This window comes from Lotus japonicus, chromosome 3, assembly GCF_012489685.1.
Source record: "Lotus japonicus ecotype B-129 chromosome 3, LjGifu_v1.2".
NCBI classification, from domain to species: Eukaryota; Viridiplantae; Streptophyta; class Magnoliopsida; order Fabales; family Fabaceae; genus Lotus; species Lotus japonicus.
This window is the reverse complement of record NC_080043.1, coordinates 6,346,511-6,473,358: the sequence shown is the minus strand read 5'-3', so window position 1 is coordinate 6,473,358 and position 126,848 is coordinate 6,346,511. Positions and strand designations below refer to the sequence as shown.

The window sequence follows — 126,848 nt, the reverse complement described above, 5'->3', positions numbered from 1 at the left end:
ATATAATAAATTAAATTATTCTTAAAATAAAATTATAACTTCCATATTGTTACCATACTTACTTGCTTGAAAGTGAAGTGAAAAACTTATAAATTGTAAAGAGAACTATGATGTTTATAACGTGTTATGAATAATTAATCCACACCACCAAATCATACCTCGTACGAAGAATAATGGGTATGAAGGTGTTTAGTTTTTCCTCACCTCATCCCTTTGTTTTGTTAACATCGATTAATTTTAAAGAGGATCAAATGTGAAACAAAATTAAAGGCATTAGAAAATGAAGTGAATTTTATATTTGTAATTGTGCGAATGTGTTTCCAAATCTAAAATAGTGCCCACTCGATGAAGTCGTTTGTGGGGGACAATGTAGTAGCTTTGGGAGGAAGAAGTTTGCACTTTGCAGCATCACCCCATACGAGGAGGTAAAGGGAGATGTGAAGGAGCTTTGAGCGGGGATCAGAAGGGTAGGGGGAGATTAACGAGGAGGATGAAGGGCTTCAAATTCAATGGTGCATTACAATTTCTCCATTTTTTCCTAGTGAGCATGATGGTGTTACCCTTGGACATTTTCAAATGGTGGAGGTTGAGAAGAATCTAAAGTTGTGCCCGAATTGATATTTGGTGTCCTAATATAATTAATAAAACATTTGGGTCAAAGTAGAATAAACAAACTTAAAAATAAAAATAAAAATAAAAAATTACTCTATATCCTAACAAAATCATAATAATATAGATTGGTGTAATGGTATGTCAAAACACGTTTTAACACACTCTCTCTCAGATAACCTCTTTCCCTCCGATTGTTCCAATTCCCAAATTGTTTTTGTTAGGGTTTGCTCTTGTAGGCAAGGAGGGTGAGACGAAGCGTTCAAAATTGGAGTGATGGACTCTTCTTATTGTGAATCCAATTTTAGCTTCGCTTTCAATGATATGCATTACTCCAACAGGCTTCTCCGAATTGAGATCATTACCGACCCCGTTTATTCCGATAACTGTACTCGCCACCACCGTAAGAGGAAACGCCAAAACGGTAATTTCCGTCATATAATGTAGTTTTGTAAGTACAACTTAGTAAATGATTCGTGTTTTCAGAAATTTATTGCAGTATAAGTGATTCTGATGGATTCTAAGTGATTCTGTGCTTGTAGTATAAGTCATTCTCAATGTGTGTTCTCTTACTTGCAGATAATGATGATGAGACTTGTGTAATCCCTTCTGGTATACTTAATTCTTTATAATGTACCTATTTCAATTTTATAAGACCATGTTCATTCTGCATGATGATTCACACTTTTAATATAGATGATGAAGCTGCAAGCAGCCGTGCTTCAAACTGGATGGTGGATTGCCCTGCAACTACTGTTGTTCGAGTTAAAACACTGCATATCAGTTCTCCTATACTGGCTGCTCAAAGCCCTTTCTTTTTTAAGGTAGACAGAGACCTCTTTTTTATAGACTAATAATATGTATAGTTTTTCCTAGCACTCGTTTTTATTTATATTTTAATTTTTTTACAGCTTTTCTCTAATGGGATGAGCGAAACAAAGCAGGGACATGTCTCTCTCAGGATTTATGCATCTGGTAACTTTTAGATCGTTTTAATTTTTCCTCAAATAGTCGACTAAATGTCATATTCTTTTTCATTACAGAAGAAGCTGGTCTCATGGAGCTACTCAAATTTATGTACAGGAATACTTTGAATATCACGGCAGCACCTGCTTTGCTGGATGTACTTATGGTTGCTGATAAATTTGATGTGCCTTCATGCATGAGATACTTGCTAAATTTGCCCATGACACCTGACTCTGCATCACTCTACCTGGAACTTCCTCATACTGTTAATGCAATCCAACCACTGATTGATGCGGCAAAGCAGTATCTGGTTGGCAGATACAGGGAAATAACTGATGACAAGTAAGTCTTTGCATTTATTTAATTAATTTCAGTTGCATTATCTCAAAAGAAAAAACTTAGAAGAAGAGCCTTATTTCTCTTTGCTGACTTTATTGATTCTAATTGTTCATTTAGTTGAAAAAGATCTATTTCTTTCTTTTTAAATGCTAATAATATAATATTGTATGTGACCAGGTACAAGGAAGAGCATATGGCCTTGTCTCTTTCTGGAATAGAGGCAATATTGGCTAGTGATGGTCTCCAAGTTTCATCAGAAGATGGTGTATACGACTTTGCATTAAACTGGGCTAGACAAAAGTACTGCCGTTTGAAAGAAAGGCGAGAAGTTCTGGGTACACGACTTGCGGGTTTAATTCGCTTCCCTTATATGACATGTCAAAAGCTTGAGGACGTCTTAACCTGTAATGACTTTGAACATGAGAGTGCATCTAAGCTTGTACTTGAAGCCCTATCTTTGAAAGCGGAGGCTCCACATTGCCAACGGCCATTGGCAACAGAAGAGTCTATTTCCTTGAACCGGCGTTTTAGGGCGAGGGCATATAAGCAGGTTTTCTACATGCATTTGGAGTGGGAGGATTGTGTCAGTCTGTTCCCATCTGGCCATGTGTATTCTGAGGCATTCGATTTTGGTGGACAGATGTTTTTTCTATCAGCACACTGCAACATGGACAACAATGGCTCTCATTGCTTTGCGCTGTCTTTGGGACTGAAGGAAAATTGCTCAGGAAGCATTGATGTGGACTATGAATTTGGTGCAAGGTTGAAGCCAACAAAGAAATTTACTAGCCTGTACAAATCCAATTGCACATTTTACGGAGGGACCCTTATTGGCTGTAAAAACCTCTTTAATGTTCCCTGGACATCGTTCATTGCGGAGAACGGTGTTTTCTTCTTTAAGGGTCGTCTCCACCTAGCAACCAAGCTCACTATCACACATTGACCCCTTATTTCTTTATTTCCATTTATGAACTATTTATTCTAGCATAGCCTTGACTTTTAGCACATTGATTAGCTGCTGATTTTGATTTCTCATTTTTTGTTATACTGCTGGTGTTAGAAGTTTAACATAGCAGCTGTAACATCTGAACATTTTTGAAGTTATAATCGTTGGGTTTTACTATAACAATCAAGTCAAATTTAACATAACAGCTGTAATATAATAGTTCGGGGAAGAAAGATTCACTTTTTCATTCGGTTCCACGACATGCCGTTTCACACTTTTTTTTTTAATATTGTTGTTTTTTAGATAATTTCTATTTTATCTTTTACACGTGAATTTTATAAATACTTAATATATTATTTTTAGCAAAATTAAAATGACAATTCAGTTTAAATATGGGATACTTCATACATGACTCTTTTCTTTAATTTTATCATTTATTTTAATATGATATATCTTATGATTTTTTAATTTATCTCTTGCACTTCCGGTGGTAATATCCAACTAAATGATACATCAAGAGATATATAGTACTTTCTCTTATATATTTAAGTATTCAATTAGTGAACCCTTTTAGAATTTAATATTCATATCAATTTCTAGTTCTTTAAGAACTTTTTTTTTTGTGTATTTGTGTTATGGTAAGTCTAGATTGATATCGCATACATTATATTTCTCAAATTGAGTATATCGCAGTATGATTCTTATGGACTCGTTGGATATTGATCATGAGGATTCATATTTTAAAATAGTACTTCTAGACTCGAAGATATTAAATTTAGAATTTTAAAATTCCATGACGCTACTTCTGGACTCACAACGTACATTATATTTCTCAAAGAGAATATATCTCAATACGATTCTGATGAACTCGTCGGATATTAATATTAAGATTCATATTTTTAAAATATTTCACTACGGTACTTTGAACTCGTGAGATATGAATTTTCATAATTCATATTTTTATAATCCCATTGCGATACTTATGGGTTCATAGAACATGAATCTTCAATATTCATAAAACAAACAAAAAATTACACTATGAATCTTTAGGATTTATAAAAAAATCTACCACGGTTCTTCTGAACTAGTTGCTAGTTTAATCAAATATTAAAAAATGATTTTAAAAAGAATAAAATAAATTAAATTATCTAGAAAATAAAATTATAACTTCCATACTGTTATCATGCTTACTTGCTTGAAAATGAAGTGAAAAAACTTAGAAATTATGGAAAAAAAACTACGGTGCTCATAACATGTTATGAATAATTAATCCACACCACTAAATCAGACCCCGTACGCAAAATAATGGGTATGAAGGTGTTTAGTTTTTCCTCATCTCATCCCTTTGTTTTCTTCAAATTATTGATGTTGTCACTATTACTTAGATTAAGTTGGTTAATTAACATCAAATAATTTTAAAGTGGATCAAAGGTGAAACAAAATTAAAGGCACTGAAAAATGAAGTGCATTTCATATCTGCTATTGTGCGAAGGTGTATCCAGATTTGGAATGGTGCACACTCAATGAAGTCGTTTGTGGTGACCAATGTAGCCGCTCTGAGAGGAAGAAGAAGTTTGCAACGTCACCCCATACGAGGAGGTAGAGGGAGATGTGTGGGAGCTTTGGGCGGGGATCATATGGGTGGGGGGAGATTAGCGAGGATGACGAAGGGTTTCAATGGTGCATTACTATTTCTCCATTTTTTCCATAGTGAGCATGATGGTGTTACCCTTGGACATCTTCAAATCGTGACCAAGATCACGACAGTTCTCACTAAAACCAACAACGAAGAACAACAAAGGTGGATAGAGGATCTCCTTATTAAGAAATAATGTTTGGCGAAGGATGAAGGAGGATGGGGGAGATTGAGAAGAATCTAAAGTTGTGCCCGAATCGATCTTTGGTGTCTTGATATAATTAACAAAACATTTGGGTCAAATACTCAAAGTAGAATGAATAAATTAAAAAAATAAAAAACTAATTGACCGGGAGCTAACCTAACCTAAGATAAGGTTTTTTCCCATAATTAAATGTTAGTTGTTAATTGTCAATAATATTAGTGATCTAGCTATCCTGACATAAGGGTGTAATGAGCAAAACCCAACCCCACCTCACCCAATTGTTATGTTCACTTTCTCCGTGAGTAATGATATATACACATCTCATTTTTGAAACACTTTATTTCCATATCTTTTTATTTTTATCTTTCTCATCTTATCATCTATTACATCTAATATTTTTCTCTCTTACTTTTTTCTTTTATTCATATCTTTCACTTCATTCCACCTTTCTCCACGTCAAAGAGAGGTGTAGAGATACATTAATGCTTTCTCCCTTTTCTGAACGAACTCGACAAAAAGTAAAAAACAACCAAAGTACAGAACAATGGGAAACCGCAACACTTCACACATCACTGATGAGAGTGAGACAACGTCAGTCCACCCATCTGGACTCTCAAGAACAATACTTCAACGCCACAAAAAATAAAAATATTAAAACCATTCCTTTATTATATATTCAATATTTGTTAATGAGTAATGATATATACACACCTCATTTTTAAAACACTTCATTTCCACCTCTTTTTGTTTCTATCTCTCTCCTCTTACCATCTATCACATCTCATACTTTCTCTCTCTTACTTTTTCTTTTCTTCCTATCTTTTCTCATCATTCCACCTCACACACCTCAAAAGAGAGGTGTGTGAGTAACATTATTCTTTGTTAATTTATTATCATCACTATCTCAGTACTTATTACTTGCCTTATTTTATTTTATGCAAACGTTTTTAAATTAATATTAAGATCTTGGCTTAATTGCAATTTTCGTCCATGATCTATACCCCTTGTGCAATTTTGATCCCCTTTGTTTAAAAGGAGCAATTTTGGTACACCAAAAATTAGAATGTGACAATTAGGTCCACTGTTAGCCTCCATCCAATTTTAAACGGAATATTCTTATTTTGATTCCTTTTTTTGCTTATTACACCACCATGAATGACACATCATCAAATAAATAAAATAAATAAAGTAAAAAAAATTAAATACATAATAAAATTAAAAATATAGAACCCTAATCCCAATTTCCCCCAGCCACCGTCATCCTAACTCCCCTGTATCCTCCATCGTGCATCTTCATCCTCCCCCCTCCTCATCTTATCATCATTTTCACTTTTTTCTTCATTTTTCACATTACCCAGTTCAATTTGCTGCTAAAATTTTTTACATCTCCACCAGCTAATTATTCACACCGCGCCACAGCCCCCATCCCCAACCTCACACCCCCAACCCCATCTTCACCCTCTGGTTATTAACTTCAGGATCTGCAACTTTTTGTTCCCGTTTTGCTTGTCTTGGGGAACCAGATCCAACAGGGAAACGAACTTGCTCGCGCGAGTACGGCAAGGAGCTGTTCAGATCCTTCAATTCGTCCTCATCTCCGCCGCAAGCTTCCCCTATTTTCTTTCTCAATCCCACAATCTCTTTATGGGTTTGCATAGGGTGGATGGGAGATGAGGGTTTAATTTTTTGATTTGGCAGCGATGCTCCACGACCCCTCAACATGGCGTGGCTCGGCAGGGCATGAGGTAGTAGCGTGTTGGAGGTCTGATGGTGATGCAGCGACCGGCGGAGATCGGAGCGGTGGTGAGAAGGGGTTTTCGGGGTGGTTTTCTGGGTAATGGGAAAAGATTTTGATGTTTTCCAGATGAACATGAAGATAATGGTTGATGTTAGATTTGTTATTTTTTCTGGATAATTTTTTTGGTTTTTTCACGTGGGTGTATGTTCCTGAAATTCCTATAACTTGTTGGTGTTGCTTCTAAATTTGTTTCCAGACTTTTTTTGCTGTTGTTAATTCATTGCAGATGAAGATGGAGGTCGATTAGAGATCAAGAATTTGATTAGAATTAAAGTTAAATAATTTTTAAATTTTAATTAATTTTACTTTTTATTACGTGGAGTCCTAGTGGCATCTATGTGGTAAAATGTGCCAGGGCCACGTCATGAATGAATGCAACGTATGAAAAATCTGTTTGGAATTGGACGGAAACTGATTGAAGGACCCAATTGTCACAAATTGATCTTTAGTGTACCAAAATTGCTCGTTTTAAATAAAGGGGACCAAAATTGCACAAGGGGTATAGATCAGGGACGAAAAGTGCAATTAAACCTAAGATCTTCCAAGAATAAATGTTGGATTCATTGTAGGATAAATGTGTGGCCGTCTGATCAAAATATCATACTGTCTCTTTGCATATCTGAGAGCTGTCGGTGATTGAGTACTTGTTACGTTGTCGTTTTCTTCTTCTTCACTCATTATTCATTTCCAGCTATACACATAAACATCAACATTGCAATAACACCTTCAACCTTTGTGGTGGCTGGCTACCACTACTCACACAGTCACAGAGAGAGTGTGTAGGTGTGTTACCCTTTGTTTATCTCTTTCTCATTCACTCTCTGTCTATTTATTTCCATTTGGGTTGGTTCTGTTTTCTCTCTCTTTTTGGAGCTGACAAGTTTTGATATTTTGTGTTGATTTGGCTTCATTGTCCAAAAATTCATCTGGGTTTGTTCGGATTCCTGGTGATCTATCTGTTTTAATGGAAAAGATTTATTTTTTGAGGTGGGTTTTGCGTGCATGTGCAGATTTATCATGTTTGGTTGCTGTTTGGAAAGTATCAGAAATGGCAATCGGGTCTTTTTCTGATACTATCACCAAGTTGAGGATTTAGCATGACTATTGTTTCTGTAGTTGATGTTGTGCGATGTTATCGATGAAAAATTGCATTTTTTTTTGGTTTTTTGGCTTATTGTGTGTGATTAGGATATTGCTTTGTTATCTCCGCTATGTATAACTGTTGAGAATGCTTGTTGGAAGGTAGATAGAATTTTTTGATGTTATCTCAGCCTTGGAGTTTCAAATTCTGCAGACAATAAAGGAAGCTGCTTCTGAGTTAGGAGTTGATCAGAGGAGAGGAACAGAAAGTGTGGAAAGTTGCTAAGTGATGAGTGTGGCTTGAACTACCATTTGATCCCTTATTGAAATTTGGGAAGAGCTAAGCAGAGGCCATGGAGTCAGAAGGGGAAGCTGGGGTGAGTAAAACAAGTTTTTTTTTTAATATTTGATTTCTTCAAATGTTAAATGATTCTATTGAGGTGGGGTTGGTTGATGTTTGGTGACACTTTTTTGATGCCATTTTTTGTTGCTCAGGCAAAGCCAATTACAACATCGGGTGCCCAAGTGTGTCAGATCTGTAGTGATAATGTTGGGAAGACTGTGGATGGTGAAGCATTCATTGCTTGTGATGTTTGTGCTTTCCCTGTCTGCAGGCCTTGTTATGAGTATGAGAGGAAAGATGGGAATCAGTCTTGCCCTCAGTGCAAAACCCGGTACAAGAGGCACAAAGGTAAATAAATGAAGCTATAATGTTGTGATCTGTGGTGGTGAAGCTGCATATTAAGATTTCTAGATTTTAATATTCATGAATTGCGTAGCATGTGATTTGAAAATAGGCGTTAAGCTTTTCGTGACACACATTGGGGAGGATCATTCTTTGTAATGAGATTCTTAATGATTTTTTTTTTTCATGAAAAAAATGTTAACATTGTAATACACTTGAAAAACATGAAATTCCCTTGGAAGCGATTTGACCTAAATAATGCACTTAAACCTTAATACACTTTAGGAGTGAACAAGCAAGGCAGTGAGCCCGTTTGGATGCGGACTAAAGAACAGTTATTAGAGCTTATCTACTAAACAAGAACACTAGATAAGCTCTAATAAGTGCTATTTGGTTATCTACTAAAAAAAGCACTCGATAAGCACTGATAAGTGCTATTTGGTCAGCATCGGAACGGGCTTAGTGTTGGTTAGGTGTAGATCACTCGCTCTCTTTCTTTACTTCTCAGGGGTATTTCCAAATATTCCAAGTGGATAGATAGTTTATCGAATATTTCATTTGTAGTTTAGATATTTCCATCTGTAATCAAACTACTTAATTGATTCTAGGAAGTCCTGCAATTCTTGGAGACAGTGAAGAGGAGGGTGGTGCTGATGATGGTGCTAGTGACTTCAATTATGATTCAGAACATCAAAACCAAAAGCAGAAGATTTCGGAGCGTATGTTGGGCTGGCAATTAACATATGGGCGATCAGAGGAGGTTGGTGCTCCAAATTACGACAAGGAAGTTTCTCACAACCACATTCCTCGGCTGACCAGTGGACAAGAGGTCATTCAATTTGCTTCCTTCATGAAGTGTTCTCCACCTCCCTTTTTAAAAAGAGTGCAACTTTCTCCTTTAATTTTAGGTATCTGAACGAAATTTGGTAAAATCTTCAATTTCAGGTCTCTGGAGAGTTTTCTGCAGGCTCACCTGAGAGGCTCTCGATGGCATCTCCCACAGCTGGTGGCGGGAAGCGTGTCCATAATCTTCCTTATTCATCTGATGTTAATCAATCTCGTAATTCTCTGATCCTTCTCACCATGCCCATTTTCATCAATTTTTCTTTATCTGATTGTGATTTGAGTTTTTTTGGTTATATTCCCGTGCAGCAAATATCAGGGTCGGGGATTCAGGAGGATTGGGCAATGTAGCATGGAAAGAAAGGGTTGATGGCTGGAAGATGAAGCAAGAAAAGAATGTTGTTCCAATGAGCACTGGCCAGGCTGCTTCTGAAAGAGGAGCTGGAGATATTGATGCCAGTACTGATGTGCTTGTCGATGATTCTCTGTTGTGAGTATTTTTCTTTAGTGCGGCTCCATTTCTATTCGCAGCATCAAATGCCTATTTTTAGTGTCTGTGATTTATACCATATTTATTGTTATTTTGCTCTTCAGTAGTTAAGAATCTAATATGGTAATATATCATTACTAATACCAGGAAGATTTGGTAAATACCACTGTTGTATATAAGTTATTTATAGTTCTCAGTTGTTGAATAAGCATATTTGCTCAATTAAGTCTCTTGTTTGTGAACTCAAATTCTTTGTTATGCAGGAATGACGAAGCTCGACAACCTCTTTCCAGGAAGGTTTCCGTTCCGTCATCAAGAATAAATCCATATCGTATGGTCATTATTCTGCGGCTGATTATCCTTTGCATCTTTTTGCATTATCGAATAACAAATCCAGTGCCCAACGCATATGCATTGTGGTTGATATCTGTCATTTGTGAGATTTGGTTTGCCATATCATGGATATTGGATCAATTCCCTAAGTGGCTTCCTGTAAACCGTGAAACATATCTTGACAGGCTCGCGCTAAGGTAGGGAGTTTAAACTTTACTGTTCTTGTGGTCAAGAAATCATGACATGTGGCATGTATTTTTTCTTTTTTCACCCTGACTTTCTTTTAATACAAAATCCTTGTGTGTTGCAGATATGATCGGGAAGGAGAACCGTCACAGCTTGCAGCTGTTGACATTTTTGTTAGTACGGTTGACCCATTAAAGGAGCCCCCACTTGTCACCGCCAATACCGTACTATCTATTCTTGCAGTTGACTACCCAGTGGATAAGGTCTCCTGCTATGTCTCTGATGATGGTGCTGCGATGTTGACATTTGAAGCACTTGCTGAGACATCAGAGTTCGCAAGGAAATGGGTTCCTTTCGCCAAAAAGTATAGCATTGAACCCCGTGCACCTGAGTGGTACTTTGCGCTGAAGATTGATTATTTGAAAGATAAGGTTCATCCATCATTTGTCAAGGATCGTAGAGCAATGAAGGTAACAGGTTGACTCACAACTGTGTTATTCAGTTGGGTTTGCATGCATTCGTTTTATTTGTATTAGTTTTGGATTCTGCAAGGGTATCTTTTAATTTCACTTCCCTATTATGTTTTAGAGAGAATATGAAGAATTTAAAATTCGTATTAATGGACTGGTTGCGAAGGCATTGAAAGTTCCCGAAGAAGGGTGGGTGATGCAAGATGGTACCCCATGGCCGGGAAATAACACCAGAGACCATCCAGGAATGATCCAGGTTGGTTGAATTCTCGTGATGATGATCACTTCTTACAACCTGTTATTCATTTATTAGCTTTGAAGCCATCTCTCAAAGTTATTTTGTTCCTAGATAGAGTGCATGCCACATTTTTAGTGATGAAAACATTTGTATAGCAAACTGTTTTCACATGTTACTCTTGTGGACTCTATTTTGTTTGTGCGTGAATTTCTAACTTTCTGTAGCTAATTACTTATTAATAAGCACTTATCTCCAGCATGTCATTTATCAATATTGCATTCTATTTCATCCGCAGGTCTTCTTGGGCCAAAGTGGTGGACTTGACTCTGATGGTAATGAACTTCCACGTTTAGTCTATGTTTCTCGTGAAAAGCGTCCAAGTTTCCAACATCACAAGAAAGCCGGTGCCATGAATGCCCTTGTGAGTGTCATTTACAATTGAAAATGTGAATGTTACTTATCTCCCTCATGTACATGGAAATATTTTTATAACTGGTGGTGACCCATATAACTTTTGCAGGTTCGAGTATCTGCAGTCCTTACCAATGGACCTTTTTTATTGAATCTTGATTGTGATCACTACATAAACAACAGCAAGGCCTTGAGAGAAGCAATGTGCTTTATGATGGATCCTAACCTTGGTAAAAATGTTTGCTATGTCCAGTTTCCGCAGAGGTTTGATGGTATTGATAGGAATGATCGATATGCCAATCGTAATACTGTTTTCTTTGATGTAAGTAACTAAGTTTCTTTAACCATACTCGTATTATCTGATTTTTGTTACTTTTTATTCTTGTTGCCCCATATGGGATTAAAACCTCTTTTTGATACTTACTCAATCTTGAAACTTCCTTAACAGATAAACTTGAGAGGTTTGGATGGCATTCAAGGTCCTGTTTATGTGGGTACTGGGTGTGTCTTCAACAGGACTGCTTTATATGGTTATGAACCTCCTCTTAAACCCAAGCATAAAAAGCCTGGGTTGCTATCATCGCTATTTGGTGGAGATAGAAAGAAGAGCTCAAAATCTAATAAGAAGGGATCAGACAAGAAAAAGTCTAGCAAGCATGTAGACCCAACCGTGCCAATCTTCAGTCTCGAGGATATAGAAGAAGGAGTAGAAGGTAGGCCCGTCAATGTTTTTAATTGGCTCCTCTTTAGATTGCTTTGATAGGTCTACCATTCAATGCGTGTTTGGATTTCCATTGAACTCAACGTGGATCCTCGTTAAACTTACCGCGGTAAAATCTTGCTTCTCCGATCCACATTGAATTCAATGTGGCAAATTCTATCTTCATTGATACCATGATATGTGAAATCACGTTTTCGTTCACACCAAAAGCATATACTCAATCTATTTTTTTCACATTTAGTTTTGTTGTCATTTTGCATTGCTAAAATAGAGATCTGTGACTTGCTTTCCTGCTTCTGTGAGAGCTTCAAATCTGCTTCATATTTTTAATTGATCGTCACATGTTGAAAGTGTTTTTACCTGATCAGACATGTACAAATTTTCCTGCTTTAACCTCTTGGGGTGGCATTACTGTTCTTTAGCAATTGACTAATTTGCTTTCACTAATTAGACTGTTTCTTCTCATACAACTTTTTCAGGGACTGGATTTGATGATGAGAAATCACTACTTATGTCACAAATGAGCCTTGAGAAAAGATTCGGTCAGTCTGCTGTTTTCGTAGCCTCTACGCTGATGGAGAATGGTGGTGTTCCTCAGTCTGCTACTCCAGAAATTCTTCTTAAGGAGGCTATTCATGTTATCAGCTGTGGATATGAGGATAAATCAGAATGGGGAACAGAGGTGTGGTTTTATCTTATGTTGAATAATATTTCATGTTTGATTTTGTTCCCATTCTTTCTAATTATTTGAATTGAGCATATTATTCCCAACAGGTTAGTGCATTCAGAGACCAACAGATTGTATCTCACTGTTTAGTTCAATAGATGTTTACACTGAATATTGGTGCTGCAATGACTCGTTGATATTAAAAAATAGGATGCATTCATGTAATTATCTTGAAAGTTAAACTACTTTGTCTTCTGTTCTACAGATAGGATGGATTTATGGTTCTGTCACAGAAGATATTCTTACTGGATTCAAGATGCATGCCCGAGGTTGGCGGTCTATATACTGCATGCCTAAGCGCCCAGCATTTAAAGGTTCTGCTCCTATCAATCTTTCGGATCGTCTAAACCAAGTACTTCGATGGGCTTTAGGATCTGTTGAAATTCTACTAAGCAGACATTGTCCCATCTGGTACGGTTATGGTGGAAGACTAAAGTGGCTCGAACGGTTTGCATATGTGAACACCACAATCTATCCAATCACTGCCATTCCCCTTCTCATGTATTGTACCTTGCCCGCTGTCTGCCTTCTGACCAACAAGTTCATCATTCCCCAGGTTTGTTATTTATTTCTCTATAAAACATACTTCAGTAACTAAACAAGTGATTAAAGACATTCATAAATGGTTAATATCAATTTTAATCAATCTTTCTCTTGGTTTCATCCAAAATTAGTAACACATTAACTAGGATCTCCAATATTGTAAAAGTCTCCCATGTTCTTTCCTGAAACTACCCCAAAAGCTAGCTTAGGGGTGAGAGTTGTCCTACCATTTGAAAAACACTTATTTGGGATAAAGGCCAACATGTTGTAAAAATATCTCCCATGTTCTTTCAAGAAATTACCCTTATTGAGATTCCACATCGACTAGAGATAAGACAATAGAGCTTATAAAGGCTTTGCCAATCTTGGCCTAGCCCGAATAGGCGAATACTAAGAACTCTCATGAACATGACCTTGTGAATTGAAAAAAAACACATTGTTTTCAACATGTTGCTTATGTAATGCAATATCCAAACTTGTTTTTGTTTGCAGATCAGCAACATTGCAAGTATATGGTTTATCTCTCTCTTTCTTTCCATTTTTGCAACTGGGATCCTTGAGATGAGGTGGAGTGGTGTTGGAATTGATGAGTGGTGGAGGAATGAACAATTCTGGGTTATTGGTGGTGTGTCAGCACATCTCTTTGCTGTGTTCCAAGGTCTACTCAAAGTGCTCGCTGGAATTGACACCAACTTCACTGTCACCTCCAAGGCATCAGATGAAGATGGCGACTCTGCAGAGCTCTACTTGTTTAAATGGACAACCCTTCTCATACCCCCCACAACCCTTCTCATAATAAACTTGGTTGGGGTTGTTGCTGGAATTTCCTATGCCATTAACAGTGGTTACCAGTCATGGGGTCCCCTCTTTGGTAAGCTTTTCTTTGCATTTTGGGTCATCATCCATCTCTACCCCTTCCTCAAAGGTCTCATGGGACGGCAGAACCGAACACCGACCATTGTGGTGGTCTGGTCCATTCTTCTTGCATCCATTTTCTCTCTGTTATGGGTACGAGTTGATCCGTTCACCACAAGAGTCACCGGTCCTAAGGTTGAGGAGTGTGGAATTAACTGCTAGACCAAACAAGTCCATTGTGTGTTTGGATTGTAATTATATATGTTGTAGAATTTATGTATGTGCATGTAGCTTTAAATTATGGGCAGTTTGTAGCATATACAGAAAGGGAACTCAAATTAGAAGTGAAGTGTGTAACGTGAATTTTTGGAGTTGCAAGTGTAATAGACATTCCAGTTTGTTTCAGTGGAGAAGCTATACATATATCTATATATTATATAAGCGCTTGGAATTAGATTTCCCACCCCATTATTTAGAATTGCCATCCTAGCCTTTTTAAAAAAATGTCGGGACTACCCTCCGGGACTTAAACCTCTATATCAGTTCAGTTGTTGATGTTTTGGACTAGTCCGAGAGTTATAAGTTCGGAAGCTTTAATTACAGTTAAAATAGCATGACTTTAGTTCAATTGCAGCAAAAATAACATGATTTTAAAATTGAAAAGTTACATAATTCAATTTAAACAAAATTACAATACATAATCCAAGTTAAGCATTTGAAAAGTAAAGCAAAATAACAATACTGCATCTGGTAAGAGTGATAGTGATCCAGGACTATAAGTTTCGAATCTCTCCGGGACTTTAAGGTTCGGATTGGTTGATAATAAAATTTGCCACCCCCTTTTTAAGACGTCCGAGAGTTGTTGTACTAGATTAATATGAAACTTCAAGATTCAGATCTCTCAAACCAGATACTGTCACAAAAACAAAAACATGAAAATGCAGTGACAATAATATGGGACAAACAGACATGGTTACAATACCCTTTTGGTCGCGATTCTTGGTCGCTTTTGGGTACCTCAATGTCGCTTCTGGATCGCTTCTGGGTCGCACGTCTTGAGAGCTCCGAGCGTTGATGTTTTGTTCTTTTCTAAAAGTGAATATGAATTCTGTTCTAATATTAACAGAGTCCGAAAGTTGAAGTTCTGGATGAGTCTGAATGTTCAACCTCCGGAGTAAAACACGGAGGGACAATTTTGGTTTTTCCCCACTTTTAAATGGGGTGACAATTCTAAATGAGGGGGTGAGAAATCTAATTCCCCTTAGAGAGGGGTTTACATAATATGCATTAGTTTTTAGTGATGTAACTTTGAACCAGTAAATCTCACATGCTCTAGCGGGTTGCAAAATTGTTAAAAAAAAAAACAGGTTGTAATGTTTTTAGTGGCACCATCGCCTCTGCCTATCACTCTACCTCAGTCATCTTCTATGACTGTCCACCTTGTTTTTTCCACGGCCGTCTCCTCTGAGTTTGCCGCCAACCTCTCTGTCTTCCGCCTCCATGTGCTACAATGATATTACTTTCATCATCATTTCCCCGAATGGAATACAGAAGTTCATATTCACCTTATTCAATCCATTGAAACCGGATCATATGCCAGTCCAAATAGATTTTTTGTAACAAACACAATGCCGAGACAAATATGTATTGAACAATTTCAGTAACAATACCCATATGCACTTTCTTTAGGTATGGTTGTATTTCGTTTTCGCTTTCTTTAGCATTGTAGCTGTTCCGGTACAGAACTAAAGAAGAAGGGCTAAGCAAATCAGAGAGCCAAGAGAGGAAGAGAGAAAGTCAGAAATTGTGTAAAAGAGTTGGATCCCCCACCGCTTGGGTGGTGTCTCATATTTATAACATGATTTTGACCCGCTTGGGATCATGGGTCGCCCGGCCCAATAACTGTACAAATAATGAGAAGCCCAATACATCATAAAGCTGATACGCCCGTATCAGTACACAAGCCCACAAGACACCAAGTCTTAAAAGCTTTAAGACGAAGTGTGTCTTCTTTTCGAGCCCACAAGTAATCAACTCATTCAACACTACACAAAGACTAACAAGTAATTGACACGCCCAAAATGTGCAATGGAAATAATGGGCACACAGGCTCCAAAATCAAAAGTTAAAAGGCATAAAAACTAAGTAGTCATTCCTTTGTCATTTCAACTTTTGTTGTTACTTCTTAATCTTTGTGTAGCGTGTGCAAGTTGACCCAAATCGTCTCTTCGCATCAATCACAGCCTCATTGTCATTATCATGAATAATTTTTTCTTCCCCTAAACCATGATTACAACCTGCTCTCATAATACCACAAGTAATAATGCACAATAATTTGAAACTTGAACAAAACAAAATAAAAGTTAAAGACTTAAATGTAAATCAATAACATGGAACACATGATATTGTTTAATATCGCCCAAAGGACGATATTGTTTAATATCGCCCAACTAAAGAGTTCGAATATGACTATCATAAACCAATTAACACACTATTTCACGAAATCATCAAAACTGAAAAATATAGCCTCAGATATCAAAGCTCAAAAATATAACTTATCAAAATTTCCATTTACTAACCTTTCTTCAGAACCATTTCATCTTTCTTTACCGTATATAGTAAAATAACTTTTGATCAAATCTCACAGATTTTGGAGAATTTTATATCAATCAACTACTTTGGAATCATAAGGCCTTTGTATATATAACTTAGTCAAAATTTTCATTTCTTGACTTAGTTATTCATGGAAATCAAAGTCTCACATTTGATTTCATTAGTATGCTCGCGTGGAGACTTGTGCTTATTTTGGACAAGCTTAAATCCAATTTAAGGCTGTGCTTATGAATTCGTGGTCAAATGCTCTTGTTTTAAGAGACTTACTCTTTCTCAATTGTCTGACGTCGCCCAATTGATAGACCTTAGTTGATATGTTTCCGCCATGGGAACAAATAAAATGTTACGCCCTTGAACATTTTTTAAAAGGTTATGCCTCGTTAAAAACTCTCCCGCCTGGGGTAGAGAAAAGAGTGCATACAAATAAAATGTTACGCCCTTGAACATTTTTTTTAAAAGGTTATGCCTCGTTAAAAACTCTCCCGTCTGGGGTAGAGAAAAGAGTGCATACAAATAAAATGTTACGCCCTTGAACATTTTTTTTAAAAGGTTATGCCTCGTTAAAAACTCTCCCGCCTGGGGTAGAGAAAGGAGTGCATACAAATAAAATGTTACGCCCTTGAACATTTTTTAAAAGGTTATGCCTCGTTAAAAACTCTCCCGCCTGGGGTAGAGAAAAGAGTGCATACCTGTTGCTCCTTTCATTTTCTGTACATAATGTTTTATGCTTTGACTGTTTTTAGTCAACTCATCACCTGTCAACTCATCACCTTGTTAGCATGAGATAAAATATAATATAACATTGACAATATCAAAACATGTAAGAAGCGAACAAACATGCAAATTGTACAGGAACAATATTCAAAATCCAAAACCTTAAAGAAATTAGTTTTCTCAGTATTATGAATGAGTCTTCTCAATTACTAAACTAAGCAGCAAAAACACAATGGAACACTTCTTATGATCAAACTCAAACACACAACACCCAAACCTAAAGTTTTCTAAGTGAAATGGCAGTTTAACATGAAAGCTGGCCAAATAATATAAGGCATAGCATCAGAAACACTTGATAACCAACACAAAGTCAAGAACTCAGGGTAACTTTTTTTTCAAACAGCAAAGTTATACTTTCTTGAACTTCTTTTGAACTCACATAGAAAACTTATCAAATATATGGTAGGCACATTTTGAGCACACTTCAAACTGGGATTCATTGTTCCCAACATATCTCAAAAAGCAATCAGATCTAAAATCAAGGTGGAAGCAACCTAGTGGTACAAATATTCCACAAAATCATGATTTCTCTCTCACATAAAACACAGGCAGTGAAAATCATATCACCAAACAGGTATGCAGCAATGAAAACAAACCGCTTATGGAAGAGTCTTCCGAGCTAAACCATGAGCTCATCAGAATTTGAAAACTGAAATCAATTTCCAGAATGCAAAAGAATTTTCATAACCTTCATATACAACTTTCATACATTTTCACAAAACTTTGAATGGTATGCCTCAATTTTCAAGATGGAGCTTTACTCACAGGAAAATAGCAAATCAACACAATAGAAGAGGCATGCGGTACTCGTTAAACACAAATAATCATTGTATCTTCTAATTCATTGAACTTCAACAAATAAAACCATTTGCTAAGTATGAAGATAGATCATGCTTGTATCATTTGCATACTTATTTTAAGATAGATCACATGGGGCAAGCTATGTTATTCATTGAATCCAAAATATGACAGAAACTTTGACTAAAAACCAGCATGATAGAATTTTCAATAATTTGCAAATGAGTCATGCACATGTATTATAAGTTCATTTTCGACATCAACCATTCAACCATATTACGACAGCATAAAGGAAGATAAGTTCAGAAATTATGCAAACCCAATGCGTTATCTCAGCTCCAGATTTCATGCATTCCTCAAAATGTGACCAGCTTTTAGATTAGTTGCTGCCAACTCCGATGCCCCTTCTTTAAGGTGGAGAGTTTTGGCCCTCAAATTTCAAGTGGAGCTCATGAAACAAATAAAAATGGTAAGAAGATGCAACAGTATGAGGACAGATTGCAAGGCTTAATTAGAATAGAATAAACTAGAGACTTATGCCATGTAACACAAAAGAAAACTCAAACCAGAATTATTACATGCCTGTAAAGAAGCAGAAGGTAACATACAGATTCATACAAACAAGTAGGTCATCATTAAATCAACATATTCTTTGAGGACTCAAATAAATTAACTAGTTGTAGTAAACTAAGTTCCAAACCAGCACCAAAACATATGATTATACTTGATACACATTTCAAAACACAACGCCTTATCCCTCATAATAACCAGATCACATGAAAAAGAAATAGTTATAAAATCAAACACCTCTAATTAGGAAGTTAACTGCCAAGTTTCATGTTCGGATGCAAATAAGTGCAGGTTCATATTTAAACTACTCAAATGGGCAAGGAATGAACCAGATAGCAGGCATGCTTATGAACAAAAACCACATGATAAGAAAACAGAACACTATCTGCTACATAAACTGGCAAAAAGCAAACAAGCAAACTGGCAGATTATGCAGAGACAGTGTTTTAATCAAGAAGCAAACTTGGACTAGATATTGGAACCAAAATTTTAATTATGCAGGTTATTTTCAAAGCAAACTTGCGGCATATGCATTCACCAAACCAATATAGGGCAATCATAAACAGAAATAGATTCACTAGGAATTAGGCTCAAAGGATTAAATTGTCACCCATCTGGCTTTTGTTTCTTGAAATTCACATAGGAGATTTATCAAGCATATAGCAGGTAATAAAACCAAAATAGAATCATGAAAGAAAATGAGAGCCAATGTGATAAGGTCTGGAAAGAATAAACCAGTAGAAATTGCAGGCGCATCAGGGAGTTGAGTTTGAGTTGATCTTTTGTTATCATATGCAAAACTGAAATGCAGAAATCGTTCACCGATTTTGTCAAACAGTTAGTATGCAACTCTGATTTTCCATTGCCTCGCTCCATCAAGTGTGGTCCACCATATGCCATGAGAAAAATGGAGATATCAGTCTTAAAGCAAAAACAATCAAAGGAGAGTAGGAAACAAAACACAAAGAAATAATCCAAAAAGCCAGAATCTTCTTTGGGCGATCCTAAACAATATGCTTGAATTTTCTTGGTTTCCCGCATCCTGTTCGCCACCGCCATAGACTAGGTTCACGTTCAAAAGGATCCTTTCGCTAATCTGAACCATAGGTAACATTTGCTCGCCGAATTTGAATACCGGCGACAACTTGCTCGCCACTGAACTTTAACGTCGGCGACCCTTGCTCGCCAAGCTTCAACCGCCAAAAGCAAAAACTTATTCGCCGTAATAACGTCCCCGCAGCAAACGTGTTTGCCATAACTCCATCGCCGCAGGAAACGTGTTGAGATTGCCTCATATGCAAAGTTGAAGTGCCGAAATCGTTCACCGATTTCATCGAACAGTTGGCGTGCCATTCTGATTCTCCACTACTTCTTCTTGATCTGATCCATTTCTCCATAAGGATCTGTTTGAATGGTCCTGAATCAATTTGGCTTGATCCAGAGGTGGCGGTTGAGACAACATGAACGGTTGCAACTCTGAGTTAGCAGTTGAGAATGGCCGTTTAAATTCTGGGCATGGCGGTTGAAATTGAGTGGGCGGTTTCCACTCAAAAGTGGTGGCTTCATCTCCTAAGGTGCGGTTGTGCAGTTTCTTCTTCTTGGTACCGACCTCGACCGAGTAACCGTCACCGGATTTCAGCGCAATGAAATCTGAGTTCGACGACGACTCTTCCGCCAGGCGAGCCCGGAGTGCTGCGAGAGTTTGAGAAGGCGTGGCGGAAGTGTTGGTGGTGGTGATTGAGGATGAAGAGAAGAGTTTGGTGGCCAATTTGAGGGTTCCAGCGACGGTTCTAACCCGCGAATACATGATCCCTCGCTCTCTTCTCTCGCCCACTCTTTCTCTTCCAATTTCTTTGCTTCATTTTTCAGATGTAGATAACCCACGAAGGATTTCTATGGGATGGTGGTCGGCGATTGCAAGTTCAGAGAAGGGGATTGGCGGTGGAAAAGAAGGATGAAACTGGTGGTTAGAGAAAAGCTTATGATGATCCGGAGACGGATGAGATTTGTAGAAGTAGGGAAATTTTACCTAGCCCCACGGTGGGCGCCAATGTTGGGCGCCAATGTTCCGGTATAGAACTAAAGAAGAAGGGCTAAGCAAATCAGAGAGCCAAGAGAGGAAGAGAGAAAGTCAGAAATTGTGTAAAAGAGTTGGATCCCCCACCGCTTGGGTGGTGTTTCATATTTATAACATGATTTTGACCCGCTTGGGATCATGGGTCGCCCGGCCCAATAACTGTACAAATAATGAGAAGCCCAATACATCATAAAGCTGATACGCCCGTATCAGTACAGTAGCAAAGGATTTTTTTTTGTCAACGTAGCAAAGGATTTGTTTCTCAACTCCTTATGAATTCAAGAAATTTTATACTTTTGAGAAAAAAATTACCTATGTACACTTTTTTATTCTTTTTATCTCTTAGAAAATACTATTTGGCGGGATGTTATATTTTTGGCATGATGCAGTGTTTTAACTCGAACAACAGTAGCTGCAGAGCAATGCACCATCCAGTTTGAACCACTGCAGCTTGCATGTTCATCATCTATATTAAAAGTGTGAATCATCATGCAGAAAGAACATGGTCTAATAAAATTGAAATAGCTACATTATATAGAAATTAAGTATATACCAGAAGGGATTACACAAGTCTCACCATCATCCATATCAGATTGATTCTCATTCAAAACTGCAAGTAACAGAACACACATTGAGAATCACTTAATAATCACTTAGAGTCCATCAGAATCACTTATACTGCAATAAATTTCTCAAAACACTCAGAGTATATGAGAATCACTTACTAAGTTGTACTTATACTACATTATATGACGGAATTACCGTTTTGGCGTTTCCTCTTACGGTGGCAATCTGATTGAGGTTGGGAATAAACCGGGTCAGTAATGATCTCAATACGGAGAACCCTATCGGAGTAATGCACATCGTTGAAAGCGAAGGTAAAATTGGGTTCACAAGAAGAAGAAGAAGAAGAAGAAGACTCCATCACCAATTTTGAATGCTTCTTCTCACCCTCCTTGCCTACAAGATCAAACCCTAAACAATTGGATTTGGAGGGGAAGACGAAGAGGTTATGTGTGTGAGAGAGTGTGTAAGACAGAGTTAAGAATTTGACAAGCCCGTCAAAAAAGTGATTAAATGTGTGTTGAATATGAAATGCTTGAAATTTAATAGACATTTAACTTGTATTGAATCAAATCCTTGAACTTTCAAAAAAAATAAAATCCTTGAAGATTTAATACATGTTTAATGCAAAATCAAATATATTAAAATAAATATCTAATTCTTTTTTTAGGTACCATCACAATCAACCGTCAAGACTTGTGAGACTAATTTTTCGCATCATGGTCAACGAATTAAGTGATAGGGGCTCATCAATTTGTATTTTCCATGTGTCGCTGCTGAGCCTACGTGACACTGCCACGCCAATTAATAAGGTGTTGTGGATTTTTTGTTATTTATTTTAACTAATTTTCGAAGTAATTTATCTTTCTCTTTTTAAAATACAAAAAATATTAATTAACATAAAAATTAATTAAAAACCCTTATCTTCTTCATCTACACCTCACTATCATTTCATCATCATCATCATTTCTTCATTTCAATCTCATCACCTCGCTCTCGTGCTCTCCCTCACCCCGTTCATTCTTTACCCTTCAAATCGATCCTCTAGCCTTCAGCCTTCGTTCATCATCTCTTCTTCATCATCATCCATCTTCCAAATCTACTTGATCCACCACCCAGAATCTTTAAGAACCCAAATCTCCTAGATCTGTGATCTCCCCATATTTTTTTTATAGACCAATGTTAATTGTTAGTAAATTAGTTCATTCATCAGGATTCGAACCCTGACCCTTCACCCTACAAATCTCTTCATTCCCTTACCCTCCACCCGTGACCTCCCCTAATGGCTTGAATGTGAAGAAAAAATGGGTAATTTGTCTCTCTTCCATGTCAATATGTCTCCATAGTAACGGCGAGTATGGTGGGTTGGGGTTGCGGTGGGGGTTATGGCTTTTTTGGGGGTGGGGTTGCGATGGGCATGGAGGGGAGCTGGGTTTCTAAATTGTGGTGGGTGAGAATTGTTGGGCTAAAGAAAGACCCAAACAAATGAGGTGGTTTTTTTTTTGTCAAAGACAAAGGAGATGGTTTAAAAATTGGGAGATAAAACTCTACATCGGGCTTTGAGCAACCCATAAGTGGATCAGACACCACATCTTTAACCCAAAACCTTAAGGTAATGGGTGTATGGGTCCTCACACTTATAAACCACTCAAACTTATCCTTAAGTTCCAATGTAGGACTTACTCGCACTTGAATTCCCAACAGGAATTGCAATGTGTTAGATGAAGTTGCGGTGGGTCGGGGTTCTGGGTTTTAATGCAAGTATAAGCAAGTTTTATGTTCCCCTGCACTTGCACTGTTCTTGATTTAGATTTTCTCCTCCTTGTGTGAATGAGTTGATTTAATGATTGGCAAGATCAAAATCACAAACTGCCAAAAAATTTAGATCAAAAGGTTCTATCAAAATTTTCAAATTAACATGATCACATCAATAGTTAAAATAACATTCTCATTCTCATTCTCTTGTCCTTCTCAGAGAAGGATAAGGAGAAGGAGAAGAAAGTGAAAGATGAGTAATAAATTGGATTGAAAAACTAATTTATTTCTATGACATTATATATGAATTAATAATAATTATTGTTATAATAAATTTTAAATTCAAAATGATCATAATTTCTTATAGATAATTTGATTGTAACTCACACTTGAAAAAAGTATTAAGAATTTAATTTGAGTTGAAGTGCGACATTATTAAAAATGAGTGAAATGAATCATTTGTAAGAGATATATTTCATACACCAACACCTAAAATATTTAAGTAATGATATGGTGATCAAATCTCTTTAGTGGTATTTGGTGATCCCGACCCCAACCCTTCTAAAATCATAAACATTAACCAATACACATAAACAAAACACTTTAAAAAAAAACAAACAAAACAAAACATTAAGAAAAAAAAATCTCTCTTGACTACCAAGTAACCCTTACGTTAAAATTCAATCCAATTTTTATTTCTGAATTTTGCAAATTACTAGTAAGAAAGAAATTGCTATTCTATTCTGATTTTGTAATCCCTATCTTCTTCTTTTTATTCTTCATATCACATCCAGTAAAATCACGTGCAGTGAGTGGCACGTGTCATTCTACTAATTCCACCAGTTCATGCATTGCATTTGCCTCTGCAACGTGTCTGTGGAATGCAAACCGTACACATCATGGTTACACGTGGCAGAAGATGCAACCAGCATCGCTCAGTGACAGTTGGACACGTGGCACCATGGTTGCATTCTTTAATATATATCCACTCTCCTCCTTTATCAAAAGCGCATAGCTTGAATCATTGGCATGCAAACTGCATATTGCATAAGAGGAAGAGAGTTGAGGATATTCATTCATTCTTGAAGAAGAATAATTTCTGTTTGTTTTCCCGGAAAGTGACAGAAGAAAATGGCTACTACTCATGAGGAACCAATTCTCTCCAGGATTGACCGTTTGGATAACATGGTAAGTGCGCCATCTTGGAATTAGCTAACACTTTTATTTGCATGTTAATTAACATTGTTAAAAATTCTTCTTTTAGAAGTTGAAAGAGAAAATTTTAAATTTGTTCCAAGTATTAATTAAGGTCACTTCAAGCTCAGAAAGTAAGGAGCAGAGCATAGGCCAAAATTAGAGCTGATTTGATTAGAGAAAAGACTTCTAATTTAGTAATTTCTCATCAATTATGGCTACCCGCGCGATATCGGAAATGAATAATTGTTCCCAGTGTTATCAGACTCGAACCGGTGATCGACTCGGTCGAGACACTGGGTTAATGAGTCAATGGTTCAACCACTGGGTCATTGGTTCGATTGTTTGACTCGGTTTATATTAAAAAAATTATAATAATTTAAAATATAACTTTAGTATATCATATATATAAAATAATATGCATTCTTCCTAACAAGAAGCAAGGTGGTGTAGTGGAAACTTGGATTAGTTTTCCTCCTCTAGGTCCTGTGTTCAAATCCTAGCCATGGCAATTTTTTTAAATAACTCTCAATTGAATATCATTTGACCAAATAATTAACATTAAATGTAAATTAATTACAGTTTGACCATTAAAAACAGTTTTAACAAAAAAAAAAAGCAAAATCAGAAAAAAAAAAAAAAACTGACCGGTTCATCAAAAAACCGACCGAATCGCCGGTTTATCCCCTGAACCGGCCGGTCCAAACTGGTTTATACCGGTTTGATTGCTTGACCGATCTGATTGATGGCTCGGACCGGTAAGGGGTCCGGTTCCCGGTTCAACCGGTCGAATCGGCCGGTCCGGTCCGAGTTTTATAACTATGATTGTTCCTTCACACCTCAAAGATGAGGTGAAAAGATATGGAGGAGGAGAGAGATAGGAAGAAAAGAAAAAGTAAGAGAAAAAGTATAAGATGTGATAGTTGCTAAGACGAGAGAGATATAAATGAAGTGTATAAGAAATGTATATATCATTATTGTTGGTCTGAAATTGAAAAAGCTTATGTTAAATTCTATATGTTCTTATGATTCAAACTGAAAAGCTTGTAAATATATATATGGTTTGCCAAATTTAATTTAGAGGGTATACTAATTTTCTGTAATACATCTTAATTAACTTAGGAAAGGAGATTATATTCTATAAGTTTTATAGTCCAAGCTGATTCGTGTAAGAATTTAGGATAGACTGTAACAATTTTGACTTAAGTATGCAAATAGTTTACAATATTGATCGATTTTAACTAAATTCTTATAAAATATTTACAAGATTAGTAACCATTTTTATATGATATATAGAGTAATAGGAAGTTTAATCTGAAATTGAAAATTATGGGGAATTTCGTTCACAATGAACCATAGAGTTAGATGTTATTTTGATTTGATGATGCTTCATTTTATTCTTATAATAAAAGTAATACACTGCAGTTGAGGCAAATGGAGGAAATCAGAGGGTACAACCGATCTCCAAAGAGCTCATGTGCATCCACTCCAACAAGTGGAAGTGATGGACGTGTATCATCCGTTGATTTCTCCCCAAAGAGCTTGGAGAAGCACTGCCGTCCGATCGAGACCGTGATGATGGAGACCGAAGTCAAAGGAACACTAGTAGAGAGGCTCGATCAAGTGGAGGATCGGATGCTAAAGGTAAATCCACCTGGATGGTCACTAACCGTAGGTGTATGATAATGCTTTATGGGTCTAATGTATTGTATGAAAACTTTGTTTGCAGCTAGAAGAAGAGTGGCTAGCAGAGAGGAAGAGAGAAGAAGAGAAGAAAACGGTGAAGAAGCCAAAGAAGGGTTTCAAACAGTTAGTGAAGCAATGTGTGAAAGCAAGAGGAGAACATGATAAAAAGCATGGATGAATTATGAACATTGTGGCTGCTAGCTTCAACTTTGTTTTTGGATTTCATTGTACATTAATTGTTGCTGCTTCTACTGTGCCAATGTTTTCAATTTTATGGTACATTTTATTTTTCCTTTTTGTAGGAATGTTCAAGTGAAGGCATTTTATAAGATTTGACTTCTATCAATAATATTCCCTAGATTGCATTCCTGTCTCCAATGCAAATGTTCCTTTCAAACGAAAGGATGAAAGAATAATTAAATTGAGCTGATGAACTAATTTAATTGACTGTAGTTAAATGAGAAAAATAATGAACAAATTAGACTGCCTTATTCTTTGTTTTTTGGTTGTCAAGGACCACCTTATTCTGATTGACATCTTTGAGAATGCAAGGCTTATATATATATATATATATATAAAAAAAAACTTTGAGAATGGAAGTAAGAAATAAGAGAAATAATGTATTCTGAATGCCTTTCTTGGGTTTTTGCTGCGCCTGGCCCAGTGAGCCCAAAGCAGATTTACAAAAACAAAATAAAAAACGAAAAAAATGTGACAAAGAAGAGAAACGCCTATATCATGAGCCTATTAAAATAAATATAATTTTTGTTTAAATAAAAACAAGTCCCACATGGATTTAAGAGGGACAAGTCAAATTTTATGTGTTTTAGGTCCAATTTTCTCAAGGTCTTTAGACCATATACCACACTCATGACTGCCTAGCACTCACCAAAACGTAGAGCAATATTTTAGGCATGCGCGTCCAAGTTCAATGAAAGTGTACTTGATATATGTGTCTCATTCTCATATATATTGCTATATCTATTGTAAACCTAGAGAGAATCAATCATATAAAGAGTATAATTAATTGACAAATATATCTCATAATTAACTATCATAATTCTCATAAATATGATGATGTCCTAAGCCATTACCTTATCTATCATTACTTTCCATAGACAACCATTAGACTTGGCTTTATTGTCCTGAGCCTAAATACATGGAAGATAGTAGGCCACACCCTTGTTCATAGTTCATAGCAACATTTCTTTTGGTAGAAAAAAAATGATTCACTATACTTGCGCAATAAATTAGGTGATTTTGAATCAACGGTGTTGTCGTATTCACTTAGCTGAATTTTTTTCCAAGTGTGATGTGACCCCATGCAAGCATACACCACCGTCCTCCAATCCACTCCGTTCATTTCCAAAAGAAGAAAAACAAAGAATGGTTCCCAATAATGCCCGTCATTTTTTCTCTCGCAAGAGACAGGCCAGCCCTGATGTCACCGTGAAACGGCCAAGTGTACGGTGGTCGATGAACATATTCAAGATATTCATCAATAATTCACGAATAATTCTGCCCTTCCTTTTCTTGAGCTTGATCAGCACCGTCCCTACCTTTTTATGCGGGAAATTGCTGGCGTGAGACATATTATTGTCGTTAGTACTCCTTAACAGGCTGTCTCAACCCTTAGGCCAGTAAAGTCATCGCTTTAGGCTCCAAAAATTTTTAGGCCCCAACTTTTTTTAAAAAAAAACTAGTATATATTTTAAAAGAAGTAATCTAAGAATAGGCCAATTAAAAAACATATTGAATGCCTAAAAGATTAGATCTATTAAGTGCAACATTTATTTTTAATTAAATTCAATTTACGGGGTTGGATGTAACTATTAGAAATCCCACATTTATAGATGTGGCCAACCAATTGCTTATAAAGGGTAGAACAACCCTCAACTCTTAAGCTAGCTTTTAGGTTGAGTTAGGTCTTCTTAATTCTAATAGCAACAAAAAAAAATATTAAGGGGTTGGATCAACTTTTATGAGTGAACGAGTGATGACTCATCCTCATAGAATTTCTCCTACAAATTAAATAAATAGATGATTTTTAGATTTTCAAACAGTGTAAACTCGATTTAGTGATTTCTCGGTTGAAATACTGGGTCAACCATTCATTAGTTCAGTTATGTGTGTGTGTGTGTGTGTGTGTGTGTGTGTGTGTGTGTGTGTGTGTGTGTGTGTGTGTGTGTGTGTGTGTGTGTGTGTGTGTGTGTGTGTGTGTGTGTGTTACATAGAATTGCTCTGCTAGGGTTTCACAACCCTTAGAAAGCAAAGTGATGGCAGTGGTTGTCCACGGCTCATAGACGTGACGACTAACGTACTTTAGATCAGAGCAAGAAGGAGACAACGAAGATGCATGGGAACAGAGGACGAGGATGTAGGAGTGTTTCGGGGCTCGATGGGGAGATGACGACGCTCTAAGGTTGAGGGAGACCTTGGAAAGTTCGAAGGCGAAGTAGATGTTGGTGAACAAGATGGACCTATTAAGGCAACGAGAGATGGTGGAGGCTTTCTCCATTGGTGTGTCACTCTCTTCATTGACTTCTTAGAGATGGTGAACTACAATCAGATAAGGGATTTTCTTTCACAACATGGGAAACCTGAAAGGTTGTTTGTCCAACATGAGTGGTTGATCATGGTGGACTCTACTAGGCACAAAATATGGTCAATACATAGTGTTCTTTCTCAGTTCCTTTTCCAATTACAAATAACAACTTTTAACAAAATCATGTTAAACAATAGAAGGTTCCAACTTGAACTATCAACTTCCTTGGCACCTGAAATTATAGATCAAGTCTCAACTTATGCTCTACACTTTGATAACAAAAGTCCATAATAATTGGCAAGTAACAAATTGCAAAGAAGGCATAAAGAAGAAACCACAAGCAATCCCTAAAACACACACTCACAACCACCAAGTAAGTGACTAAGTGGGTGGGATGGGCAGTCACTTTGTGAGCTAAGGGAAATGAAGGGTGAAGGGTCAGGGTTCTAACCCTAGTGAATGAACTAATTTACAAACAATTAAGAACTAACATTTGTCTATTAAAAAAAAAGCAAAAATTTCCTATCATAGAACTTCAGCACAAATCCATCAATAAAGAACCATTACAACCCCTTCTTCATTAAAAGCAAGGTTGAAGGGTTTTCAAATCATTTTGAAGCAGAAATGGAAGATGCAAACAAACACAAGGTCTCGAACAAATAGCAATTTCACATTAAGAAATATTGAATCATGAATAGAGATTAATTATAACCTTATAGTTTCAATTCTTGGAATAAGCTTCACTATTGTTTTTTTTATTGAAAGCTACAACCTAGCAAAATATAATAGATAAAAGGAATCATCATTCTTGAAGTTGCTAATTAAGCAAAATAACTCGGATCTGCATGCTCGTGTAGTACTTGTGCTAAGTCACCCTTTTAAGGCACTGGCGAGAGATGGTGTACTTAGCGGCTATGGGGCGTGGAGGCTATGGAGTAAGGCGGCAGTGATCCGCAGCCCACAGTAGAAGGTGGGTCGCGAGGTGCGCTGCACAACAGAAGTTGGTAATTAACTTGTTCTTGGAACTCGCGGCTTTAACGGAGAAGCGAAATACGAGGGTTTGGAGTGTTTGAAGGAGAAAGGTTCAAACAAGGGGTTTTAATTATACATATTATATTATTACAAAATATTATTTAGTTATTTTTACAATATTTTTTCCGCTAAAATATTGGTTATAGTAGGGAATCTGTACGAAAAGCTGGAAGTAAATGCACAAGATTACAAAATTATCCACTCGAGCAGTTTTCTGCATATTTCCTCTGATTATAATATCAAACAACTAATATAATGTTTTTTGTGGTTTTTTCATTTGAAACCCATTGGAAGAACTTAAAAGCTAAAAAAAAAGAACAAAAAAATCTGCAACAAAAATTTGAAGGGAGTGCACAAATTTCCAGTGGTGGCTAAACTTTTTTAAAGAAATTTTATCAAAAAACTTGTATGTTCTTTAATATTTTTTAAAAAAAAAATTGACGTCGATCTCTATCCTCAAAGTAAAAAAAAAAAAAAAATTCTTGAAAATATATCATCATAGATTGATTTGAATTTTTAAGGATAATAATAGAAGCGAAAAATCGGGCACAAGGGCCCCCATTGGAATGGTACCCCTTGGAGGGAGCGAATTGAAAGCTTGATACAGTCCAAAATAAGATACATCGTTTTCCATTGATATTAATACAAGTAGCTTTCATTTTCAAGGGTGAACACAGATGGGGACCCAATTAGGTAAGTATTGTCTATTTATTAAGCATTAACCTAACCAAACCACAATACGGTATCAGTTTTCCACCTTATTCATCAAAGGTTGTTTAGGTGGGGAACCTCTTCTTTGCCTCCATCATCCATGCATACCTAATAATTAATATGAACTGAGCGCATGTGGTTAGGGAGGGAATAGGTTGGGCCGAATTATATTTTGCGCGCGTAAATAGATATGATATGTTTAAATTTTTTTAGGCCTAAAATTAATTTGTTACTAGTCATAAGCTTGAGCCCAATATATAATCTTGATATCCTTCTTGCTTTTACCACACTAAACAATTGAGACTTTTCCAATAGCCTATTTCTAACCTTCTTCTTTATTTAAGATATTGGGCGATGAGGGACTTACTCCACAGTCCACATCATGACCATCAATCTCGTTAACGTACTTTCAATTATGTTTTTTTTTTCTTTTTCTAAAGTTCACCCCTTTAATATGTGATGAATCGGCACACCATTGTGTATTTGTTTTTATTTTCGTTAAATAGATTTTAAACTTATCTTTCAAGTTTGTAATGAGATAAGGAACAAACCTTGTTTATAAATGTTGGTGCTAAATGACAAGTACTAGTACACATTATTACATATGAAACTCAAGTGCTACCTATTCCAGTCCACTGCATGCTAAGAGCATGAGATAATAGAATCTACCTTTGAGATAAGTAAAAAACAAACCCATCCTCGCCCATTTTAATTTGATTAGCTACCATACATTATCGATCTGTTTCATCCTTTCAGAGAAAGCGGTCTGCAATTGATAGGTAAAGGTACTACACTTAAATACCACACAATCTTTTTTAACCAGCAGTGCCCGACATGAGAATTAAGTATAGTACAAGTGTTTTAGTTTTGGATTTTTTACTTGAAAGCAATAATATAATCAAAATCACTTAATTTCAGAATTGACAATTGTTTCTTTGTCGCCTTTCATGTACATTGTACAGTTACAAGTTGCTCAATAGTGATGCTAATTCATATATACGTGCCTTCTCCCTGAGGATATCTCTTTGGATTTTGGTATGACCTCACTTTAAGTTACTTCACGTTGATCAAATTGTACTTTAGCTTACAAAGTTATCATCTGTTGCGTTTACTTAAATTTGTATGTCTCGTGACAATGAAAATTGCTTAGGGACCTTTTACCAGGGAAGCAAACTCACCAACACAGTAATTGATACTACATCAATTTAACTGAGAGTACATTAATAGAATTGGTACCCATATAAAAGCTAGGAAAGTCCGTGATTGAGGTTCAAACGATAAGAGTTAAGTGATATGTGAGTTGGAGAGAGGAATGTTTAAGAATCAATTAATGATGGGTGAAATTTAACTTTCCGATATACAAAAAATAAAAGTTAAGAAAATATTTGTGTTTACACCGATTTTTGGTAAACAAATAGAATCCAAAAGCAATTTAAGGACCGGATTCGGAGTCCTCTCTGGGTTCTTTAGTGAAGACGTTTTAAATGTCAAAGTCGGGTTTTTTGTGAAGAACGGTATGAACAAAAGGGAAAAAAGAATAGGTAGGTAAAGATTGAAAGGAAAAAAGGATAAGAGAAAGTAAAAGGAAATCAAAATGACAAAGGAAATGAAATTGCATTGAAAATTAAAGGTGAGAATCACAGCACACTCATAGTCTCTTTGTAGCCATATGTCACATGAGACTTGGAGGCATCCATGGAGAGTTTTGAGTAATTGTGTGAGTCTGAGTAATTTTACAATCAGATTTGCTACTTATAGAATAAGAAATGAAACTGCCACTAGATCCTACGGTAGAGATTAAATCTTAGAAAATAACTCCCTACACTAGAGCCATACACTTGGCATAAGTACAAACATAATAACTTGCAGCCCCTTTTCCACTACTCCACTTCAATAGCCACTTGCCCAATAATAGACATGTGTTTATTTAAAATAAACTGCTTAAGCCCACTAGTAACCTTCGCTTAACCCACTACTAATTTCCACTAACTGCTTCTTCTAGTAAGTTCCACTTTGCTTCCAACACTTGCGTTTCATCTCTGCTGTCGAAATTGATATTCTTCTCTTATCACCTTGAGCCAATTTGTGCCGAAGCAAGCCACCTAGTTGTTAGTGGAATTCTCCTTTGAACGTAACTAGTCTTTAATGAATCAAGAAGCTGATTGAATTCACCATGCATGCTGCCACGTTGTTTTCCCTTTGAACTCCATACATTAAGCACCTTGGCATTAACATGATGCAATGTTATTTCCACTTTACCAAATACTACCTGGTCGAAATACTAACATAGTATATGACCATATAACTTCAATCATCATTTAGCAATTTAAATATGTACCATCTGATTCTCGATCCAATGCCAATATCATATTTCGACCACTTTGATATAATGAGTTTGTCAAATGAGTTTCGACCCAGTGACAATACCATTTTTCGACCAATATAGGAAAATAATAATAATTTGGCTGTAAAGGGTAAAAATTACACTAAAACATACCATGCATCCATGTACACCATATCTCAATGATTAATTTCCAAACCTGTAAATTTTGGTGTTAACAGAGGCCCCCCAAAATGTTGTTTCTCGAATGAAGTGAGAGGAATAACATTTTGAGTTATATCACCAAAATTTTGAGCAAACACCCCATGGCCTTTTGCAATCACTTAGCCATTTTTACTTTTGAAATTGTAACTCTCCATTTTGATTGCTACTTGCCACCTTCAGCATATAAAATTCGACTAAACCATTTAATGGCTAAGCCAAAGATTAGTGAAAAAATTAGAAAATTGGAAGAGTTCAAGAGTAAGCCATTATTCATTTTCTTTGGTCGAAATGATATCATTTTCTAACGTGGTCGAGATACGTCCAGTACCATCATGCAATTTCAACATTTCGACACTGGCATTTGGATATTACCATGGCAATATGTTTCATCAACATATAATATCAATCCAAAGCCAGTATCAAATCTCAACCATGACCTCAATACTTAGCAACACAAACTTCGACCAATTCATTGTTTCTTACCAAGTTGGCATATCATTTTGCCACGAAGAACATTTCTCTTTTATTTTCGGCAACGTGTGCCGAATTTCGGCAATGTATGCCGAATTTCAAACAAAAATATTTATGTTTCAGCCAACCCCTTTTGGGCTTGAGGTCCTTGGCAAATTCTAGCTCCTTTTCACCATAACCTTCTGATAGTCACTTGTAGTCTTCAATCCTTTATATAATTTTGCTGGAAATTTTCCTTTGCTCTCACCTTCATAAGTATAGGGAGACTTTGGCTTAAATTCAGCCATATTCACCTCATTTTCATCACTACCACTATCCTCATCAGATTGATCAATTTCCTCTTGATCAATTTCAGGACTTTGAGTGGCTCTTATGCAAGAACTTTCTTCTCCTTGGAAAACTTCTTCAGGCTCGTATTTCTCAAGCCTTAGTTTCTCTACTCTTCTAACTTTGTGAGCCAATTGAGCCATATCTATGAACTCATCATTAACCAAGTTCTTTTTAATCGAATAGTCTAGGCCCCCAATAGCCATTTTTACTAATTCGAATTCAGGCACATGTGTAGAACATCTAGCTTCCATATGTCTAAATCGAATTAAGTAGTCATCTATTGGCTCATTCGGTTGCCTCTCAACATTAGCCAAGTCCAATAATGACACTTTGGTTTCTCCTCTAAAGAATTGCTCATGAAAAGCCATCTCCAATTCATTCCAATTATGGATCGAATTAGGAGGTAGAGTAGTAAACCATGTGAAAGCATTCTTCGTCAAGGAACTTGGAAAATATTTCATTTTCAACTGTTCATTGTTAGCAAGATCACCAATTTCAAGCAGGTACCTTGCAATATGTTCAACAGTGGATTCACCTGTGCCTCCTGAAAATTTAGTAACTTTTGGAACCTTTCCTCCCCTTGGAAGTTCTGCTTGAAGAACTACTTCAGAAAACGGAGACGTGAAATTTGGACGATTGACATATCCAACATTGAAACCATGATGATTTAGAACTTCTTCGACAGCATTGGCCACATTTTGTGGCCCCCCATAGTCATTTTGATTTCGATTAACTAAGACATTGTTGTCTAAATTCTGATCAAAATTCTGTGGCTGATTTTGGGCTGAATTTTCTTGTCCATTTAGAACTTCATTTGGACTAAAATTCTGATCTTGAGGCAAATTTTGAGGCTCATTTTGACTAAAATTCTGAACTTCACGTTGAGTAAAATTTGGAGGCACACTTTGACCATAATCAAGAACTTGTTGGAACGTTTGGTTCAAAGGCGGTGCTCTAAGAACATCAGCAATTCGACACAATTGTCGAGTCAAGTGTTGAGTATTTTGAATGAGAGGATTAAACATAGTTGACATTTGTTGTGTCAACATGTTCACCATATTGTACCTACTTTCATCAATTTGTTGCCTAATTGATTGTAAATCGATATCAGTGGTTGAATTTGAAGGAAATAAATTCAATGAACCACTTTGAATCAAAGGCATGGTCATTCCCAATGTGCTGAACTGTGTATGTTCTTGACCACTTTGATTTTCCCTCTGCCCAGAATTTTCAGAAATGGCATCATTTGTCATTCTGCCATTAAACATTTTCAAAAGTTTTGGACTTCTCCAATACGAACAGAAGTACCAATACTTTAATTGGCAAACAAATATAAATTCCACTTGATTATGTCTGTACGTCAAGATTGATTTATATGAAAATCAAATTGAGATGAATCAATTTTGACATAAACTTATCACGCTGAAGTACACAGACAAAAAATGAAGTCACAGTGGTCTTTGATAATTTGGTCTTGAAAAATTCTCAAAACCAATATGTGGAAGATACAAATGACACTTTAAAACTTAGTTTTCACTAAAATGGTCCCACTTGGTGTGCCAATTTGTTTACACCGATTTTTGGTAAACAAATAGAATCCAAAAGCAATTTAAGGACCGGATTCGGAGTCCTCTCTGGGTTCTTTAGTGAAGACGTTTTAAATGTCAAGGTCGGGTTTTTTGTGAAACCCCTCATGAGCCGTAAGACTGTGAAGAGTCTAGTTTCTGCTGCACCACCCCAACATAGAAACCCCATGTAGAAATCTATCAAATTGTTAACACCAAAATTTACAGATTTGGAAATTAATCATTGAGATATGGTGTACATGGATGCATGGTATGTTTTAGTGTAATTTTTACCCTTTACAGCCAAATTATTATTATTTTCCTATATTGGTCGAAAAATGGTATTGTCACTGGGTCGAAACTCATTTGACAAACTCATTATATCAAAGTGGTCGAAATATGATATTGACATTGGGTCGAGAATCAGATGGTACATATTTAAATTGCTAAATGATGATTGAAGTTATATGGTCATATACTATGTTAGTATTTCGACCAGGTAGTATTTGGTAAAGTGGAAATAACATCGCATCATGTTAATGCCAAGGTGCTTAATGTATGGAGTTCAAAGGGAAAACAACGTGGCAGCATGCATGGTGAATTCAATCAGCTTCTTGATTCATTAAAGACTAGTTACGTTCAAAGGAGAATTCCACTAACAACTAGGTGGCTTGCTTCGACACAAATTGGCTCAAGGTGATAAGAGAAGAATATCAATTTCGACAGCAGAGATGAAACGCAAGTGTTGGAAGCAAAGTGGAACTTACTAGAAGAAGCAGTTAGTGGAAATTAGTAGTGGGTTAAGCGAAGGTTACTAGTGGGCTTAAGTAGTTTATTTTAAATAAACACATGTCTATTATTGGGCAAGTGGCTATTGAAGTGGAGTAGTGGAAAAGGGGCTGCAAGTTATTATGTTTGTACTTATGCCAAGTGTACGGCTCTAGTGTAGGGAGTTATTTTCTAAGATTTAATCTCTACCGTAGGATCTAGTGGCAGTTTCATTTCTTATTCTATAAGTACCAAATCTGATTGTAAAATTACTCAGACTCACACAATTACTCAAAACTCTCCATGGATGCCTCCAAGTCTCATGTGACATATGGCTACAAAGAGACTATGAGTGTGCTGTGATTCTCACCTTTAATTTTCAATGCAATTTCATTTCCTTTGCCATTTTGATTTCCTTTTACTTTCTCTTATCCTTTTTTCCTTTCAATCTTTACCTATCTATTCTTTTTTCCCTTTTGTTCATACCGTTCTTTACAAAAAACCCGACCTTGACATTTAAAACGTCTTCACTAAAGAACCCAGAGAGGACTCCGAATCCGGTCCTTAAATTGCTTTTGTATTCTATTTGTTTACCAAAAATCGGTGTAAACAGTATGGTAGAGGGTTGGTTTTGGGTTTTGTTTGGAGTTAGGATCTTTCCGGGCTTTTGGGGTCTCTTTGGTCTATGGGTTGTTCTTTGGACGGTCATGTGTAGGCTTTTGAAGGTCTTTTCCTTATTTATTTGAGTTGATCGTTTATTTATGGTTTGAATTGTTTATCTAGTCTTGATGCTTTTTTATCTCTTTGAAGAGAATGTACATCATGTCTATTTCCTCAAGCTTATATCAATACGGTCGATATTGATTAACAAAACAATGTAATTATTTTTATATTTATAGGGGCTTTTTTATGTTATTTTCTTTCTTTTCACTTTCATTATTCTTGTACGTGTCAACTGTCAAACATAGAACCAGTGTTATTAAACTCGGCTCGAACCGGCCGGTTGGACCGGTTGAACCGGGAACCGGACCCCTGACCGGTTCGAGTCGAGCAACGGATCGAGGGTGCAATTAACTCGTCTTAAACCGGATTGAACCGGCCGGGTCGGCATAAAAACCGGGGAATCGGAGCTACGGTTGGATCGGTATTTTTTTTTAACCTTCAAATTCCAAAAGAAGGATGGTGGCGAGAAGGATCCAGAAGGAGCGGAAGAGGCAGTAGCAGCACCTTCAGCCTAGGTGGCAGCGGAGTTGTGGTTGCTCCGCCGGGGTAGGGATGTTTGCGGCGGCGGTTATGGGGAAGTTATGAACATGCTGGGTTTGAAGAATGAAGAGCAGATGTAGAAGATTGAAATAGATGTAGGTTTATGCCTACCATCCGTGTGGTCATCATATGAATGCGGTATCACATATTTTCTTGGTCTAAAAACTTAGATCTGGTAGCAATACAAAGATTTTAACAGAAATGTTGAGAAAGGAGAAAGAAGGAAGGGAAACGGCTATCAATGGCTGCTGAAGGAGAAAGTGGATGTGGAAAATAAATATTAGGGTTGTTTAGGTGATTTGGGCTAAACTAATGATTTTAAATGTATTTTTTTCGAAATGGGCTTAGAAAAAGGCAGCCCAATATGGTAATAAAAACTGTTATATGTAAAAAAAAACAAAAATTGTGCCATTCTTCAGATTCGAACACACAACATGCAAAAACCATGGAACTTTCCTAACCACTACGCCACTTGATACATAGCATAGTATGTTTCATTATATAAATATTTATTATTACTATATTTCCGGTTTAAACAATTGAACCATTGACTCGCCGGTTGAACCACTGACCCATTAACCCAGTGCCTCTACCGAGTCGCTCACCGAGCCGAGTTTAATAACACTGCATAGAACTACAGTTTATATTTTTTTGATTCCAAATAACTTGAGTTTACAAAGACATTTTTGTCCCCGTGCTCGTTCGATTTGACTCCACAATTGACTACTGTCCTTACTGTCCGACCATTGGCACACAAGTCCCTCTCTCATTGGCGGACTCCAAGCCCCATTTCATTCCACTTCATTCTCAAAAGAACTCCATCCCCACCGGTCAACCGGTTCAACCCATCCTCCCTCCTTCACATTCCCCTTTCAACCCTCCCCTTCCCACAACCAGTCCATCCGGTTCCCAGTGACCCAGTCCCATGACTTCATTTGGACTTCATTTGGCGTGCATCTCAGTACCATTTCACTCACTCTGTTCTTAATAAATTCGCCCTAAATTCTCTTTTCTGCATTTCATTTCCATTTCAATTTCTTCTTCTTCTTCTTCTTCTTCCATGTTTTCTCGCTATCATCGATGGAGAGTGAAGCCTTAACTGTTCTCCGTTTCAGATCTCGTTGCTTCCTCGTTTTCCTTGCATCTTCTCCTTCTTCTTCTTCTCTCGTTTCGCATTTCGGATCCTGATCGCGGTGAGTATCTATCTCCTTCTCACTTCAGCGATTGAAGATTGATAATTAGCTTTCACAAATTCAATTTAATTTGATTTTTGATGATGATGATGATGATGATGATGATGATTCATGTAACTGTTGTTTTCAATTTGAGGAAGAAGTACGCGATCATCGGAATAGTCACTTTTTTCTGCTTTTTTGTTGTTGTTGTTGGATACTGCTTTATTCTTTTACTGTTGTAGATTCAAGAGGTGTGACTTTTCATGGTTTCACTTTAGATTATTCTGATTATTTATAGATCTGTTTTGTGGTTTTGTTCAATTAGCTTAAGGTTGAAGTAATGGATATAAAGATTGTTTTGAGCTAGTTATTTCTTTGTTATTACTTTCATTCTGTTGTGTTGTGATTTATTGTTGTTGTTGTTATATATATATATATATATATATATATATATTTACACTTTATCAGTGTTTTTTTGCTCAAGCATGCTATACTAGAGTTCTCTGTAATGGTGTATCCTTGTATCATATGTGTAATTGTTCTTCTTCTATGTAGATTTGACTGTTTTTATCATTTAGAAGTTTATTTGTAAGCAGAATTTGGTTCAGGGCATGTTTGATTGAACAATTTTATTTTTTTTTAAAATGGGTTTTTTATGTCAAAATTTTATATAATAACTTCTATAAATTTGTAAATTTCTAACTAGAGTGAAAGGGTAGCTAAGAGTTTTTTCAGTGATTTTTTATGAATTAAAAATAGTAACTTTATTTTCAGTGATTTTTTTTAATGGTCTGGACTAACTGGCCATATTTTTTATTTATGATTGTTGTGGTCCAGTTAACTGAATTCAGCACGTGAGGCGAGCTAGAGAAATCAAAATCTCCTTCAACTTCTTCTTTCAGCTGGACAAGTGTCGACTAATATGAAAACGCTAACTGTGAATACTGAAGATTCTTTTTCCAGTTTACTGGAACTTGCTTCTAACAATGATTTTGAAGGTTTTAAGGAGCTCTTATACAAGGATGCTTCGTCGATTAATGAGGTCGGGCTCTGGTATGTCCGGCAAAATGGGTCGAAACAAATTGTTCTTGAGCACAGGACTCCTTTGATGGTTGCTGCTACCTATGGTAGCATTGATGTTCTGAAGGTTATACTTTCGTGTCCAGAAGCAGATGTGAATTTTGCCTGTGGGGTGAATAAAAGCACTGCTCTTCACTGTGCTGCCTCCGGTGGGTCTGTTAAGGCAGTTGATGCGGTGAAGCTTCTTTTATCAGCCGGTGCTGATGTCAACTGCGTGGATGCGAATGGAAATCGAGCTGTTGATGTTATTGTTGTCCCTCCTAAGTTGCAGGGCATGAAAGCAATTCTTGAGGAACTCCTCTCGGACAGTGCTTCTGATGGCTCTGTTGGTGGCATCTCTGTTCCGGTGTCTGTGAATTCTTCTAGTCCTGGTTCACCTGTGCATTTCTTGTCACTTGAAAATGGGATGCCATGCTCTCCTTTGGGCTCACCGCGTTCTCCCGGGGCTGCAAAGTTAAATGATGCAGGTATCAGCACATTCTCGGAGAAGAAAGAATATCCAATTGATCCATCACTTCCTGATATAAAAAATAGCATATACACTACGGATGAGTTTCGGATGTTCTCATTCAAGGTTCGTCCTTGTTCACGAGCATACTCCCATGATTGGACTGAGTGTCCATTTGTTCATCCTGGAGAGAATGCTCGTAGGAGAGATCCCAGAAAATTCCACTACAGCTGTGTTCCATGCCCTGATTTTAGGAAAGGGGCTTGTAGACGTGGAGATATGTGTGAATATGCTCATGGAGTATTTGAGTGCTGGCTACACCCAGCTCAGTATCGGACACGCCTCTGTAAAGATGGCACTAGTTGCAACAGAAGGGTGTGTTTTTTTGCTCACACTGCAGAGGAGTTGCGTCCGCTGTATGTGTCCACTGGATCTGCTGTTCCTTCGCCACGATCATCTGCCTCTGCTGCTAGTGTCATGGACATGGCTGCCGCAATGAGCCTTTTGCCAGGTTCACCTTCGTCAATCTCTTCCATGTCTCCATCCCACTTCGGCCAGCCCATGTCCCCATCCGCAAGTGGCATCTCACTCTCATCTCCTTCTTGGGCACAACCTAATGTGCCGGCCCTTCATTTGCCCGGAAGCAATTTTCAATCTAGTCGCTTGAGGTCTTCTCTTAGTGCTCGTGACATTCCACCTGAAGACTTGAATATGTTGCCTGATTTTGATGGCCAGCAGCATGTTATGAATGATTTGAGCTGTTTCTTACAGCCCCGTTCTGGTGCTGTTTCTGCGAGTCGATCTTGTCGGTCTAAGATACTAACTCCATCAAATTTGGAAGATCTCTTTTCTGCTGAATTTTCTTCATCTCCCCGATATTCTGACCCAGCAATGGCTTCTGTTTTTTCCCCAACACACAGATCTGCTGTTATGAATCAGTTTCAACAGCTTCAAAGTACGCTGTCGCCTATAAATACCAACATGATGTCTCCTAAGAATGTTGAGCATCCTCTGTTACAGGCCTCATTTGGCGTTGCTTCTCCTGGGAGAATGTCACCTAGAAGTGTTGAACCGATCTCCCCAATGGGCGCTCGACTGTCGGCATTTCCTCAGCGTGAGAAACAACAGCAGCAACAGCTGCGGAGTATTAGTTCAAGAGAGCTTGGTGCCAACAACCCTGCCTCAGTTGTTGGCTCCCCTGCAAGCCCTTGGTCTAAGTGGGGATCTCCAAATGGGAAGGTTGATTGGTCTGTAAATGGAGATGACCTCGGTCATCAAATGCAAAGATCATCCTCATTTGAACTGAAAAATAATGGGGAAGAGCCTGATCTATCATGGGTCCAATCCCTGGTGAAGGAATCCCCACCTGAGATGATGATGAAAGAGAAGTTTGCATCCTCTGGCCCTGTTGCATCTGCTGAAGGACTGGATCCCAATTCCCAAATTGAATCCGTTGATCATTCTGTGTTAGGAGCTTGGCTTGAGCAAATGCAGCTGGATCACCTTGTAGTCTAATCAAATTTGACCCTTTACATCTTATTGAGATAGGTATTTAATATCTTAAGGTACATATTCTTTTGGTGATTTTTTTGGGAACAAATCAGGGAAGAAAAGTTGTAATGGAAGGGCTGCAAGGTTGCCGAAGGATATTATATATTTTTTCATTAAAAATAATTCTCATTCATTATTTTACTAAGAGCTTCAGGAGTGGTGAACAAGCCCCTTTTTGAGCTGTTGTGATGTTCAATAGGAGAGAAAATCCTGTCGAGGTTTTGTATTTTTCTTCAAAAATGCCCCGTTTCAGGATTATGCCTTTTTCCATTGTACGTTTATTCTGAAGAGAACTAAGCGAAGATGGCTTCGTTTGATTTCAAGTACTTCAAGTAGCTTCCTTTGATTTCAAGTACTTCAAAAATTGCTGTTGCATATTATCTTTATTTGAAAGGAATAATTAGATGATGATCTGTGCTGTTGAATATTTACCACAGATCGTATGAAATAATTGTACTGCCTTTGATGTATTACATGGAATTGTACTACAATTTCGTTTTTCAAATTCAAATGCAATGCACTGTTTTCTGGTTGCTATTTTCGTTCACTCTACTCGTACAATGGCCCCCTATCCAACTGCAAAGTGTTTCTTTTGGCTCAGTGGTGGAGGTAAATGTCGTTGTGGTCCTGCTTTTGGGATTCTTGCAATCTTATTGAGGTGATTTTGAACTGTGAAACTAATGAAAGGGTCGTTTTGTCTTTATTGCTTTGAATGAATGGTTTCAAGATCCGGGGAGGGTGTCATTAATTACCACTATGTTCCTTGATGGCGTGGCAACCCTGCACAGTAGACTAGTGTCAAAACGTTGGGTAGGAGGTTGGTGGGTTTTTATTGGGGTGATCAGAACTTTTGGTGTGGATAAGATTTTCAGTTGACCTGTGTACCCACCCTGGTGTTGTTAGTTGAGGATAGAAATTAGATTTCACCAGCATTTGGAAGTTTTGTATTTTGCCAACAGGTCCTTATGATATATCCAGCACTTCTCCACTACTAGTGCCACCATCACCACCATTTCCAGCCACCCATCCTCCACCATCGGCCACTTACTTATCCTCCACCATCAATTTTTCACAAGTGTATCGTGAGACTTTTTCAAGTGACTCACATTAGACTCCGCAGTGTACTCATGTCATGTACTGTTTTTGAGTTGTGAGAATTCTTCCACAAACCATTTTCTATGAGAATTTGCAAGCATTTTGTGTCCCTTAAAGATATATAATATTTAGTGAAATTATTCTTTTTTTTAAACAAACTGCATGTATTAAGAAGAATAAGGCACAAAGGCCAACATCATAATGAACTAGCGAAAAAATTACATCCGGAGCCTCCTCAATCCAAATCCTAAAATCGGAAGAAAAAGAGGGTAACCGATCAATGTTTACATATCTGTAGCACAAAGTTGGGCTCGAAACAAGCCACACAATCAAAATAAGTATAGCTCACATCTCTAAGTGAAGAGATGCACATAAAACATTATACATCACATTTTTTTCTTCAAAACTTAACACATCACTTTAACTCCAGAATCATCAATTCTGCAAACGTTAATTCAAACACACTAAATGGAGTAGTCCAAGATTCTCACAACTGGTAAAGTAGTAACATAGAGTCCATATGCCATCTTTAAGCAACAAAACTTTCCGATGAAGAAGATATTCTACAACATTGAGTGGCCTCTGAGATAGCGCCAAGGTCCAGTGCCTGTTCCCATCCTGCATACAAATTTGTGATTCATGTAATCTGACTTCATAATATAAAATTTACAAATTAAATCAGAGACAGAGAGAGATAACACTACCAAGATTTATCAGTTATAAGAAATAATAATTTTACATGATTAATACTAATTGAGATTTACCTCCATATACCAACCACCATGCGAAGAACCATATAGATGGACAGTGCAATCCATAACCCAACGAATTGTTTGCTCCTATAGAGGACAAACTCTATAGCAATGCTCACAACAGACACCGAGACCTAAATAAAGAATGTACAATAAATTTAGAAGATGAAGGCATGTTATGAAAATGACAAAAGGAAAAAAAGTGCACATGATCACTCACCAAGGAGTATGCAGCATAGGCAAAATCAGAAGCCCCATAGTTAACACCATCAAAGACAAAGGCTAATGAATTGATTGGTTGGGTAGCAGCAACAAACTAGTGGATTAAATGAAAATGATCAGATAACAATCACACAGGAAAATTAACCATATGCAACAATTTCCATTTTTGTTCAAGGGATATAGTTTTACCGGCATGCCAATCCTGATTAAGTTCACAACATCAGCATTCTTTGAAAACACTCCAGCTCCAAAGTAAAACCCAATTCCAACAGCAACAGAGAGCCCCACTCCTAGAACAAAACCCATCTGCAGGGTTCGCGTTGCCGCCGCAGTTACCTTCTTGTAATCTTTCTCAGTAAAGGAACATGCTAGAATTGCCTGTGATCAACCAAGGAACTCAATTAGTTTCACTTATTTGATTTGATTTTTGTTGCTTGAAGCAAAGTTGGAGAAGTTAAATTGTCTATGTTAACTTAGGATTTAATTTATTTGCACACGGGTAAATGTAAAAAGTTTTATTTACACATCCAATCATATTTTGTCATATTTCATTTTTCCAATTTTCTCGATTTAATTTAGGGTTAAATATGTTTTTGGTCCCTAGAAAATAGTGAATTATTAATTTTAGTCTCTTTAATTTTTTTTAGTTGAAATAAATCTCCAATTTTTGGAAAAACAAATATTTGAATCCGAGGGAGTGACTAAAACTAGATTCCAAGAACTAAAAATACAATTTTGAGCACTGAAATTGCTAAAAAATTGACCTTTAAGATTACTTTTTTTTAGGTATTAACCATTTCAGGGACTCAAAACATGTGTATTAAAAATAATTGAGATATTTTCGAAGAAAATAATTTTGAGGATCCAAAACCAATAATTTACTATTTTGTAGGGTCTGAAAATATATTAAACACTTTAATTTATTTATTTATGATGTGACAAAATAGTAAATTTTAATTAGATGTGTGTGCAAAATATCTATAGCATAGTTATTAAACTTGTTAAAGTAATCATCCCTAGAAGTTATAGGGGAAAAAATATTAATTGATGTACCTGTACAGCAACAGCCAAACCATCAGCAAGAAGGGATGATGTCAACCAGACCTGTAAGCAGGGTTGAAATGCAGCCATTGGAATTGGACCTAATCTTGCTGCCAATGAGGCTGCAAAGGTCATGCAGAATGTCACTGCTATTACCCTTGTCATCAAAAGACCTCCTGTAATTGATAAAGAAATTGAAAACAAAATATAACATAATTAATTGAGAATCTGAAATAAGAATTTAGTATATGGAGAATAGAAAATAGAAGATAAAAAAATAGTTTCTTTGTTTTTCATCAGAATATGTCTATTAATTACTCATTAGCGATGCATAGACCCTAGCATGTTTAGACATACAATTGACATATGAGTTTGTGGTAGGTGCGGGTTTTAGACTGCTACAACTCGCAAAGTTATAAAAAAAATGTGAAAACACATTTCTAGCGGTTATACTAGGTCCCTAATCGCTAGAAATTTGGATGTCTAAGCATGTCCACACTATCGGGTCTAAATATCATTTTTGTTAATCACTTCATATTAGAGCTCATTTTATCTTTGTTTTAGTAATAATGAATAATCTACAACCTCAACATGCTTTGTTTTAGACACTTTACCATTTTTCAGAAAACGAAAAATCTGCAGATCCTTTATGCTTGGTGGCACGAGATACACTTTTTTCGTCAATATAAAAAAGAGGGTGAATGCCATCACGTACCTGTAATCATCATACTATAATTGATCAAACTTTTTGTTTTACTAACCAAATAAGTTAACGTTTAAAGGAGTTGAATTCAAAAGCTTGTGCATAGTTTTCCTTTTATGTATACTCTCTCATTCTTTTTTTTAGAGAGTATATATAAAAGGAATACTCTCATTCTAAGCACATCAAAAATAAAAAAAAACAATAAAAAAAGCTAAAAAAACAACTAAGCCTGTATTCAGAAACGAGTGATTACAAAAGGTTCACTCATTGTAGCTAGAAAAAACGTTGGCCCATTTGTAAAAGAAACCAAACTCATTTTTATTTAGGACAAAAACACCATAAACTTCTTTTTTTTTGTCAATAAAAAAAACTTCAAGAAATCAACAAAGTTAGAAAGACTTACTGGGAGAAGACATGTGACATGGCTGCACCTTCGAGGCCCAATTTTAATTTAAAGATTAATATTGGGTCCAATACCACATTCAACGCATATCCCGAAACTAAATAAAACCAAATGATCCAAGTCAATACAAATGTTTGAATATATTATACACTATTAATTCATAAACTGATAAACATATATTATTAAATGGTTTGGAAAACACTCATATTTGCTATCAGATATTGAAATGGATGGACCTGAAAAAATTTTAAGGACTAAGTTCATGCAATTAAAAATACAAAAAATAATTGTTGAACATACATAATTTTGTGGACATATAGTAGACATATGTATTAGTGATGTTTTCTAACTAATGTTTAAAGACTAAATTTATGCAATTAACTAATATTTGTGGCGGTCAAAAACTTCCGCTAATACGTATGCCTATGCCTGATAGATGTCCGCAAAATTTGTATATATATCTACATGCCCTTAAAAATATAAGGTTAAAAAAATCTCACAATTGAGAAAATAGTAAACAATTAACATCATTGAATACTATTTTAATTTTATGTTTGTGTTTACTAAGTATTGTAAATTGTAGAACTATTATGTCATATTCATATTCATTTTCAAGTTTTTTTTTATCAATTTATACGGGGTGTATATCAGTTGTTTTGTAGTGACAGTTAAAAACTGCCACAAACGGCAGGTGTTACTAGTGTCAAAAAATAGTTTACGCAAATTATTTTTTATCAATTTATTAGCAGTCACAATGGTGATTGATGGACACCACTTTTGCGACCGCGCCAATGATCTTGCAATTTGTGGCTAAATTCTGCTATTTGTGATTAATCAGAAACCGTTATAAATTACATGTTTCACTATAAGACATAAGTGAAGTGATATTTAGATATCATTTTTATTCACTATCTATCTCTCAAAAATTGACCGGAAAATTTCCATTACCAATGATGTATAAAGGAGTTGTTGTGTCCTTGAACCCTCGAAAGATTCCTTGCATGGCCAAGGAGAGAAGAACCGCAGGAGAACCATATGCTCTCAATCTTAAGTACTTCTGTGCTGGTCCGAGCATAGGAGAATCCTAGTTAAACAAAGTAGAATTTAATATATAGCTCCATAAGTGTTTAATTTATACCAATACCAATTCCCAAACATACAAAAATCCTGGACATCTAACAAATATATGTGTTTGCGGTGGTTTTTAATCGCAAATGTTTGCAGAGATTAAAAACCGTCATTAACATATATGTTTGTTGGCTGTTGCGGGATTTGATACTCTACCTATATCATTATATTTTCCAGATATAATGCAGAATGATATGTAAATACACTCTTGATGATGAAAAACTTACATGTTTCAGACCCATCGCAGTTAAGAGAGGTTTGGCTCCAAACATAAGAATTGCTGTTTGAATAAGGCCGAGGATTGATCCAAAAATTAATGCTGTTGATGCTGAAGCAATGTGTCGCTTCTTGTTTCCAACTTTCTCATTACTCTTATCGCTGCTTTTAACCGAAGAAGACTTGCATGTATTTGTATTATTACCATGGCCATCTGAAAAAGCAAATAACCAATAAGTTTAAAAATAAGAAATTAGTTCACATCCCTGAAAGTTTTACACTATGCATATCTATATGATTAATTAATAATTCAATTATAAGTTAAAAAAATTGGATTATATGCAGTCAAATTTTGCTGCACTCACTATAGTTAACGAATTTCAACCATTAGATAAAAATCCGAGAACTCAAATTTGAAGAACATGTTTTATTACTTTTATATATGATTTCTTAAACTCGAAAGTTGAACTGTACAATTTTAATTTTGCGGCTGAGATCTCTTGGCTACAGTGACTGCATAAAAATTGACTGTAGTATGGTGAAGTAAGATTTCAAATTCCCCACATACTTTGAGAGAGCTAAAAATATAAGAGAGAAATAAGAGATTTGACGGATCCGTGATGTTTTACCATCGCCAGCATTGGTGTCATTTTTCTCGGTTGTTGCTGATTTTTCCACATCTTCATGTGGAACTTCATCTTTCAGAGCCTTGATGTTGTTCTGTTTTGATGTACCATTTTCTATGTCTTGAAGCAGATCAGCCTTATCATTTTCAGCAGCAGCTTTGGCAATCATCTTTTGGATAGTATCTTCCTCAGCTACAAAGGAAGTTGTGATACTGACTAGAGGGAATACAGTAATCCTAGAAGCTTGGTTGAACACAGCAATGGAAACTCCTGCAGCAGCAAGTTCCACCGGTCCTACACAGATGGAAAGGAGAAGTTAGTTTCAAGGATATGGTGGATCAGGTTAAAAACTCATACATTCATGAATCATATTTTTACTTGTTATAAAAGTAGCATATCCTTATGTGTTAAATTTGTCTTTAGTCCCTTTAAAATTATGAATTATTAGTTTTGGTCCCTAAATTTCTTTGAAATACATTCTCAATTCATGAAAATACCCATGTTTCGACTCCTGAGAGGACCAATGCCTAAATAAAATGTATTTTTAAAGACTACTTTTTTAGTATTTTGAATCATCAAAATTGTACTGTCAATCATCTAATTTTGGTTTTAGTCCCTCTCACGAACTCAAACATGTATTTCGGAAATTTGGGGATATATTTTAAAGAAAAAGTTATTTAGAAACCAAAATTAATAATTCACTATTTTATAAGGATAAAAATATATTTAATCATAAAATTAATGTACGTGAAAACTCTTTTAATTTGTGAGTCAGAATTTTCATGGTGCATCATAGACAAATACTTGATGAAATTAGCATTGACCTCGCAATATGATCTATAACCAAAATTTGATAAAGCTAAGCTATGATGAAAATAATGAATAATGTTGAGAGGATAAGATAAATAAAATACCCAAGTGGCCTATGAATGTTGTGTCTATGAGAGAAGCAATGGGATCAGCTGCAACAGCAAGTGCAGATGGCAAAGCAATCCCTATTATCTCTCGACCCAAGGCATCTAGCTTGAAAACACGCCTACATTATAATTCACATTAACAAACTCAATTGTTAATTAGTTCATAAAATTGATAAGAGATTTTAAAAAAAAAATAGCAAGTAATTATTTTCCTATAAAAAAAATCTAATACCTTGCATCGTTGAAGAAAACAGAGAAAGGCATTTTCCACCACTTGTTACTGGTGGGTTGATACAAACTGGCATTCTCATCCATGATATGTTAAATTTTCTCTCAATTTCCAGAACAGCAACAGATTGAAACTGACGAAGCTTAATTGAGTTTACAATCTGCCAAGTTTGAGTTTAATTACAAGAAAATTACAACATTGTTAATATCTATCAATGTTTGAGCATGCAAGAGAAAAATTACAACTAGAATAATTAAGCACAAGAAAGATAGTAATGCATTACCTGTTGTTGGTGTTGAAAGATCCATGCATTAAAAGTGACATATTTATAGAGATCAAATTGAGTAGCATAATGTATGTTATTGCATTTTTTATTTATATAGTTATAAACTTCCTCAGTCATGCCAAACTGTAGATGTCATTTTCTTTCTCGTATACCCTTTACTAATATAGAGATGGTACGTAATTGGGTTTCTTCCATATGGATACTGTTAAAAAGTAGAATGCTTCACGGCACCAATGTCTCTTTCCTCACGAAAACAGACAAATGAATTGTAACCGTTGTTTGTCTTCTTTTAGTTTTTTTTATTTCATTCAAAAATCAACTTCCTTTTTTCTTTCTCTAAATAAATGAATAATGTGTCTTTCTTCTTGAACATCTGATGTAAAACTTTTACAATAATGTTCGTGAACATACGGAAAAGGGGACACAAAAGCGTATGTCAAGAGTTGGGCTTTTATTATGTCTATTTTCCATTTCGTAATTACAAAACCGCAATATCCTAGCTGCCACTATATTAAGTGTAATGTCTTTAGATAAGTTTTAATTAAAGAAAATTGGGCTTTCCCTACTTTATTGTTTAGGGTTCTTAGTCTTCTCCTCTTAATTAGCTCTTTGGTTGGAACTTGGAAGCTTCAAGCTATCATGGAGGTTGAGTGGTGGCTGGGGAATGAGAGGGGAGAGAGGAACTGAGGAAGAGGAAGAGGGAGGAGAAGGGGAGAAAGACTAAAAAAAGATTAAAGAGAAGTTTGAAGGATTAAAACCAATTTAAAAGTTACACATGTAGTCGTGTACATCTATATTTCTCTAGAATTGTTACGTGAGCTGGCGACTAAGTAAAAAAACGTTAAATATGACTTATGGCGTTACAATGACTAATTTAAATCAAACAAGTTTTATTCAAAAAAAAGACAAAAAAAAAAGTCTTTGATGGAACAATTTTAAATGTAAATGTATAAATTAGGGAGCAAACATATTTAATTAACTAATTGGTTTTTTCACATTTATTACACTTTTATATATGTTCACGCCCTAGTCCGTACTACCAAACCCATGGGATGCAAAATGTTGAAAATGCGACATGCAAATACCCATCAAAGATCAATCCCACAAATATGAGTTCCAAAAACATATATTAAAGAATACAAATATTTAATGATAATTGGACATTTTGATATAATAAAATTCGAAATAAATTGTTTTTTATGTTAAAATACTGAAAAATATCGAGGATCTATTAATTTTACCATAGTTAAATTAAATGGATTTACATTAAGGTGTAAAAAGTTTTATAAATATATTTAAACATTCTTCATTTTTCATTTTAAATATTTTTAGGGAGCAGTTGGTACTTTTATTTTGTTGATTTAAAAAACTACAATGGGTGCAAAATCTGTATTTAAATATCTAAAAGGCTAATCTTGAGCAAAAGGGTTGATATCGTGCGTGGTTCAATCAGCATATCATGCATGCTTCAATTAGCACCGTGAACGTACAATATTTTTTTTTAAAGGATGAACGGACAATACTATTACTCCCAGTACTCTTTTTTTTTGTTACATACGGAAAATTAAACAAAACTAAGCAAGAACATCCTGACAAAGCAGGGGAACAATAGCCGCAGGTGGGTTCTTCCAAACCGTCCATTGACAACGCACTCTCGTAGCTAGTTTAGCCAACGCATCAGCAACCGTATTCCGTTCCCGAGGTAGATAGCAAACTGTAACTTGCCAACCACGACGAAGGAAATCACGCACTCTCCGAATATCATCACGCTGCCAATACTGGTCCACTGACTCAGAACCGAGAACCACTTCGACCAGCTCCATACAGTCAGAGCGACAAACCAATTTGCGATAACCGAGATCCCAAACCAGCTTTAAACCTGCATAAAAAGCGCGTAACTCTGCTGTCAAGACATCACCAGTGCCCCAAAACACAGCAAACCCGGTCACCCAACGACCATCCTTATCCCTCAAGACACCCCCACCTCCAATCACTTGCAAGTCCGGTACCATACTGCCATCAGTGCACATCTCTACAGTATCAGCATCCAACCCCTCATTCTCGTGGAGAGCGGAACCTGAGACACAACGCAGACGTCCCAATCGCTGAAACTCAACCACAGCAACTTGAATTCTCCTCAACACAACATCCAGTGGCCACGGTTGTGGGTCAAAAACTCTGTTATTCCGCCAGGTCCATAGTGTCCACATGACCGCACACGAGAATGCATGATCTGCGTGCTGGAGATGGCCTACGAGCCAATGGCGAAATGGCAGTGTGTGAGGTAGCCTGGGCAAGAGCGACCTGAAATGGTTCCAAACTTGTTGGGCCACGGGACAACGTCTGAGAAGATGCTCAACGTCCTCCACTGGCGCTCCGCACTGAGGGCACGATTCATCATCCGCAAGGTGACATCGTTTCCTTCGCTGGTTCGTGGGCAACGAGCCTCTTGCTGCCAACCAAAGGAAAAACCTAACCTTCTCAGGGGCTCGGCTTTTCCAAATCATGCGCCAAAGCTGGGACGTGGGATGATTGTTTGCCGTTAACATGGAGTATGCTGACTTTGCTGTGTAGCACCCATCATTCTCCCCAGACCACAGAAGCTGATCTGCACCCTCTGGTTGTTGTGGAATGACAACACGCATAATCTCCTGTTTAATCTCATCAGGTAACAAAGTATAGAGGCAATCGAAATTCCAGCTAGTATCATGCCACAAATCTGAGACACACAAGTTAGTGTCTGTTATATGGACAAACGGGATACGCTGAGCAAGCAAACCTGTTCCCAGCCAGTTACTGAACCATAACGAGGATCCTCCAGTTCCCAACCGAGGTCGGAAACCCGGCGCCACTGCATCTCTTGCCTTGATAATCCCTCTCCACACATACGACTCTCCCCGGCAGTGTCTAGCTTGCAGAATTGATTTATCCTTCAAATACTTCTCCGACATGACCCTGACCCACAAGGTATCCTTCTCATGTAGCAGGCTGTGCACCATCTTCCCCAGCAACGCTTCATTATTCTGCCGGGCACAACGAAGCCCGAGGCCCCCCTTGTCTCTTGGTTGCGTTATATCTTCCCAAGCCACAAGATTCCAACTGCGAGTACTATCTCCCTTGGACCAGATGCAATTACGGACCATCCTATCTACATGGTTACATACGGCTTCTGGAAGCCAGAGAGCCTGCATGGTGTACACTGGCAACGAAGATAGCACAGATTTCGCCAGACATAAGCGCCCAGCCTTGTTAAGAAGTTTGCCCTTCCATGAAGCTAGCCGTGAGTTCACACGATCTATGATGGGTGCAAATTGATCCCGTGTGACTCTCCCCTTGAGAAGTGGGATCCCCAAATATTTTCCAAGATTACTAGCGCGACACATCCCTGATATGCTAGACAGTATTCGTTGCTTGCCCTGATCCACATTTGTCGAACAGAACATGCGGGATTTCTCCAAATTAACTCGCATTCCCGAAGCTTCACAGAACGCATTTAAGGTCTCTGTGATTAGTTGAACCTGCTCCTGAGATGCCTGGCTGAACAGAAGTACGTCATCGGCAAAGAATAGGTGTGAGATACCTATTCCATCCTTTGTAACTCGGATTGGATGCCACAATCCTTCCTCTACAAGTTTCTGAATTTGAATGGCCAGACGCTCCATGCAAAGAACAAATAGATATGGTGATAAAGGGTCTCCTTGTCTAAGTCCCCTTTGTGGTGTAAAGGATTCTAGCTTGGAACCGTTCCACAACACCGAGATGTTGGAAGCTTGGATGCCCCACATGATTAAAGACACCAACTGTGGAGGGAACCCAAAGTCATACAGGGTAGCTCTCAGAAAATCCCAATTAACACGGTCATACGCCTTCTCCAAATCGATCTTGAATGCAACCAAGCCACCCCCTTTCTTGTGAATGTGAATGGTGTGCATGACTTCTTGGGCCAGAATGATGTTGTCCCTGGTGCCTCTCCCTGGGATAAAGCTCCCTTGAAGAGGCCCCACTAGCTCCGCGAGCAAAGGTCGAATTCTATTCACCAGCACCTTCGTGATTACCTTATACGCCACATTACACAAACTGATTGGCCGTAACTCCTTCAGACGGCTCGGATTCTCCACCTTGGGAATGAGAACCAGCAATGTATCCAGAAGTGCAGGATCAGAACGCCCCTCCTGGAAGGCCCTCGCCACCATATGATGAAGGTCACCCCCTACTGTGTTCCAGAACTGCTTGTAGAAGAAAGCTTGGAAGCCGTCTGGTCCTGGGGCTTTAAACGAGTGCATGGCCATAACTGCACCTCGAACCTCTGCCAAAGTAACCGGTTGTATTAACTTCCTCCTCGCCGCCTCCGGTATAATGGGCGTTCGGTTCTCCATGATGAAGTTCCTGGTGACCTGCACATCAATAGAGAAAAGGTTAATGAAAAAACCCCTCGCTGCCTCCTGGAGCACAAGCGGCTCTGTGCACCACCTTCCATCCTGAAGGAAAAGGCCATGAATCTTGTTTCTCTTCCGGCGAATGACTGTTTGGAGATGAAAGAACTTCGTATTACGGTCACCAAACATCACCCACTGTTCTCTTGACTTCTGGTACCAGAGAAGTTCTTCCTGGAGTAGGATATCATCATACTCCTTCTGTAACTCCCTCTCTAGTCTAGCCAAGGACTCAGAGACATTCCAATCCAACTCTCGCTGGACCCCCTGTAGCCTACGCTCCACTCGCCATTTCCGTTTCTGAATGCTCCCAAACACCTCCTTGTTGAATTTGGTGGCGGCTTGTTGCACATTAGAAAGTTTCGCGTTCAAAGATTGTCCTTGAACTCCCCACGCATGACCAACCACATCCACAAAGGAAGGGTGCGTCGCCCACGCAGCTTGGAAACGAAACGGACGTGGTCTCCGTTCCCCTTGGGGTGCCGCCAATCTTACTAGAACTGGGGCATGGTCTGAGTAAACTCTGGTTAAGTGCTCCACATATGCTTCTGGGAATGCCACTCTCCAATGCATGTCACCTAAAGCTCGATCTAGTCGCTTCGCGAGCACGCGCCTGCCATTCACACGTCTCTCCCATGTGTACTTCGTCCCCGTAAACCCCAGATCAATCAAGGAGCACACATCTAGCATATTTAACATCGCCATAGCTCGGGCTTCACTAAAATCCCCACCCCACACCTCAGAGGGGGAGCAAACATCATTGAAGTCTCCCAAAGTTAGCCACGGATCCTGGGTACGCTGTCGCAGACTCGACAAATATGCCCAAAGTTCCTGTCTACGAGTTGGGTTTGGACTCCCATAAATGGCTGAGCATACCCACCTGTGGTTGTCATGTCGAATCTCCACTGAAATTGCTTGATCCCACGCTTCTAGGAGATTCACATGAAAAGACCTAGTGATGGGTGCTAGAATCCAAATCCCACCACTATGCCCCACAGCCTCCACTTCATGAATTTGCTCATATCCTAGATGCTGCCAGAATACCTTGGCTCTAGGAAATTTGCAATGAGTTTCACACAGTGCAAAAATTGAGGGTTTATAGGTTCTTACAAGCTCCTTAACCCTACGATGTCCCCGCGCTCCCGCGCCACCTCGTATATTCCATGCAATGACTTGGAATGGTGTACTATCCATCAGGCACTACACGGAATTGGCACATGGACCACTACTGTTGGTGGACCATCATCATCTTGGCTTTAGGTCCTGGGTCCGATGGGTTTGTCGCTGTGTTCCCTTCATTGACACGCTGGTTAGTTGTCACACCCATGTCCATGAGCTGGTACCTGGAACCTCCTGCTGGTTGCATATATTCAGTGGACATGGCTCCGCCTCCAAGATCGTAAACCACCTTATCTCCGATCATCTTAGTTGGTAACTGACCGGAGGTGCTCCCTGACGCTTTCTCCCTTGTAGAGACACCTAAACTTTGGTCTTGTGGCTTCCCCAAGATCTGCAACGGGCCTTGAGTCACTATCTGAGACGATTTACCATCATCCCTGCGCGAGCGTTTTTTGGCATTCACAACAACCTTGGACACCACGTTTCTGTTGCCAGAATTATTCGCATTAGTTCCAACCTTCACGGGATTTGTTGCTTCCTCCGAAAGGCTGGTTAATGATTGGAATCTATTGCCATTACTAGGCTCCTTAGATTTCGCTGTTCCTGATTGACGGTTATTATTTTGTTTCCGTTTTGGTTTTTCAACGTTCAACCATTTACCATGTGCAGCATCTGGAACCGTAACTGCTGATTTGGTTGCAGAAGATTCGGCGTGCATGGGTTCCGCATTGAATGCATGGTTGACTCCTGGATCTAGGGTTTTCTCCAGGGGTGTACTCTTTGGGGTAGCCGCCGCCTCTTGCGAAGCTGTTGCGTTCTCCATCGTCGCCGGAGTAGCCACCACCACCTTGCACTTCCGTGAAAGATGCCCATAGCAGCCACATTTTGAACAAAGAAGATGCAGCCCCTCGTACTCAATATTATACCAGGTTCCTCTAAGTCTCAGCATTCCCACGACGGGCTTATCTAGATCAATCTCCACACATATACGCGCGAATTTACCCAAGCGCCTGTCTGCCGTGGTCATGTCCAACTTGATCGGAGTTCCCACACCTGTGGCTAAAGTCATCAAGATGTCCTCATCATAGAATTGCATGCCCAACCCTGGTATGCGTATCCACACCATCGTAGTATTAATCTTTTCATCAGCCGCCACGAAGTCCTTCGTCCAAGGTTTGACAGATAAGTAGTGGTCGTAGACCAACCACGGTGCACCTGTCATAGCTGTCTCGCGATCCGCCTCGACGTCAAATTTCACCTGAAAATAGCCATGGTGTATATCTGTAACTTCCAGTCCCCCAACTGGTTTCCAGAGGGAGCGTAGCTTCTCGCAGAGTGCAGTGTATCCAATGTGCCTACCTAGTCGCTTCACCACTAGACATCCCTGCCACGGTTGACAAATCTTCTCATACTCCGCCTCCTCGACAAAATCGAAGCTGGGAAATAAACGATCACCGTTAACGTTTTCCTTTGACAACACCCCCGAGGTTACCAAGTTCTGGAACTGCCTAGGCTCTCGTCGCTTAGCTGGTCCCTTTCCCAGTACCTTGTCCTTGAACGTGGGCCTTTGCTGATCTGGTGGTATAGGGGGCGGTGGCGGTGGCTGCTCGGTCGTGAACATGAACGTGTCACTCTCCATTCTCGACTTATCTTTTCTTTTTGTTTTTGAATCTTTACTCCCAGTACTCTCACCGTTCTACAAAGATTTTTGTTTAAGGTTGTGGCACAAAAATTGAGATGATAATTATTGACAGTATAATGTTACTATAGTACCTTTATTTAATTTTACTAGTACTCTTATATGCAACAATTAAATTTTATTTAGATATAGAAGAATTGCACTCGGTTGATACAAGATGTGATAAGTGAGAGAAAACTTATTAAATGAAAGTATATGTGGAAAAAATTAGCAAAAAATCTATTGGTTTTCCAAAATAACAACATGTTGAAATATTAAAAGAAGGGGTTATCTAAATGACTCATGCTCAATTTTGGGTTATATCACTCATGACCTTGTTGTACCAGTTATAATCTGACACATGTCATCTTATTATCCACATCACTTCTAATATTTTATTTTCGTAATATATATTTTATTATTTAATTTAATTGCACAATAATCCCTACCAATTCAGTTAATAGCTTAGTAATCCTTTTATTTTAAATATATCCCCATTCACCATAATTCACGTTCTTCTTTTTGGCTTCAGAAAAAAGAAATCTTTCTTCCTTTCCTTTCGCCGGCGACAACAACGACCTGGCGTGGTGCGGTGGTGGATCTCCGGCAGCCTAGCCCGCTTCTCCAGCCAGCATGCTGATTTCGTTTTCCTCTTCTCCTTATGTCCTTGTTGATTTGGTTTGTTTTTCTTGAATTCAGTTGTTTCCAAGTTCAATTTTCCATACTGTTTTTACATTTGGAGCTCTTGATTGTGTTCATCTGAGTCTAGTTTCTTTTCTGCAATTGTGGTGTTGCATTTCTACATTTGTACAAACTGATTTTTATGATGCCCTTAAGCTGTTCGATAAAATGCTTCATTGAAGTGTCTTCGTTCAATTACTTTGTAAAAATATTGGTGTCAATCCAGGCTCTGAGTTTGGAGTGGCATGTGATGAAGCAAACTAATATGGTTGTTTTTTTTTTAGCTAAGCCAAACTTGTAAACTGTTGCAGATAAGAGAAGGAAGAAGATGGTTTAATTTATCACTCACTCATGCTTACAACTTATCAGAGAAAAGAATTTTACATTAGATGTATTTCATTGATTGTGATTGAAACTACGATGCATATATACTGTCTTTTGATATATAGGAATGGAAAAGTAATATAATAATCAAACAATAGCATATAAGGTTTTGAAGAATTAAGGAAGTATTGCAGTTCATGCTCAGAACCCACATGATAGTATCTATATTAGAACTTTCAAGTTGTATTAGTCAGCACCTCCAAATGTGAAAAGGTCCAAACGGTGGAGAAGAAATTACTAATTGATTTTTCTATCAGTCATGTCTTCTGGCTGTTTGCTTTTGCTAAGTATGTTCTGCCTATTTGATGCGTGTCTCGAATTGGTGCTGGCCTTATTTCTGCGTTTTTATGTTTCTGTTTTGATTACCATGTTTTGTTATTCCTTTGTGCTTTCTTAGTGGGTTCTGTTTTTTTAATTCTAGGTACACTGGGGTAGGTAGTTACCAGCCATAAAGTATGAGACATCTACTTAACTATTATCGCTATAAGCACTTCACGTGTTAAAAAAGAACCAAACTGAATTGCCAGTTTCAGCTTACAAAAGGGACCATCCTATTTGATTCATTTCAGGCCACTTCTCTTCTTCTTCTTTTGAAAATTGGAACTCTTTATCTCTCACACCTTCTATTCCTCATTGGAGTGTTCTAGGGTCAAAAGCTTCTCAACAACATGTCACTCTCTCTAGAGCTTCATTTATGTGGTCTGGTTATGCCTTCAATTTTTATTCTTTTGGTTGTCTGGTCTGGTTGCTCTGTTTTTTGAAATTTCATGTTTTGAGTAGTTCAGATTGTCCCCAATTTTTTTATCTTTAGTGACTGTTATGTGGATGTATGAATATGTGAATGTCTTTTTAATCACTTTTGGATCATAGCATGCTGCATGTTTATCTTCCTGACTCTAACTAAGTTCACATTGCTTGTTAAAATATTAGGACTATTTATTTGCTTCGAGCCTGTTTTTCATTATAACCTTGTTGTGCTGGGATTGTGCTAGTATTGCTATACTAGGACTTGACATTGACAATTTGTATAAATAGGTGTAGGTGATTTGTATTATGAAACTCATCTATCATTCTATCATCTGATAAGATCAAACATAACTCGAAGGTCTTTTGTCTTTTCCTCATTTTCCATATAATCCCTGTGTAAGAAGATGAAAGTTCGTGAGAGATTGAGAGGATTTGAGAGAAACTAAATGTAACTTATGATTCTGAATGAATTAATTACAACCACAGCTAGTACGTGTATTGGTGGAGCTGGCTATGGGTTAACTTACCTTGACTCGGTTTATAACAACCTAACTGATATACAACTGCTGTAACTTCCTACTAATAGTTGTGATTGGCTGACAGCTGTAAAATGAAAAGACATAAAAATAAACAATCTGTGTTCTGTTTTCATGACAAAACTAAAAATAGTAGTTTGTTTTTCGCTTGCATACCCTTGACATATTTAGGATTGGTAATATTGCAGTGGGACTAGACTGGATTGCGGATCACTATGGGGTTCCTGCTGTTGAAGAATGGAGAATGCAAATTTACAATGTCGTGTCTAAGAACAAGCTCGTGCAGTGGGACTACACTACAATAACTGGATTGCGGACCAGTGTGAGGTTCTTGCTATTGAAGAATGGAGAAAGCAAATGTGCAATGTCGTGTCTAAGAACAAGCTCATGCAGCCCAATCTATTTTTTCTTCTCTTTGTATATGGGTTATAACACCCCTTATGGTATCTTATATACATGTTTTTAGCCTTCAAAAAAAAACTTGACCCTTCCTTGAAAACAAGTGTAGATTTTATTTGTGTGCATATCTTGTATTGTGGCCTTTGTGCACAATGTACTTCATCTTTCTATCAAGTCTCAAATTATATTCAATGAATAAAGCTTATGCACCTTTGATTAATATCTATTGTTGGAGCTCTTTTGATGTGTACCTTTTTTTACAAAATGGGAAACAAAATGAAATAGGTTGTGAAAATTAGAAAATAAAAGGTCATGAAGGGAGGTTCAGATTAAATAACTTTATGTAAAGACTGAAAATGTAGAAAAAAAAGGATGCAAGTCCTTGCATAGAAATATGAAAATGAAAAAGAATTACTAAATGTATTTTGAAGCTGTGAAGCATGCAAAGGCAAATTGAAAAACATTTATCTTAAATGAAACTGCACATTAGTCATGCTTTCTTTTTAATCTTAGCCACCTTCAAACCTTGTTTCTCACATTATAGAGATACTTCAATTATAGGATTTAGTATAGAAAAGCATGTGTGGTCGTAAAATGAGAAGAATCATATTATACACAAGAACATTATTGCTCTTATTTCAATGGGAGCATGAGAACAAAGTATCTAGCTTTGAAAAAAAAACATGGCCTTTGGTGCAATACAATTAAAATCTTGCTAGAACCACAGAAGGCAAGTTAGGCAAGTTCAATAATTCTCTCTAATGCTTGTACAATTGCAATGACACTCAATTTCATTGAAAATCCCGTTGCATTGATAATCCCCTTGCTACTGAATTTCATCCGGAATGTAGGTTTGAGAAGGATCAAGTTCAAAATTTCCAGGAGGTGGATCCCTTAGGGGAGCCTGACTTGGCTGTCCCTGGTGACCGTAAGGAGTACTACTTCTTGGACTACAATCTAGTTGATCCTGACTTCTCTGTCCTAGATACCTAAAACGTCTTCTTTGAGACCTTGGTTGAACCTGATTGTGCTGTGCCCTCTGGAAAAATTCACTGGTAATCATGGTATGTACTATGTCCCGGAGTATCGCGTGGCTCTGCCAGACTTGGATGTTCCATGGATGCGTTGCATCTACACGGAGCACCTAGGTGAGCCTGACTTGGCTGTTCACTATTAAGTTTGTTCTATGATGCAAGAGAACCATCATGCTGAAAAAAAATAACCATGAAAACAAGTTAGCAGTGTCATAAAGCAGTAATAACAAAGGTTAAAAGTAGTTTTAAAAAAAGAAACCAAAGCCCACAGGCATTGTGACAAAACTAATCTCCAAGGCAGTGTCACATCAAGGAGATCCTCTGAACAATTGCCGACTCGAGATTTGAATTTTGGCCCTCTCCATAGACTATGGCTCCCATTGTTAATAATTTAATATTTATTTAATGGCATTAAACATACAGAACCACTCAAAACAGTTATTATAGACATATATAACATAAGATATCAAAATAATATGAAAATTCAGACTAAAAAACGCTCCTTGTGGTCACTCCTCACTCTAAAAAAATGGAAGCAAAGAAGAGACGACTTACAACCAAAGGTGGAGTGCCCCCATTTTTTACGATTGTAAGTTTTCTTTGAAATGAGTTTCCCAGCATCTACCGAAACAAAGGAATTATCAAAAGTTAGAATTTTAAGACTATTCAAAGTCACTTAAGTATGCTATAGCAATGAAAAACTTAGAATCCCATTTAAAGAAGCGAGTGAAGAAAGGTGGCTCACTACCTTCCATGACAACATATATTGGAGCTACACAAGATACCTTTTGTAGAAGAAAATCACCCTCAAACATCGCTCCATATTAATGCATGGCAGCAGAATAAGTTGTATATCTCTGTTGCCTGCAAACATCACTTCAGATTAATGCATGGCAGCAGAATAAGTCCAACTACTTGCATTTCATAAGCAAAGAATAAGACACAACGGCAAAATATTTCTGTTTTTCCTATATTATCAGTTTGATCAAATAAGCTTGTTTTCCTATCTTATTGAGTCACTGATAACTCACACTGAATGGATTGCATCATTAAGCTTGTTTATGTGAGGGGAAACTTTAACACATTATAAATGAAATATTGATCAATGGCAGAGTAATAAACACTTATTGATGCAATCCATTCAGTGTGAGTTATAATGTGTTATTTCTGGAACCCTAAACCTTAAACCCTTAAAAGAAAATTCAAAACAATAATCTTTCTGGAACGGAAGGAGTGCAATATTAGGTACAACCTTTTTTTCAATGAATATTAGATACAACCTAAGTAATAATATTTTTTATTATTTTATTTTACAAAATCGTACAGTATATTTGTGTGCCTCATAATTATTATATTCTTAGGCTTTTTTTTGTCAATATTCTTAGGCTCAATTCAAATGGAGAGAGTATTGGATGTTATGGAAGGTGGGCCACATTTGATTGAGCTATCGGGCTGGGCTAATTCTTAACCAATAATTTGAAGAAGATACGAATGCTGCGCCAATACTGACTGAGTTTTGTTTAATTAACAAGTTTTGTTTAAGAATGAGAGTATTTAATGGGCTCATAGGACAAACCTTGGACATTGAAGCACATCTCCACGATGTCCTAATTAATTTAGGGTGCAAAAAAAACGTATGATTCTGATGCCTTCCACTTTGAGCCCAATTGTTTCTTACATAGTTACATGAGCAACATATGGCTGAAGAATACTTTCTTCAAAAAAATATTGATATTTACAAAGGGATTGGAAGGAGTAGGAAATTAAAAAGCTTTTAAATGTTCTTTGATGGTAAAGAAGTAGCAAAGAATAAAAGAACAAAAAGGTCCCCGAAAAAAAAGAATTCTACAATTAATCTCGTGCTCCCTTCCAATCGGCTTTGCATCATCATCATCATCTTCCTCTACTACAGTGTAATTAGAGCTCTCAACATAGTCCTTCTTCTTTCTTCCTCCTTTCTCGTGATTTCCTTGACTCGACATCTTCCTAGGGCCTAAGCTCTTTCTAGGCACACATGCACCACCCATAATCAACCATGCTCGCCTCAACCGCAACACGTTCACCTCCACAAATCAGAGGAAAAGCAATAGACACGTCAAGGGGTAGAGCAACCCTATGATGGGACTATCACTTGTAATCTTCTAGAGTCCACGATCGCAAATGAAACATCCGCCAAGACCAATTCATCCAGCTACTGCATTAGTATAAGACCCTGCATCCCGTCAATAGCTTTCCAATAATTTAGAAGCCAATCTCTTAAAACAAAACATAATCTAGAATTCTTGGCCCCCGGAAAACAAAGTCTTAGAACACCCAACAATAACCTTTCTTCGCCAAAAGAACAAAACATCTCATGTTCACCTACCATCTTCCCCGACTTAGAGTTAGAATGAGAGCATAGATCACTCACTTTTCTCAAATCCTTTTTTATTGTAGTCGCTCCTATTGCATCCTTCGGAACCAACAAAAACTATCATATACAAGTTTTTAAAAAATATTTATATATTTTATTTATAATAATATGTTAGCAAAATTTTTTAAAAAACTACAATAAATTAGAAGCATTTTTAACCATGTAAAATTACGAAAACAATAATATTTTATTCAGTTCTCCTCTGTTCATCATTTTTTTCTGAAATTAAAGTGTCTCGTTCCAACAGTTTTATATCATGTTCAATTTCATCTTAAAAACATAATAAACACTTAATAACACTAATATATTTTGTTTACTCCATTCCATTCCATTCCATTCTATTTCATTCTGTTTTTCTCACCTATCTACCGAACCCTAATGAAGTACTATTGTTCTATTTTCTATCTCGCATAGTCATCATTTTCCTCTAAAGTAATAAGCAGGTGTTTGATCCTAATCCATTACCATATACTATTTCATCTTGGTGCTTCCAGAACATGCTATAACCCCTCATTTAATTCTCTCTCCGCCACGCCGCCTCTAGTTTTCTCAAGACCTTTCCTTATATCAGTCAACTACTCAACCCCCCATCTTCAACCATACTCTGTTGAGTCTTTTGATGCCCCAAAAATTCTCAAATCCAAAGACCCTTTTCTCATATTTGATTCAATTCAAAGGATCCACCTCTGTTTCTTCAAAAAATGTTGCAGTTGTTCTTCACTGTGGCTTTCTCTGCAGTTCCTTTGACCCTTTATGTTCCGCCCGTGAGAAGCTTGAACCTCTTTGTGGAAACCATGGAATATTTTGCTAGAGAATCAAGAACTTACACACACAGAGTTTACCCTCGCCTCAGGGTAGCTTGGTCTAGGATCTGCAATCTTCTGCTATGCAACAACAACACGAGGTAGATAAGATTTCAATAATGGATTTGTACCACATCTTATTGTAAATATTTACCCTGTTTTTCCTCTGTATTTGGACCATAGCTGTTGATTACTTTTCACTCTCTGATTTAATTGATCCGGTTATTGTGATTAGAGAGTTTGTTTTATGAGAAGTGTTGATCTTGTTACGGATTATGCAGTAGAATTGTTGTAACTTTGTGAGATTATTTGGACTTTTTGAGGTGATTTGGTTGGGTGGTTAATCCCTTTTCAAGTGCCCTATGTAACCTATGAAAGAATAAGAGAATTTTCTGTGCTTCATCGGATTGTTAAAACAATGATTATGTTTTTGTTTTTATTTGGTTTCTTGTGTATCTATGAAATCTCTGTTGTTTGTTCATGATTTGGTATTGGTAATTTGATTCTAAAGTTTCATCCACGATTTGGAGTTGTGAACCACAAAAGTAGTGGCTCTTGTTCCGTTGTTCACACATCACAGTCGGTGTACACTGTAGAGAATGACAAAGGGTATAGATTTCAATCTATTTGCGGTAGAGCAATTTTCTTACAATCTATTTTTCATTTTCTACTTCCTCTTAATATATACTATTTTAGTAGTTTTCTGATGTAAAAAAATTACTATTTTAGTATTTTGTGCAGGGATTATCCTTTAAAATTCTGACTATATAAATATGAAGGATAACGATTAGAAGTATGTAATGTAGTAATAGTGATATATGAATACTTATGAATGTTGTGACTTTAAAAAAAATATTTAAATAACTGTACCATGTTTTATTTTGCAACTATTCATAACCAGATCTGATAGGTATGGTTTACTTAGCTCATGTCACATGTGGGTAGTATATATATATTTTTTTAATTTTGCATTCACGACTAAGATAAAAACAACCCCGATAAAAAATGATAAAAATTTGACGTGACAAAAGGTCTTATTCGCCTGATACACTTTTTGTTTGTAAAACAAGCAGCGCAGATAAAATTTCGTCTTCATGTGTAGTAGTGTAGGGTCTATAACCTTGTTTGGTAACCCAGAAAAGAAAAGGAAAAAGATTGATTATGGGTATTATCGCCAATTTGAGTTTTGCGGGAAAAAAAGTGAATGAAAAGTTTCTAAAAAATTAGCTGGCAAACGTACATTACTGGTATCAAGGATGTATTAATATGTTCAGATTTATGGTCAAATGAGGTTAGAGTTGTCTTTTCAACAAAAAGTTATTCAGAACATGAAAATTCTGGCAAGTTTCATGTGTGGGGGTGGGTGTGGGTTACGACTTACGAGTAATTTTAAGATAAGCTACTAGCTAGGAAATTTTTTAGTAAAATTGATTTTAAGATTACATAACTCATGGAAAACTCTCCTTGAGTAGGAGTTTCTCTCCTTTGTGTAGGAAAATTCCCCTCAAGGTGGAATGAGTCTCCTTTTTCCTAGGAGTAATTTTTTATGTTCCTTTTATCTCGTCATTTATGATATATCTCGTCTTCACAGTCCTCTTGTCGCGTTTTTGAGTCAGTAAAAAAAAAAGGCTAAAAAATCTATGGGGGTCAGGGGGACACGTTGAACTTGTGATTTTAACCAAGTTTACACGAGTTAACTAAAATTGAGTTCATGATTGTTTTCAATTGATTATAGAAAATGAGCTTTGTAAACTCATCCAATTTTACAAGTTAACGCTCGCATTGTTGGCACTACCATCATTACAGCATAGTCACATAACATAGCATAGCTTTGGGGGGGGGGGGGGGGGACACGTTGAACTTGTGTTTTTAACCAAGTTTACACGAGTTCACTCGAGTTAATAAAAAATGAGTTCATGATTGTTTTCAATTGATTGCAGCAAATGGGCTCGTAAACTCATCCAGCAAATAGGCTCGTAAACTCATCCAATTTTACAAGTTAACGCTCGCATTGTTGGCAGTACCATCATTAGAGCATAATCACATAACATATATAACTCTTGACGTTGAGAGAGAAAGAGTGAAAAGGAAGAGAAAGAGACATATTTGTTGTTGCTGCTGATGCTAATGCTTCTTTGCTTATACGATGAGCATCTAAGATGTTAGTTTTATTGTATTTGACTTAAAAATAAATATATGGAGATTGTTATATTATTTTAATGATTTTCTATAAAAGGTAGCTGAAGTGATAAGAACCGGAGGATATATGAGTTGAGGAGGGAAAGGTTCATGAATCGTGAATTTATTTGGTGATGAAACGCACTTCGTAATTTTCGTTAATTCACATTTCGTAATAAATAGGATGGCTCTTTACATATTGACACATGAGAAAAATAATTTTTGTAAGGCTACATTATAAAATCGAACTTAAAATCCCATAAATAATTATGAACCATTACAGAAGTTAGATTTTGCACCTACTCGGTAAATTGACTTTGGAGCTAAAATCAATTGTAAAATAAAACATTTAAACACCCAAAAAATGATTTTGACAATGGAAAATCAATTATGATGTTTACAAACTAGAATTCAAGAGCTAGAATCAATTGTGTGAAAACATCCAAACACCTAAGTTAATTTTGACAGAAAAAAATCAATTATGGTGTTCACAAATGAGCATTCACACGCTGATATTTTGAATGATTTTAGGAGCTTAAACATGATTTCAATCTCAAGATCTACGACAAATAGGTGAATATTAGGGACATCAAGACCAACATGCAACGGCGCTGAGTTCAGTTGTATACACGAATCTAAGGGTAACCTGGTGCTACAAAGCTCCCACCCAGGCAGTGTCCAGGGAAGGGTAGACAGCCTTACCTTGCATTCAAGTATGTTTATAAGATTTGTCATTCCTAAATCCCAACACATCTATGTTAATCAATGGCTGGGAAGCAGTTTTCTCAATCCCAACTAACAATATAAGGGGCACAAAGCTAAGGGAAGGATACACAAAATCGCACATTAACCACTAAAAGATGCGACTGTGTCAAGTTGTTTCTAGTAAACATGTATCATGTAAGGAGTGCCATTGTTCTTCATACTACACCTACCTAAGTGTATGAAATTAAAATTAAAACTAAAAGGGAGGTACAGAGAGAGCTGGATGAGGAGCAAAAATTGACAGAGCAAGAAAGCTCCCTTTTGCCATGCTGTTGCTACTGCGTTGAGTCCTCACCGAAAACCTCAATGTTGCAGACAGGACATTTCTGAAAAGAATAAGTTAAATGAGATGGAGAATCAGCGACAAACGATTGTATAGACATAGTATTCTAGTGAACTTGAGAAGAACACATTTATTCACCTTGTTAATGCTAAGCCATTTGGTAATGCATTCACCATGATAGAGATGGTTGCATGGCAATTTCATTTGCTGGTCACCTCTTCTATATGTCATCTGACAAATTACACACCTGTTTTCAATGCAGTTTCCTTATAAGTATATACTGAAAATAGGAAGGTGAATTGTTGGAGTCTGAAATCAGGGAAAAGGGTAATATCCGTAATTATAAATCTAGAAAACAGAAGTTCTAATTATCCAAGATAAACAATAAAAAATAAAACCTCAGTGATCAATGTAAGTCCTACATATAAAACTAGAGACTAGAAACAAATTCCGTGGGCAAGGGATGTATCATATAAGTCGAGAACTCAAGTATTCATAATTAACTATCTACACTTTGTTTAGATCTTCAACCACAGTACAAAAAATAATAATTACCCATTCTATTTCCAAAGATGTTGGGAAAGAAGGAAGGAAATAAAGTAAGAGAAATTGAAAATGTAGAAGAACAAATGAAGTTTTCTTCTCGACTTGGTGGTTGCTAAATTTGGGGATCATGGAAATAAGGGAAATTACAATTGATATTCTACAATCTATAAATACTACAGGCATAAAGTATATACTAAATTTCCCTTGAACTATTAATACTACGGGCATAAAGTCTATATTTCAATACATTACTTTCCACAAGATGAATGATTAAGACTTACTAAGATTAAATATAAGATTTCATTCGTGTTCCACATTCACCTCATATTCCTAAACAGTGTAAGATCCCTTTTGGCCTTCATTCACATTCTCATATTTATTACCAACAATTTCATCTATTCCAGAAAAAAAAGGTTGAAACCCATGATATTACCTTTTCTCAGAATTTTTTCGTTTGAATAAGCTACTAAATTTGTACTTTGAGGTTGGAAGCATATCAATAAGTTCTTGGGAAAGACCTCGGCTTTGAGTTCCAACTGCCTCTCCCAGGTCCAGTAGTTCCTGATACATATATGGCATATCAATCGCTATTGATCTTCATTCAACATACCAATAAAATAGAAAGGTCATGTTACAGTACAAATCAGCATTAAGTTCGAAGACACCTAACATCAAACATCAAATAGATTAGAAACTTTCACAATGCGGCTCTTTCATGTAATGCAAACATTCTAAATCTTGATGGAAATTCCCTTTTTTTGCTTAGTAACTGTTCAAATCAAATTTGATATCATAATAAGCACCATTTCTGTTTGACGCTTTGACAGTCTTTAAAATATATAAACCTATTCATAAGCCTTTACCTAACAGCATAATCTTTTGAGGTAGTTAGTTCTTGAACTGGTATCAGGATTCATAAGACAAAGTGTTAAGGTGCTCTATCATTGTTGTCCGTATTCTACATAAAAATTGAATTTAAGCACAGGGTAATGAGCATGTAGGCTTTCCAAGCTTCAAGTCTAATGGACTTTGTAGGAGAGCCTGTGTTTACTATAAAATCATTTGAGTTTCCATCAACCAACTTAAACTTTTTGGGAGAGTTGTTTCTAGTTAAACAATATTGAACATTTACAAAAACGCAAACCTACAAAACAATCTCCAATCTCTACTTATCATCTTAATACCTAACTATAAACGCTATCAGCATGAATTAATTGTTTCAGATGTTTAGTAAACCATAACTAATATAATAATCAGCTATTCAAAGAAGTAAAACAATTTGAAAAAAATAAAAGAAACTACACACATGCATTCCTACATCAGAATTTACATGTAAAACATTAAGACCATCATATTCAAACCTCATAAGTCATATTATCAGGATCAATGTCGTCTTGCCATATGACCTGCAGCAATGCAACACAAATGATTAGAGACTGAAAAATTTATATGCTGCTTCTCATTATCAAGTTTCAAGTTGAAAAGCATATAGATATTAACAGAACTCTATAGAAAAATGGAGTATGTTAGGAGCTGCAACTAACCTAGCGACATTTCTCAATTTTGTTCATTCCCCCTTAGTGAGTCCCAAACATCAACAGTTAATTACAACAGAGTAATGGCATGAAGAATAATAAGCATTGAGAAAACATAGGAGTGGCTCAATTGTTAGGGGAAACCCTTGGAGGAGATTTCTCTACTTTTTCTGATTAATATTCAATCAATCAAGATTCGTTCTTTTTCTCTCTCTCTCTCTTTCACATGTTTCTCTGTTTGTGTTTCTGGGTTCGTGATATTCCCACTTCTCAGTTTATTCATAAATATGTTTGGGAACAGTTTTTGCCAGCATAAAACTTTGAGGATGGTTTTGTGAATCATGATAATGAATTATAGGTTCTATTGAGAAAAGATGTTTTCTGAAGAAAACCCCGTCTAAAATCTTGCACATGTAAACAAGTTTGTAATACATAAAATAATCCAGTTGCCAAAACAAATATACTATTTGATGTCAATTGTCATCTATTAATGATTATCCCTAGGTTATGAAGGAAAGATAGAGGCATGAGAGAAGGTTAACAAGAAATGTTATATTGTAAAATAATTTATGCCTGACTTCAACACTCCTTTTTTTGTTTCTTGGCCAATAAACGTAAGTCTAAGTTGCATGGAATACTCAATGAAAAGAAGTTATTTTGTCTGTTATATAGATCACATGAATAAGGATATTGATTTAAAGGCCACTCTTTGCATCAAAAGGAGCTAATCATAATGTTATGCAGCTATCAGAATTATGCCCTACAACCAAGTCTACAAGCTAAAAAGAGACGGTTCTACATATAATCCTCGATTTTGCTTAAATTGAATGACATGGTTCGATTTCAGTACCATAAGTTTCGAAATAAACATTTATGCTTAAAATACACTCTTCCTGACTAACTATGACTTTCGTAAAAATAGTATCCTGTGTTTTGAAATCCAGTACTAGTTAAACCAGTTAAGCTTTCAACAAATGGAAAATGAACCCATGTGATTAATCCCCAAAATTAATAATACCACAAGGGTTATTGGTCACAAACTAAGAGGATATGCAGATTATTTGACAAAGTTAAAACTACAGAGGAATCTTGTCGCATACTGGAAGTTTAGGCAAATTAATTTGCACAGGACTATTTAACAAGTAATTTTCATTTTAATGAACATACTCATAAAAAAGTTATTTTATCCAAAAAATAATGTAGGGGCCTAGGGGGGATAGATGACAATTAGTGATGAAAGTATGTCATGTTCAGCTAATTTTCATTGATATTATGTCTTCAAAGTTTCAAGCATAGGGACCCAGTGTTCCTACCAGGGGGACAAATGATTGACTATCAAACCAAAGATTAATTAACTGAGATATAAAATTTAGGCCCTGTTAATAACAAACAAGGCTTCTTACCTGGCTACTACTGGACTCATGATGATTTGGACTGCCTGCAAAATAAAATCAAAAGAATTAAGATACTATATTTTGATTGTCTAACTATCCTCAATAATTTTAAACTAAAGCAGTAGTTTCAACTTTCAAACCAACTTAAAAGAGTGAAAAACATAAAAGGGGAAATCCAAAAAATAAAGATGCTATAATATAATTTTCATATTTTTTAGAAAAATTGCAATTTAGAACAGTAATTTCAATTCGATCCAAATAGTCATAGTTATATTGAAAAGAGCTTCATCCCACCGGACAAAAACCCCTCCCCCCAGAATCTCCACAGACAATAGTTTTCTGCTAGCTTCATGACACCAAAAAGTGATTAAACATGTGTATCAAGATACAACAACCATATTGTAAAAATCAACAATGTGATCATAGGCCAATGCTTACAGTAAAAGAAAATACAATTCAACTAACATTCTTCAGGGATAGTCTGCATGCTTGTGGTTCCATCTCTTCTAGTTGGCGAATCCGTTGTAGCTGGTTCCTCGGTGATCATTACCGAAGGGTATTCCCAATCAGTCCTGTTGATCTCCATTCTTGGCAAATGATCATTCACCTCATACGAACTATAATAAGATGTATTCCCAGGGCCAGACAATCCAAATTTATAGGGATTCATGTTCATTGACCAGTAGGCACTTTCCTGGACAGAACATTTGATTACATTGATATGGTCATGTTTGATTAGAGCACAGTACCACAGTCATACAAACCATAAAGCAGACAGTAAACTAGGAGTTAATTAAAGAGAAGTTTTTTTGTTTTCAATGTAGTTCGATAAATCGATGAATGAGCCCATTCAAAATAGAATAAAAATATATTGGGTTAAAGACTTAAAGGGAGACATTCCTGCACTGCAGCACCTAATTTCTCTCAGCACATTACACATTCGATATAGAAAAGTAATCATGATTGTCTCATCATTTTTGCTCTTAACCTTCCTATTCGCGTTCAAATCTTTTAATAAAAGAAAGAAAGAAAAACACCTTCCAAGACCCTGTGCCAAGCATTAAGAGTTCTATTACTTAAACTGTTAGGTAGCAGTAGCAACGATAACGATAATAAAAGTATGGACATTTCTCCTAATATTCCTACACATGGGGGTGAAAATCAATTTAGGATAAAAATCTGGTAAGTTCCTGCAACAACACACATTTCCAATTCATGGGTAGCATGAGAATTACAACCTAAAAGCCAAAACCATAAAGGACAAAATAAAACCTGCTCAGGCATTGACCCAGAAAATGCATAATTCACTGGCATTTGGTTGTGGCCTTGATAGAAATCCACAAAGTTTTCATTCACAGCATAAGGAAAGCCACCACCATCCATGTAATGCACCCCCATTGGTCTACCATCATTCATTTTTGCAGCTTCAAAAAACCACCACTCTTCAACAAAAACAACAACAACAACAACAACAACTGCAAACACAAAACAAAAAACAAAACCACATCGAACATCACCAAACACGCCCTTCAATACCAAATTCATAAAACAAACATGAAGCAAGAAAACAAAATCACATTAGTTTCATCCAACACGTGCTTCATGTGAGATTTCAAAGCGGTTAATCCGAGAAAATTGTTTGAAATTTTCTATGATTTGTGCTTGTGAGTGTTGGAGAGGGAATTAGGAGAAATGCTGAAAAATAGCAATGGTGAATTGGTGTGCGGTGAGATTTTCTCGGGAAACAAACAGGAGAAGAAGGAAAATTAGAGAGAAAATTTTACCTGGTTCACATACGGAAATGGTTGGAGAGTTGGAGAGAGTTGCAGAAACCACACCACAGATTTGGCCTCTTTTACTTTTTCATTGCACTGTGCTCAACAACATACTTTTATAAACAAACACTAGTAAAGTAAATTGGATTATTTATTAATTTTTTTAGTTTTAATAATATCTTCATTTTGGTCGTATATGTATTAAAAAATACAATGAACCCTTCTAAAAAAACAAAACAATGACACTATTTTTTTTGGGGTTTAAAAAATGTTATAACGAAGAGAAATCACATTCACACTACCGGGCAGGGCGCCAATAGCATGCTGGCCAGAAAAGGCCCACTCCTAGAAGGAGCGCCAGGAGATCTCCTCGAGGAGGGTTGCCCACCAATTGAGATTTTAATTTTAAATACCCTAGAGGAATTCGAAACCTCGACCTTCTGGGAGGTGGGAGCTAAACCCGAAACCTAAAGTCAGTTGTGTCAGCCCATGTTGGCAATGACACTACTATATTCAACATTATTTATCTCTTAAAAAAAAACATTAAGTAAAATTACATGGAATAAGCTTCAATTATACAGTAACACTAACATGTAATTGTACTTAATGATATAAAATATTAAAAAGTGTCAAAAAAAATGTGTCTTAATCACAAAATATTAGGTGTGATTCGGTGTTATCCTAAATTGATGGATGGAGTTCTATGTGTATTAAACTAGCGATTGTTCATGTAAGAAAAAATAAGAGTTTTTTAAACATAATTTTGATATTTTATTTTTTATTAGCGGTGTGAGTTTGAAAGTTTCCTTTTTTTTTTTCTAGTGTCATTTATTTCAATTGTCTTCTAGTGTTATTCATTTCTTTTGTCAAGATATGTGGTATTTATCTTTTGTTTTCAAATCGTAACAAAAAAATAATTAATTATTAATGTAACATTTAGAAATATAAGAAAAACTGTAATGGAAATTTTGTCAATAAAAAATTCAAATTTATTTTATTATATTATATATTATCATAATATATTAATATAGTATATTACAATATTATAATACTATAATATATATAGTATATATTGTGTGATGTGTTATGATATAATATAATAAAATATATTATTATATGATATATTATATTATTATAATATACATTATATATAAAAAAATAAATTGTGAGATTTCTTGATAGAGGTCTATTCATTTAATGTGATCTCTGAACTTCGAGAGGATGAGTCTTATTATTGCAAACAATTAGCTTCAGTTTTTCTTTTTAACAAAAATGGTAAAATAAAGAGAAAGACCCTCAAATTATTAGGCAAGGCGCTAGTGATATGTTGAAGAGACCTGTAACACCCCCTTTTTCCCATTGTTTTATTTAAAAACGTTTATCAGAGTTTAAAAACATATCAAGGGAGTATTACACTTCTTCACGAAAACTCATTAAAATTAACACTAATTGTGTTTGAAAATTTATAAGTTCATATGCTTTCCAAAGAATGAATTATTTTTGGCAATAAAATTTCTAAACCAACCAGATAATACTAAGATGCATAAAATCACTTATTTAAATAGGTCTATCTTTCATGATATTCCAATAAAAATTCATCATACTCAGAACAGAATTTCATGAGCACTTCGGCCATCAACAGTACGACATCGCCATAATTTAGAAAATTATTCAACAACTTCCATAAGGAGAGGTTATAAAATCCTCTCAACCGAAATGTAAAAGTAACGTAAAGTATCTACCCAGTGTTACACTACAGAGCAAGACACTTATTTTATAATAATAATAATAATAATAATAATAATAATAATAATAATAATAATAATAATAATAACATAAGCTAAGACTCTCCGAAGCTACTTCTCATGAACCACATCTCTACCTCCAGTACCTGAGCGATGTCACATAGAACATCATTCCAACAGAAGGGTAAGAACTTACATTGTATAAAATATAGCATAACAAAGAGCAAGTAAACAATTCAGATTTTGCTTTATAAACTCTTCACCTTTTCTTTAAAATCTGAGTGATTATAATATTTGCTCTCAAGACAGTTTCATAATTCTTATTGTTGTTTCGGAAAATTATAAGTTTTAAGAAAAATAATAATTCGACTATACCACAACAGCAAAACAATTCACCAACAATTCACCAAACACATAAAACCACTGAAAACGTGAAACTTAGTGTGTGAGACTCTAATGTATGCATGTGGTACCAATTGTTAACCTTAGCGGTATCACCGCGTCCACTCTAGACAGTTAACCACCAATGAAGTCCACTCCAGACTTCCAAAACCACGCCAGTTATGGGACAAACCTCAGTTTTCCGATGAAAACCGACACGTTGCCTCTTGACTAAATGAAGTGTATTTCGTGCAAAAACTCATAAATTAAAACATGCAATTTGAGACCACTCCAGCCCCAAATATATAACATATTTTCTCACCAAATTCCATAACGGAAATCACACCAAAATTGCACAAAATAACACTTCAATATAATTATCAAATAATTCACTACTCCACCAACATACTAGCAACACAAAATCATCAAATGTTTCACATCAATTACCAGAACCAGTTCCAGAATCAATCACAGAAATAAGCAGAAACATAGAAAACTTGCAGATAATTCTGGTACTAAACGAGCACTCCAAAAATTATGAAAATTTTACCAAACATAGCCTTATACGTTAGCTTTCATATAAAATTGATTTCACCCAATTTGGAATTCTGTAGAGAGAGTTATGCTCTCTACAGCACAGGCTGTTAGGGTTTCTGCGAGCAGAAACAGAGTGAACTTGCAGATAATTCTGGTATTGAATCAGCAATCCAAAAATTATGAAAATATTACCCAATATAACCCTATGAGTTAGCTTTCATACAAAATTAGTTTCACTCAATTCGGAATTCTTTAGAGAGAGTTATGATCTCTACAACACAGGCTGCTAGGGTCTGCGGGAAGAAACAGAATGAACTTGCAGATGATTCTGGTATTGAACCAGCAATCGAAAAATTATGAAAATATTACCCAACATAACCCTATGAGTTAGATTTCATACAAAATTTGTTTCACTCAATTTGGAATTCTGTAGAGAGAGTTATTCTCTCTACAACACAGACTGTTAGGGTGTCTGCGGGTAGAACAGAACCCAATTTTCCCTAGAACCTCAATTTCGCTCAAAATGAATTTTGCTCACCACATGTTAACACTCAACACAGTCTCTCAGTTCTGAATTTTCAAAGAAGTTGGGGGTTCCTTCATGTTAAACTCAACCTCTGTTATACTACAATTATACAAGGTAAATTCAAACCCTTACCTTCTATTACACCGGTACAAAGCCTCCTAGACCTTTTTCTTCTTGAAGATCAAATTCTAGGTTTTCTCCACCTTTTCTCCTCTCCTTCACCTTTCACGTGTTTCCGTGTTCTGTTGCTTCTCTAATCCTAATTTTCTTTCTTTCCTTCTACTTATATCTCTCCTGACCCTAAACTAGTAATACTAGTGGGCTCCGCTCCATATATCACAATAAAACCCAAAAACCTTATTTATCTGTATTACATAATCACTTAATTATCTAATAAAATAACTTAATGACTTTATCATCTAATTAAATCACATAATCAAATAATCATTAAATTAAATCACATAAATTATCAAATTACCATATAGTATAATAATTAAAATAAAATAATAAATAACCTAATAACGAAAAGTGGAGTGTTACAAGACCAGCATATATTCACTCTTAGGTAGAAGCGCTAGGGGATTTTGTCGAGAAGAATAATCAGCAACTGATAATTTACTACACACAAAAAATAACTTCTATTTTGATGGTAAGAGAATCAGTTCTACAACTCATCATAAATTTGCAAGTGTCTATAGAAATGCTTATCGTTAGATGACATAAAAGACATGTAAGATCTCATGATGTTTGAGGTTCGACCCTCGCCAATGAGAATAGGACAAATATTATGGTCAGTTGTTTGCTATTATGTGCGATGAATCGTGGAGAGAGAATTAATCATTGATGTCGCGTGGTGGATACTCTAAAAGAAATGACATGTAAAATCGAATTCAAGTGCATAAAAAGTCTAGGTTAAAATCCTTATTTAAAACATAAAAATAATAGATATTATAAATAATATTATCTTTCGTTCCATAAAGATTATTGTTTAAAGTTATAACACAAAGACAAGAAAACAGTTAGTATTTGACTAAAATACTCTTATTCATTATTTTCTAGTAATACGAAATAATAAATACTCTCGTGAGTAGAGAAGAATATGAGTGAATAGAGAAAAGTTGTAGTGGGTCACTATAAAAGATCATAGGTGAAATAAAATACAACTAATTAGGATATAGATGGAAAAAATGTCTTGACTTTCTAAAACATCAAGCATTTATGGGAAATTGAAGGGGGGCTAAAACTAGGGGTGAAGGTAGGTCAGGCTGCCGACAACGGCTTATGCCTTAGCCTAACTCAGGCTCAAGTTAAGTCATACCACTTGAGTACAAAGCCTTATTAGCCTAATAGGTTGTACAAAGCCTATTAAGTAAAAATGGTAAGGCGTATACCACTCAAAAAATCTTATTAGCCTAATAGGTTGGTCTACTTAAATAAATAAAATAAATATAAAATTATTTTATTATTTCTACTATTTATATATTGAATTTCAAAAATATCTTAATGTTATATCCTTATTTACTTATTCATTTGTTTAAATGTGTTAGACTATGCAAAGATTTAACCATATAAATCTCTTAAAAAATCGATTGATGACCTACTTACTTTGACTAAGACGATATAATGATTTTAATAAATTTAAACTAATTAGTCTATAAATTTGATGACATGCTCACAAGTAAATTTGTTAGTCTTCTAAATTGTCTTATAATAAAGTAAGCTTTTAAATAAGCTACTTAACCAGATCATATTTTCAAAAGGCTCAAACTCAGGCCTTAAAAAGTCTAAAACAAATATCAAGTCACACTCATATCTTAAATTTTTTATGTTATTTAAGCAAAATGTAGCATAGTCCAGCTTATTTCTACCCCTAGCTAAAATCACAAATTTTCTGCCACGGAAGTAGTAATTGATACAACAACTAGCAAGCATCAAGTACCCTAAAATTAAATTTCAAAAGAAAAAGTACCCTAAAATTAGTTTTCAAAAGAATACCCTAAAGTTTTAAAACCTGGATATATTTATTATTGGAATAAATCTTTCAACCAAAATTGGTACCGCAACTTGCTTTAGCTCTTGTATGCAGTTATGGCCTCATAAATACTTCATTCCCTCGACATAAAAGCCAATTAATGTAATTCTTTGAACTTAAAATAGTTACTACTTTTAAGTTTCTTGCAAATTGCAATCTCCATTACAAATAAATGCTTTGACCTTAGAAAGGAAAAGGGAAAGCAGAAACTAGAAAGAACAAATATACCGAAACGCAATGGTAATAAATAAAGTGCACAAATGAATTAAATGACAAGTTGAAATGTGGAGCCGCATTTATCAGAGGGAAATCTCTGCTGCTGCATGTGACACGGCAATCTACACCGTACAACTGTTTTTCAGCTTTCAAAAGCGCTTTTATGAGTTCTAATCGTACTAATACCTACAGTACCAATTGTAGACCACAAGAAATCTCCAAACAGGTTTCAGTTCCCCAACAACAATAATAAAAGGGAAATCACAAATAGAGGTTATTACTAATAAACAATGGTCCCATATACTCCAACTCTATTTGAAAATTTACTTCGTCCCTACTTAATTAAGTAATCTTACTACTACAATACAATCGTTTATCAAGTAAATATGTAATGAAACTAATTAATATTTCCTTTGTGTCTAAATATAATTTTTTTTTGCATTTGTAATATGTTCTAAAATATGTAGTGAATGCTTTGGCGGTTGTCTTCATGTACTTGGACAATCTTCACATTCTCCTCCTCTGTGCATCTTGGACCCTCTAGGATGGTACCTGCGAAGACACTTCGACTCCTAAGTCACTATATGTAGTGAAGAGAAATATTTAGGTCTTACTTAGTCTTTCCTCGCAGCTCCTTATGTAGGTACTAGGTAAGACGGGTCAAGGAAACATCAGTATCATTGGTAGTCAAAGGTTCCATATGGTTATTACTTGGGTTGACCTAGAGGTGTTGTCACTTAGTTTGTTGATGAATGATTGATAAGCCTTTTGCCTCTACTCCTCTTCCTACGGTTGCATCTTAGTGTGAGGGAGTGTGTGGATGATGATTCGGGTGGGAAATGCACTGTCAATGTTTATTTGATCTTCTTGAGGTCTTATGGGGTAGTGGTGATCTGTAGAGTTTGCACAAGTATTGATCCATGATCATTCTTTTAGTTCGAGTACTCAAAGCGAAAGTGCGGCATTTTTTTTACAATGTTGAATCTCGGCAGTGAGGGTATATGTCGGCTATGAAGTGACTAGGTCGTGAAACTCTATGTCGGTTGCGATGCCAATGTCTCAGTCAACTTCTTCCAAGAGTGGGGGGCAACTTATTTTGAGTTGTATCAAGCACGAGAACCTCTGTATGATCTACCAATGATGTTGTCGGTCAGAAACACTAAGAGTTGATGGGATGTATCGAGAATACATGGAGCAAAGCTCAATTCACCATGTTTTTGGTGATGAGGCCATGTGTTGGTGCCTAGGTTGTTTCATTAGCGAAGCTACAAATCGATGTGTTGTGCATCAATCATGGGATTGTAGGTCGGATAACATTGTCACGTCTCAGTCACGAAGCTTATAGGTCGAACGATATAGTTGTGTTCAATCATGAGACTATGAGTCGGATTACACAGTGTGTCTCAGCTGTGAGGATACAGGTCGGATGGCACAATTGTGTCTCGGTTGTGAGACTATAGGTCGGATGACACAGTTGTGTCTCGATCATTAGACCATAGGTCAGATGAGACCATGGATGACAATGTTGTGTGTCGGTCATGCGTAGGCCAAATTACTTATAGAGGAAAAATAGTTGGCTCTATTAAGGATCATCGAGAGGGGGTCAGAACAATAGTCTCCTAGCAATGGCCAACAATGGCGGTATTGGTCAAAGCTAGATGAAGAGTGCTCGAGTGACAAAGGTGAGACATCCGAAACACTAGGAAGAAAAGAAAGAAAGAACATGGCACTGCTAGCTTCAACTTGGTTGAGGAAATAGTGTTTGTGTTGCGGATGAATGGCCCATCTAGGTTGGGGATGAGTCTGGTCAAGATCTTTCTCTGCAGACCTCCTCTAGTTCAAGCAGAACAAAATCCCACCATCAACACCCACTAAAAACGTAATTGAATTAGCAAACAATCAACCTTGGTTAAATTGAAGCCTAAAGTGTAGTGGCAACTTCGAAGATTATATGAGATAAGAAAGAAATAAACATAAAATTTAGACAAAAAGACCATGTAAAGATATAGTGTAAAATAAGATTTAATCCAGGAAAAGGAGAGGATGGCAGAGCGGAAGAATGATCACCGAGAGAATTTGAAAAAAGTGATAAATAAAGGTGCATGAATTGATTCTAAAGAGAAAATCAGTTATGGGAAGATGTTTCTATGAGAAGCTTCTAAATGGGAAAATTGATTAAGGATAAATTAGTTGATCCAAACAAGGTAAAAATATCCAAAAGAACAATGATCAATTTGATTCCAAGAGATTTACTAGACACATGAAAATAAAAGGTGCATATGCATTTTAATCTAGAGATAACAGTAACTCAAGAACTATGTATAGAATAGAGTATCTCTTAAAAATTCAAATCAAACAAAACGGAATTCAATAGAGGACAGATGATTTGCCTGCCACTTAAATAAATCATATAGTTTTTTTTTTGAAACATAAATAAATCATATAGTTGAAATATCAAATTGTGATATCCCAAGAAAAAAAGGGTCTGCAGACTGCAACCATTGAAGTGAAATTATTGAACAAAATTTTGCCGCAATACTTGGAGCATTCTCAGCAGTCTGTGATTTTCATCAGCATCAAATAACTAAAATATGAATAGGGGCTGAAAATTTAAGCACCACCGGATCCATACTTCTTGCCGAAGAACACCACCTGCAACTTGTCATAGCCAGCAAGCACACCAGCACCAGCAACAGCACGAAGGATGTTAGCACCAGCTCCCTTAAACAAGGACTTGGGACCCTCGTTCTTGAGGATTTGGGTAAATGCATCCATTGAGCTCTTGTACTTCACAGCTTCCCCTGAGGTCATCATCATTCTTCTTCGGACAGTGTCAATTGGGTAAGATGCTAGACCTGCACCATTGGTGATGAGCCATCCAAGACCAAAGCTAGCAAAGAAACTATCCTGCAATGATCAAGATTGAAGACAAATTGCAAAAAGCCGTCAGCAAATTATTGAAATTGAAGCCATGAAGAAAAAAAAACAGAAGCACCCTCTTTTGCCATATTTTATTTTAAAAAACACCAAAATTAACTTGAATGTTGATACACAACTATAAGAATTCGGTCAAATAAGGGTATGTTTGGATTCAAGTCGTGATCAACTTGAAAGCACATTCAACCCAACAGAAGTAAGAAGTTTCTTTCACGTTTACTAAATTGAAATTTGTGCTTTTCTGTTAAAGTTATCACGTAACACGTGTGACCTGAAAACCAAATGCACACTAACATCACACAGGAGATAATGTATACCAACCTGCAAAGATCCGGTCAGGAGAACTGGCTTCAGGGAATCATACATTCCAAAGTAAAGACCACGATACACGATGATTCCAACACAGGAAATGTTGAAACCACGGTAAAGACCAGCAACACCATCAGATGCCAATGTCTTCTTGTAGACATCAATGAGACCATTGAATTGTCGTCCTCCTCCGCCCTTCTTTGCAGCCTTTGCATCATTAGCCAGACGGGTACGGGCATAGTCGAGGGAGTAGACAAATAAAAGGGATGAGGCACCAGCAGCACCTCCTGAGCCCAAGTTGCCAGCAAACCATTTCCAGTAACCATCCCTATCCTTCTTGAAATTGAAAAGCCTCTTGAAGTAGTCCTTAAATGCAAAGTTCAAGGCCTAGTATAATTTGAATAGCAAATTTAGTATTACAAGCAATAAGCCAAAAAGTGTTGTAAAGGAGCAGGGTAAAAATAAAAGGGGCAAGCAAAATAAATAACCTGAGTGGGGAAATAACGGATGACATTTGCAGTGTTGCCTCTCCAGAGAGCAACCACACCCTCATCCTTCATTGTTCGCGTAAAACAATCACCAATACCCTTATAGGGCTCAGAAAGTCTTCCAGCTTTGATCATCTCGTCCTGGTTCTGGATCAAAAGTTTAACCCTTTCAATGGGAGCAGCTGCGGTTTTGGATACAGCAGCTGAAACTCCACCCATGAGAAAGTCAATAAGAAAGTGGCTTTTCTCTGCAGGAGCTGCAGCAAAGACAGGGGAGGTAGTTGCTGCAACGGTAGAAAAATCAGTTGTGGCTCTGCATGATGGCATCACCGGATACTGAAATGCGGCATTCGAGTAATTCCCAAACCGCCTTTGGTATGAAGAGAGACCATATCGGAGATAGGGCTGGGCTGCAACATTCTCATTGATTCTAGCGCGCTGAACCTGATCAACCATGGTGATTTTTCTGAAAAAAACAACTACCCAATGTCAAATAATGTTGATAAACTAAGCAATAAAATCTCAACAGAACAACATGAAACAAATGGTTAAAATTCAAACAAGCAAGACAAGTAACAATTCACATAATTGCACATTTGATTTGACAAACAACCTTCACTATAATCAGACAATGTTGGAGGCAAGTATGTAGCCACCGGGCAAGACAAACAACACGACAAGAGAAAATGAAAAAAATCATATTGTATCATCAATTATAAGTTAAAATTCCAAAGGAGTCATTGAAATAATAAATTTACATATTTTCCAGGATGAAATGGAAATGATAATGCAACAGCTCCTATACAAGTTTGGAAAATCATCAGTGATGCAAATAATCAACGACAGGCACTAACGTGATTAATCAGAAATCACTGTAAAAAGTTAATTAAATTTAAGCTGAAAAAACTTGAAGAAAACATTAAGAAACTAAATCAGCCACGAGTCACAATCACAGAAACAGTCACTATCACAATTCACAATCAATCTGTTTTGTCAACCAAAATTGCAGAAAATGAAAAGTCAAATGCTATGCGGGGCCTCAATTGAATGTTTGCATATAAAAATCAAAACAATCAACGATTATATAATCATACATCATAATCATCACTTTTCGAAAGAGCAAATCAAACAAAACTTTGAATAAAAAAACTAGAAATTTAAGTTTTCCAAACACGCTTATTGGCGTGATCGGAAATCACAAATCAATGAACAGAAACCATTAAATCAAACGAAATCCAAACAGAGAGGAATGAGATCAAATTTAATCATGATCAACCAAAACAAAAGCACCCCAGAAATCACAATTCATCGAAAAACTGAATGATCCATGTGAGAGAAAAAGAAAAAGAACATTTCAAAATCACACTTGAAAACTAAGCGATCGCGAGAGATTTAGCTTACACAGATGAAACAAATTGAAGTGAACAACAAGATTGGAAGTTAGAAACAGAAAACGAAACGATCAAGAAGAATCGAGAGCAGAGATTTTATTAACCTAGGAATGAAGGAAGGGGTTGGAGGCTGCGCGAGTTTGTTGGAGGAGAATGCTTTGAAACGAATTTGTGAGGGGGATGAGAGTTAAATTCGGGACGCTGGCTATTCTAGTCAATAACAGCCTGCAACGTCGGTATTTTTAGTATATTTATTTTATTTAATTTAAATTTACCATTATTCTAAAACAATTTTTAGTCATTAGTGAGATTATTCCGTTTGATTATTAAGATCTAAATTTAATAATAAGATTGGAATTGTTATTCGAACTCCTTCGTATCTATTCTAACACTCACATGTTTGATTTCTCACACATATTTTTTTCTTTATTTTTTTTTCATTTTTGGAAGAAATATGAGAGTGTCACTTCTTAATTAATGTAATATGACAATTCTACGCTCAAATCTGCAGTCAGAATTCCAAAATTCATGCGATTTCTAAGAGTTGTTTCACAATCAGGAGCGGTGCAGTTTGAAATATTTGACAAATTTTTATTTTGGATGCGAAGTCGACCAACTATAAAGTTGAAGAGAAAAATTAAGTAATCGATACTGTGTGGAATTTAATCAAATTCCTTCATCTAGTATTTTATTTTGAATTTTGAAAGAATATTATTCAAGATTTACTGCGGTGGTCACATATTTTTTAAAAATCATATGATATCAGTTTTGTGCAAATTTGCATCAAACGCACTTTAAAAGTGCGTTAACTACACACTTTTAAAGTGCGATCATAGTGTGAGAAAAATCAGTTAAAATCAAATTAAGTTTTTTATTAAACTCCCAAGTCACTTTTTTCTTAAGCAGCGACTAACGTGCCAAAATAGTAAAAATTGTCAAGTTCAAAGAAAAATATGAAGCATGAACACCTCTCACATATGACGTGTCCCGGCGTCAAACACCGACATACATCGACACCCGCTCGACACCTACACAACACGTGTTAGACACTTTTTCGCGGTGTTTGATTAAAAAAGTATTTTTTGCAGCTCGAACACTTGTATTAAAAAAAAACATAATTTTTTAGAGTGAAGCATGAAAGAAATTGCTAGTTTTCCGATGAATCAAAAAAAAAAAATGAAAGAAATTGCTAATTTATCACTTGAAGAACTAGAGTCAAATGCATTTTCAATGATGATCAATAAATGAGTGAAAAACCGGTAGATAGATTAACTCTTTTTGTAAACAACTAGCCTTTTTACAAAGAAAACATCAAAGCAATTTCCCAAACTTTATGGTAAGAGCTTATAGAAATATACCAAGGGATACACACATATATGTGTGTGGTGTAACGGTATCTTACTTTTTGAGTTTTAGTCGTGTCGCAGTATCGGTGTCGTGTTGTGTTCGGTGTCCGTGTGAGAGTCTGTACTTCATTACAAATAACTTACACTTGTCTCAACCTAAAAGGACTATGAGGGGCTTAAACCTACCATCTGCAGTACACAAGTGCAAATTTGAGGATATTCTAAAAACTTATAAACAGCATAGGTAAAGGGATGATGATGGCTTTAATTGCCCTGTTTTTAGGGACGCAACGGCAACCAAATTCTTTTAGGTAAGAAAAAGATAGTCAAACGTGAGTTGGCATGTGATCAAGTTTTTTTTGCTAAAGGCGTATGGTCAACTTAACCCATTGGACTAGACTTGTTATTGGGCCACATCTTGGAAATAGCCCAATATACATTAATCGTGGCAGAAAAGATTTAACTTTGACATTTGAAAAGAAAAAAAAATTGACCAAAAAAAAGAAAAAATATATGTTTGTTTCTTTTGGTACAAGTAATATACTATTTTGAGTATTTTCAGAAGTGCTAGTAATTTTAAGGACAAATTTTAACACATTCCTTATGATTGATTGTTTGATTTTTTGAAAATTTAAGATATTTTTTGAAAATAGGGAAAGTGTGCCAACATTTATAAAATTAAACCAATCATATGAAGTGTATTTTAAAGTGTGTTGTTATTATTTCTCTGCTTTTATTTCCCACACTTCCTTTGTTTATTTCCCTTATTTATCCTTTACTTTTCAAGTCTTTACTTGGTTCTTCGGCCCTCCTTTACATTTCAAGCTTTACTTTTAGCCGTTTGAGCATTTATTTATCTGTTTTCACATTTTACCAAAGTTTCTTTCAACTATAATCATTTTATTGAATAATCACTTAATTAAGAATCATTATGTTAGTTTTGCAGCCGACTCACACGTCAACCTAAACTTAGAAAAATTATTTCAACCAAAAATGTAAAAACCTGAAAGTTGTAAGGTCATATTCAAATGGCACTCAATTGAAGGAGCGAGCAATTAATAAACAAGTGCACCACTAGATTCAAATGAGTCATGGCGAATACAACAATTTTTACATATGCTGCAAGCTGATGGTGAAGTATCGATTCTCTAATCAACTGTGATCAGATGATGGGATGCATTGTTTACATTTTGTCATTATTTTACAATAGCACTTCTGTGGATAAATCCTAGTGGGCCGTCCAATATTTATGCAGGTAAATTATTCTGTGTCAAATGAACATGAACATTTCGAGAGTTTTGAGGAAGCCCATACGATTTTGGATATGTCGACATTTAGATATTTTCTCCCTGAATTGCAGTTAAAGGATAAGTCTGAAATTTTGCTTGGTTGAGTACATGAACAATAGAAAACCAAGGTGGACAACTATATTCACCATAATTTTAGCTTGTAGTGGTTTTCCTCCTTGTATCCAAAGCATGCATTCAATTGAACAACTATTCGAGTACTCAAGTAACATTTAATTTCTTTATAATATCTAGTATTATTTTTTTTCTTTTGAGGGAACTGTATTGAATTTTTTTTTGTCATTCAAAGGCGTGTCAGGAAGGAATATGAGAGCAATATTGATGATTACTATTCACTACACAATGATGATGTACTTTACCGTGTTTAAGGCTTTTAGCACTTCAATGGGTTTTAGAATTTTGTCAGGTTAGTTCATGTGAGTACTGTGTGAAAGATGGAACCATTTCAATTCTTCCAATGATACGTCAACACTTGTGTACAAGAATTGGTCAAGTTGAAGCAACACAAAGGATAATTTTTGCTTTCACAGAAATCAATTAAAGGATAAGGTTCCCCCATCCGTTAATATTATTATGGAGAGGGAATGTATGGCCCTAGCTAGAAGTGCTTCTTCTTCAAACTTGTTAAAAGAATTAAGATCAGAAAAAGAAAAAAAAAAGGTCAATTTATCACTGGATTTCCGGGATTTGCCATTTATCTTTTTGGGCAGAAGAGGCATTGCGGTGTTGAATCACTTGAATGCTATATGCCACTTGTGGAATTTTAATCCAGTGACTTAATAGTATATGCCCAAGGTGTTGACAGAATATATATCCACAATAATGCTAGCTCGTTGTTTCATTTTCATGATAAAGTGAAATAATAAATGATGAGTGGACTGCTTTATATATCTTTTCCCCAAAAAAATCCTTTACAACAAGAAGAGAATATTGCTAATTCTGACATTCAGTATATATATATAATTGCTCTGACCTCATTTCTTCCTAATGCATTAGGTAAATCTAATACATCTATATCTATATATATATATATAAAGCTCATTTGAGCTTTTGCATTAAACACATTAGCAAAGAGTATTAAATGCATTAAACCATATAATTCTCATATTAAAAACTAAAAAAAATTATTGTCAATATTAAAAATTAATTTTGTTAAAAAAAAACTAAAATTGTCTTTAGTTTTTCATTTGACAAATATTAAAAATTAAAATTAGTTAATAATAAAATAATATTTTTAATAATAATGTAGATAAATAGTTTTAAAATTAAAAAGCGCCGCTAAAATGCATTTAAAGTTAACTATAACATGTAGGTGCATTATTGAAAAAATATCTAATAATAATTGTGATATATGATATATTAGTAAAAATTACTTATCCATGAAAGGGTTGTTCTCATGAATCATTTGCTATTAATAATATTCATCTTTTGTTGTAAGAAAAAAAATCACTTAAGGAAGCATAATAGAGAAAAATAATAATGGTCAAAGTTGAATAAATGTTCGTTGTGAGAGGCATATCCATTTAATGTAATCGTAGAACCTCGAGAGATTATAAGTCTCTTGGCTATCAGCTTTGAGAAAACATTCGCGAATTTTATGTTATCACTTATCATAATTCTAAAATTTAAAATTAATTTATTCTTCTTGACCTTGACAAGTCACAACAAATGACTTTCTTGGTAAAAAGTTAGATTGGGCGAGCCCCCCACACCCTAGAGGAACTTGCCCAGGGACGAACAAGACCTAAAAGAGAGGAACTCGTTAGGAGCGAGAGAAAGGACTTAGGAGATTAGGGACCACCTTAGGGCAAGCGCCAGGGGTGGTTGATGTATGTAAGGGATTTGAGCCGAGCGAGGTACGACCCAACAAGCCCCATTAGTGGCAAAGTTAGAGTTTCATGTAACCTATATAAGAGGACTTTATGATCATTGCAAAGGATCATTCGGCATTTATTCTAAAAGATTAGGATATTACTAGACTCTTGCTTTATTAGGGTTTGAGGCTTATACCATTATTGAGTGTTTATTTCCAGAACAAAAGTATAAAAAATGATATTAAAATTTATTTCATGACACTAGCACTTAACATTTTTTTTTACGTAATTTAAATATTTCAAATTGACTTAATAATTTTTCATAAATTTTTTAATTTTTAAAAATCATTTCTATGCTAATAATTAAATATCAATAATAAAATTTGAGTAATATTAATTATTTATAAAAAAATATAATAATATTTATTGAAATATCTTAACACAGTTTTTTTACATTTATAATTAAATTTTTTTTTTATTTATTACACTATAATAATTTATATATAATGTTAAAAAATATTGTAAGTAAACCCGTGCAAAGCACGAGTATAATATCTAGTATAGTTGTAATTCAAACTTTCAATTTTCTAATTTAAATTGTAGGATTAAAAGTTTCTGCTCTATTTAAATTTTATTTTCACATACATCCAATTAATTTTCATTAAATTAGAAATATTTTTAAAATTTAATTAATATTTAAGATAAATAAAACTGTTTTGTCTACATGACATAATATAATTGAATATTAGTGTAAAACTGATAATGAATTACAATTCAACTCTAGATTTTAATTGTAAGTTTCTTTTAATTTGAATTGTAACATACTCTCAATCATTTGCCTTATGGTTGGTTCAAAATGGTTCATATATATCTAATTTTCTTTAAATAATATTTCTCGGTTCAAATATGTTTGTCTCCTATAAAAAATATATACGTATTAAAAAAATACTTCCACTCATCAGTTGATTCTAGTGTTTTATCATGTATTATATAGAATTTTTGTATTATGTCAAGTCTTCGTATTATTAGCATGGACCTTACAACAATTTTACTTGAATTTTCAACAATATATGATATCTGGGTTTTAATTTTCAAATGCTGATTAGAGTGTTCTAAACTCTGCTGCAGATCCTCAAATTGGTTTTATATACTTAATGTCGGGAATTGGGTTTAACACCCCAGCCCTTAGGCTTCCCGCCCCACTTAAAGTGGGGGAAATTACCGGAAACCCTCAGGATTAATATCGGTAAATGATTTTCCGATACGTATCGGTTTATCATTTACCGATTCGTATTGATATAACAGCATCAGATAGGTTTTGAAACATAATTTTCAAAACCCATTTCCCTCCCCAAATCACTCCCTCTTCAAATCTCTCCCAAACTTGCGTTCGGTCCCATCATCATCAAAGCTTCCTCAAAGCTCCGGAACTCCCATTCCATTACATTCAAAAGGTAAGTTCCATTTTTATTGATTCTCTCACATTGATTGATGATTATAGGTAGTTGATGGATTATTAGGTGAATGTTGAACACTAGGGTAGTTGATTATTGATTAGAGGTAGGTTTTATTGACTGAAATGGCATGAAACGGTCATGGGCACGAGTGGGTCGTTTCCAGTTCTGGTTTCTGGGTTACTGTAAAATCGGAAAAACATTTTCCGATTCTGTAATGGAAAATGTTTTTCCGATTCTGTAATGGGAAAACATTTCCCGATTCTAAACCAGTTTAAGGCAGTTTAAGGCAGTTTTTTTAAGCCAGTTTTTTTTAGTTTTCCTCCATCTATTGGGCTGAATATTTTGTACAAATTTTCAAATATTTTAGTGTCATGACACTGGGAAAGGGTGTTGATGGTATCGGCTTATTAGAACTAGGGAACTTCCTTAATGTTGCATTTTAGTTATCTAGATTGACAAATTAGAAAGGGTGTTGATGCTATATGAGAGATGTTTGTTTCTATATGAGAGATGTTTGTTGCTATATGAGAGATGTTTGTACAAGTTGTAACTGTTAAAGTTGTTCAAGTTGTAATTTGATGTTAAATTTGTTTGCTTTTCATAGGAGAATGAAGGGCGGGAGGAAGAGGTCTCGATCTTCTACAGTCGATGATGCAGAGGATCGCCACGAGCGCTTGCATGCTTCTACGCGGCGCGGCGACCATCGAGCAGCTAGTCAGGCGGTTGAGGCTTCGGCCCCGTCTCCGTCTCCGTCTGCTACTCCGGCCGGGGCTCCGTCTCCGTGTCCGTCTGCTACACCTCCGTCAGGTGGTCCATCTACTACAGCTCCGTCAGGTACTCCGGCTGAGCCTCAGCCTCATCCTACTCCGGTCTCTCCGATGGTTGAGTTACCTCTTGAGGAGACATCTGGCGAGCATTCTTCTTCGGAGCCCAGTGGCGAGGAGTCTGCTTCTGAGACTGCTTCTGAGACTGCTTCTGAGGCCAGTGGTGAGGAGGAGGAGCCTCTTATTCTCCAGGAGGAGATTGATGCTGCTGATGTTGTGCCAGATGTGGTGGCAGAGGGCGGCGCGGATGACGACCTCATCCAGAGGGTGGCACCGTTTCCCGGGGGGCCTGAGGATCTGTCGCTTCTTGCGCATTATCCTGACCACAAGGCTCCTTGGACGTGGCAGGCACTTCTTCGCACAGACCCGCGGTACGTGGACCGTCGGACATTGAGGGTGGCCACTGTTGGGGGGAAGGTATGGAACCTCCCCTGTGATGGCGATTCAGAGGCCCACACAGCTGTGCGACAGCTGCTGCAGCAGACGGGTTTGTATCACCTGCCTTGGTGCGGGTTACCGGAGACAGACCCAGCTGTCGTACTGGCCCTTGTTGAGAGATGGCATGAGGAGACGAGTAGCTTCCACATGCCGTTCGGGGAGATGACTATCACCCTGGACGATGTGTCGGCTATTCTCCATCTTCCCACAGGGTCGAGGTTCTACACTCCGGGCAGAGGGGAGCGAGACGAGGTTGCAGCGCTCTGCGCCCAGCTCCTGGGAGGATCTGTTGCTGCTTATCTGGCTGAGTTTGAGGCGGCGGGTGGCCAGAACATTCGGTTCATTACTTTGAAGACCATGTACACGTCTGCTATGGATGGTATGTCTTAATAATTACTTTATTAAGTTGTATTTATTTTTAGAGTATTATTAATAACTGTTAACTTAATTCATTTCATTGTAGGGGGACGCTATGAGGATGCTGCTAGGATCTGGCTGGTGAACCAGCTTGGTGCCACCCTCTTTGCCAGCAAGAGTGGTGGTTACCACACTACTGTCTACTGGATCGGGATGCTTGAGGACCTCGGTCGCGTGTCGGAGTACGCGTGGGGTGCGATTGCGCTGGCTTCGTTGTACGAACAGCTGAGTCGTGCTTCCCGCAGGAAGACAGCGCAGATCGGTGGGTTCACCTCCCTTGTGCTGTCATGGGCGTATGAGTACATATCCAGCAGCGTCATTATCAGGACGGAGGTCCCCGGCTACACACAGGACCAGCCTAGGGCGCAGCGGTGGTCCACGTCTCGGATCGCGCATTCCGGACTCGATGAGAGACGGGTCATGCTCGATGAGCTTACAGTGGATGATATCACATGGACCCCTTTTGAGGACCATCGAGATGTTCGACCGCGGGATCCCAGGGCCCTCTATTCCGGCTACATCCGGACACCTTACGGCCGGTCTGTGAGCCTACATCTACCAGAGCGGGTTATGCGCCAGTTTGGCTTCATACAGGACATCCCTCGACACCCCTCTGAGATCCAGACGACGGGGTCACTTGCTGAGACCGCAGATGCTGCCTATGCTGAGTTTGAGCCGCACCTCCGCCCTCAGGGGATACCTGCTACATATCCGGGAGAGGCGGTGGAGGGTTACATGAGGTGGTATAGCAGAGTGTCACATGTGTTCATCATCCCTGAGGATAGGAGGGAGGAGCTTAGTGCCGTGGTAAGTTTGGATTCTAAACTTGTATATTATTTTTATTCATTCAATTGTGATTTTTGTTAATGAAATTATTTTTGTATATTATTTTTATGCAGTCTGCCATACGTAGGGGTGTGGAGTTGTTGGAGCAGTCCCTGGAGGTGCCAGGTGCTTATGCTCCAGGGACACAGCCCCGGATCCTCACGGAGAGGGCGCTCGATCTCTTTCGACGGAGTTCCTTCGTTGGTACCCAGGGAGTTGCCTTTTCTGCTATTCGAGGAGCCGCAGCTGCGGGAGGCAGAGCTCGTGGAGGCAGAGCTCGTGGAGGCAGACCCCGTGGAGGCGGAGCTCGTGGAGGCAGAGCTCGTGGAGAGGGTGATCCTGGAGAGGGTGTTCGTGGAGGTCGAGCTCGTGGACCCAGAGGTCGCAGGGGGCGGGGTCGGGGAGAGTGATTTTATTACACTTGTTATGTGGGATCCATTATTATGTATATGTTAGGACTTTTTATGTTATGTTATGACTCTTTCCTCGTTTTATTTGCATGTGTTATATTTTTAGTCTTAATATTATGACTCTTATAATGAAAAAAACAGAAACAACGACAACATATAAATAATTCAAAGCATGTAGTAATCCATGACAATAAGTTAAACGGTTACACAACCAAATTAAACATAAGCAACACCGAAAACAAAATTATTCCTCTGTGATATCGATGAAGTCATGGGGTCCGCAATCTTTTGGGAATACCTTCACTAGGTTGGGCAATGTTATATTAAGATAACAAACAGTTCCTCTAGGTGCAAACACAGCAACCTGCAAGTGAAATGTATACTTTAATTAAACCATGCTTAACTGTCCAAAAAATGAAGCAAGTTTCATGTTTAGGTTTCAGACCTTTTGGAGAACGAGAACAGATCCAACAGTTATGTCATTCGCAAATTCACTGTGAGTAAATGCCTTGCGGTGGATGCTAGCATCAACGGCACCCGTGGGGTCCTAAATTTTTGAAATCGTTTGAGAAGTAAATTAGAACGGTTAGTCAAGGGGGACAAAAAACAAGGCCTTACAAAACCCAAACTCAAGACATACCTTGAGGGTAACTTTCGCATCTCCAAATCCATTGGGAGTGCAAGATTTGATAACAGCAACAACATTCTCCACCCTCTCAACGTTCGCTGTCAGAGAGCCCAGCGGAGTGGCTATTCCCCACTCTTGCAGGGCTGATAGCCAAACATGTGAGTTGAAATCAGGATCGGTTTCGGTTGATCCATGATCTAGCACACGCCTCACGATTTCCTGGGTCGGAATGAGTGGTGTGTTCGGGGTGGATCTACGGGCATACATGGCAGCCTGGATGGCGCCAGCCGGGCCAGGAATGAGAGGACGAGAGCTGCCAGAGTTGTTGCTTTGACCTTTGCAATGGCGGAGGAATGGATTTGGGTCTTGTTCCATTGTGTAGAATGAGGAGTAAGAAGAAGAGTCAAGACACAATAGACAGGAAGATGAGGAATGAAGAGTGAGAAGAAGAGGCAAGACACAACATAGATTTATAGCTCAGGAGTGCGGTCAAAACATTTAAGGTGTACTGGTGGATGGTAGAAGAGTGGTTGGGGCTGGTGGTTGAGAGTAATGTCAGGGTTGGTGGTGGAGGGTAATGAAAATGAAAATGACAAGAGTACATCAAATTAACATTACCAAAAGTACATCAAATTAACATTACCAAAAGTACACGCATGAACCTGCCAATCTACGATGATGTCTAGGTTTTCATCATTAACAACAACCTGTGATAAGGGCCACATTCTACCAAATTACAGAGAGTTTACAAATTAATATTACACAATACAAGAACATTCAATCTGTGGTGATGTCCACATAGTCCGCATGACCACTAAAAGCACCAAGCCAAGCATGGAATTGTGCATCATACATGTCTAAACGTGGACGATATAGGTTCCTCCAGTATTTGGAGGCAAGATCAGCGTGCCAATCCCACTGGGGAGCAATAGTCGGCATAGGATGTCCAGCAGTTAATTGGAGCTGCATTTTAGAGAATAACCATAAAATTAGATAACTTCCACATACAAAAATTAATCGACAAGCTAGTAGGCAACTAAAATATTAGTGTATTTGGTCAAAATATACCTGTACCCAGTGATTTATCACATGTCCAATAGCTATAACAGAATGCTCATCTCGTGGGCCGGCTCCTATCAGTGGAAAGTATGTGTTACAACCCATAGAGGATAAGGATACGAGAACCAATTGGTACTTTGTGGCAACAAGGTATCCCATCTCTGGCAGTTGAAACCATTTGTCAGGGGTGGCCGGGTCACCAATAGGAAGAGTGAGACGATTATGTAAGGCATTAACAACATCTGTGCCCCACATCCTATTATACATTAACACATTGGTCTCAAGTTCTTGTATCAATGTAGCCCTAACCCAAGGCCAACCGTCCTGACCGGCGGAATGCCCCATTAATGCAGCAATGGATCTATAGCCACAGTTACCATCATCCTCAACATCTGTAATTGTGCCAATATATGGATGGAGAAAGGCTGGAAAGTTACACATGAAATGGCTTGTATCAGACTTCTTCACACGCTTCTTCCTCTTTGCTGGTTGTGAAGACTTCTTTTCCTCTTTAATCTTCTTGTCAGTAAGTTCAAACGTTGAAGGATCACGAGTCAAGGATCCTATTGCTCGACCCTTGGGTTGTTTGCTCTCCTTCAACTTAGGAGTGCGGTTGGACTTTATCCGAAGCTCAGGAGTACATAGTGTACTCCTTTCAGGACAATATATCGCTTGAAGCTTCCTCCTTACCATACTCTGCCCTCCAGTATCCAAAGAATGGAAATAACGTGTCAGTGCCTCAACTTCTGGGTGCATCTCTCCATGGTTTAGTCCGCAAATATCTGAGCTGCCAGTATCTACAACAGGTACATGCTCCCAACTTAGGCTCTTCCAGAATGGATGAATGGCCTCGTACGGAATCCTCTCATAATCTGCAAGTTCACAGACATGTTACATTGAATCACAAATATAAATAATTGGAAGTAGTTGAGAGGAGAGTGGTTGACCGGTAACCTGCAAGTTGACAACCGCAAGGTAGTCCATGAGTCTCTCTCAATAAGCAATCGCATCTGCCGCCGGAGGCTCGCATTCTTGTCAGTTCAGCATCAATGAGTTTCAGGCATTTGATTGACACAAATCCCCTAATATTTGTGTAGAAAGGGGTCTTGAAAAGGTGATCAATTTTATTCATACTGCGCTCAAACGATGCTACTATCTCAGTGTGGCGATTGGTGGTCAAACTATGCGACGCATCCCATGATGTGGCCAGGTCACCCTTACTGTTCCGCAACATCAACTTCAAGCTGGCATGTGCACCTTCAGCCCTGCAAACCAACAACGCACATGTAAGAATTAATACTGTAATAATCTATGAAATGAAATACATATAACAAGTCATAACATAATTTTTGTACCTGTTACTTGTTGTTGTTCCAAAATGCATCACATGATTTGTCCATGCCTTGGCAAATTTCTGCTTGTGGACCAACCATGTAGTAGAACAATAAGTGGCAAATTTCAACTTGTGTTTATGCTTGCACATGTTAAACAATTCAATCCAATGAGCTTCAAATTCTGGAACTGTTGGAGCATCTACCAATTCGGCCCACTTGTCCATAACCTCTTGAGCAAAATCATCCGTGCCAACATACTCTTTGCACTTTGCCAAAACACACTTGTTGATGTGCCACAAGCATAGTAAATGGGTGGTGGTGGGAAGGCTTTGTGAAGCAGCACTCAATAAAGCAAGATCTCTGTCCGTCACAATCACTCTAGGCAACCTAGATTGGTCGGAAATCAGAGACTTCATACACTCCAATGCCCAAATGTAGTCCTCTGTGGTCTCACTGCCAATGTAACAGAATGCTATTGAGTATGTTTTATCCGTGGAGGTCAGACCAACAATCTCGAGCAAGGGTAGTTTGTATTTGCTGGTCTTGTATGTGCAATCCATGATCACTACATATGGGAATGTGTTGAAAAGTTTGACGGCATTCGGATGAGCCCAAAATATATCTCTAATCACTTCCGATCCGGGTTCATTTCGTTCGAAGTGAACATACTTCTCACCGTCCAACTTCTTCAACAAGTATTGGATCTCTGTCAGTGACCCACGAACGGATTGTCTGAACCGCTTGCAAACACCATAAATTTGTTGGATGGTAGTCAAGTTTGAAGGATCTTTTTCCTTCAAGGACGCCAACATCTTTCTAGGTGGAACCCAAGTCTTAGCCTGATTTATCACGTCCTCCTTCGCCTCACTATTCAGTCTACCAGCGTAATTGTGGCCAACTAGTGACTCAGCTGCGAGATGGATGTGTCTACCGTCCATCACCTTCAATCACCAACCTTTATCATCTTTCGTACGTCGTCCTTTTAGCCTAAAAGGACAACCTGTCTTTTGTGTTGACGTTCCTTCAACAAGATCCGGTTCTCTGTAGGGAATATACGCACCATGCTTCTCACACCCCAGAATGACATATTCTTTTCTTCCCTTCGCACCACTATCAGACTTTGTTGTCACCAAAACAAAATTATTTGCCATAGAAATGTCGCGAACCCATTTCATAAGATCATCTTTCAAAGGGAAACGCTGTTTCAGGATAAACAAGGCATAAGGCATAAAACAAGGCATAAACAAAGCAAACAAAGCATGCAAAAATTTGTGCAATGAGTACCTGATCAGTATGATACAAATGAGAGACATCTATAGATATAATCGGAGGTTCAGCTAGTGATGGTTGCTCCTCTGGATTATCATTTTCCAATCCAACAGCATGTATCAATTGTGATTCACCAAAGAAAAATGACTCTGTCATCCCTGGAACAAAAACGGTAAATCAATAACCGACCATATAACGGTAAATCAAATTCCGACCCCATAACGGTAAATCAAATTCCGGTACTATAACGGTAAATCATTTACCGATTCAGTTCACGATTCAGCAGCTTAAATTACCAACTTAACTAACTAAACTAACTACTTAAACTAACAACTAACTACTTAAACTAACTATAAATAAAGTACCAAAGTTAACAACACTTACCAGAAGTTAAAAGCTTTCCCTTGGTGGTGGTGGTGTTGGTGGTGGTGGTGGTGGAAATGTGGAGATGGTGGTGGTGGTGGGAAGGTGAAATGTGAGGGAGGAGTGGAGTAATGGAGAATAAGGTAGTTTGGGCGAGTTATGGGGGGCTGGTGGGGGGTTGTTGGAGGGAGGAGTAATGGTGGAGGGGTTGGTGGAGGGAGGAGTAATGGTGAAAAGGTGATCAAACTTCCAGATTACAAATCGGTAAATGATATACCGATACAATATTAGAATCGGTTAATTATTAACCGATATTGTTCTTCGTGTTCTGGGTAATGGGATGAAGGTGTTCATACTGAGGAACAATAACGGTAAATGATTTACCGATTGGTATTTTGACATCGGCAAATCATTTACCGATGGGTAGTTTTGGAATAAAAAAAAAATGCTGGGGCGCGTAGCCTAAAGGGTGGGGTGCCAAACCCAAATCCCCTTAATGTCTTGTGCATACTTATGGGGAAGTTTCTTCTCAGTTGTCACAGTTTAAGGTTATTTGGTGGCTCCACCTCAATAGTAAAGTCATCAAATGACCCTGAATCCTATGGAAGATGTCTCGATCCCCTCTGCTCTCTGGTGCTTTATTTTCAAGGTCCGTTTTATGCCACAATACGCGTAGCTAATCTGGCAAGAGAATTTTCATCTGCTTTCAGCTTTTAAAGACACCACATAAGCTTTACGCGTTGCTCTAAAAATTAGTGTCTTTTGGACTTGTTCTTCAAGAATCTGAGCTACCGGATGGTTGAATCTTCTGCGGTGGTGCACGGTTCTAATGGATTTTTCGGCGCGGCGGACGCGGTGATGTTGACATCGCAGGGGAAGGTACTTGTAAATATACTCACTATGAGAGTGTCAATAGAGAAATTCATAATCATAAAAAACAACGAGATAACAAAATGAGTAATGTTTATGTAAATATATATGAATAATGAAGCCTAGATTTAGAGACATGGTAAAAATCATACTCGAATCGTTGAGCCTTGATGGAGTTTTTTATGTATGTCTTCTGAGATTACGATTCCCGCATGAAACCTTATAATGGTATTATGAGAATGACAACTTAAGTTTCCTCGGCGGTAAGTTGGACGAGATGAAAGCCATTTTTAGTCGTCTCGGCTGGCCAACACGTAATCCACTTAGATGTGGATCCTTTGGGTCGCCTCAAACCAACTTGGTATGTAATGCAATTCAATATCAAAGTTTTAACCCACTTATGCTTAAGAAATATGTGAGATCGATGTAATATAAACATTGTGAGATGAAAACACTAAGAATTTCTCAGTAAATCCAAACCCTATGAATCCTGATTCATCTTCACCAACCGAAGGCTACGTCCAGTCCAGCTTTCTGATGTGGAAAATTTCCCACTAATTAACTGATGTTCGCTAAGTCTGACACCAAGACTCTCAAGAATACAAAAAGAAGCACATCACTTCTTTGTTACAAAGCACCCATCAAATCCTATGATGGACTCTGAATCGCCCTAATCCAAAATGATGTTTTTCACTATCACCAAATCCTATGCTCTACCAGGATTGTAACTAAATCTCCACCATTACACATGTTATACCATACAAAGTGTAGGCAATGTTGGTAGATGATGTCTATACTTTTCCCAAACTTTTATACTCTATCACTCATGTCAACAAGTTGGCTAGCTGATCAGTAATAATTCTGAATTACCTTGAAGATATGAAACTTGAGAAATGGTACGTATAAGACAACCGTGCCACCTTTTTTTTCAGGAATAAGTAAGCTAGTACATCGGTTTTAATGAGGCATTATTTGCACAGCCTTGCTCCCAAGGGTTTTTTTTTCTTTTTTCCTTCTTATGTAACTTGAGGTGTAATCTTTGTAGCTATTTATAGCTCTCATTGTATTGGGTTGAAGAACCCCTTGTACTTCTCTTCAATATATTTTTTGGCTTATCAAAAAAAAAAGTAAGCTAGTACATCATGGAGCATGTTGAGTTGCACCATGCGTTTTTATCAGGAAGCAAAAGAAATCTTAGGCAAAGAAGCACACAGCCTGCATTTTTTCTCTTTTAATTTAATTTTATTTAATTCACAATTCGCTTCTTGTTCTATATGATCTACTTCATTTCCTTGCACTAAACAACTTAAAAACCATATCTGCTGATATATGTAGAATTTTACTGTGCTCATGTAACAATATTCTTTTCTCGATTTGCAACTTTCTTTTTTGTCCATTTTGATGAATGAATTCCCTGTTTATCCAAAAGAACAAGAGTGAAACTGGCCGATCATTGTGTCTCCCCATTAAAAGAATGAAGAGCTAGCAGCAGCTGGAATTGAAGCAATTATGCACTGACATGAGAATTATGACGTTATATGTGTATGTGAACAGTGAGTTCCTATCATGATTTGTTCATATTCCCATGCATATATGGCTCCTCTCTTCTGTCACTCTCACCTGTACCCACTTTTAACCAAAGTTTGAGTCCAATAATATCCCACTTACTGGCCATTTTATTATACAAGGAGTCTTCTGCAGCTCCCTCCGTTGATCCATCACTTTCATTCTTAAGGGTACACAGCAACTCATTTAGAGACTAGAGACAATTTCTTTGGTTAAAAGGACCTTGTTATGTATGTCACTTGAGGTGCTCTGGTGGTATAGGCCAGTGGGGCTAGCAATTGCTGAAGAACAGAAAGGAACTCGGAAGATATAACAGCTAGAATATAGCATCTTGTCCCGGAACCAACATTTTCGGCTCACAATGGTGCTGTGACCCTTGTATTATCCTTTTGATGCAGATGGCACCTGCTAATCAGAATTTCAAGAATTTGACTATGGGGTCGCAATTTGTAGTTTGTTTTGAACGGTGTCTCCACCCTCATTATATAAGTCAAGACTAATGCATTCCCGAATCGCAACAAATGTTTTTCCTGATTTTTTAATTTGTAATTTGCTTATCATTAGATTAACATCTTGTTGGCAGTCATAATTTATATGATATACGTTAAGAGTTTCAATTTATTCAAGGCTTAATACATTAGAAGATCCCTGTAATTGTAAAGGGAATCAGTTCTAGGGCCTGTAAAATTTTCGCATCAAATTGGGACCCTAAGAATTTTTTTTAATTCAATTAAGGACAAATGCTGCCAGACTTCAATTTTATCCTAGTCAGCAATTCCACGTGACATTTTTATTTTTTTTAAATCTAAATAATGCCACATGTTATAATTAATTGAAAATCAATATTAATCCTTAATTTTATGCTAGTTAGTAATTCCCAGTTTTTTCTTTTTTTAAAAAAACAAATTAGTTTTTTTTCTTCTGAAAAACAAAAAAGTGAAAAATCCAAAAGAATTCGTTCATTTTCTTCATTATGTGTTATGTTCATCTTCTTCCTCTATTCTATCTCTTCTCACAGCCACCTCTCTTCCCCTCTTCCTCTCTTCTCCTCCCACACCACCCTCTTCTGGCGTTTTGATAGAAAAAAGTTTGGGTTTTTATGTTCTGAACTTTTGCCTTTCAAGGTTCTAAACGTGTAAACATGGGGCTTTAGTGTTTTGAATATCAAATACCAGGATCTTGAACGTAAAAACTCAAAACTTTGATGATGGCAGTGGGTTGGTGGGTTTGGTATTCAAAATTGATGGATCTTATAGTATTGATTCTTTTCTTCTGGGTTTCATTCTTCTTATCTTCTGGATTTCTGGTGATGGGGGTTGAGATGGCTGGGTGAAAATGATTTGGTGGTGGAGGTGATGATTGTGGCGGAGGGAGTGAATTATGGGGGAGAGATATGGTGGTGGACTGGTGGTGCAGTGAGGGGTTGGAAGAAGATGAATGTTCAATTTGGGGATGAAAGATTTTAATTAGGGATTGGTTATAGTTAGATTAGGTTAGATTATTAGATTAATTTATTAGTTAGATTATTAGTTTGTTTAGTTAAGGATTATTAGATTAGGTTATTTATTAAGTTTTTTAAATTTTTTTCTGATTATTTAATTGAGTTGGAATTAAAAATAATTGTTTATTATTTTTTTAACTAAAAAATAATAATAAACACCACGTGGAATTAATGACTGAGATAAAATTGAAGGCTGGCACACTTTGGTCTTAATTGAATTAAAATTTTTTTTCTAGGGACCCAATTTGATGCCAAAATTTTCTAGGCCCTGGATTTAATTCCCTTTACAATTACAGGGGTCTTCTGATGTATTAAACCTTTATTCAATACCCAAATTTTTTCATTTCTACTCAATTTCCTTTTATATCTTTCTTCTTTCTATCATGTTACTCATTATGTACGTTTTGACTGACCAAAATAGTCACACAACACAGCCCATTATTGTCTTGACCGACCATCAAAAGGCTCACAACCAAGTGAATGTTAGGCTGGTCAGCTAGAGCAACCAAGGTAAAATATTAACTCGTCCAACTCAACTAGTCAGGATAAGTTATTTGAGAGTTAACTATTCGAGACCACAAAAGAAAAGCTACTGTCACGAAAACTATTTATAATGATTAAATAAAGGTTAAACACATGTACATTATCATTCATATCGAACTCTATAAATAGATTTTTGGTCATTCTATAACTTTGGTTTTGCTGCTTCTTTATTTTGTTTTGTAGCTCTTGTTTGTGTTCTCTTTTGTTTCCGAATCCACTTGGGAGGGTTCTGTTCCCAAGTCTTGTTTCTTCTATTTATGCTACTTCCATCTTTCAAAAAAAAAAGATTTTTGGTCATTCTATAACTTAAGCATTTCTCATAATTGCTCATACATCATTCTTCTATACTTGGAGGATTCTTTATCTAGCCAACTTAAGCGTGAGAGTGTTATTTAATTTGCATGTACGTTTTCCACTGTGTGAACTTATGTGCTCCATCATGCTCTCCAAGTCATTCACAAAAGTAAAACAACTCAAAAACTATTTGTCATAATAAAGTAGTACTTTTAGCCAGGTGCGATGGCTGTGATGGGATGTCCTTGGGGCGTCTCATGATATATCCATAAAAAAGAATAATACTCCATTCACGCTTTAGTTTCACTCACACTTAGTGTGAGGTAAAAAAGAGAAGAGAGAAATGAGTAATATAATAGATATCGTGATAAAAATGCAGATGGAGATATGAGGAAAAAATGAGTGAAAACAGAGAGAGGAAGAAGGATCCAGTGGTGGAGGAAGTACGGAGGTTTGGTGGCGCCGTCAAAGGAAGGTTAAAGAAGAGAGAGAGAGAGAGAGAGAGAGAGAGAGAGAGAGAGAGAGAGAGAGGGTGCTAGAGGAAAAAAGGGGTCAAGGGAGATGATGATGGTGAAGGCAGCGTCGGGTTGGGGGTGGTGAGGACGAAAGGGCTGAGGGAGATGTTGATGGAATAGGGTCAAGGGGTACACGACAAAAAGTGGAGGGAAAAGGGTCAGAGAAGAAAGAAGGGCCAACAGGAGAGGTGAGGGCAGCAGAGAAAAAAGATACGACCGATGGGAAGAGCGTGAGGGTGCGGCGACAGAGGCAGAGAGATAAGGGAGTTATAAGAGAAGGAAGCTTATAATGGGGTGGGGTAGAGAAACAATAACAGTTAACATTTGCTAACCGTAAAGTCATGTTGTTTGGTTGTACGATGTCATTTTAAAGCTGGTTAAAGCTGACGCTAGACCTTGGGCCATGCACAATGGCGTCGTACAATGGCCACTTTGCGTTGGCCATTGCCCATGCAAAGTTCACTAGCAAAAGTAGTGTCACTTGTAAACTGCTGCTACAAATCCAAAAGTCAAATTTTGCATATGCATCGACCGAAAATAATTATCATTTAGACGATGCAACATGATGTCGGCTTAATCGACTTAACATTTAAGCGGTATTTTATATTTAGATGCTAATAGAGCACTTTCATTAATGATGCATGAACTCTCATGTGAGTGAAGTGTGCATATAGTATACAAATAGCAGTTGGAACAAACCATTTTCCATGTCACTATCAATATGAACGGACTCTTAATTATTTACTTTTTAGTTTGTAAATAAGGTCTTAGGCATGAGTATTTTATTTTTAAAATCGTACATATCTCGTACCATACTTTTCAACTCAATAAATATATGGTGCCAATAATTGATCACATGCCTCAATTTTTAAATCTTAATGGAGAGCTCCACCCAAAATCTGATCATTAGCCTTTGTTGCCCAAGGTTAATACCCCATGAAATCTTTTCTCTAGTGATCAATTGGGGTCTCTTACTAATATACAGTTTATAACTTTAATTAATCTATCACTATCTATGATGGCTTTAATGCTCACTATTCTCCCACCTAGCCACTATATCATCCGGTCATTATTATAAGCAAAAATTCGTTTTTTAAATTCATTCAATAAATGATATATGTGGTCATTAAAATAGTCTACATCATTTATTAAATGAATCTAAAAAACTAACTTTTGCTTATAATAATGACCGAAGGATGTATTTTCAAACTTTGCCTTTCATTTTCAAGCTCACAGTTTGTGCCGACTACCCTCTTCAAAATCTAGTGCTTGATAATGCTCCACGTGTTTAAATCATCTTAGTACTGGAAACTTCTTCCTAGTGTCTAAATGACAAAAGCAATGAAGTTTCACTAGAGGAAGGGTTCACTAAAATCTGCAGGCTTAAATTATAAGAATGAAACGACAATGTACATGTCGTTTTCTACAGGGTAGTACATGTCTTTATCAGCACCATTAAGATGTATAAATTTAATATTCGTATTAAATTTCCTCTTCCCCTAAGTTTTTCCCCTAGACAGGATTGGATTCCTATTCTTTCATACTTAATGATGACGCCGAAATTAGACTGCTACTTGTATACAATATATAACTTGCAATTAAACAATAATATATTATATATCCTCGAATGATCGCTGAAGTGGTAAAAGCTAAGGGATATATAGATTGAGGTGAGGAGGTTTAGGGATTTAATTCCCGGCGAATGCAATTTATCTTTCCAAAAATTTATAAATGTTCGATATGAAAATATTTTTGAGAATTACATGCTTCATTAAAAAAAACGCTTATTAGCATCACTTTTTTAGCCGATGCAAATGAAGCAAAAGCTGACACTACAATTGATTTAATATAGTGTTGTGGCTCACATTAAATAGATTGAAGCCAATGCTCTAGCGACAATTCCTTAGTTGACGCTACTATTACCATCGTCTAGCCGAATCTATGGTGACGCCATAAACATAGCACTACATCATACACTAATTAGTTTTTAAAACAACGGTTGTACATGCCGACTCTAACTTGATAATTAATGGAATGCAATTTTTTGTTTCTTTTAGTGTCGGTTTGATCAATGCTAACTTATTGATATGAAGACCCCATCATGAGTAATAATAGAATCTCACGAGCCTTCAACCACCTAGTATTTTTAGGTTTTGTGAGGGTAAAAAACCAGCATAAACTCGTGTATCCACCACTACTGTCGAAGGAGTCTAGGTCTTATTTAGTGTGGTTGATCATCCTCTCCGACCAGGTATTGATCATTGCCTTTGTGAGCTATTGACTATCCAACTAGCTAATCAAACGCGAGCCCTTCCTCGGGCGGATTCCTTGTTTTGATCTTCAACTTATGAGGTGTTAGTAGTCGTTTCTAGATGCTTTTCCCTCCCAAGGGCATGTTCTTACGTGTTACTCATCCGTTTACCACTTGGAGCACCACTTGTCGTTCGACTTGCATGTTTAAGGCATGCCACCAACGCTCATTTTGAATTAGGATCGAACTATCCATGAGATTCCTTGTTGCATTACTTACATGTTCCTTGTTTGTAGACGAAGCTAATTTAGAACCCTTTTTTATTCCAAAGCATTATTTATATCCATGCGCTTCATATTCTTTTGGAGTTCGCTTTTAAGTGGAGCACAATTAAAAATCAACGCTTATTTTCGTTAGCTTTGCGTCGGTTTGAATAATGCTGACGAGTAAAATTCAATAAGAGCATTGGGGCCACGCTAAATTTTGCTGATTTACGACTTTCTTTTAGTATTTCTAGGCTTTGTGAGGCTAAAAAACCATGAAAAACTCGTGTGTCCACCATTACTGGCGTAGAAGTCTGGATCGTGTCTCATTCCCACTATGGCTGATCATCCTCTTGGACCAGCTACTAATCATTGCCTTGGTAAGCTATTGCCTCGCAAACTATCTAATCAGGCACAAGCCCCTCCTTGGGCAGATTGCTCATTTTGCTCCCAGGGTATTAACAACCGTTCAAGTTGTTGTTCCCCTCACAAGGGTATGTTATCATGTGTTACTCACTTGTCCACCATTGGAAACAGTATTTCTAGTTCGACTTCATGTGTAAGGCATGTTGTTAGCGATCATCTTATGCCAGAATCAAACTCTCAATGAGATTCTTAGTTCTATTACTCATTACTTCCTAGGTCATAGATAAAGCTGATTTGAAATTCTCTTTTATTTCAAAGCATGACTTGTATTCACCCACATCATATTCACATGGAGTTTGCTTTTGAATGGAATAGAAATAAAAATCAATGTTTAGCATCAACTTGACCAACGCTGACGAGCAAAACTCAACACTAGCATAGAGGTTGGCGCCAAATTTTGACCTTGATTCACGAATTTCTCATAGTATTTTTAGATTTTGTAATGATAAAAAACTACCACAAACTCGTATGTCGCTTAAATGTCCACATACACAAATCCTGCTGTTCAACCAGCACCGCCCTTAAAATTAACATGATCCACTCTCTTTCTCTCTTTCTTGTACATCCATCCCTCCTTGTGTGTGCGTGGCAGTGTAACATACTCTTATCTATCCCCTGGGAGACAACCTGCAACTCTAAACTCTGACTCTACCTTTGCCTTTCCCTTTCGCCTTTAATTTCTCTTATTGTCATGCAGGGGGTAATTTCTTGACTTTCCATACACTTTTGCTTTGCTTTTTTACTTGAAACTTACTTACAATTAAGCTTATGGCTCTCCATTTTCCCACATAATATCCTCTCTCTCTCTCCCTCTCCCTCTCTCTCTCTCTTAACACACACTACACACACATGCACGCAATATGTTTATAAATCACCAAAGTAGCATATATACCATCACCAAATGCCTTTACCACATCAAACATTCACCATGTCAGATCCTCAACCTAATTCTTATGATGAATGGTTCAACTTCATGCTCCACCACCCTCACTACTCTTCATCTTCTTCCTCTTCTTATTCTCCTCCTTCTCAATCCAACATATGGTCACCCTACCCCCCCATTTACTCCAACAACATGTTTGAAATTCCTTTATCTTCAGCCTCATCTTCCTCTGCAAGACCCCTTTCACCTCCTCTCAGAGAAGCCCTTCCACTCATCAACAAGTTGAGCCTCACAAACCAGCAAAACAATGAACTCTCAAACATTAACATTGGAATAGAAGTGGAAGAGGACAAACATGAAGATGATGATGAGGACGAAGAAGATGTAACTGTGAATTTTTCCCTACGCATAGGGCTTCCAAGGATGAGTACTTCTTCTGATCTGGGTTCAACTTCAAGGATGAGTTCCACTTCTCTAGAAATGGCCCAAAGAGAAGAAGTTAATATGATTTCTGAACAATCTTTGGAAAGATTGAACAAGGGCCAGTATTGGATTCCTACCCCTTCTCAGATACTCATTGGTCCTACACAGTTCGCATGTTCTGTGTGCTCTAAAACTTTCAACAGATACAATAATCTTCAGGTACGGTCCCATTTAGATCATAATTTAACACCCATCTACCCTTCTTAGTCTTGTGTCAGTACTCAGTCATATTTCTGTTTTATTTGTTCCTATAATTTAAATATATAGGATTTATTCACATTCATCTGTTCCTTCCGTCTTATTTTCTCTCATTTTCTGTTTTTTATTTCTTTTCATTTTCCATCGCATTAGTTATATCCCTTATTTCTGTCACTTCTATATTTCTATATCTTTACTATTTGAGTGAAATTGGAGTGCTAGGTTACTTATTATGTGTTTTATAATTTGGGTTTTCTGTTCATCCCTTTTAATTTGCAATATCTTCTTTTGCATCTTCTTCTCATTTTATAATTTGGTTTTCCTGCTCATTCATTTATGAACTAATATTTGGTCTCAGACTCAGAACTGTAAATATGTCTTGTTTTCTTCAAAAAAAGAAACCACTTCTTGAAATATTTTCCTTCTAATTTTATGCCATCTAAAACACTGGGCTGCACCTGACAACAAGTGAATGAGCAAAACAAAAAATTATTAACAGCAGTGTTTCTTTCAGTATTCAGATGTTCCTCATTAAAAGTCTGCACTCACTACAGTCTTTTCAAAGCACAGCACAGTAGAAAATATATTCATTGATAGGCACATGTCAGTGATAAGATCATATGTGAAACCTCATAAGTACACACAATAATTCTCTTGAGGACATAGTAATTAACCACAGATCGATGTTTCCACAATCTCTCACACCCCAGATATAATTTAAGTAGGATATATTAAGAAACCTTGTTTGATATCTGAACAAATTAAATTGTACAAACATTTTGCGAGATCTTATTTTGCACACTAGAAATGTCAGGAACACCGATGATATGCTCATATCCCATTTCCATCTATATCTTAAGTGAGTAAAAAAGAAAAGTGAGAGAAATGATGGACAATATAATTGGAAAAGAAAAAAAAAATAAAGAAGAAAAAAGATGAGTAGCCAAGATGAAAGAGAAAATGCACCTGTCTGTAGATCAATGGTATGTTCACACTTAATATTACTTAATATTCACCCACACAAAGAATGAATTAAGAGAGAATAGAGAGAAAAATATGAATTGTGATGAGTGATATTATAAGAAAAAAGAGAGATAAAAAGACAAAAAAGGGAAATTGAGATAAAAGATAAACGTTGAAATGCGAATGTATCAATATTTGTTTATATATCAAAGTTGTATCAGCTGCAAATCTATGTTAATCACCTTTCATATTGACTAGCTTGCGTTTTATTTAGCATACTCAACTTCTCTCTGTGGAAGTTGGAAACTATAGCCCAAAGGAATTTTATATATGCATCTAAATATATATACACGCAAATCGTTTTGTTGGCACCTATTCCACCTCCTATTTTAAAGAGATAGAAATAGAAGAGAGAGGTTAAGAGAGATATATGATGTGCGAAATCATATAAACTGAGAATAGAGCTGAAAAAAAAACTAAGTGAAAATTGGATGTAAGAGAGTTAGATGTAAATATATCAAAATTGCACTTCCTACTCAAATATATTCAGTCATCTTAATTTATCATGTTACAAAATTTTACTTTTAGTTTGGATAGTTTCATATTTAATTTGTAATTATATGCTGAAATTAGGAAGGACCTTTGATTAAATTTCATGCTGAGATGTACAACACAACTCTGAAGGGACAACAAAACACAAGTTGGTTATAGAGTGCATACTGATCATGAGTCATAATAATTGTTAATTCTGTTTCATTGAGGGGAGTATAAATATCTCTTGGCTTTTCAGATGCATATGTGGGGACATGGATCTCAATACAGAAAGGGGCCTGATTCTCTAAAAGGAACACAGCCAACAGCTATGCTAAGGCTTCCATGCTTTTGTTGTGCACCAGGTTGCAAGCACAACATTGACCACCCAAGAGCAAGGCCTCTCAAGGACTTCAGAACTCTCCAAACACATTACAAGAGAAAGCATGGCATCAAACCCTACATGTGCAGAAAATGTGGCAAAGCTTTCGCAGTGAAAGGCGATTGGAGAACGCATGAGAAGAATTGCGGCAAAATATGGTATTGTTTATGCGGGTCTGATTTCAAACACAAAAGGTCTCTCAAGGACCACATCAAAGCCTTTGGCTATGGCCATGGAGCTCTTGGTGTTGATTGCTTGCAAGAAGAAGATGAAGCAGCTTCTGAAAATGAACATGATGAGGAAAGCTCACTGTGAAAGTTGGAAAACTAAGATCAAGGTTAATTTTTCATATCCGGTTTCACATACATGCTTGTAATAATTGTTGGCTAATGAATTTCCTATTAGCCTTTTCTTTTATGTTTGTAACTTTCTTATGTTGTAGCTTTTCAATAATTAAAACGTTGGTTGCTTATTAATTTTTGGTAACATGCTTATTAATTAGCAATGTGTACTAGGATATGAAAGCTCTTTTGAAAACCTTCTAGGATTATTACTATTCAGACTTATGATCATCTCTGCAGCGGAGGCGTTGAAGGCAGTAAGTCCCTGTGTGGCAGTAAGTCTATATTGGCCATACTACAGACATGTTATTAAGTTCTGAATATTTTTAATGTCCTTGTTTAGTTTCCTTTTGTGGTGGCTTAAGTCTGATCCAGATCTATACTGCTCAACTATTAAGAACAACGCAGAACCTAACTTATATTTCTAATTTATTTATCTGTTTCTATAGAACCAGGTGATGGCGATGATACTTACGGGTGAGGAAGATCTACCTTTTTTGATGCTTCGCTCTTTCTCTTCTAAGCTTTCTTTCAGATCTTTCCAACCCTCTTCTTCTTCTATCGATCATCCTCATCAATCCAATCAATTATCCAAATCTGTCTTCAAAGAAGAAATTCATTTTGAAGATATCAATCAAGATCTTGACAACTGGGAAATTCCAAAAATTTCTCATGCTGAGATCTACAAACCAAACGGATCCTTTTTCAAACGATCAGATTTCATTATCAAAACCGTTGAGCAAACCTACAAGCTCAGATCTGATGATGAAGAAATCCATCTGCTTTCCGAGAAAAGCATCAAAGAACATATCAGCAAGAACTTTAACTATCTTCATATAGGTAGTGTTCAAGTTGGTCTTAAACCCCTAACCAGAAAGTCTCTTGACATCGCTGTACTCCTTTGTCTTAGGGATGTTAGACATAATCAATTCCATGACTCCCTCTTAGGAACTGTTGAAACCAGCCTGAGTAATGGACCAATCTTTTTCAATTGCTTCCCAGATCTAACTGTTAGTCTGGAAGATAAAAACATCCTTGATGTCCTCTTCCTAAATATCAAGTTTCACGGCCTTGATATGAAGGAGGATTCCATTCCCATCTCCTTAATCTACAGGGTTCAATACAAGGTAATGAACTCTATCAAATCTTATTTCTTGCGAACCAATTGTGAGAAATCTGGAGAAACAACTCTTTTCCTTACAGATTATGATAAGGCAAACGTTATTGTTCCCAAAACCATCCAATGGAGTGATATCACCCTTCCAGAGAAATGGTCTTTGGAAAAGGCTACTCCAGCCCAACCTGTTGAAAATCCTGAGTTTCGTAAAATTGTCCAACACCAATCTGGCCAAGTAGATCTCATCTTTGATAGAAGAAATTCTTTCTCCATCCCTAGATCTATTAGGACATCCTCTGATTTCCAATCTGCCATGTCCAGAAGATCTTTTTCTATGACTAGAAGGAACCAACCCGAGTCTAGCGCTCGACCTTCCCTCTCTCATGACGGATCTACTATCCATTTGGCTGGATATGTCAATACCACTCCTGTCAAGACTACCTATGACAAGGGTGATGAAGAACATCAATCCACCTTATCTCCCACGTATTCTTCTCTAGAAACCCCTGGAGAAACTTCTGATTTCATTGGAGCAATCACTACTGAATTCGTCATCGACAAAGGAAGTATCAAGGCAGATTTCTACTCTGACCGATGGACTCAGCAAAGATAATGGTTCTTTGCAAAGTATCAGGGTGAAAAGAGAAAGAAGATCCAAGAAAAATTCTATGGGTTCCTTGAGAAAACCCAGCAAAACATCTTTTTTTTTTGAATGGTTTCAAGATTATGCCAACAAGAATTGGAAATCTTACCCCTTCCAAATTGACATGGTTAAATGGCAGCATAAGGATGGAAAAGAAACCCTTTCTAACCTGCCACCTAAAACTCCTTTCCTTCTTAAAGGAGCCCAATCTACACCTGTCCTAGCTTCTCCCTTCAAGACTAGGAAAGAAGAAGGTGATGTCACTGGAAAAGACATCAAAGACCTCATGGAACAATCCAATTATACCAATAAGTATCTTCAAATTCTTGGAGAATCCCAAGTGCAGGATTGCTCTTCCAGGAAAGGAAAAGAAAAGGTCAAGATTGAACCTTCCCCTTCTAATCTTGATATCCCTAAGGGATGCCAGCTTGAAAAACCTCTTTTCAAACCCTTTCAAATCAGTAGCCGTTCCAGACACTCGGCTCAAACTCTTCGAGCAAAAAAGGAATCTGACAATGAGCTCCTCCAAAAGGTGGTAGAGCAACTTCAGCTTCTCAAACAAGTTATTCCTGAGACTCCGGAACCTCCTGAGACTCCGGAACCTACTCCGGAAGCAGTTTCTAATCCCACTATTACTGCTCCTCCTCCTCCTAAAACTCGTACTTCTACTCGTAATACCTCTACTTCTTTAAATAATATTGAAGATGGTAAGGTTGAGTCTGATTCTGATATTCAATCTATGAAGTCTAACGTTCAATCTATCAAAAGTATTCCGGTCAATACTGTCATTCACAACTCTAAGAATCAGTGGAGAAAAGAAACCAAGCTCTACTATCCTAGAGCTACTGCTCCTGATCTTCTTTTAGAAGAATCTTCAAACTTCAAAAGCTTCAGTGCCAACAATGTCTATGAATGGAATATTGATGGTGAAAACGAGTATGGCATCACCAAAATCCTCCAAAATATGACTATGGTAGCCACTGCCTATGTTACCGCCAACAATTGTCCTGAATCTCTTATCGTTGAAGTCTTGGTTGCTGGTTTCTGTGGCCAGCTCAAAGGTTGGTGGGATAATTATCTCACTCAAGACGAGAAGGATCAGATCTTAAATGCTGTCAAGACGGATGAAGAAGGCAATCCTATCATGGAAGATGGCAAATTCATCTCTGATGCTGTCAACTCCTTAATCTTTACCATAGCCCAACATTTTGTTGGAGATCCTTCTCTCATCAAGGACAGATCTGGTGATCTTTTGTCCAATCTTAAGTGCAAATCTTTGGGTGATTTCAGGTGGTATAAGGATACCTTCTTGACCAGGGTTTACACCCGAGAAGACAGCCAACAAGCTTTCTGGAAAGAGAAATTCCTGGTCGGTCTTCCTAAATCTTTTGGCGACAAAGTTCGTGAGAAACTTAGAAGCCAAAATCCGGGGGGAGAAATCCCTTATCATACCCTTAGTTATGGACAGCTCATAGCTATCATTCAAAGAGTTGCTCTCAAAATCTGTCAGGACGACAAAATCCAACAGCAACTCACTATGGAGAAGTCTCAGAATCGCAGGGACTTGGGTACTTTCTGCGAACAATTTGGTATTCAAGGTTGTCCCAAGAAACCTAAACCCAGAAAGCAAGATCCTCCTCCCAGACAACAATGGAGAAAGAGATCTAGCAGGAATGATCATAGGAAACCCAAGCCTAGATCAAAACCTTCGCAAATTCCAAAGAACCCTCCTGAGACTAGACCCTCTCAAGGAAAAGATGTTACCTGCTACAACTGCGGCAAGCCGGGCCATATTAGCAGGTATTGCAGACTCAAAAAGAGAATCTCTGAGCTTCATCTTGAACCTGAGATCGAAGACAAGATCAACAATCTTCTCATTCAAACTTCTGATGAAGAAGAATCTAATCCTTCGGATTATGAGGTCTCTGAAGACCTAAATCAAATTCAGAATGATGATTCTCAATCATCATCCTCCGTCAATACCTTGTCTATCAACACTTTGACCAATGAACAAGATCTACTCTTCAGGGCCATTAATTCTATCCCTGATCCTGAGGAAAAGAAAATCTATTTGGAACGCCTCAGGTCTACTCTTGAAGATAGGCCTCCCAAAAGTCCTATAACCACTAATAAATTCAATCTTAGGGATACTTTCAAGCGTCTTGAGAAATCTACGGTCAAGCCCGTCACTATTCAAGACCTCCAATCTGAAGTCAATTCCCTTAAGACTGAGGTTAAAAGCCTCAAACAAATCCAAAGCAGTCAGCAGCTTATTTTGGAGAAACTGACTAGAAATTATGAGGAAGATGATTCTTCTGTACCTGATTCCAATCCAGCTCCTAACGACAACTGCGAGGACTTTCTGGAAAATATTAACCAGGTCACCATTCAGAAATTCTTCATCCATGTCAAAATCCTCATAGGTGATTTTATTCTCGAAATCCCTGCCCTCTTTGACACAGGGGCAGATTCCAGTTGTATTTCGGAGGGACTCATTCCCACCAGATATTTTGAGAAAACAACTGAGAAGCTCAGCGCTGCCGAAGGATCTAGACTAAAAATCAAGTATAAAATCCCCTCAGCTATCATCAAAAATGGTAGTCTTGAAATCGAAACTCCATTTCTGTTAGTCAGAAATTTGAGTCAAAAAATCATTATAGGGACCCCTTTCATTAAGAAGCTCTTCCCCTATAATACTGACGTAGATGGCATTACTGTCCAGCATCTTGGACAGCCGATTTTATTCAAATTCTCTGAACCCCCCATAGAAATGACTTTGAATGTCATATCCTACAAGGAGAAGCAGATTAACTTCCTCAAGGAAGAAATCTCTTACAAAACCATTGAGGTTCAATTACAACAACCTTCTGTCAAATCTAGGATTGAGAATATTTTGGAAGATATTCAATCTAACATCTGTTCTGATCTACCCAACGCCTTTTGGGAAAGGAAGAGCCATATGGTGGAACTTCCTTATGAAAAAGATTTTTCAGACAAACAGATTCCAACCAAGGCTAGGCCTATTCAAATGAATGAAGAACTTCTTCATTTCTGCCAAAAGGAAATCAATGATCTCCTTGAAAAGAAACTTATTCGCAGGAGTAAGAGCCCTTGGTCCTGTGCAGCCTTCTATGTCAACAAACAAGCTGAGATAGAACGGGGAACCCCTAGGCTGGTTATTAACTACAAACCTCTCAATCAAGCCCTTTGTTGGATTAGATATCCTATCCCCAACAAGAAAGATCTCTTAGCCAGACTGCATGATGCTAAGGTCTTTTCAAAATTCGACATGAAATATGGATTCTGGCAAATCCAATTGCAAGAGAAGGATAGGTATAAAACTGCTTTTACTGTTCCTTTTGGGCAGTATGAGTGGAACGTTATGCCTTTTGGGCTAAAGAACGCCCCATCTGAATTCCAAAGGATTATGAACGAAATCTTCAATCCTTATTCCAAATTCACTATTGTCTACATTGATGATGTTCTAATCTTTTCCCAAACTTTAGATCAACATTTCAAACATCTCAATACATTCATCTCTGTAATCAAAAGGAATGGCTTGGCTGTATCCAAGACAAAGGTCAGTTTGTTCCAAACCAAAATCAGATTCCTTGGTCACAACATCCACCAAGGAACCATCATTCCTATCAATAGAGCCATTGAGTTCACGGATAAATTCCCTGATCAAATCATTGACAAAACCCAACTACAAAGATTCCTGGGTTGTCTCAATTATGTTGCGGACTTCTGTCCTCAACTCAGTACCATAATCAAACCCCTTCATGATAGACTCAAGAAGGATCCTCCACATTGGTCCGATATTCATACCAATGTGGTCAAGCAAATCAAACTTCGTGTCAAGAATCTCCCTTGTCTTTATCTCCCTAATCCTCAAGCTTTCAAAATTATTGAAACTGATGCCTCTGATATTGGCTTTGGTGGTATTTTGAAACAAAAGGTTTTTGACAAGGAACAAATTATTGCTTTTACTTCAAAACATTGGAATCCTGCTCAACAGAATTATTCTACTGTCAAAAAAGAAGTTTTAGCAATTGTTTTATCTATTTCAAAATTTCAATCTGATTTGATTAATCAAAAACTCTTAGTCCGTGTAGACTGCAAATCTGCGAAAGAAATCTTACAAAAAGATGTCAAAAACTTAGCTTCAAAACATATCTTTGCCAGATGGCAAGCTATTTTAAGCGTTTTTGACTTCGATATTGAATATATAAAAGGATCTAACAATTCTCTCCCTGATTTTCTTACTCGTGAATATTTGCAGGGAAGAACCTAACATGGCCTCCAGGGGCCCCTCCTCCTCCTCCTCACGAGGAAGAGGCAAAAGCAGAGAAAAGAATAAAGGTATTGTAATCTCTGACCCTTTAATCTTATCTGAGCCCACTACTCACCAATCTGGACCCACTGTCCAAAAAATTGAGCCCACTGCTCAGACCCAATCTTCCCAGCCAAAACAAACTAAAGCAGATTATGCTTTATCCATCCCAACACTCCTTGCCTTCAAACAAGCAGGCTTAGATGAAATACCTCAAGGCCTCACCAAACTTCCAAATAAATCTTGGGCCAGCATCGCTGACAAAGATGATGACCAAGAAATTCAATCCCTCCAAGCTTTTATTGATAGAACCAGAAGCTTAGCAACTTATGATGGGAAAAAACCTGTTGTTGTTGCCCAACCTAGCCCAGTTGCCCGACCTAGCCCAAATTCAGGTTACTTGGCTAAAGCAGATATGAAATTCCAAACCTTCATCGAACCAGAATGGTGGGACAATTCTGGAGGAGTTAACCTGGCCAATAAAATTGGTACCAAGCTCTTCCCAAGTCATCTTGATCCCACTCACCCAATCAAAAACCAAAGATTCTATGAGTTTATTTTGGTTGACACAAACAGTGTGGAAATCAAACATTTTAGGGATAAAAATGATAATTCCCTAATTACCCATTATACACTACAAATCCTCCGTGTCCTTCGTCCCAATGACTTTGGACCAAATCCAAACAGTTACAAAAAGTTCTCCCAGAATTTCGACCCAGTTGGTTTTAATTATTGGGACTATATCAGGGCTTGGGATAATATAATCCTTGGTCTACAAAACAAAAGTTTCAAACATTCTTGGCTCATTTATTTTAAATGGACCAACAAATATTCTTTTCCAAATTGGTTTCATTCATGGTGGAGCTTCTTTGGACCTACAGCTGAAATTTTCCCCTCTGAAGTTCTTGAGGGATACAATCACTTCATTAAACACTGGAACAAAGAGTTGAACAATTATCCAGATTGTTTAAACTTTTTTACAATCTTTTCCCTCTCTTGGGTGTTCTCTTGGCGCTATGGTCTTAAGGCCAAAACTCAACCAATCCTTTACAAACAGGCTCTCATCAAATGGTGGAAAATCTTTGATGCGACAAAAGCCCACAAAGAAAATGTGAGCCAATGGTTCAAAACCAATCAGAAATATCTCAAGCATGCAAGTCCACAGACTAGTCTCTTGCTAAACCAAAAGGCCCACATCACAGCGGCCCTTGCAGGAGCTTCAACAGAAGAAGACTTGCTGAGAAACCTTCAATCTGCTCTTCAATTATTGAAGGAGCCAATTGGGCAGGCCTCATCTTCAAAGGCCCCTCAACACAAAGTCTCCGAGCCATCCTCTCTTGGGTCGTCAGATTTTGTCCAAACCACAGAATCAAATGATGATGACTTCTGCTAAGTTTGTCGTCTTGTAATCATTTTATTCTGTAATAATTCAATTTTTGTACTGTAGCAACAGTAAAATTGACTTTTTACTGTAGCAAATAGTGCCAGTCAAATAGTACCGTCTACCGGAACTATTCAACCGGAACTATTCATACAGTGTCCAATCTTTTCTTTAAATAGGCTCATTCTGAACCTTGTTCATCAGAGTTTGGTAGAGCTTAGATAGAGAGTTTAGAGAGAGAAACACTGAGAGAATTCCTTCTGTAAGTTCTCCATCAGTTTTCCTTTCTTTCAATCTTTTCAGTTTTTAAGTTTCAGTTTTTCAGTTTTTAAGTTTCAGTTTTGTAATCTATGTTTATGTAATATATATCTTGTTCAAGTTTTATTTTTCTGTTTATGGAAGGCTGAGCCTCCTGTTTTAATTCCTGTTTTTAATTTCTCCAATTTAATTTTCTGCAAAAAGCCCCTCCGTGGTGGCGTCCTACTTCTCTTAATCCTCTTCTCATCCCCCTCCTTCTGCTTCTCAAAATTGCTCAAAGGTTTTAATCCTCTTCTCAGAGCCTGATGGGGAAGTAGGAACATGTTAAATATGTTAGATATAAGTTATTTCTCTGTTCTGTTCTTGTATAATTAAGCACTATGGTCGGGATCTGGACTGGTAGTACACTTTGAACTAAACTAAAATGAAAGCTCTTTTGAAAACCTTCTAGGATTATTACTATTCAGACTTATGATCATCTCTGCAGCGGAGGCGTTGAAGGCAGTAAATCCCTGTGTGGCAGTAAGTCTATATTAGCCATACTACAGACATGTTATTAAGTTCTGAATATTTTTAATGTCCTTGTTTAGTTTCCTTTTGTGGTGGCTTAAGTCTGATCCAGATCTATACTGCTCAACTATTAAGAACAACGCAGAACCTAACTTATATTTCTAATTTATTTATCTGTTTCTATAGAACCAGGTGATGGCGATGATACTTACGGGTGAGGAAGATCTACCTTTTTTGATGCTTCGCTCTTTCTCTTCTAAGCTTTCTTTCAGATCTTCCCAACCCTCTTCTTCTTCTATCGATCATCCTCATCAATCCAATCAATTATCCAAATCTGTCTTCAAAGAAGAAATTCATTTTGAAGATATCAATCAAGATCTTGACAACTGGGAAATTCCAAAAATTTCTCATGCTGAGATCTACAAACCAAACGGATCCTTTTTCAAACGATCAGATTTCATTATCAAAACCGTTGAGCAAACCTACAAGCTCAGATCTGATGATGAAGAAATCCATCTGCTTTCCGAGAAAAGCATCAAAGAACATATCAGCAAGAACTTTAACTATCTTCATATAGGTAGTGTTCAAGTTGGTCTTAAACCCCTAACCAGAAAGTCTCTTGACATCGCTGTACTCCTTTGTCTTAGGGATGTTAGACATAATCAATTCCATGACTCCCTCTTAGGAACGGTTGAAACCAGCCTGAGTAATGGACCAATCTTTTTCAATTGCTTCCCAGATCTAACTGTTAGTCTGGAAGATAAAAACATCCTTGATGTCCTCTTCCTAAATATCAAGCTTCACGACCTTGATATGAAGGAGGATTCCATTCCCATCTCCTTAATCTACAGGGTTCAATACAAGGTAATGAACTCTATCAAATCTTATTTCTTGCGAACCAATTGTGAGAAATCTGGAGAAACAACTCTTTTCCTTATAGATTATGATAAGGCAAACGTTATTGTTCCCAAAACCATCCAATGGAGTGATATCACCCTTCCAGAGAAATGGTCTTTGGAAAAGGCTACTCCAGCCCAACCTGTTGAAACTCCTGAGTTTCGTGAAATTGTCCAACACCAATCTGGCCAAGTAGATCTCATCTTTGATAGAAGAAATTCTTTCTCCATCCCTAGATCTATTAGGACATCCTCTGATTTCCAATCTGCCATGTCCAGAAGATCTTTTTCTATGACTAGAAGGAACCAACCCGAGTCTAGCGCTCGACCTTCCCTCTCTCATGACGGATCTACTATCCATTTGGCTGGATATGTCAATACCACTCCTGTCAAGACTACCTATGACAAGGGTGATGAAGAACATCAATCCACCTTATCTCCCACGTATTCTTCTCTAGAAACCCCTGGAGAAACTTCTGATTTCATTGGAGCAATCACTACTGAATTCGTCATCGACAAAGGAAGTATCAAGGCAGATTTCTACTATGACCGATGGACTCAACAAAGAAAATGGTTCTTTGCAAAGTATCAGGGTGAAAAGAGAAAGAAGATCCAAGAAAAATTCTATGGGTTCCTTGAGAAAACCCAGCAAAACATCTTTTTTTTTTGAATGGTTTCAAGATTATGCCAACAAGAATTGGAAATCTTACCCCTTCCAAATTGACATGGTTAAATGGCAGCATAAGGATGGAAAAGAAACCCTTTCTAACCTGCCACCTAAAACTCCTTTCCTTCTTAAAGGAGCCCAATCTACACCTGTCCTAGCTTCTCCCTTCAAGACTAGGAAAGAAGAAGGTGATGTCACTGGAAAAGACATCAAAGACCTCATGGAACAATCCAATTATACCAATAAGTATCTTCAAATTCTTGGAGAATCCCAAGTGCAGGATTGCTCTTCCAGGAAAGGAAAAGAAAAGGTCAAGATTGAACCTTCCCCTTCTAATCTTGATATCCCTAAGGGATGCCAGCTTGAAAAACCTCTTTTCAAACCCTTTCAAATCAGTAGCCGTTCCAGACACTCGGCTCAAACTCTTCGAGCAAAAAAGGAATCTGACAATGAGCTCCTCCAAAAGGTGGTAGAGCAACTTCAGCTTCTCAAACAAGTTATTCCTGAGACTCCGGAACCTCCTGAGACTCCGGAACCTACTCCGGAAGCAGTTTCTAATCCCATTATTACTGCTCCTCCTCCTCCTAAAACTCGTACTTCTACTCGTAATACCTCTACTTCTTTAAATAATATTGAAGATGGTAAGGTTGAGTCTGATTCTGATATTCAATCTATGAAGTCTAACGTTCAATCTATCAAAAGTATTCCGGTCAATACTGTCATTCACAACTCTAAGAATCAGTGGAGAAAAGAAACCAAGCTCTACTATCCTAGAGCTACTGCTCCTGATCTTCTTTTAGAAGAATCTTCAAACTTCAAAAGCTTCAGTGCCAACAATGTCTATGAATGGAATATTGATGGTGAAAACGAGTATGGCATCACCAAAATCCTCCAAAATATGACTATGGTAGCCACTGCCTATGTTACCGCCAACAATTGTCCTGAATCTCTTATCGTTGAAGTCTTGGTTGCTGGTTTCTGTGGCCAGCTCAAAGGTTGGTGGGATAATTATCTCACTCAAGACGAGAAGGATCAGATCTTAAATGCTGTCAAGACGGATGAAGAAGGCAATCCTATCATGGAAGATGGCAAATTCATCTCTGATGCTGTCAACTCCTTAATCTTTACCATAGCCCAACATTTTGTTGGAGATCCTTCTCTCATCAAGGACAGATCTGGTGATCTTTTGTCCAATCTTAAGTGAAAATCTTTGGGTGATTTCAGGTGGTATAAGGATACCTTCCTGACCAGGGTTTACACCCGAGAAGACAGCCAACAAGCTTTCTGGAAAGAGAAATTTCTGGCCGGTCTTCCTAAATCTTTTGGCGACAAAGTTCGTGAGAAACTTAGAAGCCAAAATCCGGGGGGAGAAATCCCTTATCATACCCTTAGTTATGGACAGCTCATAGCTATCATTCAAAGAGTTGCTCTCAAAATCTGTCAGGACGACAAAATCCAACAGCAACTCACTAAGGAGAAGTCTCAGAATCGCAGGGATTTGGGTACTTTCTGCGAACAATTTGGTATTCAAGGTTGTCCCAAGAAACCTAAACCCAGAAAGCAAGATCCTCCTCCTCCTAGACAACAATGGAGAAAGAGATCTAGCAGGAATGATCATAGGAAACCCAAGCCTAGATCAAAACCTTCGCAAATTCCAAAGAACCCTCCTGAGACTAGACCCTCTCAAGGAAAAGATGTTACCTGCTACAACTGCGGCAAGCCGGGCCATATTAGCAGGTATTGCAGACTCAAAAAGAGAATCTCTGAGCTTCATCTTGAACCTGAGATCGAAGACAAGATCAACAATCTTCTCATTCAAACTTCTGATGAAGAAGAATCTAATCCTTCGGATTATGAGGTCTCTGAAGACCTAAATCAAATTCAGAATGATGATTCTCAATCATCATCCTCCGTCAATACCTTGTCTATCAACACTTTGACCAATGAACAAGATCTACTCTTCAGGGCCATTAATTCTATCCCTGATCCTGAGGAAAAGAAAATCTATTTGGAACGCCTCAGGTCTACTCTTGAAGATAGGCCTCCCAAAAGTCCTATAACCACTAATAAATTCAATCTTAGGGATACTTTCAAGCGTCTTGAGAAATCTACGGTCAAGCCCGTCACTATTCAAGACCTCCAATCTGAAGTCAATTCCCTTAAGACTGAGGTTAAAAGCCTCAAACAAATCCAAAGCAGTCAGCAGCTTATTTTGGAGAAACTGACTAGAAATTATGAGGAAGATGATTCTTCTGTACCTGATTCCAATCCAGCTCCTAACGACAACTGCGAGGACTTTCTGGAAAATATTAACCAGGTCACCATTCAGAAATTCTTCATCCATGTCAAAATCCTCATAGGTGATTTTATTCTCGAAATCCCTGCCCTCTTTGACACAGGGGCAGATTCCAGTTGTATTTCGGAGGGACTCATTCCCACCAGATATTTTGAGAAAACAACTGAGAAGCTCAGCGCTGCCGAAGGATCTAGACTAAAAATCAAGTATAAAATCCCCTCAGCTATCATCAAAAATGGTAGTCTTGAAATCGAAACTCCATTTCTGTTAGTCAGAAATTTGAGTCAAAAAATCATTATAGGGACCCCTTTCATTAAGAAGCTCTTCCCCTATAATACTGACGTAGATGGCATTACTTTCCAGCATCTTGGACAGCCGATTTTATTCAAATTCTCTGAACCCCCCATAGAAAAGACTTTGAATGTCATATCCTACAAGGAGAAGCAGATTAACTTCCTCAAGGAAGAAATCTCTTACAAAACCATTGAGGTTCAATTACAACAACCTTCTGTCAAATCTAGGATTGAGAATATTTTGGAAGATATTCAATCTAACATCTGTTCTGATCTACCCAACGCCTTTTGGGAAAGGAAGAGCCATATGGTGGAACTTCCTTATGAAAAAGATTTTTCAGACAAACAGATTCCAACCAAGGCTAGGCCTATTCAAATGAATGAAGAACTTCTTCATTTCTGCCAAAAGGAAATCAATGATCTCCTTGAAAAGAAACTTATTCGCAGGAGTAAGAGCCCTTGGTCCTGTGCAGCCTTCTATGTCAACAAACAAGCTGAGATAGAACGGGGAACCCCTAGGCTGGTTATTAACTACAAACCTCTCAATCAAGCCCTTTGTTGGATTAGATATCCTATCCCCAACAAGAAAGATCTCTTAGCCAGACTGCATGATGCTAAGGTCTTTTCAAAATTCGACATGAAATCTGGATTCTGGCAAATCCAATTGCAAGAGAAGGATAGGTATAAAACTGCTTTTACTGTTCCTTTTGGGCAGTATGAGTGGAACGTTATGCCTTTTGGGCTAAAGAACGCCCCATCTGAATTCCAAAGGATTATGAACGAAATCTTCAATTCTTATTCCAAATTCACTATTGTCTACATTGATGATGTTCTAATCTTTTCCCAAACTTTAGATCAACATTTCAAACATCTCAATACATTCATCTCTGTAATCAAAAGGAATGGCTTGGCTGTATCCAAGACAAAGGTCAGTTTGTTCCAAACCAAAATCAGATTCCTTGGTCACAACATCCACCAAGGAACCATCATTCCTATCAATAGAGCCATTGAGTTCACGGATAAATTCCCTGATCAAATCATTGACAAAACCCAACTACAAAGATTCCTGGGTTGTCTCAATTATGTTGCGGACTTCTGTCCTCAACTCAGTACCATAATCAAACCCCTTCATGATAGACTCAAGAAGGATCCTCCACCTTGGTCCGATATTCATACCAATGTGGTCAAGCAAATCAAACTTCGTGTCAAGAATCTCCCTTGTCTTTATCTCCCTAATCCTCAAGCTTTCAAAATTATTGAAACTGATGCCTCTGATATTGGCTTTGGTGGTATTTTGAAACAAAAGGTTTTTGACAAGGAACAAATTATTGCTTTTACTTCAAAACATTGGAATCCTGCTCAACAGAATTATTCTACTGTCAAAAAAGAAGTTTTAGCAATTGTTTTATCTATTTCAAAATTTCAATCTGATTTGATTAATCAAAAATTCTTAGTCCGTGTAGACTGCAAATCTGCGAAAGAAATCTTACAAAAAGATGTCAAAAACTTAGCTTCAAAACATATCTTTGCCAGATGGCAAGCTATTTTAAGCGTTTTTGACTTCGATATTGAATATATAAAAGGATCTAACAATTCTCTCCCTGATTTTCTTACTCGTAAATATTTGCAGGGAAAAACCTAACATGACCTCCAGAGGCCCCTCCTCCTCCTCCTCACGAGGAAGAGGCAAAAGCAGAGAAAAGAATAAAGGTATTGTAATCTCTGACCCTTTAATCTTATCTGAGCCCACTGCTCACCAATCTGGACCCACTGTCCAAAAAATTGAGCCCACTGCTCAGACCCAATCTTCCCAGCCAAAACAAACTAAAGCAGATTATGCTTTATCCATCCCAACACTCCTTGCCTTCAAACAAGCAGGCTTAGATGAAATACCTCAAGGCCTCACCAAACTTCCAAATAAATCTTGGGCCAGCATCGCTGACAAAGATGATGACCAAGAAATTCAATCCCTCCAAGCTTTTATTGATAGAACCAGAAGCTTAGCAACTTATGATGGGAAAAAACCTGTTGTTGTTGCCCAACCTAGCCCAGTTGCCCGACCTAGCCCAAATTCAGGTTACTTGGCTAAAGCAGATATGAAATTCCAAACCTTCATCGAACCAGAATGGTGGGACAATTCTGGAGGAGTTAACCTGGCCAATAAAATTGGTACCAAGCTCTTCCCAAGTCATCTTGATCCCACTCACCCAATCAAAAACCAAAGATTCTATGAGTTTATTTTGGTTGACACAAACAGTGTGGAAATCAAACATTTTAGGGATAAAAATGATAATTCCCTAATTACCCATTCTACACTACAAATCCTCCGTGTCCTTCGTCCCAATGACTTTGGACCAAATCCAAACAGTTACAAAAAGTTCTCCCAGAATTTCGACCCAGTTGGTTTTAATTATTGGGACTATATCAGGGCTTGGGATAATATAATCTTTGGTCTACAAAACAAAAGTTTCAAACATTCTTGGCTCATTTATTTTAAATGGACCAACAAATATTCTTTTCCAAATTGGTTTCATTCATGGTGGAGCTTCTTTGGACCTACAGCTGAAATTTTCCCCTCTGAAGTTCTTGAGGGATACAATCACTTCATTAAACACTGGAACAAAGAGTTGAACAATTATCCAGATTGTTTAAACTTTTTTACAATCTTTTCCCTCTCTTGGGTGTTCTCTTGGCGCTATGGTCTTAAGGCCAAAACCCAACCAATCCTTTACAAACAGGCTCTCATCAAATGGTGGAAAATCTTTGATGCGACAAAAGCCCACAAAGAAAATGTGAGCCAATGGTTCAAAACCAATCAGAAATATCTCAAGCATGCAAGTCCACAGACTAGTCTCTTGCTAAACCAAAAGGCCCACATCACAGCGGCCCTTGCAGAAGCTTCAACAGAAGAAGACTTGCTGAGAAACCTTCAATCTGCTCTTCAATTATTGAAGGAGCCAATTGGGCAGGCCTCATCTTCAAAGGCCCCTCAACACAAAGTCTCCGAGCCATCCTCTCTTGGGTCGTCAGATTTTGTCCAAACCACAGAATCAGATGATGATGACTTCTGCTAAGTTTGTCGTCTTGTAATCATTTTATTCTGTAATAATTCAATTTTTGTACTGTAGCAACAGTAAAATTGACTTTTTACTGTAGCAAATAGTGCCAGTCAAATAGTACCGTCTACCGGAACTATTCAACCGGAACTATTCATACAGTGTCTAATCTTTTCTTTAAATAGGCTCATTCTGAACCTTGTTCATCAGAGTTTGGTAGAGCTTAGATAGAGAGTTTAGAGAGAGAAACACTGAGAGAATTCCTTCTGTAAGTTCTCCTTCAGTTTTCCTTTCGTTCAATCTTTTCAGTTTTTAAGTTTCAGTTTTTCAGTTTTTAAGTTTCAGTTTTGTAATCTATGTTTATGTAATATATATCTTGTTCAAGTTTTATTTTTCTGTTTATGGAAGGCTGAGCCTCCTGTTTTAGTTTTATTTTTCTATTTATGGAAGGCTGAGCCTCCTGTTTTAATTCCTGTTTTTAATTTCTGCAATTTAATTTTCTGCAAAAAGCTCCTCCGTGGTGGCGTCCTACTTCTCTTAATCCTCTTCTCATCCCCCTCCTTCTGCTTCCGACCCCCTCTTGGTATCAGAGCCAGCTTGGTACCAATTTTATTGGCCAGGTTAACTCCTCCAGAATTGTCCCACCATTCTGGTTCGATGAAGGTTTGGAATTTTATATCTGCTTTAGCCAAGTAACCTGAATTTGGGCTAGGTCGGGCAACTGGGCTAGGTTGGGCAACAACAACAGGTTTTTTCCCATCATAAGTTGCTAAGCTTCTGGTTCTATCAATAAAAGCTTGGAGGGATTGAATTTCTTGGTCATCATCTTTGTCAGCGAATCTGGCCCAAGATTTATTTGGAAGTTTGGTGAGGCCTTGAGGTATTTCATCTAAGCCTGCTTGTTTGAAGGCAAGGAGTGTTGGGATGGATAAAGCATAATCTTCTTTAGTTTGTTTTGGCTGGGAAGATTGGGTCTGAGCAGTGGGCTCAATTTTTTGGACAGTGGGTCCAGATTGGTGAGCAGTGGGCTCAGATAAGATTAAAGGGTCAGAGATTACAATACCTTTATTCTTTTCTCTGCTTTTGCCTCTTCCTCGTGAGGAGGAGGAGGAGGGGCCTCTGGAGGCCATGTTAGGTTCTTCCCTGCAAATATTCACGAGTAAGAAAATCAGGGAGAGAATTGTTAGATCCTTTTATATATTCAATATCGAAGTCAAAAACGCTTAAAATAGCTTGCCATCTGGCAAAGATATGTTTTGAAGCTAAGTTTTTGACATCTTTTTGTAAGATTTCTTTCGCAGATTTGCAGTCTACACGGACTAAGAATTTTTGATTAATCAAATCAGATTGAAATTTTGAAATAGATAAAACGATTGCTAAAACTTCTTTTTTGACAGTAGAATAATTCTGTTGAGCAGGATTCCAATGTTTTGAAGTAAAAGCAATAATTTGTTCCTTGTCAAAAACCTTTTGTTTCAAAATACCACCAAAGCCAATATCAGAGGCATCAGTTTCAATAATTTTGAAAGCTTGAGGATTAGGGAGATAAAGACAAGGGAGATTCTTGACACGAAGTTTGATTTGCTTGACCACATTGGTATGAATATCGGACCAAGGTGGAGGATCCTTCTTGAGTCTATCATGAAGGGGTTTGATTATGGTACTGAGTTGAGGACAGAAGTCCGCAACATAATTGAGACAACCCAGGAATCTTTGTAGTTGGGTTTTGTCAATGATTTGATCAGGGAATTTATCCGTGAACTCAATGGCTCTATTGATAGGAATGATGGTTCCTTGGTGGATGTTGTGACCAAGGAATCTGATTTTGGTTTGGAACAAACTGACCTTTGTCTTGGATACAGCCAAGCCATTCCTTTTGATTACAGAGATGAATGTATTGAGATGTTTGAAATGTTGATCTAAAGTTTGGGAAAAGATTAGAACATCATCAATGTAGACAATAGTGAATTTGGAATAAGGATTGAAGATTTCGTTCATAATCCTTTGGAATTCAGATGGGGCGTTCTTTAGCCCAAAAGGCATAACGTTCCACTCATACTGCCCAAAAGGAACAGTAAAAGCAGTTTTATACCTATCCTTCTCTTGCAATTGGATTTGCCAGAATCCAGATTTCATGTCGAATTTTGAAAAGACCTTAGCATCATGCAGTCTGGCTAAGAGATCTTTCTTGTTGGGGATAGGATATCTAATCCAACAAAGGGCTTGATTGAGAGGTTTGTAGTTAATAACCAGCCTAGGGGTTCCCCGTTCTATCTCAGCTTGTTTGTTGACATAGAAGGCTGCACAGGACCAAGGGCTCTTACTCCTGCGAATAAGTTTCTTTTCAAGGAGATCATTGATTTCCTTTTGGCAGAAATGAAGAAGTTCTTCATTCATTTGAATAGGCCTAGCCTTGGTTGGAATCTGTTTGTCTGAAAAATCTTTTTCATAAGGAAGTTCCACCATATGGCTCTTCCTTTCCCAAAAGGCGTTGGGTAGATCAGAACAGATGTTAGATTGAATATCTTCCAAAATATTCTCAATCCTAGATTTGACAGAAGGTTGTTGTAATTGAACCTCAATGGTTTTGTAAGAGATTTCTTCCTTGAGGAAGTTAATCTGCTTCTCCTTGTAGGATATGACATTCAAAGTCTCATCTCTGAAGCCAGGAATTTCTCTTTCCAGAAAGCTTGCTGGCTGTCTTCTCGGGTGAAACCCTGGTCAGGAAAGTATCCTTTTACCACCTGAAATCACCCAAAGATTTGCACTTAAGATTGGACAAAAGATCACCAGATCTGTCCTTGATGAGAGAAGGATCTCCAACAAAATGTTGGGCTATGGTAAAGATTAAGGAGTTGACAGCATCAGAGATGAATTTGCCATCTTCCATGATAGGATTGCCTTCTTCATCCGTCTTGACAGCATTTAAGATCTGATCCTTCTCGTCTTGAGTGAGATAATTATCCCACCAACCTTTGAGCTGACCACAGAAACCAGCAACCAAGACTTCAACGATAAGAGATTCAGGACAATTGTTGGCGGTAACATAGGCAGTGGCTACCATAGTCATATTTTGGAGGATTTTGGTGATGCCATACTCGTTTTCACCATCAATATTCCATTCATAGACATTGTTGGCACTGAAGCTTTTGAAGTTTGAAGATTCTTCTAAAAGAAGATCAGGAGCAGTAGCGATCTTGCTTTCTGGGTTTAGGTTTCTTGGGACAACCTTGAATACCAAATTGTTCGCAGAAAGTACCCAAATCCCTGCGATTCTGAGACTTCTCCTTAGTGAGTTGCTGTTGGATTTTGTCGTCCTGACAGATTTTGAGAGCAACTCTTTGAATGATAGCTATGAGCTGTCCATAACTAAGGGTATGATAAGGGATTTCTCCCCCCGGATTTTGGCTTCTAAGTT

At 37.2% G+C, this 126,848-nt stretch overlaps 13 protein-coding genes and 2 long non-coding RNA genes across 18 annotated transcripts; 8 read left to right on the top strand and 7 right to left on the bottom strand.

Moving 5' to 3' along the window:
• The first annotated feature begins 743 nt into the window (after positions 1 to 743).
• Positions 744 to 3,063, top strand: LOC130749579 (BTB/POZ domain-containing protein POB1-like). Its single transcript, XM_057602960.1, has 6 exons — positions 744 to 1,033; positions 1,189 to 1,221; positions 1,306 to 1,433; positions 1,521 to 1,584; positions 1,653 to 1,917; positions 2,092 to 3,063. The coding sequence occupies exons 1-6, from the start codon at positions 886 to 888 to the stop codon at positions 2,855 to 2,857; spliced, it is 1,404 nt and encodes a 467-aa protein (XP_057458943.1). The 5' UTR covers positions 744 to 885; the 3' UTR covers positions 2,858 to 3,063.
• Positions 3,064 to 7,119: 4,056 nt separating this feature from the next.
• LOC130748790 (cellulose synthase A catalytic subunit 3 [UDP-forming]) lies at positions 7,120 to 14,486 on the top strand. Of its 2 annotated transcripts, none has more exons than XM_057602037.1 (15): positions 7,120 to 7,282; positions 7,794 to 7,956; positions 8,075 to 8,270; positions 8,873 to 9,093; positions 9,210 to 9,324; positions 9,417 to 9,597; positions 9,861 to 10,127; positions 10,241 to 10,586; positions 10,705 to 10,842; positions 11,120 to 11,245; positions 11,345 to 11,557; positions 11,684 to 11,948; positions 12,436 to 12,638; positions 12,889 to 13,239; positions 13,719 to 14,486. In XM_057602037.1, the coding sequence occupies exons 2-15, from the start codon at positions 7,933 to 7,935 to the stop codon at positions 14,301 to 14,303; spliced, it is 3,231 nt and encodes a 1,076-aa protein (XP_057458020.1). In that variant the 5' UTR covers positions 7,120 to 7,282; positions 7,794 to 7,932; the 3' UTR covers positions 14,304 to 14,486. The 2 variants fall into 2 exon arrangements, with proteins under 2 accessions (XP_057458020.1, XP_057458021.1); XM_057602038.1 differs by having other exon boundaries at positions 7,271 to 7,486.
• Positions 14,487 to 24,239: 9,753 nt separating this feature from the next.
• On the top strand, positions 24,240 to 26,450 carry LOC130749366 (uncharacterized). Its single transcript, XM_057602711.1, has 3 exons — positions 24,240 to 24,420; positions 25,852 to 26,070; positions 26,156 to 26,450. Exons 1-3 carry the CDS (start codon positions 24,364 to 24,366, stop codon positions 26,288 to 26,290), a joined length of 411 nt encoding a protein of 136 aa, XP_057458694.1. The 5' UTR covers positions 24,240 to 24,363; the 3' UTR covers positions 26,291 to 26,450.
• A 7,124-nt stretch (positions 26,451 to 33,574) lies between these two features.
• Positions 33,575 to 34,999, bottom strand: LOC130743492 (uncharacterized). Its single transcript, XM_057595744.1, has one exon. It carries the CDS (start codon positions 34,997 to 34,999, stop codon positions 33,575 to 33,577), a length of 1,425 nt encoding a protein of 474 aa, XP_057451727.1.
• Positions 35,000 to 38,326: 3,327 nt separating this feature from the next.
• On the top strand, positions 38,327 to 42,133 carry LOC130749318 (zinc finger CCCH domain-containing protein 30-like). The gene is made up of 2 exons (XM_057602656.1): positions 38,327 to 38,535; positions 39,355 to 42,133. The coding sequence occupies exon 2, from the start codon at positions 39,440 to 39,442 to the stop codon at positions 41,558 to 41,560; it is 2,121 nt and encodes a 706-aa protein (XP_057458639.1). The 5' UTR covers positions 38,327 to 38,535; positions 39,355 to 39,439; the 3' UTR covers positions 41,561 to 42,133.
• Positions 42,134 to 42,858: 725 nt separating this feature from the next.
• Positions 42,859 to 49,088, bottom strand: LOC130749319 (protein DETOXIFICATION 43-like). The gene is made up of 12 exons (XM_057602657.1): positions 48,932 to 49,088; positions 48,697 to 48,818; positions 47,786 to 48,076; positions 47,168 to 47,370; positions 46,761 to 46,896; positions 45,813 to 45,909; positions 45,321 to 45,421; positions 44,719 to 44,882; positions 43,855 to 44,043; positions 43,664 to 43,759; positions 43,456 to 43,577; positions 42,859 to 43,309 (listed from the first exon to the last, which is right to left on the bottom strand). Exons 1-12 carry the CDS (start codon positions 49,012 to 49,014, stop codon positions 43,255 to 43,257), a joined length of 1,659 nt encoding a protein of 552 aa, XP_057458640.1. The 5' UTR covers positions 49,015 to 49,088; the 3' UTR covers positions 42,859 to 43,254.
• Positions 49,089 to 54,872: 5,784 nt separating this feature from the next.
• LOC130743491 (uncharacterized) lies at positions 54,873 to 56,405 on the bottom strand. Its single transcript, XM_057595743.1, has one exon. The coding sequence runs from the start codon at positions 56,403 to 56,405 to the stop codon at positions 54,873 to 54,875; it is 1,533 nt and encodes a 510-aa protein (XP_057451726.1).
• A 546-nt stretch (positions 56,406 to 56,951) lies between these two features.
• LOC130749520 (uncharacterized) lies at positions 56,952 to 59,411 on the top strand. The gene is made up of 2 exons (XR_009022950.1): positions 56,952 to 57,122; positions 58,981 to 59,411. It is a non-coding gene; the product is annotated as an uncharacterized LOC130749520 (long non-coding RNA).
• Positions 59,412 to 63,085: 3,674 nt separating this feature from the next.
• Positions 63,086 to 63,880, top strand: LOC130749724 (uncharacterized). Its single transcript, XM_057603102.1, has one exon. The coding sequence runs from the start codon at positions 63,340 to 63,342 to the stop codon at positions 63,544 to 63,546; it is 207 nt and encodes a 68-aa protein (XP_057459085.1). The 5' UTR covers positions 63,086 to 63,339; the 3' UTR covers positions 63,547 to 63,880.
• Positions 63,881 to 66,134: 2,254 nt separating this feature from the next.
• LOC130749048 (E3 ubiquitin-protein ligase BIG BROTHER) lies at positions 66,135 to 72,019 on the bottom strand. The gene is made up of 8 exons (XM_057602325.1): positions 71,927 to 72,019; positions 71,415 to 71,617; positions 70,608 to 70,836; positions 70,152 to 70,186; positions 68,575 to 68,619; positions 67,647 to 67,774; positions 66,806 to 66,914; positions 66,135 to 66,710 (listed from the first exon to the last, which is right to left on the bottom strand). Exons 2-8 carry the CDS (start codon positions 71,556 to 71,558, stop codon positions 66,660 to 66,662), a joined length of 741 nt encoding a protein of 246 aa, XP_057458308.1. The 5' UTR covers positions 71,559 to 71,617; positions 71,927 to 72,019; the 3' UTR covers positions 66,135 to 66,659.
• A 7,655-nt stretch (positions 72,020 to 79,674) lies between these two features.
• Positions 79,675 to 82,722, bottom strand: LOC130748213 (ADP,ATP carrier protein 1, mitochondrial-like). 2 transcript variants are annotated; one of them, XM_057601380.1, is made up of 4 exons: positions 82,584 to 82,722; positions 81,089 to 81,554; positions 80,613 to 80,987; positions 79,675 to 80,261 (listed from the first exon to the last, which is right to left on the bottom strand). In XM_057601380.1, exons 2-4 carry the CDS (start codon positions 81,542 to 81,544, stop codon positions 79,965 to 79,967), a joined length of 1,128 nt encoding a protein of 375 aa, XP_057457363.1. In that variant the 5' UTR covers positions 81,545 to 81,554; positions 82,584 to 82,722; the 3' UTR covers positions 79,675 to 79,964. The 2 variants fall into 2 exon arrangements, with proteins under 2 accessions (XP_057457363.1, XP_057457362.1); XM_057601379.1 differs by having other exon boundaries at positions 82,490 to 82,646.
• A 5,441-nt stretch (positions 82,723 to 88,163) lies between these two features.
• Positions 88,164 to 91,429, top strand: LOC130749783 (serine/threonine-protein phosphatase 7 long form homolog). 2 transcript variants are annotated; one of them, XM_057603156.1, is made up of 4 exons: positions 88,164 to 88,400; positions 89,008 to 90,044; positions 90,129 to 90,889; positions 90,982 to 91,429. In XM_057603156.1, the coding sequence occupies exons 2-4, from the start codon at positions 89,012 to 89,014 to the stop codon at positions 91,315 to 91,317; spliced, it is 2,130 nt and encodes a 709-aa protein (XP_057459139.1). In that variant the 5' UTR covers positions 88,164 to 88,400; positions 89,008 to 89,011; the 3' UTR covers positions 91,318 to 91,429. The 2 variants fall into 2 exon arrangements, with proteins under 2 accessions (XP_057459139.1, XP_057459138.1); XM_057603155.1 differs by lacking the exon at positions 88,164 to 88,400 and having other exon boundaries at positions 88,445 to 90,044.
• Positions 91,430 to 91,444: 15 nt separating this feature from the next.
• Positions 91,445 to 92,083, bottom strand: LOC130749784 (uncharacterized). The gene is made up of 3 exons (XR_009023096.1): positions 91,958 to 92,083; positions 91,763 to 91,864; positions 91,445 to 91,681 (listed from the first exon to the last, which is right to left on the bottom strand). It is a non-coding gene; the product is annotated as an uncharacterized LOC130749784 (long non-coding RNA).
• Positions 92,084 to 92,537: 454 nt separating this feature from the next.
• On the bottom strand, positions 92,538 to 94,754 carry LOC130743490 (uncharacterized). Its single transcript, XM_057595742.1, has 4 exons — positions 94,360 to 94,754; positions 93,959 to 94,269; positions 93,014 to 93,876; positions 92,538 to 92,908 (listed from the first exon to the last, which is right to left on the bottom strand). Exons 1-4 carry the CDS (start codon positions 94,752 to 94,754, stop codon positions 92,723 to 92,725), a joined length of 1,755 nt encoding a protein of 584 aa, XP_057451725.1. The 3' UTR covers positions 92,538 to 92,722.
• A 10,138-nt stretch (positions 94,755 to 104,892) lies between these two features.
• On the top strand, positions 104,893 to 108,310 carry LOC130742535 (zinc finger protein WIP2-like). Its single transcript, XM_057594631.1, has 2 exons — positions 104,893 to 105,724; positions 107,517 to 108,310. Exons 1-2 carry the CDS (start codon positions 105,101 to 105,103, stop codon positions 107,952 to 107,954), a joined length of 1,062 nt encoding a protein of 353 aa, XP_057450614.1. The 5' UTR covers positions 104,893 to 105,100; the 3' UTR covers positions 107,955 to 108,310.
• The last annotated feature ends 18,538 nt before the right edge of the window (positions 108,311 to 126,848 follow it).

Excerpts from the sequence above, each read along its gene's own strand:
- LOC130749579 (XM_057602960.1), top strand. The coding sequence starts at position 886 with ATGGACTCTTCTTATTGTGAATCCAATTTTAGCTTCGCTTTCAATGAT. Across the intron at positions 1,222-1,305 it reads GACTTGTGTAATCCCTTCTG|ATGATGAAGCTGCAAGCAGC; the intron begins GTATACTTAATT and ends CTTTTAATATAG. Across the intron at positions 1,918-2,091 it reads AGGGAAATAACTGATGACAA|GTACAAGGAAGAGCATATGG; the intron begins GTAAGTCTTTGC and ends GTATGTGACCAG.
- LOC130748790 (XM_057602037.1), top strand. The coding sequence starts at position 7,933 with ATGGAGTCAGAAGGGGAAGCTGGG. Across the intron at positions 7,957-8,074 it reads AGTCAGAAGGGGAAGCTGGG|GCAAAGCCAATTACAACATC; the intron begins GTGAGTAAAACA and ends TTTGTTGCTCAG. Across the intron at positions 11,558-11,683 it reads GTAATACTGTTTTCTTTGAT|ATAAACTTGAGAGGTTTGGA; the intron begins GTAAGTAACTAA and ends CTTCCTTAACAG.
- LOC130749366 (XM_057602711.1), top strand. The coding sequence starts at position 24,364 with ATGGCTACTACTCATGAGGAACCAATTCTCTCCAGGATTGACCGTTTG. Across the intron at positions 24,421-25,851 it reads TTGACCGTTTGGATAACATG|TTGAGGCAAATGGAGGAAAT; the intron begins GTAAGTGCGCCA and ends AATACACTGCAG. Across the intron at positions 26,071-26,155 it reads TGGAGGATCGGATGCTAAAG|CTAGAAGAAGAGTGGCTAGC; the intron begins GTAAATCCACCT and ends CTTTGTTTGCAG.
- LOC130743492 (XM_057595744.1), bottom strand. The coding sequence starts at position 34,999 with ATGACAAATGATGCCATTTCTGAAAATTCTGGGCAGAGGGAAAATCAA.
- LOC130749318 (XM_057602656.1), top strand. The coding sequence starts at position 39,440 with ATGAAAACGCTAACTGTGAATACTGAAGATTCTTTTTCCAGTTTACTG.
- LOC130749319 (XM_057602657.1), bottom strand. The coding sequence starts at position 49,014 with ATGGATGAGAATGCCAGTTTGTATCAACCCACCAGTAACAAGTGGTGG. Across the intron at positions 45,422-45,812 it reads ATGTCACATGTCTTCTCCCA|GTACGTGATGGCATTCACCC; the intron begins GTAAGTCTTTCT and ends TGATGATTACAG. Across the intron at positions 44,883-45,320 it reads TTTTCGTTTTCTGAAAAATG|GAGGTCTTTTGATGACAAGG; the intron begins GTAAAGTGTCTA and ends TATCAATTACAG.
- LOC130743491 (XM_057595743.1), bottom strand. The coding sequence starts at position 56,405 with ATGGAGAGTGACACGTTCATGTTCACGACCGAGCAGCCACCGCCACCG.
- LOC130749724 (XM_057603102.1), top strand. The coding sequence starts at position 63,340 with ATGTTGCAGTTGTTCTTCACTGTGGCTTTCTCTGCAGTTCCTTTGACC.
- LOC130749048 (XM_057602325.1), bottom strand. The coding sequence starts at position 71,558 with ATGAATGATGGTAGACCAATGGGGGTGCATTACATGGATGGTGGTGGC. Across the intron at positions 67,775-68,574 it reads CTGATAATATGACTTATGAG|GAACTACTGGACCTGGGAGA; the intron begins GTTTGAATATGA and ends TATATGTATCAG. Across the intron at positions 66,915-67,646 it reads CGAAAAAATTCTGAGAAAAG|GTGTGTAATTTGTCAGATGA; the intron begins GTAATATCATGG and ends CATTGAAAACAG.
- LOC130748213 (XM_057601380.1), bottom strand. The coding sequence starts at position 81,544 with ATGGTTGATCAGGTTCAGCGCGCTAGAATCAATGAGAATGTTGCAGCC. Across the intron at positions 80,988-81,088 it reads TCCGTTATTTCCCCACTCAG|GCCTTGAACTTTGCATTTAA; the intron begins GTTATTTATTTT and ends AAATTATACTAG. Across the intron at positions 80,262-80,612 it reads TCCTGACCGGATCTTTGCAG|GATAGTTTCTTTGCTAGCTT; the intron begins GTTGGTATACAT and ends TGATCATTGCAG.
- LOC130749783 (XM_057603155.1), top strand. The coding sequence starts at position 88,982 with ATGTTAAATTTGTTTGCTTTTCATAGGAGAATGAAGGGCGGGAGGAAG. Across the intron at positions 90,045-90,128 it reads GTACACGTCTGCTATGGATG|GGGGACGCTATGAGGATGCT; the intron begins GTATGTCTTAAT and ends ATTTCATTGTAG. Across the intron at positions 90,890-90,981 it reads GGGAGGAGCTTAGTGCCGTG|TCTGCCATACGTAGGGGTGT; the intron begins GTAAGTTTGGAT and ends ATTTTTATGCAG.
- LOC130743490 (XM_057595742.1), bottom strand. The coding sequence starts at position 94,754 with ATGAAGTCTCTGATTTCCGACCAATCTAGGTTGCCTAGAGTGATTGTG. Across the intron at positions 94,270-94,359 it reads GGAACAACAACAAGTAACAG|GGCTGAAGGTGCACATGCCA; the intron begins GTACAAAAATTA and ends GTTGGTTTGCAG. Across the intron at positions 93,877-93,958 it reads TTGCGGTTGTCAACTTGCAG|ATTATGAGAGGATTCCGTAC; the intron begins GTTACCGGTCAA and ends GTGAACTTGCAG.
- LOC130742535 (XM_057594631.1), top strand. The coding sequence starts at position 105,101 with ATGCCTTTACCACATCAAACATTCACCATGTCAGATCCTCAACCTAAT. Across the intron at positions 105,725-107,516 it reads ACAGATACAATAATCTTCAG|ATGCATATGTGGGGACATGG; the intron begins GTACGGTCCCAT and ends TTGGCTTTTCAG.